Here is a 110,891-nt window from a genome sequence, read left to right as displayed (position 1 = left end):
TATGTGCTTATTGGCCATTCGTATATCTTCTTTGGAGAAAGGTCTTTTCAAGTCCTTTCCCATTTTTTTAATTGTTTTGTTTGTCTTCTGGTTATTGAGTTAGAAGAATTTTTAAATAATCTGGATAGTAAACCCATATCCAATATATGGTTCCCAAATATTTTTTCCCATTCTTTAGGTTGTGTTTTTACTTCCTTGATAAAGTCCTTTGATGCTCTAGAGTTTTTAATTTTGGTGAAGCCCAATTTATCTTTTTTTTTCATTTATTGCTTGTGCTTTTGGTGTAAGAAGCTAACTTTTGCCTCATTTTTAAAGACTCCATGTGATTGGCCACCCTTCTTTTAGGACAAAGTAGTCCAATTTGCTGGTCACACTTAGGTGTTTCTTTCTGTGATAGCGTTTCATGTTGTATATGTGTCCTTATAGCAGTTTTCATATGGTATTTTAATCGTCTGTTTACATATCTGCTTCCACATTAGACAGTAAGCTCCTTGAGAACAGGGATTTGCCATGGGCCTGGCTTTTAATAGGCATTCAAAATATGTTTGTTGAGTTAATTCATTCATTCATAATTGTATCATGTTAATCTCCTCAATACCTGATGTAGGGGTAAAGATGGAGCATAGGTTTTGGGCTCAGACACGTCATACCTACGTACTAGCTGTGTGCCTTTTGGTATTTCACTTCCTCTATTTTTATTAAAGTCACTACATTATCCGTAAAACGGGAACAAAAATAACATCTGGGCTTACTTCACGGGGTTATTTTGAGGATCAAATGAGCTAACAGTAGTAAAACTGCTTTATCGTTTACAATTATTATCTTTTTTAAAAAATCCTAGTTTTCTTTTTTTTTTATTGTTCTTTAGATGAAGGGTTATAGAGCAAACCAGTTTCTCATTAAACAACGGATACACATATTGTTTTGTAACATTGGTTGTCAGCCCCGTGACATGGGAACACTCTCCCCTTTTTCCATCTTGGATTCCCCATTACAAGCTTTCCTGTACCCTCCTGCCTTCTTGTCCTTGCCTCTGGGCTGGTGAGCCCATTTAGTCCTGTTTTGTTTTATGGGGATCTCTAATCTTTGGCTTTGTTTGGATCACCTTTCTTGGGAATAGGCATAAATATGGATCTCTTCCAGTCAGTTGGCCAGGTAGCTGCCTTCCAAATTTTTTGGCATAGAGGAGTGAGCACTTCCAGTGCCACATTGGTTTGTAAAAACATCTCAATTGGTATTCTGTCAATTCCCAGAAACTTGTTTTTCACCAATGCCTTCAGTACAGCTTGGACTCGTTTCTTCAGTATCATTGGTTCCTAATCATATGTTACCTCCTGAAATTCTTGAACATGGACCAATTCTTTTTGGTATAGTAACTCTGTATTCCTGCCATCTTTTTTTTGATGCTTCCTGCATCATTTAATATTTTCCACATTGAATCCTTCAGTATTACAATTTGAGGCTTGAATTTTTTCTTCAGTTCTTTCGGCTTGAGAAATGCTGAGTGTGTTCTTTCCTTTGGGTTTTTTATCTTCAGGTCTTTGTACATGTTGATCACAATACTTTGTCTTCTTGAGCTGCCCTTTGAAATCTTCTGTTCAGCTCTTTTACTTCATCATTTTTTCCAACCAAATGTGGAAATTATCAAACAATATCACTAATATCACATGCAAGCAAAATTTGGTGATCATTCAAAAGGAACTATAGCAGTATATCAACAGGGAACTGCCAGAAATTCAAGCAGGATTTAGAAGAGAACGGGGAACCAGGGATATCATTGCTGATGCCAGATGGATCCTGGCTGAAAGCAGAGAATACCAGAAACATGTTTACCTGTGTTTTATTGACTATGCTAAGGCATTCAACTGTGTGGATCATAGCAAATTATGGGTAATATTGTGGAGAATGGAACTTCAGAGCACTTAATCGTGCTCATGAGGAATCTGTACATGGATCAAGAGGCAGTCCTTTAAACAGAACAAGGGGATACTGCATGGTTTAAAGTCAGGAAAGGTGTGCATCAGGGTTGTATCCTTTCACCATACCTATTCAATCTGTATGCTGAGCCAATAATACAAGAAGCTGGACTATATGAAGAAGAACAGGGCGTCAGGATTGGAGGAAGACTCATTAACAACCTGTGTTATGCAGATGACACAAGCTTCCTTGCTGAAAGTGGAGAGGACTTGAAGCACTTACTGATGAAGATCAGAGACCATAGCCTTCAGTATGGATCACACCTCAACGTAAAGAAAACAAAAATCCTTACAACTGGACCAATGAGCAACATCATGAAAAACAGAGAAAAGATTGAGGTTATCAAGGATTTCATTTTACTTGGATCCACAATCAACACTCATGGAAGCAGCAGTCAAGAAATCAAAAGACATTGGGCAAATTTGCTGCAAAAGGCCTCTTTCAAGTGTTGAAAAGCAAAGATGTCACCTTGAAGACTAAGGTGCTCCTGACCCAAGCCACAGTGTTTTCAACTGCCTCAAAGGAATGCGAAAGCTGGACAATGAATAAGGAAGGCTGAAGAAGAATTGATGCCTTTGAATTGTGGTGTTGGCGAAGAATACTGAATATACCATGGACTGCCAAAAGAATGAACAAGTCTGTCTTGGAAGAAGTACAGCCAGAATGCTCCTTAGAAGCAAGGATGGCAAGACCATGTCTCACATACTTTGGATATGTTATCAGGAAGGATCAGTCCCAGGAGAAGGACATCATGCCTGGTAAAATAGAAGGTCAGTGAAAAAGAGGAAGGCCCTCAATGAGATGAATTGACACAGTGGCTACAACAATGGGCTCAAACTTTGGAACAATTATGAGGATGGTGCAGGACTGGGCAGTGTTGCGTTCTGTTGTGCATAGTGTTGCTGTGAGTTGGACCCACCTCAACGGCACCTAACAAAAACAACAATTTTTGGCTGAAGGTTGAGCCTCAGGAGTGACTTCATTACTGCACTAAAATGGTACCTGGGGGCCATACTCTCAGACTTTCTCCAGTCTCGGTCAGACAAGTAAATTTGGTCTTTAAAAAATCCTGATTTTCTTGATGAAAGTTAGGAGACACACTGGTCTCAATGTCAACACGTGTACAGATTATGTTGCACAATTGTCTACCTCGTTCCCACATTCTTCGGCATTGTCTGTTTGGAACATTCATTCATATTTTCAAATCCTCCATCTCTGGCCTATTATTTATTTATTTATTTTGGGGGCTATTTTCTTTTTTGCCTATCTTTTACAATTTTAAAAAGATTTTCATATTTAAATTTTTAAAAAAATGTTAAATATTTTAGATATTCTTGAAGTTTGCTGAGAACTCCAGTGGCATTACTAACATCAGCACAGCTTTTGTAGTTCCTAGAGGGTCTCCCAAAAGAGAATAGCTCTAAAATGAGGTTATTTCAAGGGGTAGGGGAGGAGGTAAGCAATAAAGATGAGTCTTTTGCAAAGTATTGCTTAACGGGCTGAAATTTAAGTCCTCGTAATTGGGTTGAGCCCTTTCTATATCTAGCCATTGAGTTATGTTTCCGTTTTTGGTTTATTCCTGAAAGTGCACAATCTGGAGGATTCCTGCTGCCTGCCTCACACCTCCATAAGCCATAGCTTGTTTCATTGACCCTCTTAACCTTTTAACTTGTCCCTTAGTATGCTCATGCATTAATTTATTAACTGTCCAACCAACACTAAACCCACTGCTATCTAGTTGATTCTAACTCACAGCAATCCTATAGGACACAGTAGAACTACCCTATAGGGTTTCCAAGGCTGTAAATCTTGTACCTAAGCAGACTGCCACATGTCGTTCTCCCATGGAGCAGCTGGTGGGTTTGAACCACTGACCTTTCAATTAGCAGCCAAGTGCCTAACCATTGCACTACCAGGCTCCTTATTAAGTGCCACCCCGTCGAACCAAACCAAACCCATTGCTGTCAAGTTGATTCAAATTCATAGAGTAGAACTGCCCCATACTGTTTCCATGGAGTGGCTGGTAGACTCAAACTGCTGACCTTTTGATTAGCAGCCAAACTTTTAACAACTGCACCACCAAGGCTCCTATTAACTGCCCAGCAGGCAAATATTTCTTCTTTTTTGGACACTGACACTTGACTCCCTTTTTGTCACTCCTTACACGTATCCACCTCAACCTTGAACATTTTTGAAGCTCCACTTGATCTGCAGAAACCACAAGGATGTGGATATTAACCAGGGGGCAGAAGAGGAGTCCCTGGCATGGGTGGAGGGGTATGATAGATAGTTTTCAGTCTCCTGGGCTCTTCAGGTTTGAAGACTTGGGAAAGCAAACCTGTCTAATAGATCCAAAGGCACCTTCTTTAATCTACAGCTCATGTTCTCAGTCAGGGCTATCCTGCCTCGGTAGAGGGGACCATCCCAGATGACCAAATCATAAATATTTTATTGACTTTTGATACCCACACATGGATATCTCAAAATAGTCTTGCACTGAGTCATCAGATGTGTCTTTGAAATATGGCTGACAAATAAATTCATGGTTCAAAATGTTATTTTGGCCTCTAGGGGCAGGGTTCGTCTACCACTGTCAGGCTGCAGCTGACCAGACATCCCAGAGATGGAAGACTTTGGTCACGAGGCATTGTTACAAACAAGACTCTCCTGGAAGACCTGCTGCAACACCTGCTGTGTGAGCCTGGCTAACCAGGAGGTCCTCTAAGAGAAGTTTGGTACTTTTTTTATTAAGAAGATTTGTCATAAGTCTGAAAATCTTTTCATGTACACACAACCCTCTCTTTTGATTGGCCTCTACTTAATTAAATCCTAGCTTATGCTGAGACTTCTCAGCTAATTGCCTTATCATATGAATCCTTGACTAGTTTGTGTTGTATTCCAGTTTAGGCAGTAAGTGCTCTGATGAATTTGGGAGGGATTATAGTTAAACTAAGGAGCCTTGGTGACATAATGGTTAAGCGCTCAGCTGCGAACCTAAAGGTTGGCGGTTTGAACTCACCAGCTGCTCTGGAGGAGAAAGACCTGAAGATCTGTTCCCATAAAGATTACAACCTAGAAAACCCAAAAGGGCAGCTCTATTCTGTCACATTGGGTCATTCTGGGGCAAAAATCAATTCCATGGCACCTAACAACAACACATAGCTCAACTAAAGTTTCACATATTGTTAAAGATTTTCCTCTTCTCATTGTGCTTTATGGGTCCTTACCTACTAGTTCGTGTTTCACGTTTCTACTCTTCAACCACTCATATGGGTCTTAGCAAATTCTCAGGCTAATTGTAGTGCTAGCCAGGCTGGGTCTTGCCCAAAATGAGAGAACTTTAGAGTACTAACGCTGAAAGAGACCTTAGCAGTCAAGTTGACAAGCTGGTTAATGGTAGAGCTGAGTTAAGAACCTGAAGAGGGAAGGTAGATTTATGTGTAAGAGTAGTTTCTGGAGCCAGGCTTCTTGGAATCAAATCCTGGCTCTATCACTCATTGACTTGAGCCAGCTACTTAACCTGTAAAATGGGGATAAAAATACATAATCTAACGAAGGAAACCCTGGTGGGGTAGTGGTTAAGAGCTACAGCTACTAACCAAAAGGTTGGCAGTTCGAATCCACCAGGTGCTCCTTGGAAACTCTATGGGGCGGTTCTACCCTGCCCTATAGGGTCACTATGAGTTCGGAATTGACTCTATGGCAACAGGTTTTAATCTAATGGGGTTGATGTGAAAATTTAATAAGTTAATACATGCAAAGCGCCTTGAACAGAGTCTCTAAGGTTCAATGTTGTTGTTGTTAGCTCACATCAAGAAGACTCCAACTCATGGCAACTGCATGTACAATAGAACAAAACCCTTCGCGGTCCTGTATCATCCTTATAATCGCTGGCATGTTTGAGTCCATCATTGCGGCCATTGAGCCAATTCATTTTACCAGGGGTTTTCCTCCCCCTCGTTGGCCCTCTACTTCACCAAATAATGGTATTCCCCACCAGCAATTGATTCCTCCTGATGACATGTCCAAAGCAAGCAAGTTAGACAATGTTCAATTGTAATCCACAAGGTTTTCATTGGCTAATTTTCAGAAGTAGATTGCCAGGCCTTTCTTAGTCTATCTTTCAGGTCTGTCTTAGTCTGGAAGCTCCCCTGAAACCTGTCCAGCACGGGCGATCCTGCTGGTATTTGAAATACCGGAACCATAGCTTCCAGCATTACAGCAACATGCAAGCCACCACTGTATGACAAACTGACAGACAGGTGGTGGGTAATGCACACAGAAGGCACTTTATAAATGTGGGGAGATTGTCTCCTGCATCCTTGTTGAGGATTCAATGCATCATGCTACTTCCAGGGATAGTGCAGAGCAGATAGAACTGGGAAAAATCTGTGATCTGTGACCCTCTCCAGGGTCTGCATTCCAGGGTTCCAGGCCAGGCTATGGGCAGAGCAGAGTTCTAGATGTCATGAATGGGAGGCTAGGATTAGGGAGCCAATGTAGGGGCTGAAGGAGCAGAGAATGCCTGGGGCCAGTAATCTAGCAGTCAGTTCCTGTGAGGGCACACACCAGAGCGGCAGGAAGGGCAAGGTCTGGCTCCCCAAAACAGGCAGCAGTTTCTTTAAAACCACAGGCAAAGGAAGCCCTGTTGTACTCAGTTTGGGTCAGAGCATAACTGGAGTATCATGTTCGGTTCTGGGCAACTTATTCACAGTCTGGAGCACAGCCAGAGGGAGTTAATGGAGTGGTGTGCAGGCCGGTAATCATTTCCTGTGGATTCACTCACAAACATCTGCTGAGCCATCGGGCAGGGCGCTGTGTAATACGCTTGCTTGTGGGTGAGGCTGGGTGGAGTGGGATGCAAATATGCTTTAGAAATAGTTTCTTCCCTTTAGAAGCTAGAAAGTAAGAGGCGTGGATTTCATTCTATTTAACAAACATTTATCAATTGCCTATTATGTTCAGGATCCTACCTAGGCGATACAGCCTTTGTGGCTCAGTGGAAAGAGCACTGAACAGAGAGCTGGGTTCTGGTCTCACCCCTGTCGTCAACTAGCTGTGTGGCTGTGGATCAATTACTTTGGGCCTCAGTTTTCCCACATATAAAATAGGAGTTATGACACCTGCCCTATTGAAAGTACAAAATCCAGGGCTCCTGACCTCATGAATCAGAATGGGGGAAATCTGGATAGCATTCTGATGATTAGGGTGGTTGAGAAACACTACCCTTTAGGGTAGTGTTCTCCATCCTTTAGGGTGGTGTTTCTCAACCAGGCCTCAGCCGGGCCTCAGACTGTCTAAGTCAGAATCTCCAAGGAACTTGCTTAATTGGAACCAAAAAACCAAACCCATTGCCATCAAGTGGATTCTGACTCAAAGTGACCCTATAAGACACAGTAGAACTGCTCCATAGACTTTCCAAGGAGTGCCTGGTGGATTTGAACTGCCAACCTATTGGTTAGCATCTGTAGCTCTTAACCACTATGCCACCAGGGTTTCCAAATGTTTAATAAGACCCAATTATATTCAGCTTTGAATTTTTGTTAATATTATGTGTTTTCATTAATGGAAGCATTCTAAGTCATTGAGTGTTGTTGAATTTTTGGTAGGTGGTATGGACTTTCTTTTTTTTGTCCCCTCTAACAACCCTACCCTTCAAGTCCAGAAGGACATACATTTTCCCACTAATTCTACCCCAGATGCCCCCTAGAGTTCAGAGGGACATACGGTGTCCCAAAGAAAAAATTCCAAAATTTCTTCTACCAAAATTGCACACACCTTATACAACAACCTGTAGAAACAGTAATTTGCAGCAAGCATCTATTTTTTTCGTTTCAAACAGTCATGAAGGCCTCTGACTTGTGGCAGCATGCACTTTCAGTGGGAAAGCAGCTTTTCAATAAACCTGAGAGGCAGAAAAAGTAGGTGGGCAACCATAGAGACCAACAGTTATGAAAGGCTTAAAAAGAGGATCCCAGGGTCCACCCTGGATTTACTTAGAATCTCTGGAGATGGAGGCCTGGCAATCTATATCTAAGGTGAATTCAGGTGATTCTGTGCACCCCCAAAATTGAGAGCCTATGTTATAGAATTTTTGTGAGGAATAAATGAGGATATTTGGTGGCTCATATGTGAGGGATGATTAGCAAGGGGCCCTTTTTCCTTGGAAAGAGGTTATAGTAACCACCTGTGAAAGTTGAAGAATGTGTATTAGTCAGAATCCTTGGAACTACAAAGAAGAGTCCTACCTGACAGGTTTCAAGGAGGGAGGTTTATTGTAGGAACTCACAGCGTAGCTGGTAAGTGATCTTATGACCTGTAGTCTCTGTTAACCCCATGCTTCTAAGACTTAGAAGACTGAAACAGTGGGTTGAAACAGCACAAAGAGGTGCGAAACCCGAAACTTGTGGGTTCTACCAGGATGTTTATTTCCCACAGAGAGGCTTTGAATGAGTCAAATTGCTACCATCCAATATGACGCATCCTTTTGGGCAGAATTCTTATCAAACCCCTTCCTTTGGCCTCTGTGTGCCCCACCCACGCATGGTTAATTTCAGCACGTGGTCAGTTTCCCATCCAGTCAGCTGTAGTCAGAGCAACAGAATTGGTTTTGCTCAAGATATATGGCATAAACCATAACAACTTGGGGTCCTGCTTTCTCCTGAAAAGTGAGGTGGTTCTGTTGAGAGTAATGGAAAAATTTGGGAATGGATAAGGGTGATGATGAACATGATGAACGTAATGTCACTACACTCTACAAGTAAAGATTATTGAAATGGCAATTGTTTTATTACATAAATATTTACCACAATAAAAAATATTAAAAAACAAAAACTATTGCTTTTTGTATATTAAATTTATAACTATCCACAAAAAAGAAAGAAAAATGAGGAGGGAAAATCTTAAAAAGTAACCCCTTTGAAGCTTCATGGTTTGTCTAGTACAGGTTTTCATGAGGAAGAGGGAGTAATAGGGAGTATGGCTCTAAAATTTGGTCATAAAGACCCTTTTGCAAAACCAATGGATTTTCTCCCTCTAAACATATGGTCAGAGACATATACATTTTTTGGGAGGGGCATGAACCTTGTAAGGCCCATTCATGGATTCCTGGGTTGAGAATCTCTGCTATAGAAATGACAGAGAAGCAGATTTCCATTCCATATATAGAAACATTGTCTAACATTTCAACTGTCCAATAATGGATAGGCATCTTAAGGTAGTTGAATGCCCCAACACTAGAAGCATTCAAGCAGGGGTTGGATGATCACTTTGTACAGATGTTCATTTGTTTGTTCATTCTGTCACACACACACACACACACACACACACATGCCCATTTACATATAGCAAGAACTCCTGTGAGTGTATAGGAGTAGAAAATGGAATACAAAGATAGAAAAATAACAGCCTCTGTTCTCAAGGTGCCATGGTTTGGTAAAGGAAACCGAGATACAGGTGGTCATAATGCATGGTGACAGGTTATATAAGAGCCAATATGTAAAGGGCTTAGGAGAACAGAGAAGAGAAAGAAGCAAATTTTTGGAGGAGTCCTGCACGGGGCCTGAAATTGATCAGATGACCCCTAAGTCCTCTTCCAGTTCTGGTACCCTGTGACACTGTTGAGCCCAAGTGTGGCTTGGGGAATGTTAGCAATACCACTCCAAACAAATGTACTCATAAACCCATTGCCATCTAGTTGATTCTGACTCATAGCGACCCTATAGGACAGAGTAGAACTGCCATATAGGGTTTCCAAGGAGCACCTAGTGGATTTGAACTGCCGACCTTTTGGTTAGCAGCCATAGCACTTAACCACTATGCCACCAGGGTTTCCAAAACAGATGTACAAAATATATATATCTATAAAAACAATGTGCTTGCTCTACAAACACAACTTCAAGACAAGTCTTCTAGCTCCCCCCATACCTCCACCTTCCAACCAAGCACCCTTAACCTGTCCTATATGGAAATTCTGGAACTGCCACTGATCCTATTAAGACAGGGAGCAAAGGCCCTGAGATTGAAGGGTGCCCATTTGAGAAATAGTGAAGACACTGGTGTGGTTAGAGGAGAAGCAAGTGAAAGAGAAATAGACTATACTATAAAGGAGGCAATAGGGGGTTGAGTGTGGAACCTAGAGACTTAGTAAGACAGGGGATAGAAAGGCCCCCAAATTTGCAAACAAAGTGACAAGAAATGGGCCAGGGCACAGAAACAAAGCCATTCCCCAGAACACTGACGCAGGGTATCTAAAAGCAGCCCACAAACTTCTTTAAAGTTGCCTTTCAGAAGCAGCTGGAGAAAACCAGGCCCAGGGACATGCGCAGAACATCCACCTGTGACCGCTGTGTGATCTTCCACCTGGGGCAGTGAGGGGCTACAGCCCCAGCTGGGGAATGGAACCCAGCGAGCCAGAGACCGCGCAGGCACAACACCCCATGATAAGTTCTGCTACAAATCCCAGAGGCCTCTGGGACAGGAGCCATCTTGGAAAGCTGCTGCTGCGTTAGTTAACATATCCCTCCCTGTGTCTATGAATAAACATGAATCTTTTCCCTCTCAAGAACTTTTAAAAACTCACGCCTGTCTTTTGTGAGACTGGAGTATGCGTTGTTCTAGCCCTCCTCTTCTCCGCTTGCAAGCCTCCTTAATAAAGCTTTGCTTGTGTGGAAAACTATACGTGCCTTACCTGCTCATTCTTGACCAGTGAGAGGCAAGAGCCTTATTCCGGTAACACTATAGTTCTATATTTCTCAAAGCTATCAAATCACAGATCTGAGCTCTTCTGAGATTATTATTTGAATGGGGTGTCTTCAACCTGATATTTGGGCTGGAAGGCCAGGGACTGCCAGTGAGAATGTGCTGACGAGGGCAAAGTGGGCAGGAGGGAGTGCAGTTAAGCAAGGAGTAGCTGTCCCCAAACCTAGAGCCATTTCCCCATAATCTTTCCAACAACTTCGAGGCTTGAAAGCATTTCCTTTCCCTCCTGGTTTTCCTCTTTTTCTTTGCCTGCTGCCACAGAGAGTATACCCGCCCTCTCTCCCTCCACCAAGGTCACCACTCCGCAGGCTTTGATAAATGTCATCTTTTTTTGAAAGTTGCCTTGGAAAAAGGCAATTTGACTGCAGTGAGGCAGAACAGGGAGCTGAACGCCAGCCGCCCTTTCTTGACCAGAGCCCAACCCCTGAAAACAAAACAAGGTGGAGTAGAGTGCTGCCCTGGGCTCCCAGTGATCCTCGGGCCACTTCTCCCCAGGGATCTGTGCACTGTGCAGAAGCCTGCAGCGCCTGGGTCCTGGGGCTGGGCTCTCCCCAGCCCTTTGTTTTCTGCTACTTGTTTCCTGGCTGGTAACTAAAGGTCCCTGAGAACCCCCACAGCTCTGAGGGTGGGAGCCCTCTCCACTGTGCAAGCAGTGGGCTGCTGATTAGCGCAGGGAATAAATAACAGCAAGCTAATTATCTCACTGATTGCGGCTTGCCTCACTAACAAGGCTGGGCTGGAGTGGTGATGAGGCAGTTGATACAATTCTATTCCAAACATGCTTCTGGGTTCAGGGAAATTTCCATGCCTTTCCAGTCTGGAGACTCTCCTTTCCCAGATGCTCTGAAGTTCTCAGTGAAGATGTTCCCACTCCTGCTTCACCTTGGAATTGAGAGACTCGCCCCAGACAGTTCAGCTGTGTCAGTCCCTAGTGGGTGATGGGAGCTGGCTTTGCATCAGAGCAGAGAAATGCTTTCAGGGAGGCTCACATTGGCCAAGGGCATCGAGAGATGGGTCCTTGGGGACCACACACTCCAGCACTTAGTATCCTAATTACATCTGCTACTACAGCTCCTTAGACTGAGTGGTTCCCATCAGACCTGCAAGCAATGTAGAAAAGTGCAAAGAGCACGCTGGTCTGGGAGTCAAAAAGGTCTGGTTTCTAGTCCTACCCGTGACTAACTCTATGATCTTGGACATGCCCCTTAATCAGTCTGGTCCTCTACTCCATCTCTATGAAATGACAGTGTGAGGCATGCTAACTTTGGAGCTTTACCCAACTCTAGAAATATGATTCTAGACTAGTAAGTTCTCTGGGAGTCCTAGGCCAGGAAAGCTTCCGATACCTCTTATGTCTACATTTCCAGGCTGTGTTTCCCCTTTCTGCCCTATTATTGCATTTCCCCCCATCTCCTCTCCCCCTTTGCCTGACTTCTCTAACTCTTTCTTGTCTTGAAAAGGTGCCTTGCCTGGAGGAAGGGGGGTGAGAAATACCCTCTTTGGGAATATTTAAGTTTCCAGCTGCCTGGGCTTTACTAACTTGCTAAACAAATAGCTACCAGCCTACAAGAAGATAGGATGAAGAGGAGACCATAACTGCTGCTGGCCTACTGTGTGTGGAGGAAGGAATCTGGTTTTCCTCTGAAGTGCTTTGGCTTCTTCCCAGACTACAGGCTTTGGCACCACCTTTACACCAACCACAGTGCTTGTGGCAAATTGAAGGGCTGTTCCCCTTTGGCTGGGGAGCATCTCAGCAGGGTGGGTGAGTCTCCCTCTGCTGGAATTTAGGAGTTAAACAAGCCAAATATTTTTATCTGATGAAGACGAATTCATCAGGCAGCAAACCTGGTTCATGGTGGGGGGCGGTGAGAAGGTGGGACTAAGATCCTGAGGGGGCAGAAATAGTTAGGCACTCAAGTACTAGCCAAAAGGTTGGAGGTTTGAACCCAGCTGGAGATACCTCAGAAGACAAGCCTGGTGATCTGCTTCCAAAAGGTCACAGCCTTGAAAACTTGAAGAGCTGTTCTACTCTGCATACATCAGGTTACCATGAGTTAGAATCAAATCAACGGCACCTAATAATATGCTTGGACTAAGGAAAAAACGTTGCTTTTGGAACAGTGAAAGATTTTGAAAGATAGGGCTATTGCATCTTGAGGTTATCACGTTGATTCTACCTGGTCTGATCTGATGAGAAGAGCCGTCAGGTTGGGATCAGAAGGTCACATTCAACATTATGCTTTATCATTTCTAATGTAAATTTTGGCAATTTATCTACTTACTATATTAGTTAGGGTGAGCTAAGCGTTGTGAATAATAACCCCCACTGAGGTGGCTTATCACAACGGAAGTCTACACAGTCCCATAAAACAAAATGAGACTAAATGGGCATATCAGCCCAGGGGCAGGGACAAGAAGGCAGGAGGGGACAGGAAAGCTGGTAATGGGGAACCCAAGGTTGAGAGAGGGAGAATGCTGACATGTCGTGGGGTTGGCAACCAATGTCACAAAAGAATATGTATATAAATAGTTCAACGAGAAACTAATTTCCTCTGGTAAACCTTCATCTAAAGGACAATTAAAAAAAGAAGAAAAAAATGCAAGTCTATATCTCATGTACATAGCAGTGTAATGCAAGTGTTTAGCTGACAGCCTTCCGTGAGGTGATTCAGGGACCCAGCACTGCCCATCTTGTGGCTCTGCTAACTGTGAGGGACATCAGAGTCTTCTGCTGGATCCTCTGTATTCGGTCAGCAAATGAGGAAGAGATAGAGAACATGTAGGATTGGGTGGAAGGTGTTGTGGCCAGGTCTGGAGGTGGCACTCATCACTTCTCCCCATGTTTCACTGGACAGAACTCAGTCATAGGCCACCCCTGACCGCAAGGGAGGCTGGGAAATGTAGTCAAACTGTGTGTCCAGGAGGTGAAAGGAAATGGTCTAATGAATAAGTAGTCAGTCTCTGACACACCTTCTTCGAAATTTTGTTTACAAATTTGTTAGTAGGGTAAAGGACCTCTACTTTGTTATCTCCACAAATCTAACATGAATGTAAAATAGGAAAAGAGAATATGAGAAAGCTTTAAAAATGTAGAATGAAAAAATACATACACGCGTATACATATATATTATAATCCATTTCTCAGATTAATCTAGAATTAACATCATAATAGTATTGGCTCTATTGTAAACATTAAAGTGTTTTGTTCTTAGAACAAATATTTTTGGGTTACATGACAATCATCTGGATGACTGTGGAATTGATTCCAATGTTTGATGAAGACCAAACTCATTAATAAAACCAATCCTTTAAAAAAAAAACCTTACAGGATGTACCCTTTCCTCTTCCCCTACACTTTGATCAGAACAAAAGATTCATCCAACACAGCTGGCATGTCAGCAGGCTTGGGACCAAAATTTGGCTGGCCCGACCATCATGCTTGGTGAGGCTGGAGCAGAGAAGGTGGCCTGTATGGTTGGGAGATTGGTTACGGGCAGAGGCGTTGAGCAAATAGATAATATATCGAGGATAGTGGGAACCATATTTCTCATGATTAGTGAGGAGAGTTACACATATGGAAAGAGAGTAATAAAGGCTGTGGTACGAGATTAGAATTGAAAGTATTGCATTTGTTTTTAATATAGATGAAATAGATGTAGGGGTGTGTGTGTATATATATGTATATATTTCTAGCTGTCTGCTGAGAGTTCCTAGAAGCAATGATACTCTAATAGCAGTGAGCACGCTAAGTACCCAGATCTTGGCTTCTAAAAACCATTCTCCTTTAAAAGGAATCAGGACCGATTAGCCCTGTCTGATTCCAGGGTTGGGGCAGAGTACTTCCTTACTAGAAAGTAAGAAAGTATTGAAAGAATGTTGGGAACACATCAAAAGGATATAGAATCCAGCTTGGAGGGCCTCCCACAGGCCAAGTCTGGGATAATTTAAGCATCAAAATAAATAATCACAGCAGAGGATTATAACCCAGGGAATAAAATAGAAATTCATGAGTTAATACAGGTATAAATAAATAGTGAAGAAAGAAAAGCTCTACTTTACAGTGGGCTGACAATTAATAGAGAAAAAAGGTAAAATTAGAAAACTGCTACTTGGTAACCATCATTGTAATGTTGACGAAGAATATTGAATACACCATGGACTGCTAGAAGAACAAACAAATCTGTCTTGGAGGAAGTACAGCCAGAATGCTCTTTAGAAGTGAGGATGGAGAGACTTTGTCTTACTTACTTTGGGCATGTTATCAGGAGGGACCAGCCCCTGGAGAAGGACATCATACTTGGTAAAGTTAGAGGGTCAGTGAAAAAGAGGGGGATCAATGAGATGGATTGACACAGTGGCTGCAACAATGGGCTCAAACATAGCAATGATTGTGAGTATGGTGCAGGAATGGGCAGTGTTTCATTCTGTTGTGCATAGGGTCACTATGAGTCGGAACTGACTCAACAGCACCTAACAACAACAACAACAACCATGATAGTAATAACTGATTTAGGCAAGAATCATGCTAGACACTGAAACTAGTGGTAGAAAGTTTTATGAGGAACATGATATTTATACGGTCTCAAAGTATCTCTCCACGTACACTTATTAACTAATGATTAAAAACAGTAACTGGTTGCCATCGAGTTAATGCTGACTCACGATAACCCCGTGTGTGTCACAGAACTGTGCTCCATAGGATTTTAAGTGGCTGATTTTTGGAAGTAGATTTTCAGGCCTTTCTTCTGAGGCACCTCTGGGTGAACTTAAACCTTCAACCTTTTGGTTAGTAGTCAAGCTCAATAACTGCACCACTCAGGAACTCTGATGAGTACGTAATATTTACTAATTGACTTTACCGTGGAGACAGCCAAGTGACAAAAGTTAACATCCTGGGTATCCAAGTTGTACAGGAAGGAGTAACAATATCTCTATGCACAGATGACATGATTCTTTACATAGAAAATTCAAGAGATTCCATAAGAAAGCTACATGGCACAAGATCAACGCATAAAAATCAGTTGGGTTCCTTTATACTAACAAGGAGAACTCTGAAAAGGGAATCAAGAAAGTAATAGCATTTACAATAGCCCCCAAAAGGATAAAATACCTAAGAATAAACCTAACCAGGGTTGTTAAAGACCTATACAATGAAAACGATAAAACACTACTGCAAAAAGCTAAAAGTGACCTTCATAAATGGAAAAACATTCCACGCTCATGGATTAGAAAACTTGACATTGTCAAAATGTCAATACTACTCAAAGTGATCTATAGATATAATACAATCCCAACCCAAATTCCAACAACGCTCTTTACCAAAATGGAAAAACTTGTCACCAACTTTACATGGAAAGGAAAGAGACCCCAAATAGCCAATGCAATATTGAAGAAGAACAAAGTAGAAGGCTTCACACTCACCGATCTCAAAACATACTATACAGCCACACTTGTCAAAACAGCCTGGTACTGGTTCAATGATAGACACATAGACCAATGGAACAGAATTGAGAATCCAGAAATAAATCCACCCATCTATGGCAGCTGATTTTCAACCAGGGGTCAAAGTCCATTCAATGGGGAAGAAGCAGTCTATTTAACAAATGATGCAGGCAAAACTGGATATTTATTTGCAGAAAAATGAAAACAGGATCCATACTTAACACCAAACACAACAACTAACTCAAAATGGATCAAAGACCTAAATGTTGAAGCCAAAACAATAAAGTTCCTGGAAGATAAAATGGTGACAAAACCATAGGACATAATTATTTTCAGTAATAGATTACTAAACACAACTACAAATACACGAACAGCAGAAGATAAGTCAGATAACTGGGACCTCCCAAAAATTAAGTACTTATGCTCATCAAAAAACTTTATCAAAAGAGATTAGGAAAAAATCTTTGGGGATGACATACCTGATAAGCTTCTAATCTCTAAAATATATAGAAAACTTCAACAACGAAGAGACAAAAAAACTTGATTAAAAAATTGGCAAAGGACAATAATAAATACTTTACCAAAGAGGATATTTGAGCAGCCAACAAACGCATGAAAAGGTGCTCATGATCATTAGCCATCAGACAGATGCAAACCAAAACTACAAATAAATAGCATCTCACCCCTGTAAAAATGGTACTGATTAAAAAAACAGAAAAAAACAAATGCTATCAAGGTTGCAGGGAGACTGTAAATTGGTGCAACACTACAGAAAACAGTATGGCACTTCCTCAGAAAGCTGGAAATAGAAATATCCTATGGTCCAGCAATCCCACTCCTAGGTATATACCCTAGAGAACTAAAATACTGACATGAACAGACATATGCACACCTATGTTCATCGCAGCATTATTCACAATGGTACATACAATGGTATACAACACGATAGAATACTGTGCCTCCATAAAGAATAATGATGAGTTCTCAAAACATACTATAACATGGGTGAATCTGGAGGTCATTATGTTGAGTGAAATAAGTCAATCACGAAGGGCCAAATACTTTATGATCTCACTATTACAAAAAGACAAGAATATGTATACATACATAAATGAATAATTTATTTCATAAGTATCAGCACAAAGCTGGTTCCTATGAGGGGGAGGCTAAAGATGTCTCAAATGTTCAGTTTTTCCAAATTGCTGTACCACTCCATCGCCTCTAACATCAACTCCTCCTTCTCCTCCTCCTCCTCCTCCTCTCAGTACTCTCCCTCCCATCTTTGATCCTGTCTTGGGGTCATTGCAATGTCTCACAGAATTCATGAGCCGTATCAAGGAAATGGGTCACGTGGTTGTGGAGGCTAACAAGTTTCAAATCTGTGGATCAGGCATAGGCTTTTCCTGACTCACATGGCCGCAGAGGCTGATGAACCCAAATCGGCAGGCCAGACAAGAGGGTGCTGGCCTATAGGGCTGAGGAAGCTGGCAAATCCCAGGATCGGTAGGTCAGACAGTAGGCCGCTGGTTCAAGTCCCAAGAACTGAAGGTCAGACAATGACCAGCTGGATGCAGAATCCAGATGCAGAGAGAGAGTGAGCCCCGCCAGAGCACCCACACCTATACACTGGATGCAAGCCACATCCCAGGGAACAGTGTGACTCGAGTAAGGGTGGGACTTGAGTCATGTCCTCCTGCAAGGCTGTGACTCAAGATACACCCCACACTAATCCTGCCTCATTAACATGTGGAGGTTAAGATTTACAACATATAAAATGGAGGATAATTAGGATACTTACATCAGGTCATAAAATGGAAGACGGTCACACAATCCAGGGAATTGTGACCAATATAAGCTGACATAAAACACCAACCACCATACCTCATTAGGGCTCCATACATCTTATTTGCCTGGACCCACCCAATCGTTGTGTGGAAGTCACAAAGACTACAGCTAGAAGGGCCATATTAAGTAAAGCACTGCACCAAACTACAGACAGCAACATTCTTTGGTAGTTTCCAGGGACGGAAGGGAGAGGAAGGGGAGTCATTTTCTAGATGGTGGGCACTTGTTAGTTTTGGTGACGGGTAAGGCAATACCAATAAGGGTGAAGTCAGCACGACTTAACCAAAGTAAAAGATTACACTAAGTAGTACACAAGAATAAGGAATGATTTTGGTAAAACCAAAAACATATACAATTTTGCAACAACAGTAATAAGAACCCAAAAATACTCATGTGGTTACACAGGTAAATATGCATGATTATATATGTACAGGTAAGCACATATGAATATACAGGTGCACATGCACAGGTGTTTCTGTAGGCAAATGTTATATACATGTTTGTGTGCACTGCATATATACTCATATATTAAAAAAGCACATGGGGGCACAGTTATGGATATTTCCTAGACATATCCAAACAACTTACAGGACTGGGTTGCTGGGTTTGAGGGCTTAGGACCACAGTTTTGGGGGGCAACTCGGTCAATTGGCATAACATAGCTCATAAAGGTAATGTTCTGCATCCTAATTTGGTGAGTAGCATCCGGGGTCTTAAAAGCTTGCCATCGGCCATCTAAGATACAACTATCGTGTCGGGAGCAAAAGAGAAAGGAGGAAACCAAAGACTCATAGAAGAAACTAGTCTATAGGACTAATAGTCTACATGAACCATGGACTCACCTACCTCGAGACCAGAAGAACTAGCTGGGAAAAAATGTAGAACAAAAATCAAATTCCTAAAAGAGTCCAGGCTTACTGGACAGGTAGAGACTAGAGGGATGCCTGAGACTGTCACTCTAGGATACCCTTTAAACTTGGAACTCAAACCACTCTAGGAGGTCACCTATCAGCCAAAAGACAGAGCTGCTCATAAAATAAATAATATCACCTGTGAGTCCTGTGTTCCTCTAAACAATAATCTAAATGAGACCTACTGGCCAACATTTACCCTAGACTGATGATGAGAAGTTAAGGGGGCACAAGGAAGCTAGGGTGATAGAAACAGAACAACCAAAATGGAAATAATCGAGACTGCTGATACATTGTGAAAAGTGTAACCAATGTCATTGAACAATGTGTATAGAAATTATTAAATGAGAATCTAACTTGCTATGCAAATTTTCTCTAAAATCACAATAAAATATATTTTTAAAAAAGTTAACATCCCTAGCCCAAGACAGGAACCATTCCTAAAGCTAACTCTTCAGGCAGGGATTGGACTGGACTATGGGATAGACAATGATACTGGTGAAGATTGAGCTTCTTGGATCAAGTAGACTCATGAGACTATGTTGGCTTCTCCTGTCTGATGGGGAGATGAGAGGGTAGAGGGGGTCAGAAGCTGGCCAAATGGACTCGAAAAGAAATAGAGGAGGGAAGGAGTGTGCTGTAGATTAGGGGGAGAGCAATTAGGAGTATATAGCAAGGTGTTTGTAAATTTTTGTAGGAGAGTCTGACTTGATTTGTAAATTTTCACTTAAAGTACAATAAAAGTAATTTTTAAAAAGTTAACATTCCTGGTAATTGCACAAATCAACACTCAGTGCCTCTTATTTAGATGAACTAGGAATGTGGCAGTGTTTGTGTCATTTTCTTGACAAGCATGCACAGAAGCACTCAGAAGGAAACACCAGCCAAACCCAAATTGAGGGGCATTTTACAAAGTAACTGGCATGTATTCTTCAAAAATATCAAGCTCACGAAAGACAAGGAAAGACTATGGGCCTACTTCAGATTGAAGGAGACTAAAAAGACAAGACAACTAAACACACCACATGATCCTGGATTGCACCCTGAACTTATTAACCATGCTACTAGGACAATCATCGGAATTTGAATGGAGTCTCTGGATTAGGTGGGAGTTTTGTATCAATGTGAATTTCCTGATTTTGAGGGTGTACTGGGGTTATACTGGAGAATGTCCTTGTTTTTAGGAAATACGCACCGACATGTGAAGGAGTAATGGGCCATCATGTCTGTAACTTACTCTCAAATGGATCAGGAAAAATTACAAAAATAAATAAGTAGAAGCAGGGACAGATTACCCAATAAACAAGGTAAGCGGGTGCTTAGGGCATCCACAAAACAGGGGCACCAGTTGTCCAAAGCAAAGACCTGTAGCTGCCAAGCAGACAGGACACAAGGAGAAGCAAGTGCCGCAGTGGAGGCGAACTGGCAGGGCTTTTTGTAGAAAATGTGGTATATAGTAAAAATTTTAGTAACCTGAATCCACTACAAGTTTTGCAGTCCAGTTACTCTCGTTCTGCTAAAATGGCATACGCTGCCTTTGCATTCAATCACTAATATATTCACATTTAAAAAGAAGTTATATCATGGGTCGCTAGGACACACCAACACACGTATGTGTTTATGTACATAACTCACATATTCCGTTCCAATGTGTGAGTAAGCAGAGGAGGGGCACCACAGCCTATCAGTGTCTAGGGCCCTCACAGGCCTGAATCCAGCCCTGGGTAGAAGACAGAGTATGAGAAAGACAGAGCCCAATGAGGCAAATGTGGTAAGATTTAAATAATGAAACATTTGTGGAACTGGGTGAAAGTTTCTTTGAACTCTCCTTGCAACTTTTCAGTAAATTTGAAACTGTTTCAAAATAGAAAGTTAAAAAAGAGTTCAGAACGTGTAGCCTACAGAACACCTGTATCCTTCGGACCCAGGCAGGAGAGACCCTTGGTGAGAGTTAGAGGATGATGAGAAGCGAGTAGCAGTACAGAGTCCAGAAAGCGAAGAGGATTTGGGATAAATGATCTAGATTGGGTCTGACCTTGTCACCTACCAGTTGGATGGTTAGGAGGAAGGCACTTCACTTCTCTGAGCTTCACATAATAGTATCGATCTCACATGAGTGCCAAACCCTCCAAAAAAAAAAACCCCAAACCCATTGCCGTCCAGTCAATTCCAACTCATAGCAACTCTGTAGGACGGGGTTTCCAAGGGGCGCCTGGTGGACTCATACTGCCAACCTTTTGGTTAACAGCTGTAGCACTTAACCACTACGCCACCAGGGTTTCCACAGGAGTGCCATTCAGCTTAAATAATACATGTAACAGTGCTTCGTAAGTCAAAGGACATGATACCAAGTATAAGTCATTAGTGGTATCTTCTTTCTCCCAGAAAACTACATCTAATGAATACAAAACTGTCCCTTCAGTCCTGGTATCTCTTTCAATTCTTCAGCCAGTTATCATCTCAGTGTTGTTATTCTCAGAGAGATTAACTCCCTTGCTGGGTAAGTGGGGTGGTCAGGCACTTAGCAAGGGGGCATAGTTGATGGCAAAGCCACCAGGGATCCCCATGATGTGTTTGCCTGTGTCCGCGTGTGCGTGTGGGTAGGCACATGTCCTGCAAGCTTCAGTTTTAGGCACCTTCTCTGTGAGCACAGAGACCTTGTGGGGATTAATGAGTGCAGTTAATAGATTCATAAACATCTGCTGGTGTGGCCTGGGTAGTCGCTTCTAGGAGGAAAGTGCCTTTGCATCACTCCTGACAAAAATACTTGTCTAACCAGTGTTAGGATACAAACCGTTCCCTGGCAATTTAGGAGTCAGTGTCCTAGGACCACACACTGCAGATAAACTGATAGATGGCAGCGTGCAGTAATAAAAATCGTCACTGCTGTTTGTATACTTTCCAAAGCTTTTCACCAACATTCCCTCGTGCGAGTGTTAGAGCCACAGCAAACTGTGAGGCAAATATCTCTCTTTACATCTTTTCACAGATCAGGAAACTAATGGTCAGAAAGAGTGGGACTTGCCCCAGTCCACAGAGCAAGGATATGTCACAGATGGGACTTAATGACAGGACTTTAACAAAGTCCCTCCACACCACAGGACATTTTGACACGAGTTGATTTGTCAATGCCACCTCTCTCAGCTCCCTTTCCAGGCACCCTTTGCTCCCTGGGTGGTACAAATGCTTTGTGCTTCAGTACTAATTTAAAGGCTGGAGGTTCAAATCCACTCACTGATGTCGTATAAAAAGGCCTGGCAATCTACTTCTGCAAGATTACAGCCATTGAAAACCCTATGCAGTGCAGTTCTACTCTAACACACATAGGGTTGCCATGAGTTGGAATCAACTCAATGGCAATTGGGTTTTGGGTTTTGGGTTTTTCCTACCTCTAGGACACTGTTTCCCAGGCCGTTGGCTTCTCAGAGCTCTCCTCTCCTGTCACAATGGTCCCTGTCCCCCAGATCTCTGGTCCCCCATGCACCCTTTGCTAGGGTTCCCTCCCCAGCATGTCTGGCCATGCCGTTCGCCTTACATGCATCCTGGCCGGAACCACAGCTGCGCTTAAGGCTGTTGCTCCCTGTTCTGGAGCCAGGAGAGGAGAAAGTGAGAGTGAGGCTATCCTGCCAATGGCCAGGGGAAGCTGGCCCTGTGTGCTCATTTATATGTCCTCTCTGATTCCTAGTCATCTTCTAGCCCATGAACGCGTTCTCCTTCCTCATGACGACAGGAGAAGGAGCAATACGTAATTTCTTCTACTTTGTTCCATCCCTGTGAATCAGGCTGGAGGAAGCTCCAGGAATGTCAACTTATCATTATAATCCATGTGCCCTAAGCACCTCTTGGACCCAGTCAGACAGATGGATCGATCTCAGAGTCTCTGCTTGACCCTTAGGTAACAGCTGCTCCTGGTCTGATGGAGGCTGACCTGAGAAGTGGCGACTTCTGGCAGCAGTGATGTGACCAATGGTGCCTTCCAACTGGCCCCAGGCATCACCCTACTGAGAGTCCTGAGAAACAGGGAGCAATCTGGGTCTGCTGGGCATAGGTTTGTTGGATTTGTTGGGGCATACTGGATGGGTATGGGTGGTCGAATGGACCTTGACAGTGGCTTTTGGGCCTTAGAGCCAAGGCCCTGTGGTGGAATGGAACCAACACTGACCACCTGGAAGTTGGGAAATCTAGTCTCAGATCTGCCTCTAACCAGCTGGATGTCCTTGAGGAAGTCACTTATCCTTGCTAGGACACAGTTTCCTCATCTGTAACATGAGGAATAAATTTTAAAAGTCCTTCTGTCCTAACTTTGTATACTTTTAGTTAAATCCGCCTGTGGTGCTTCAGGTCTAGAAGGAACTCAAGTCTGGAATTCAGGACTTCGGACTCGTGTGCTGTATTCACTGCTGATTCTGGAAATGAAGCCACAATGAGAAGTTTGGGGAGCAGAGGGCACTCTGTGCACAACCAGAGAGGCAGAGCAGCAAGGAGCAGCTGGACCCAACAGGAGTATCAGAGACTGGTGCTCTTTCCCGGTGGGCCTGGGGGGGCGGGGAGGCTGGGACGTGGGGCAGGGTGGAGGGGAGCCCAGCAGTTCCCACACCTCTACTGGTGAGTGACCTCTACCACAGGCCTGAGGACATGTGCCTGAGAGACCTCCAGGCTACGTTAGAAGTCAGTACAGAATGATCAGGAGAGCAATCAAGGGAAATAAGATGAAGCGTTCGGTGGCAGAATCATCCAAGCATATCAGGACTTGGTTTCTTCTGTCAAATGAGGAGTGTGGGTCAGGGTATTCTGGAGGTCTCTTCCAGCCTTGACAATTTATCACTCCGTAAGTAAGAAGCCAGTACATGAAATAACGCTGAACTTCCCTCTCACAGTGGGATTCCTGGGGTCAGGATTCCTGTGGACAGTCACCCACCTGCCTCAGGTGCTGCTCAGCTGAACTTCTGCTTGCCAGGGCCAGGGAGGGTGAGAGGGAGAAAGAAGGAGAACTATTGTCTCCTCCCTCTCTTGCTCCACGCTCCCCCTGCACTCCCCAGGGGTCAGAGGATCCTTTGCCATCTCTCCACCCCACAGGAAACCAAACCCAGCTGAGCCCCAGGGACCACAGACAGGTGGGCTTGGGGCCAGCAGAAACAGCTGCCTTAGGTGTCATCTTGCTGTGGGGGTGGAGAGGAGCAGTACTTTTAAGGTCCCCTCTGTGACCAACTTAGGTAACCTGAACCCCTTTCCTGCTCTTCTTACTCCCCTGAGAGAGAAGGTTCAGAGAGTCCCCTGTGGGCCAGGTCAGGGTCAGACCCGAGGCCACGAGTCCATCTTCCCAGGCTCTGGGATGGAAGGAGTGGAGCTTTTGTGTGCGAGCTCAAAGGAACTCAGCTAGTGTGGTGCCCCAGAGAGCAGCCCAGCCAGGAGTGCCAAAGGAGGCGGCCACCAGGCTGCTTCCCCCACAGACAGACGCGGTATTGATCCTGCTTGCGCACCCCCTCCCTCTCTCCACTTCATGGCACAGCTAATGGCCTGGAAAAAACTGGCCAGCTGTTCCCCAGCTGTGACATAATGAGCTCAGGGACGATCAATGCCCGTTCCAGTCTCCAATTAGGCCGGGGAGCTGGCTTCAGTGAGAGTGTGGCCTGTTTCCTGAGGGTACCACTTCCACTAGAGCCCCCAGCTGCTGGCAGCCACCTGGGCCCACACATCTGCGCCCTGGAGGAGTGGCAGGACCCTGGAGTGGCCCTCGGGAGGATCTCCTGACCCAGAGCTCCAGAGCTCCTTCTCCAGCAACAGAAGTAGGGACTCCATAGCCGTGTTAGCTGGGAGTGGTTAGGCTAGCGGGGTGAACCTGGGCTGCCTGTGAAGCTCAGTACCCACAGCTTGCTGTCACCTCCCTCTCTACCTTCAAGCCTGACCTTCCAGATCCCTGCTTTAGAAGCCCTGCCCAGGATCTTCCCCACAGCTGATCCTGGGAGCCCAAGGCCCAGGGTTGAAAGGTAGCCCAGCCTCCCTCTGCTATTTATACCCTCAATCCAGGGAGGGCTGGATCAGATTCTCAATGTACTCACTGCAGAGGAGGAAGTGAGGGTGGAGAGAGAGATGGAAAAGGAAAGGTGTACACAGAGGCAAAGAAACAGAGAGGCAGAGGGAGCAGAGATCCACGCAAAGGGGCTCAGAGCCTAGGAGAGTCCTAAGAACAGGATACGAAGAACGAATCAGAGAGAGAGATATTCAAGGAAGGAAGCCAAATAAGAGAGATAGAAAAGTGAGAAATGGGGCCACCAAGGAAGAAAGAAGAGATGGGATACAAGAACTAGGACACACTTCATGCTTGGCGGGGTCAGGCCCCAAGTGCTGGATCAGATGCCCATCAGGGAAGCTGAGGTGCTGGGCAGAGTGTGCCTAGGGGCCTGGTGTGAAATTACAGGAGTTGGAAGAGAATGCCCAAGGTCAAGGAGCAGGCACAGGGAGCAGACAGTGAGGGTATGAGCAGAGGCTGGTCTGGAGCAGGAAGGAGGGAGTCCAGAGATGGGAAGGCCAGGCATAGGCCCTAGCCTGGAATCAAGGCTGTGGACTCTGCTTTCTGGGAGCTGAGGAGGGGAAGTGCTGACAGGAGACTGGAAGCAGGAGTCAGAGCTATGTGGGGAGAAGAGAAGGTGACTACTGGGGGGCCTGGGAGTGAAGAGGCCTGGGAGGGAGGAAATACTGACTTTCTGCAGCCTCCACTTCAGGGCACCCCAATCTCAGTGCACAACATTTTGGGTAGCCCAGGCCTGGGCAGGGGTATTCTTCAGCCAACCTCCATCCCCTGTTACCATCTATCTACCAGTCACATACAAACAAATCAGATGGCAACCTGTAGAGGGGTCTTTCTGGGGCCCAGCCAACCCCAGTTATTCCTTCCTCCAGCCTCTTCTCAACCCGAGGACTTCATTTCTTCTTATCTGTGATTCCCAGAAAATGACCTGTTTTGTGGAGATCAGAAGTGCTGCCCATGGCTGTTTCCTGCAACTCCACCTGCATACCCCTGCCCCAGGCCCTAGGCCTCTCAGGCTGCCTGGGCCCTGGATAGGGAAGCCACTCAAGGACAGCAGCTGCTGACTCAGGCTCTTAAGCTCTAGAGCTGAAATGGACCTCAGAGAACGTCTAAACTCCAGTCCAGCCCCTCATCTGAAGCTGAAGCCCAGAGAAGCTAGGAGAGTAGCCCAAGGCACACTGCTTTTTTAATGGCAGGTGCAGACTCTGGACTCCGAGTGCAGTGCTCCTCCCAGGACACCAGCTGCCTGCCTCTTCCTAGCATCCTCCTAGAATAGGAGGAGCTTTCTCTTAGGAATCATGACCCTCCTGCCTGGTGTCAGCCAAGATTGTGATCGTTTGAAAAGGTGAGGGCCAACAGGAACGCAAGTGCCCCAGGAGGGAGACAGCGGGTGAGGGGGTTGGCAGGGAGAAGCCTTTCCCCAGAGGCTGCAGAATCAAGACTATAGCTCTGCAGCTCTGCGGCCTACACTGCCCCCTTGTGGCTTCTGGCTGCCAGGGCCGCCTGGGGGTCCTGGACTAGAATAGTTGGTTCCTCTTTCCAACCCAGATTCTCTCTATCCAAGGACCTCTGCCCTAGTGTGGGGCAAATTTCAATCCTGGGGACTAGGTTCACTGAGGGATCAAGCTTCTACAGCCAAGCATTCTCGAAGGGTTCCTGGGCAGGCGAGGGCTGACTATCGCTGCCCTTTGAGGGGCCACTGACAAGCCATCTCTCTATCCCGAGGAGCCTCTCAGAGTTCTGGACCAGGGAGTCTGGCCCTCCCTTGGACCAAGGGGGCATGACAGTTTAATGGGGGGTGTTTCTGTTTATAGCTGGGTCAGGAATGCAGGGAGAGGACTTTGGAAGGAAGAAAATGACTGGGAAAGAGGCCACAGGGCACCTCTATTGATGTGCCCAGAGGTGCTCAGCGAGAAGGAATACTAAGGCTGCCCTAGGGCTCAGTGGGGCCTGGCCTGGCTGGGGAAGGAGACACTTAGGGGTGACTACACTAGAGGCGTAGATCAGGGGTGTCCGCCAGAGTCAGCGGCAGGCACTTCTGGGAGTGCTCTGTGGAGTCCTAGGGTGGGAGCTCAGCCCAGCTCTTTGTTCTCAGGCCAGTGCCAAAGAAGCTGGTCTTGAGCTGGGTGCCCCAGGCTGGAATGATCAGCTGAGTGTCCCAGGGTACTATATCCCTGCAGATCAGGCTGGACAGCTTCTTATGACGCCATGAATCATAGGGAGAATTTCCAGGCGCTCCTCCTCCCCAAAGAATGGACGTGCGGTTACTCACAGGTACCTGGGCCAATGCTCCAGGGGCCCTACCTAAGAAATAAGCATATCATCTGATCTCTGTATCATTTCATCTCTGACCTACTCTTTTCCCCTGGACTCATTCTGTGATACAGTCTCAAGCACTATCTCCTTTGGTGACCTATGTGATTTTTTCTCCTCTCTCCAGGCCTGAATGACAAGGAAAATTCTCAGCCTTTCGTTCAACCCCTGGCTCTACAGCTTGTTGGTTCAGTAAATCCTTATTGACTGACTCACTGGAAGACAGGAGATGGGCACATCTTTGGCCCCACGTTTGCCTTCTCAAACATTTTGCTGTGTTGACTTCTTAGTCTGCCTTGCAAGGCCTTCTACAGTCCAACCAATCTACCTTTCTGGTCTCACTTTTTCCCTACACATGGATTATTTTTCAGTCCAACTGGACAACTCATGGTGTCCTGATAGTCCTCATACTTGCCTATCCCCTTGCCTTAGTCATTTGGCGCTGCTATAACAGAAATACCACAAGTGGATGGCTTTAACAAGGAGAAGTTTATTCTCTCACAGTCCAGTAGACTAGAAGTCCGAAATCAGGGCACTGGCTCCAGGGGAAGGGAAAGGCTTTCTCTCTCTGTCAGCTCTGGAGGAAGGTCCTTATCTTCAGTCTTCACTTGGTCTGGGAGCATCTCAGTGCAGGAAACTCAGCTCCAAAGGACCAATTCTGCTCCCAGTACTGCTTTCTTGGTGGTATGAGGTCCCCACGTCTCCCTGCTCACTTCTCTCTTTTATGTCTCAAAAGAGCCTGGCTTAAAACACTATCTAATCGTATAGATCTTATCAATATAACTGCCACTAATCCATCTCATTGCATCATAGTGATAGGATTTACAACACACAGGGAAATCACATCAGATGACAAAATGGTAGACAATCATACAATGCTGGGAATCATGACCTAGCCAAGTTGACAGAGATTTTGGGGGGACACAATTCAATCCATGACACCCATGCTTCTGTTAGGTCTGCTCCTTCCACGTGGACCACTTTCCACTCTCCTGTTCCATTGCAGCCAATTCCAACTCAGAGCGACCATATAGGACAGAGTAGAACTGCCCCATAGGGTTTCTAAGGCTGTAAATTTTTATAGAAGCAGACTGTCATATCGTTCTCTTGCAGAGTGGCTGGTAGACTCAAACTGCCAACCTTTCAGTTAGCAGCCAAGTGCTTAACCACTGTGCCACTTTCTACCTTAAAACAAACAGAAAAACCAAACCCATTGTGTCAAATCAAATCCGACTCATAGGACAGGGTAGAACTGCCCCATAGGGTTTCCAAGGAGCAGCTGGTGGATTCGAACTGCCAATCTTTTGTTTAGCAGCTGAGCTCTTAACCACTGAGGGATGAACAGGTAGAGTACAGGGTGGTGGAACTATTCTGTATGACACTATAATGGTGGACACATGACATTATGCATTTCCCAAGACCCAAGGGCCTGTGGAACACAAAGAGTGAACCCTAATATGAACTACGAACTTAATAAAGTATTGGTTCATCAATTGTAACAAAAGCACCAGATATTATTAAGAGGGGAAACTGTGCAGGGGGAAGGGAAAGTATATGGGAATTTTGTGTACTTTCTGCACAATTGTTCTGTAAACCTAAAACTGCTCTAAAAAATAAAATATATTTTAAAAAATCCTACCCCTTCTTCAAGAACGGTGAGACTTCCTTTATGAAGCCTCAGATATCCTGTGAGAATGGGTTCACTTTTCCCTTTAAATCTCCATGACACTTTGACCCTCCTTTAAAGTTTATAACCTGTTCAGTGCCCACTCTAGCTTGTAAGCACCAAGAGGCTAAGGTTCCTATTTGTTTCATCTTTGTATCCCTCTCTCTCACCTCCGGTATAGGGTTTTGCTTGTGGTAGGTGCTCAGTAAACATTTCTTGAATTGAGTGAAATGGGGCTGGGTAGAGGGAGATTGCAGTTTGGGCTGCTGGAGGGGATGGAGGTCGGGTGCTCTGAGGCTCCAGGAGGCTCTAGAAACTGCTCAGTCAGGGGGCAAGGACCTGCAAAAGAGGTGAGGTGGAGCCTGAGCTGGGGAGGAGTGCTTTGCTGAAGAGAAAAGGCCACTAGGCCAGCCTTGGAGATGTGAGGGGCTGAGGAAGGGTACCAGACGTTGGCAGGGAACTCCAGGTTGTCCCCAGCACCAAGTTTGATGGACCCAACTCTCTGCATCCTTAGTAACAGGCAGAAAATGGGTAGGAATTTGGAGACTTGGTCTCTGGCCACACCTCTTTCACCCTCTAGCTGGGTAGCCTTGGGTAAGTTACTTTCCCTCTCTGGGCCTATTCATCTAAAAAATAAAGGGCTACCCACCTGACCTCCAATGACCCTTTCAGCTCTGCTGTTCTGACTCCACATCAACCTTCTTGCAGAGACAGAAGCCAAACAATGGGGAGTTGTATATACTTCCCCCCCGCCGCCCCGCCCCGACCTAAGCACCAGGAATGACTCCACCTAGGTCCTGGGCAGTGTTTCTCAGAGAAGGGGACAAGGCATGGGGAAGGAGGCAACATGGCAGGGACAAGCTGCGGCCTGGCTTGGAGGTGATGGAGGAGGGTAGGTGAAGGGGTACTCAATACCCTCAGCTGAGACGTAGTAAAGTGCCAAGTTATCAGGCCCCAGGGCAGGGTTCTCAGATACTCTGCTTTCCTTTGCCGTGCTTCTCTGTCCTCTTCCTGGCCTCGCTTCTAGTCTGAGTAAATACAGATCTGGGGCTTGAATCTCACTGCTCAACTGTGTGACTGAGAAAGTCACTTCAGCTCTCTGACTCTCAGTTTTCACCTCTGTAAATGGAGTTATTGGAAGGGTGTGAAACAACTCATGTGAATGTGCCCGTACTGTGTCTACTGTCGGATCTCCCTTCCTGAGTCTGGAAAACCATGACTGGTACAGATTGCCCCACAAGCCACACGGGAAATGGTTGATGTGCTTTGCCAGTGCACGGGGGGTGGGGCACTTGGAAGGGCCCCCACCATTGGGGGGTTGGATGGGAAGACCAGGCAGAGGGGTGTGGCCTGGTAGTCCCTGGTTATTAGGGAGGAAGGGCCACACAGCTTTTACAGTTATTTATCAAAGACCCAGCAGTTCTCTGGGAATTCTTCTTTGGGGGTCCAGCATTGAGCCCAGCTGATGGTTGGGGTGGCGGGCTGCATGGGGTGGCCCCCTGGTCCCAGAGCATGCTGGCCTGCACATGCACTGTGGGTGTTCCTGCCTTTCTTTTGAGCCTGGTTCATCCGAGGCCCCCAGTTTCTAATCTGGTTGGGAAGGATTTATTTTTGGGTCCCTGTAACCTAGCAATGGGCTCACATGACCAGTGGCAGCTGCAGGCTGAATATACCGTTGGATCTGGGCTCCTGGCAGGGGGTGTGGGCCAGACTGTGTGGGAATAAAGGGAATGGAAAGGCTTTCACCTCTATTTGCCTCCGCCTCCGTCCTCAGCCTCTCAGCCTGCCTTCCAGATGGTGGGGACAGGCTCAGCTGATGCTGGAGTGGGGGGCTCTGGACAGTTTGGAGCTGAGCTGCGGTGGGAGGCCCTAGCTCTGAGCGGCTCTCTGTTGGGGAGGGGGGGTGTCCATGTGGATGGAGGAGGATGCAGAGAGGAGGGATGCTGGCATCCTAGGGGAGTGGCCAGACTGGGAGCAGACGGTTGAGACAGAAGTCTATGCTGTGAGATCTCAGAGGCACCCTGGTCGATGCTGGAATCCCAGTATTCTCAGTTCTTCCCTTTGTTTCCTGATAAATTGTTAATATTCCTGGGTGAGAGAACACATTAAGCTGCTATCTGTGCGAATAGACTTATCAGCCTCTTTTCTGAGAGCAGGTTTTGACAGAAGGCAGAGAGAGCAGAGAAGGAGGGCAGCGGGTCTCACCAAGCAGGCAAGGGGCTTCAGGAGGGGGCTGTGGGCACATGAAAAGTCATTATTCAGCAGACATTTATGGAATAAATGGATAAATGAATGAAAGATCAACTTGGCTGGCTGCCAGTTCTCATCCTGGGGCAGGAAAGGGAGGATGGGTAGGGTGGACATAACCTTGTCTAGAGGGGCTGCTGGGCAAGGGCCTGGCAGGGATGAAGCAGGGCTGCACTGAAGAGCAAGTCTGAGCTAGAGAATGAATCCTCAGCACCAAGGGGCCCCATCGTGACCCTGAGGACAGGGTGCTCATGCTGGGAGGTGGTCTAGGCTTCGTCCTGCAACAGGAGGCTCTTCCTGGTATGTGTACAGCATTGCGGGGCCCGGGATCTCTGAAGTGGTTTGTGGGACCACACCCAATTTCTTCACCTTGGTCTTCCCACCTCCTCATTGTGCAAAGCTCGAAAAGAAGGGATTGGCAAGGTGTAGTGGAGACACGTGATGGCAATAGCTACTCCAAACCCTTACTGAGATAATTTAATAAGATACAGCATATAGCCCAGAGTGGGCTCTCAAGAGCTAGTAGCATTATTATTATCATTAGCTGCCCCTGGGCCAGGATAGACAGTATCCCAACTCTCCTCTCCTAAGCCAAGATGGCTTCTAGAAACTGAGACAATGTTCTAGGGTCCTTTGCCTCCTTGGTAGCACCTTCCCCAATGACTCTCTTGAAGGACCTCAGGGCCTAGAGACCTTGCCCACTGGCTACCATACCAGCCGTTTGTCCAGCCAGGGTACTCTCCTAGCTCCCCCAAGGCTGAGAAGCAGACTGTTTGTATTGCAGGCTCCCTGTCCCTATTAGATAAGCTGAGGTGTAAAGAGCTTTGCCCATTTTATAGATAGAAAAACAAAGGCACAGATGGTCAACCCACAGGCCAAGGTCTTAGAACCAACCAATGCGGTAGAGCCAAACCAGAATCAAGGTTTTCTGACTCCTAATGCAGGATTTATATAATCCTGTTCCATATGAGCCCAAGCCTGGTCTTGTTTTTTTTCTGAACTCCTTGGAAGGGGGCACGTCAGTCTGGGCTGGGCCCCTGCAGGAAGGATATGGGTGTTGAGCAGGGACAGGCTTTACCTGATCCTAGAGAGTTTGATTGACGCCACGATGATCTTGCCAACAAGGCAGCACAAGGTTTGATAAAAATCACTTTACTGTCTACGGGCTTTTAATCTGACATCTCCATTTGTTTCCCCTGTACTCAGGTATATCTAATGCAGTTGTCTGTTTAAGGCTGTTTATTAGAGGGCAGAGGCCCCTATTGTGGAACTGGCTTTAGGGCTTACACCCAAAGCCCCACATTAGACTTCCAGAGAGACCGTAATGATATAGGAAAAGAGCACATGTTTTGGCTTCAAACAGACCTGGGTTGAAATATTGGTTCTGGCACTTCCTAGCTATGTGGTCTAGTGGAATCACTCAACCTCTTGAACCCCAGTTTCCTTATTGTAAAATAGTGCAAGTAAGAGCTGCCTCATAGAATTGGTGTGAGATAATTCAAGATATTGTGTACAAAGGGCCTGACACTTTTAAGAGCTGAGGAAATGGGTGCTGGGGGAAGTGCAGATCCCTGCTTCAGCTCTGGGCTGATCAGTGGACTCTTTGTTGTTGACCTGGGGTATGGGGCAGCCACCTTGCCCCCTCTGGTTCCCTGGGGATTCATTATTCTCATGGCTTTTTGGATTGATAAACAATTGTCTGATAAACAATTGTCTGATCAACAATTCCAGAATTCCTTTTCTTCTTTTCTGGAGACCAAAGGAGTTCCTGAATAGACAAGTCTCAGGGCAGAAGGCTTTAGACTGGGTATGATGCCTGAACTGCTTGTCCAGGCTCAAGGCTCTGCCACCTGGAGCTTTGTGGCTTTGGGCAATCTCTTCACCTCTCCAGGCCTCAGAAATATGGATTCTTTGGACTGTAGGATGCCTCACACTCTACAATGCTGTGATCCTATCTGTGGGGGAAGCAGCCATGAGGGTGGCCTGTTCCCAGAGGAACTGACCATTTTATTCATAGCCTACTGGAGGCCATGCCCCTTCACCTCACCTCCACAGGTGGGAGTGTGATTGGGTGTCTGGTTTTGGTAGCGGAGGCCCATCACACCGCTTTGAGCTCTCCAGGGTTGGTTGTCTCACTGTGCCTTCAGGGACAGTGTTTTGGTGGCACCAAAGGATGGCTCAAGGGGATGTTAGGTTCCCCCATCTCCCTCAGTCTCACAAATAAATATACAATCCAAGAAATAATAATGATGTGCTTGAGGGGGGCAAGTGCAAGGTCCTTTAAGTCCTTTAGCTCTCTTTCAAATCCAACCGCCACTCCTAAACCTGTCCTCTATACACATTCAGTGGCTGCCCAAAGAGCCAAACTTTGACCATCCCTTGGAGCCTCAGCCTCTGTCAGGCCTCACCTTGGAGCCCTGTGTCTGCACTGACCTGTCTGCTACAAGAGCACCTTGGTACTGATGTTACATACCACCATGCAATGGCAGAGCTCAAAGGAACCTCGGGAATTATCTACCCTCTGTCCTCTTTGAGGAGCCCTGGATATTGCAGTGGTTAAGAGCTCAGCCACTAACTAAAAGGTCGGCAGTTTGAATTCATCAGCCGCTCCTTGGGAACCCTACGGGACAGTTCTACTCTGTCCTATAGGATCACTATGAGTTGGAATCCACTCAACAGCCATGGGAGGAGTTCTCTTTGAACAGATAAGAAAACCAAGGGCAGAAATGAGAAGTGACTTGCCCAAGGTCCCACAGCTAGTAAGTCCCAAAGCCATACCTTGAACCTGGATTTTCTAACTCCAAGTGCTCTTTTTACTTTATCACGTTGGCCAGAAGGGCCTACCCTGCCCGCCATTACCTGGCCTTACTAGGCTTTTGAGATGCCACTCCAGCAACCTGAGGGAAGTAAGAAAGGTTGTGCCCACTCCTGGATGTCTTGCCTGGGGCACTGGTACCTGGTTCCCTGCTCCAGAAGTGGCTCCAAAGGGCCGTGTGGGAAGCAGGAGGCCATTAGGACCCAGAAGCTCTCGAAGCATCCTGCCTTGCCGGCTGTCTCTCACTGCAGTGGTTCAGGCTTCAGCAGCCTTGGAGAAGCATCAGCTGAGAGGAGCTATCACATGGGAGCCGGGAGCTGCTCAGCAAAGGTAGGAGTTGCTGACTAGGCCAGAAATGGGGGCCAGACCTAGGGCCTGGTGGTGAGTGCTAGGGTACACTACAGAAAGGTAGCTTTGCACCCTAAGGACCAGCCCACCATAGCTTATGTGGGCAGTTTTGTCAGGGGATGGGCTCCCAGGTATCCTGAAGGCAGTGTTGGGGTATAGGCATCTCTGAAGCCTGGAGATGGGGGTGCTGATCTCCTGCCGGCAGGAGTACCCATATTCTGCAGACAGTCAGGGTTCTCTATCCATCTTGCTCCATGTCATAGAGATGGGTTCCCCACATCCTAGGAATGAGTCCTTCGGCATCCAGGCCAATGGGCAACTCTGTGTCCTGGGCGTGGGCAACTCTGGTGGGGAGGGGTGTTGTAGCTCCCTAGGAAGGCATCACCGGGACTTAGGAGGACATGCACTTCTCTGAAGGAAAAGCCCAGCTTGGGTCCTTGAGACGGAATCTCTGTATCTGGGAAAAAGCTTCATGTGAATTCTAACGACACTTCTGTGGCCTTGTGCTGAGCACTTATGTACTCTGGGGGCAAGCCCATCTTGTACCCTGAAACCAGGATATTTGTTACTTGACCATGTCCCTGCTAGAGGCCCAGACCTCAGCCCTGTGGTAGCAAAACCTGTCAGGTACTGAGAGGTCCTGGAGTGGTAGGGGGTTATTGGGAGGAAGCAGTGGTGGGGTGGGAGCATCTGTTGGTGTAGAAGACATGATTATATGAGCTCGGAGTGGAGGAGGCTCCCTGGGTTTTCCCCTATGACACTGTTACACCATGGCCCTCCCCTCCGTAACCACAGTCCATCAATGAGGGAGTGCCAAGGAGCCTGCTATATTGTTCCATCTGTTAGGAGATAAATTGAAATCCTGAAATTTAGGTGTCAGTATGGAGATGCTGGCAAGGCTGAGGGGCTATGAAAACAAGAACTGTCCAATGCCTTCTTGCCTAGGCTCCATCATGGCTGCACGACACCTCTCCATCTCCACGTGGAAACCATGTCTGCGTCCCTCGGTCTGGGACCCTGCTTGGGCCCTGCTACATCAGCCTCTTTGATGTCCATCCAGACATGGTGGCCCTCTCTCTCCTCCTTGAGCTGGGCAGTGCTGGTGACAGCAGCTACCAGGGCCTTGAGCCACATCTTCTGAGCTCCACTCACAGGTGGAAGGGATGGGTAATTGGTGGCATGGGAATTTAGGAGCAAGCATGCTTCCCTTAGTATTTCTTTCTGGCATTTTTCCTGGTGGACTGTCCTATGAGAAGCTGATGTATCCACTTCTGGGCCCTGTCTTCATATTCTCTGGAGACCCTGGGTCTATGTGGCCATTTGAACTGTGAAATGAGCTTTCTACTGTCCCTGGAGAGAGGCACATCTCTAGGCAGTTGTCCAGACTTAAGGCTGCCTTGAGTCCTCTACCCTGGGTTACCCTTTCCAGAAGAAAGTCCCCTAGCTGGCACACAGCTGAACAATTGAGTCTTTTTGGAATGTATCCTGAGGGCAGGGATTCAATGATGAATTGGAGTTTGATTCAATTCACAAAATTGTATTCAGTACATATTGCGTACATGGCATGCTAGCAGATAGACTAGTGCAAGGTTAGTGCTAACACCAAAAACCAGGGGTGATTGTATGGCTGTAACTATGAAGGGTGTGGGGCCCATCTGCCCCACGTGTCCTCTTTATTACAGTCAGAAAAATGGTGAGTTTTTAAACAGAACAACCACCAGGCCTTCTATAGCACAGGAATTCACAGTCATCAAATGTCATGTATAAGAACCTTGGAGGTCTTCCAGTCCAATACCTCCCTGCCCACTCCCATATTACAGATGAGTAAGCTGTGGCCCAGGGACCTTGTGGCTTGTCTAGAGAAAGGCCTCTAATTTGCATACCTTAACACACTATACTTAGGGAGTCTTGACTGCAAGAACAGAATATGGAAATGAAAAAAATATTTTAAATTGCATTGGGTAACCTATTTCAATCACATGCAAACTCAGCATGGATAATGAGATACCTAAAACAGAGGTGATCATCCCAGCTTAGGAGAAACGAAAGATACTGAAACTACAGACTGGCTCCTCTCCCAATTCCTTTCAGTTTTCTTCTCTGCTTTCTGCTCACCCACTTCCAGGATCACAGTCATCTACCCACTCTCACATGTACCCACCCTCTTATATCGATGCCTACTCCCCCTCTTCTTGCTCTGTGGCTGTGATAACACCTGAACAGCCTCCTGCTCCATCCTTCTCCAGGAACAAGAAAGCTTTGGGCAAAGCTCCTCTAAAGACCAGAGACCTGGGGAGCAGGAGGCTGAGAGCAGCTGTCTCCCACCTGCAGGGGCATGGAGGCCTTCCGAAGTTGTGAGTGAGTGGAGAAGGGCGGTTTTAAAGTGGCTTATTCCCTTCTGGCATTGGGATAGTGGAGGTTGAATGAACTGGCTTCCCAGGTTACCTTCAGCTGGGACATTCCGTCTTCACTGTCCTTCTCAACACAACAACAGTCCAAAGCGGCAGCCCTTTCTGCTTGGCTAAAGCACAGTCCTTGCCCTTTGCAGGAGATGTCTTCTCAGTGGTAGCCCTAGAGCAGCGAGAGACATTTTTAGAGGCGGTTCAAATTCAACAATATTTACTGAGTGTCTATTACGTTCCAGCCGCAGTGGAGGGCACCTTCATGTGCAGCATGGCATGGGGGGCAGGGGGGCACAAGAGTACTGGCCCTGGAGCCAGATTGGCTGGATATATGCCTGGACCTTGCCACTTACTAGCTGTGTGACCTTGGGTAAGTTCCTTAACCTCTCTAGGCCTGTTTTATCACTTGTAAAATGGAGATAAGAATAATGTCTATCTCCTGGGGTTGGTGTGAAGATGTTAACATATGTAGAGTGCTTAGAATAGGGCTTGGCATGTAGCAAGCACCATATACACATTACTGCTTATTATTATTATTAATAAATCTCACAGGATTCTCCAAACACAGTTGTGAAATAGCTATTGTTGCCTTTGTTTTACAGACCCCTTGGTGAGGACACTGAAGTTGAGAAGAGTGGCAGAGTTAGTCATTCTCAGACCTGGGACTGGAAACCAAATCTTGTGCTCCTCGGGCTCCCAAACAGCTGCTGCAGCTCTGAGGAGAAGAGAAATCAGGAGATTTACGTAAACTCAGGCGCTATCTCAGAGCTCAGGAGAACCCTGGGGAAGGAAGACAAAGGACTGTGAATCCCTGGATAACAGTCCTTGAAAGGGGAGAAGGGCATGGGGAACAGAGGAAAAGAAGTGGAAGAGAAGTCAGAGATCACTCAGAAGGTGGAGCGCTGAGGGAGCGGGACTCCCACATCTCTCACATCTCCTGCTTCTTTGCGGGCACCTAGGCAGACCCCAAAGCTACCTCCAGCCAGAAACGGTATATGAACTCCTGAGCCTTCAGCTGCCTGGCCTGGTGCTCTGGGAAGGCTGGCCCTAAGAGCCTGCCAGCCAGGCTCCAGCGGGAGGTCTCCACCACGAACTCTGGAAGCCTGGGCCTGGGTTCCCTATCCCAGGGTTGCTGGACTAGGATGGGGGATGGGCCTGTGACAGGAGGTGCCCTGGGTGTCCTCTTTCGGCCCCATGGATTCCTCACCCATCCCCCAGTCATCAGGGAACTCTTCCACTTTGGGGAGGGTCCCTCAAACCCCAGGCCCTTCAACTGCCAGTGGGGTCCCAGAGGTGGGGCTGAGGGACGTGGCTTCAGAATCTGTGGCCCTCTTCTTCATGCTCCTGCTGGATTTAACTGCTGTGGCTGGCAACGCTGCTGTAATGGCTGTTATTGCTAAGACGCCCGCCCTCCGAAAATTTGTCTTCGTCTTCCACCTCTGCTTGGTGGATCTACTGGCCGCCCTGACCCTCATGCCCTTAGCCATGCTCTCCAGCTCTGCCCTCTTTGACCGTGACCTCTTTGGGGAGGTTGCCTGCCGCCTCTACTTGTTCCTGAGTGTATGCTTTGTCAGCTTGGCCATCCTCTCGGTGTCGGCCATCAATGTGGAGCGCTACTATTACGTGGTCCACCCCATGCGCTATGAGGTGCGCATGACACTAGGGCTGGTGGCCTCTGTGCTTGTGGGGGTGTGGGTGAAGGCCTTGGCCATGGCTTCTGTGCCAGTTTTGGGAAGGGTATCCTGGGAGGAAGGCGCTCCCAGCATCCCCCCAGGCTGCTCGCTCCAATGGAGCCGCAGTGCCTACTGCCAGCTTTTTGTGGTGGTCTTTGCTGTCCTTTACTTCTTGTTGCCCCTGCTCCTCATCCTTGTGGTCTACTGCAGCATGTTCCGAGTGGCTCGAGTGGCTGCCATGCAGCATGGGCCCCTGCCCACGTGGATGGAGACACCCCGGCAACGCTCGGAGTCTCTCAGTAGCCGTTCCACTATGGTCACCAGCTCGGGGGCCCCCCAGACCACCCCGCACCGGACGTTTGGAGGAGGGAAGGCGGCAGTGATTCTCTTGGCCGTGGGGGGACAGTTCCTGCTCTGTTGGTTGCCCTATTTCTCTTTCCACCTCTATGTTGCCCTGAGTGCTCAGCCCATTTCAACTGGGCAGGTAGAGAGTGTGGTCACCTGGATCGGCTACTTCTGTTTCACTTCCAACCCTTTCTTCTATGGATGTCTCAATCGGCAGATCCGGGGGGAGCTCAGCAAGCAGTTTGTTTGCTTCTTCAAGCCGGCTCCAGAGGAGGAACTGAGGCTGCCTAGTCGGGAGGGCTCAATTGAGGAAAACTTTCTGCAGTTCCTTCAGGGGACTGGATGTCCCACAGAGTCCTGGGTTTCCCGACCCCTACCCAGCCCCAAGCAGGAGCCACCTGCTGTTGACTTTCGAATTCCAGGTCAGATAGCTGAGGAGACCTCTGAGTTCCTGGAGCAGCAACTTACCAGCGACATCATCATGTCAGACAGCTACCTCCGTCCTGCTCCGTCACCCCGGCTGGAATCGTGATGGGCTGCTGGACACTCAGAGGGAGATGGGCCTGGGGGCCTGTTATGATTGCAAGGACCACCTTGTGGAATCACCTGTTCCCAGCTGGCTGGAGCTAGAGCTGGGGTCTCTGCACACAGCTTTTGCTTGGCATTTCCTGGGTCAGGAATACAGCCGACAGCATGGACATGTGGCAACAGCTTTGGACTTGGCTGTGATCCTTGACTACTGGGGGAGGGAACCTGGGTATGGCGAGCTGGTGTTGAGAGAAAAGGGTCACAAAGGTGAGATGAAGCCTCTTAACCAGTGAGTTTTCCATGCCACAGGAAGCAGGGAAACTCTCTAAGTTGGTGGATACAGGGCTGTAGGCTACGTTTGGAGTTATTCTGGGGCTATTTTGGATATTTTATTTTCCAGTATAATTGTCCAGGGCGGTAATTGCATCCAAGCAAGTTAAGAAAATGACCCGTGTCTTCTCATTGCCTTGCTAGGTTTAAAACCAAAAAAAAAAAAAAACCAAACCCATCGCCGTTGACTCGATTTCTACGCATAGCAACCCTGTAGGACAAAGTAGAACTGCCCTACAGGGTTTCCAAGGCTGTAATCTTTATGGAAGCAGACTGCCACATCTTTCTCCCATGGAGCAGCTGGTGGGTTCAGACCGCCAACCTTTTCGGTTAGCAGCTGAGTGCTTAACCACTGCACCACCAGGGCTATTTCTTCCTAGGTTTAGAAAGAACTAAATTACAGCCAAGTGTTTCCATTCAAGCTAATAGATCTTTTTCCAGTTTTATATCTGAGATTTCCTTAAAGGGAAAGGATGAGTTGGGTATGTTCCTTCCTACCACAATTATCCAAGTTTGGCCAGAAACAAGCGGAATAGCAGTTCAGGGTACGTGGAGTAGAAGACAGGAAAGCTGACTGCAGCTCTCTCTCCCACTCTCAGGAGCAGCCCCTCTTCTTTATTTCCCTGTCACTCTGTATATGGGAGATCAAGCTTAGGGCTTGATCTCAGCAGAGGCAAGAGAATTAGATAGGGTGGATGTTTCTCCTTTTTAGGATGAAGATCTTGGAAAGATTGGGAGTGGAATGGCTGAGGGTGGGAGCTAGCATTTGAATTGCTAAGGTGGCTGAGTACAGAGAGGCCAGCTAATCACCCTGATCAATAATATCGATAATCTTTCCCTTCCAGGACTGGCCTCCCTGATCTCTCTCCTCATGGCAGCGACCCACCTCCAGCCCCCTGGATAATCGGGTACAAGAGACTAAGGTTGGGCATGGAAAGGGTGGGTTTTCCGTGGGCCACCGAATGCCTCTCTATAACTCATTCATCACTCTCAAAATTAGCTTCAGTGACTTAAATCTCTTCTATCTGCAGCCCTGGATTGGAGAGAAGGCACAGGAGTTGGGCTCAACTGTTCACTGATTGCGATTGGAGGAACTATTACTTGGTATTAGTGGCCAGAGCATGAACCAATCAAATTTTCAAGGAAGAGGGAGTAATTGCAAACTAGCCAGGACACCTATCTGGGACTACCTGTTCACCCTGCTTCCCCCAATTTAATCAGGTGACACACAAGGATAAGGCAGGACCAGGGGATGGCATGGTCTGTATTTGAACAAAAGCCTGGCTCATTGAGCATCAAAGGGGAAAATGGATTGGTGGGAGTGGGATAGTTTCCCCTTTGAACAGCCAATAAATAATTTTACTATAAAAAAGTTATACTGATATCAATACTGACTCCTTCAGTTCAATTCAGTGCATACTAGTTGAACACCCACTATTCTCTGGGACCCACACAAACGATGTGCGGTCACTGCTTTCAAGCAGTTCACAGTCTAATTTGATCAGATACTTTGTATTTTTACAGAGCACTGATAGCTGGTAAAGTACCATAGCAAGTATTTGAGAGATAGATTGGAGAATATATCTGTGGTTATAACTTCTGAGAGTTTGGTCCATTGCAGAAATATATCTACACAGAGGTTTCCTGTAGATTGTGGAAAGGGTGACAGTTATAAAAGAAAACTGTCTAGTGGAGAAAATGATTAATTAAATGAAATTGGGCAAACGTAGCTTTCCCTCCCTTCATCTAGAAATATTTCTAGGTTTCTGTCTTCCTACCACTTATTACTCCAATCTAGTGCCTATTATATTGATAAAATACCTTACAAAGGTAGTATATACAGTGAAGAGAGTCCTTTGTGATTGAAAAAACATGTTTGTACTGCTCTCTCTATTCCATTTTAAGATAAAATCATACTGAGGAATCTCATTCCTAGATGAGGGAGAAATTCTTCTTCAAATCACAAGCATTGCCAGCAGGTGGCAGTGTGAGTCCAGTTGAAAAAGGAAAGGGGTGCGTGTGGTGAAGGGGAAGAGGGGGAAATTAAACCTTGCCTGGCAGCCATTTTGGTAATTTATTTTGCCCTTTTTTTGGGTTTTACCCTGTAACCTTTGTTCACATACATCGAAGAAGAAAGTTTTAAGTGCAAGGATCTCTCTAATTCAGGCTGAAATTTCCTGACACTGTGATCTCATTGGTGTTTATTACAGAGTTTGACGATGAAAATTGTCAGTTATTTTTCCTTGTCTGAGTGGATAATGAAAGAAATAAAAAATTCTCTCCTGTCATGCTGAGAATGTTCCCAACAATTTCTGCCATGACCACGTTCCAGGCGTTTTCTAGTCACTAGTTTGGCTTGATAAAGTTTGATATGTAATCTTAGCTCTGAAAACTGTTCCTGGATAAAACCTGAACGCCCTAATTCACAAAAGGCAACAAGTTGGGGCAACCATTCTGTCATTTACTTTTTCACCCACATTCTGGTGGTGTTGGGGTGACTCCCAATCTTAGATGAAAACTTTAGACCCTCTGTTGTCAGTTCTCTCCAGGCAAGATCCTATAGGGTCATGGTAGAAAAGGGACAAATTTGGAGTCAGATAGATCTACTTACTCACTGTGTGAACTTGGGAAAGCTGCTTAATTTCTCTGAGCCTATTTCCTCATCTGTAAAAATGAGGATATTACCTACCTCACAGGGTTGTTGTGAGGATTAAAAGAGATGACAGTGGAAGCACCTAGCCATACCTGGCAAACAGGTACTCAATAAATACTGTTTTTTCTTCCCCTTTCCTCTTGCCCTTTTTCCCCAGAAACACTGATTATGGTTATCCTAACAGTCGTTTGAGAATGAGTGGGAGACCTTCAAACTCTGAAGATTGGCATTGATGCGTTTTTTGGGTTAGGTTAATATGGCTCTCATGATATTGCTGTAATTAATAAATCATCACCATATAGACCTTTCTATTGGGAACCTTAGCCTCTAAGGTTTAAATTCTATTAGGGTAATTAAATAATTTTTAGTCACAGGGAAAGATTTTTTGGGAGCTACGAAAGAGTTCCTCTCCCTAGAACGTATGGTGAGAGTGTTTGTAGGGCGTTTGGCAGTAAAGGGAAGTTAAGGCCGCCTTCAACTAGTACCTGGGGTTATCAAGGAAAGGAAGTATCAGCCTGGGGTTTTCACATGGACTTACTAATTTTCAGGTGACACTAGAGTTGAAAAACGAGCACACAGTAAATTTAGAAGATTCACAAGATGCACTGGTTTGTTTTGGGGAGTGGGACTGCAGCTGACTAATTTTGGTAAAAGTCCTAAGCCCCTAAGCTAGACGACCATAAGAGCTAAAATTGGCTTATGTTAGAGAGGGCAGCATGGAAATTTTATGAACTACACGCGTAACTTTCAGGTTACTGGGTCTCTGCTAGAGATTGCAAGTGGTTCTTTGACAACACAGGAGCTGGGCAACTCCCCAATCCACAGAACCTCGTACGTAATGGCACGCGGACCAGAATCCATTTTGAGAGCAGGAGGTAGCGGGCCAGAGGAGAGGGCAGAAGTGGCTCGCTATAGTGTTAGATCTCAGATGTGAGGCGCGGCTGGGGACCAGGCTGCAGTTTGTTCCCTTTCTATAAATCTAGCCGAGACGACCCTGGCAGACTGTCCTATACTTGGGCAGCGGCCAGGATCTCCAAGGCCAGCGATCAAAGGCTCACTGGCCTGCACCCAGCAAAGCCTTCCGTGCGGGCTGTAGGCTCTTAGCTGAGAATCTCTCCCACCATCCTGCCCCGTCCAAACCCGTCTGTGGGATCTCAGAAAGGCGCCTGTGAAATACAGAAGCCAGACCCAGGATTTTCTACATTTATTTAAATAATATAGAAAAGCAAAAGGCACACGAAAAGGGAAAAAGAGACTAAAGACGGACTAGAGGTGTGCACCCAGCGCACAAATCCACAACCTGAGCCTACCGCCCCCTCCCCGGTACTTCCGCTTTTGGTAGCACCTCCCCTCCCGGAGCTAGAGCGGTTTGAGAAGGGGCGGCCGTAGGGCATCACCGGAAGTGTCGCAAACGCCGGATATCCGGTTCCTCTGGGCGCTCCGGGAGCTGAGACTGAAGAGGGACGCCGCCCAGCAGCAGGCGCCGTCTCAGTCGCCCGAGCCGCAGTCGCCGCGGTGTGTGAGTGAGCCCGGATACGGTCCCCTCTCCCGCCGCCGCCATGGGCTGCACGTTGAGCGCCGAAGACAAGGCGGCGGTGGAGCGGAGCAAGATGATCGACCGCAACTTGCGGGAGGACGGGGAGAAGGCGGCCAAGGAAGTAAAGCTGCTCCTGCTTGGTATGGGGCCGTGGGCGTGGCTGGCGGGGTGGTTGGGAGGCCCTGGGCACTTGGAAAATCTGAGGGGGGTCAGGCCGGGCCGGTGTAAAGGACTCCGGAGAGATCTAGAGGGCTTGACGGGCTTGGGGCGGGTATTTAGGTTGGTGTCTGAGGCCCCGGAGGGCGTGATGAGGGGGTGGGGTTTGGGGTTGTAGGAATTAAGCTGTAGAGGGTGTGACTCCGGGCTGGAATTGGGTTTAGCGTAGAGAGCTTCGGAATGGGGCCGTACCGTAAAGAGACTGTTAGGAATATAGGAAATACTCATAAAACAGCTGATATTAGGGAAACTTTTGTATGGATTTGCAGTGTTTTGATAGCAAGGATTTCGGGATACAGTGTAATGTGTAGGGTTTGTATAATGGTTTGCGAATTTGAAGCGTAGTGGTACTCTTAGAATAGAGCTGGGAAACTTAGAGTAATTAATATAAATAGAGAGGTTGGGGCAGAGCGATCACGTAAGGACTCTGTCATTAGAGAGTGGGCATTTTGAACTGTTGGTAAGTGGAGGGAACTTGGATTATCCAGGAACATAAAGGTGGGTGACAGGTTATCGGGTATGAACGAAGAGAGCTTGGGTGCTGAGGCCGTCTTTATACTTGTCCTGCGTTTTCTATCATTTTTATTCTCTTAAATTTTACAACCCCCTCCCCTGTTTTTATAAAGGGGGGATGTAGAGAGCTGGGGAAATTTAAAGAATGGCTTGGTTGAGATTTGTGGCAGTTGAGGTAGTGGACATAGATTATCTATTGGGAGTTGCTCAATAGTTGGCTAGGGGTGATGTGCAGTGTGAATGAAGGAGTTAGGAAAAGTTAAGAAATTGGACATATTTCTTCTAAAGACCGACAGATCTATGGTGAACTGTTTTATCTTTTTTGGTTTCTTCGAATAAAAAATATTGGCTTTAGGCATTACTTTTTATGATGCTACCTGACATTTTTAAAAAATAGCTTTTATGGACCATCAGGTGCATTTTGCTCAGCAGGTTTTACAATTTTTGAGAGACTGGCTTCTAGAGGCTCAGTAAATCATATGAAGTACCTTGGCATTAGTTTACCAATAAATCGAGCCACATTTCTTCACTATTAATATTTTCTAGGGACCCATTAGAGAAGAATAAGAATAAAGTGGTTTCTTAAGCAATAGAACAGCTTAATTTTTAAAACAGTTGACTTTTGAGAAAAAGTAGCTGCTTTAGGGGAAGTGCCAAATTTTCATAGTGTAAAACAGACTCAGAGGACAGAATGCACCACCATAATCCAAGGCTTGTTTTAGTTTGAACTTTGGGACGTGCTGGCTGCACCTGCTAGTCTCTTCTTGTTAACATATTTGTTTGTCTGTTGATCGCAGAAGCCCTGGTAATAGCTTTTTTGGATATAAGGGGAAAACTGCATTGGATTTTGAGCTTCCAGTTTGACTGCCTAAACTTTCAGAAGGCACAAATTCAGATTTAGTTCAAGATTTCCACGGTCTATGTAATAGATAAGGAGCCCTGGTTCCGCAGTGGTTAAGTGCTTGGCTTCTAGCCGAAAAGTCAGTGGTTTGAACCCACCAGCCGTTCTGCGGGACAGCGATGTGGCAGTCTGCTTCTGTGAAGATTTACAGTCTTGGAAGCCCTACGGAGCAGTTCTACTCTGTCTTGAAGGGTCGTCGTGGGTTGGAATCGACCCGACGGCGGTAGGTATGTAACAGGTGTTGTTGTGGATGAGCACAGTCCCTGGCACATAGTAGGTGCTTCTTAAACATTTGCTGCTAATCAGCCTGAGCCACCTAATGTTGGACATTGGTCCTGGGGCCTTTCAGATGTTTGGTACAAAGTATAACAGTGAAGGCATTTTCTATATTGATAGGTTGGTTATGAGGTTAAAGGTGCATTCTCGGCTTCTGTGAGTGTTTTGATTTACATTGGCCGTCGGAGATCCCTTGGGCCGTTAGCCTGTTTTAATATAGTTGTAAACTATGAGACTTTCTTCCACATGGCAAGACTTAGCAGGCAGAACTCAGGCAAGTAGAACTCGTTCAGATGTTTAGAAAAATCTTTATTCAGGACTTTATAAATATTACATTTAATTAAAAACAAAAGCATGTGATGATTTAGGAAACTTGAAAAGCAGTAAATAAAAATCAAAGTATTAAAGCATTTGTTTTTAATTTTTATCACTTCATTTTTAAAAAAAACTTTGTTGTTTTTGAAAATATACACAGTAAAACATATACCAGTTCAACCGTTTCTGCATGTACAATTTAGCGACATTGGTTACATCCTTCGAAATGTAATTCAGATATAATCATTTTTCAAATGATTGTGCAATCATTTTCACCTTCGTTTTAAGTTTTAAAGTTTATCTCAGGGCAGTAGTATCAGGGGTTCATCTAGCCCCCATGGCTCTAGAAAGTCTGGAGTTCCATGAGAATTTGAAATTCTTTTCCGTAGAATCTTTGATCGAAATGTTCAGCAGTGATGGCTGGGCATCATCCAGCTCTTCTGGTCTTTTGGCAGAGGAGGCATTAACTTCATTGTTTTTTACGTAAGTTTTTTTTTTTTTTTTGTATCCTTGAGCAAGTTAAATCAACAAATTCAAACAGGTTCCAGAGAGATGTTCTTGCTTGAGCCGGATGATGATGCACATGTGAAGTTAAAACTGCCTTCCTTGCTATTTATGTAAAATGTACTCATCGCTGTATGTGATTTTTTTTTTTTTTTTTTGCTGTTGAGTACGTTCTTTGATGTACATGTGAGTCATTTTTACTTCATCACTCTGAAACTATCAAATTTAGTCTAACTTGAGATCTATCTTTATTACCTTTGTCTTCCCTGGGACATGATAGGTGCTCAGTAAGTAGTAATATATTTTTGTTGTCAAAGGGATGTCGTTTAGCCTAGTGGTTAATAGCATGGGCTCTGAAGTCAGACTGCTTGAAAACCTGATTCCCACTTACTAGCTATAACCTTGGGAAAATTCATTTATTTCTCTCTGCCTCAGTTTCCTCATTTTTAAAATGGAGAAGATAAAGGTACTTCATAGGATTGCTGTGAGGATTAAATGCGATAGTGTAAAGTGGAATACAGTCTGGCACATAGTACTAGCTCAGTGAGTATTAGCTATTGTTGTTATTATAAAATCGAAATGAATGTTATAGATTATAAATACTGTAGAAATTTAAATAAGGAAACCAGTGTGGGCTAAAATAGCTAAGGAAGACTTCAGTACTGTAATTTTCTCTGCTGTTTGCCTTTTTTTGAATTTTCTTTAGGTGTTATTGGGAAGATCTCGATACGCCAAACTTGTGTTCAATCACAGTATTCTACTGAAAGGCAAAATCATGCAAAGCTTCCTAGCCAGTGTGCTGGCACATGGAATGGTTTATTGGTGTGCTGTTTGAAAATTTTTTATAGCGTTGAAAATTTTGTTTTAATTAATAGTGTTGAAATTGTAAATCCTTCTTATAACTTTTCAGAATTTTAAAACAGTTATGCTATTTTAACATTTTTGGTGATTCTCTCTATAAACTTTCTGAATTTGATAATTGGAAAATATTTTATTTGGAAGGATTGTATTTCTGGTCATAATTCATAATATAGAGAAATATATATATATATTTTACCAAGCCTCTCTAGTTTACTCCAATGAGCCTTACAAATATTATTATTTTCAATGTGTGCCATGATGTGACAAAGGTTGGGAAGCACTGGTATAGTGGATAAGAGCCTTCCCTTTGGATTCACACAAAACTGTTCAAATCCTATCTCCACTCGCTAGCTCTGAGACCCAGAGCAGGTAACTTAACCACAGAAAGGTAATTGTCATGTATGTTGAGATGAAGATGATGCCTTCTTCATAAAATGAAAGAGATAATGTATGTAAAGTGCTTAGCAGTAACGCATCTTGTTGTCATCGTGTGCCATCAAGTTGATTCCGACTCATAGCAACCCTATAGGACATAGTAGAACTGCCTGCCTAGTGAATAATAAATACTGAGTAAATGGCAACTCCTGTTATTAAGATGATGTTAGTGAAGTTTATCTTTTTAGTGCTTTTTTTTTTTTTCCAGGAATGTTTCAGACAGATATTTGATTAGTTTTCAAATATTAACATATCCTTCTGAGACATCTTCAAAGGATTTTAATAGATATCCCTGTTCTGGTGAAAGATTTGAATATTATTATGTAAGGTTGTAACTTAACAAATGGTCCATTCCTGTGCTTTCTCCAAATTTCCATTTCTTGATAGCTTACCTCAGCAGGTCCTAAAAAAAGTTATTGTACAAAATGAGATTAATTTTTAATGCCTTGCTTTGAGATTTTACTGGTGGTGGTGGTATGGCAAAAATTAAGTTGCCTTGCAGAGAACTGGAATCATCTAATGAATTTAAACCCTGTATGATATAATTTTTTTTTTTATCATATAATTGGTTATTCACATTTAAATTTCTGTGTTATTGACTCAATATGTTTATTCTTGAAGTTAATACTGTCCTTTAATAAATATGCCATTGCCTTATATCTTCCTATATGATGATTTTTCATAATGCTTGCGGTTTATTTGGAATAATTCATAGACTGTTATTAAATTTCCTGTGAAGATGCAAAAAAGAAAAACTGGTGTAAAAAAACAGAAACTGGCTTCGCAAAAAAGTTTTTGTTTTATATGTGCACTTGTGTCTTTTATTTAAGTGTATTTTTCGGTTCTGCAGCCTGAAAATGTCCTTTTCAGGAATTATTGTAATCTTCTCTAACTATACTAATCCAAGTGGCTTTCTTTCTTATCTGAATTCCTGTAGAATAGTGATAACCATAGAGTAGCGTGCTTAGTACTTAATAGATTTGACAGGACACGTAACCTTTTAATCAGGGCTGCAGCTATGTTTCTTTAAAAATAATATTTAGATTATTAAGCTTATTTGTACTATTACAAAAAGTAAAGTTGGTTTTTGTGCATTTGTTTCTGATAAAAAGGTTTCTGATGGAGAGATCTTGATTTAGAGAAGGTTGGTGAGACCTAAGGAGTTCCTGGGTGGTGCGAATGGTCAGGTGCTCAACTGATAACTGAAAAGTTGGAGGTTCACATCCACCCACAGGCACCTCTGAAGAAAGAGCTGATACCCAAACCAAATCCTTTGGGCCTTGAGTCGGTTCCAACTCACAGCAACCCTATAGGACAGAGTAGGACTGCCCCACAGGGTTTCCAGGGAGCGCCTGCTGCACCGGAACTGCTGACCTTTTGGTTAGCAGCCGTAGCACTTAATCACGATGCCACTAGGGTTTCCAAAGACCTGGTAGTTTACCAAGTAGAACTGTGCTCCGTAGGATTTTCAGTACACTACTTTTCGAAGACCTGGTAGTCTACTGAAAACCCTGTGGAGCACAGTTCTACCCTGATACACATTGGATTGTCATGAGGCAGAAACAGCTTGACAGCAGCTGGTTTTGGTGAGACCTAACGCACTGTGGGTCACCATGAGTCGGAATTGACTCAATGGCAACTTTTTTTTTTAAAAAACATTGTGCTGTTTACTCTTTCCCTCCTTCATTGTGTCGAGCTACTTCATCTTCTAAGTTTCCTGGAAAGTGTGAGGGAGTAGGTAGGTCTCAACAGATACTTTGTTTTTTACCCTTTCTCCCTCCTCTTCCTTCCAGGGTTTCTTGCACAACATTTTTTTTTTTTTTAACCCTTTAGACTGTCAGAGGATCCACAAACTTTCTAAAATTGATAGCAAAATTTGTGGGTGTAATCATTTTTTAGGGAGGGGAGCCATGTTTTTCATATGGTTCTTCCCTCACAATACTGCCTAACCTCCATTCTTGAAAATCTCATCTTTGAGCAGGAAAAAGCAATATTAAGAGAGAGGAAAGCCAGCAGCCAGACAGAGATGGGATGTTCCAGATGCAAAGGCAGATGATAGGAAAAACCCTAAACATGGTAAGACATGGTGAGGAGTCTTATTTCCTCGTTTAGAGGTCAGTTTTTTACTTGAGAATTTTTGAAAAACCTGTTTTCTGTACTTGATATGGTTCTGCTTTCTCCCCTTCCCCTACTGAGTTAATGAACTGCCACTTAGTCCAAGTCAATATATCTAACATAGGACTCGTCTGCCCCCTTCACCTTCTCCCTCAAGTCTGCCCATAGTTCTGAACTTTTCTGTTCTGACGCCATCTTTCTCAAAATCATCTAGGCTGAAAATTGCAGTCATTTTTCTACTCTTCTCTTGCTCTGATCCCTCATAACCAGCCAGTTGACAAATCCTATGACTCAGCCGTTACCAGACTTTTCAGATTTCCAGTAAAACGAAAAGAAAAAATTGCGGACTGACAAGCGTTCTGATATTTTATTTTTCATAGTAAATACATTAAAAAAATTATCCCAAATTACCATTTATTATGATTACTAATTAGTTACCTTTCCTCCATGAAACTTTTTAATAATCTAAATTGGCTATGATCTGTCCTTCTCTTTTTGACACCTCATAGTACTTTGTGCCTATATTATGCGGCTTTAGTCTTATTTAGAGTATGGTTACTCATACGCTTCTTGTTTACTGCCGTCGAGTTGACTCTGACTCATGGCAACTCATGTAGCATAGAACTGTGCTCTGTAGCGTTTTCAGTGGCTAATTTTTCAGCAGTAGATCACCAGACCCTTGTTCAGAACCTAGTACAATGCTAAGGTTTCTTGCCGGTAAAGAGCAGAAACCCACTCAAACCAGTTCAAGTAAAAAACAGGCTTATTGAAAGGACACAGTAGGCAACTTTGTAAGCATCAGGCATCCAAGGATAGATAAAAATGAAATACAGCTAGGTCTCATGGATTGTGATACACCCAACCTACAACTTCTACAGAAAGATCTCTTGCCCTGATTTGCTAGTAAGTCAGCTCTTCAGACCACCTTTTCTGCTCATGACTTCTCTGCCCTTGCCCCTCCCTTCCAATTTTCAGTTTGCATGTGGCTTTGGCTTACTCTCACGCTTTCTCTGGCTCACACTCTGCCTGACCTGGTAGTTGCAGTGCTCCATGACTTCTGACTCAGGTTTCCCAGGATCCCTGTTCCAGGTTCCTGGCTAGGAGTATCACATTGGCCCAGCCTTGTCAGGTACCTGCTATAATCTAGTCAGGTGTGGTGGGGATGTGGTAGAGGTGAAGGAGTATCCTAAGTTTTATAAGGCTGACCTTTTCAAAGACTGAAGTAGGTCAGAGTCTCTAAAAAGAAGGCATGGCCAGAGAGCTAGTGATTAATAAATAGATTACAATGCTTGCACCCTAGCAGATACTCATTAAATATAAGTTTAATGTAATGGAATGAGATAGAAATATTGAGGAACCAAACATATCACTTTTTTAGTTTCTCATTAGTTCATGACAATATATTTCCTATTTGTCAACATTAGTCATTTTGTGTGGTTAGGAGATACAATTAAATTCAATTTGAGGTAGGGCTGAAGGATTTTAAATTCCTTTTATCAACACATCCAACTCAGAATAGTTAATGTCACCTGAATTTAATTACCTTTGATTGTAGTTCAGGAATTAATTTTTAAAATACATATGATCCGCTCAAGGTCTTTATCATCCTTGCTTTTTCCTTGCTCATTTCACCCTACTACTTTTATAAGCGAGTCCTTGGGTGGTACGAGTGGTTAAGTTCTGAACTACTAGCTGAGAGATTGGCAGTTTGAAGACAGGCAGTTCATGCTTCCAAAAAGTCAGCCTTGACGCCTATGGAGTATTTCTCCTGCATGGTTGGTGTCACCATGAGTCGGCATTGACTGATGGCAGCTGACAACAACAATAACTTTTTATGAGTACCAGAAAATAGTCTGAGGCTAAGGGAGGAGGTAAAACAGACTGTTTTGCTCCTTGCTAACAATCTTGCTTACAAGTTTTTGTTAGGCAGTAGGTAAAGACATTCGGCAGAGTAGATTGCTGGTAGCTTTTAGCTGTCCATGCTCTCCTCCATGCTCTGTGTTCACCTTATGTTTACTTAGATTAGCTTTGTTTTGCTTTTTTGAGAGATGGGACTTGTTGGGGGAAGTAGAGAGGGAGAGATGATTTAAGTACTCAGGAGCTAGAACATTAGCAGCAAAGACCAAAAAATAAAAATATTGTGGGTCTCATAATAAATATCTAGAGCAGTGGAGACTAGATTTGTTCAGGGTATTGAAGATTTTTTTTTTTTAATTGTTTTCTAGCTAACAGAATATAGTAGAAGTAAAATACATATCTTTGAACTGGTAACTAAATTCAAAAGTAGGAGATACCATTAAATAATAAGCATGGGGCAAAGATACTGAAAATTGAGAGATGAGTTTTAGTCCTAATCTCTGAGCTTCATTTTCCTTTTTCTGTACCAACAAGGAGTGTAAATTGGATTTCAGGGTTCCTCATCTGTGAAGTTAATACTGTCAACCAGATGGAATATTTTGGCAAGTTATAAAGAGCCCTATTTTTTTTGTTATTTCTCATATTCTTGAGTTTGATTGAAATTAGTTTAAGGTAATAAACCTGTTAGGAAGATAGTTAAAAACTAAGGTTAAAACCCTCAAAGATATAAATTCATTAAGTACCCGAAAGGTGTGTTTTGAAGAGAATACAAATCAATTATTCTAGTATTTGATTAGCCTCCTCTCTATTTTAATTGTCTTCATTTCTGTATAATTCTTTTTCTGTGTTTAGCAAGTTATCTTTAAGCCTTTTATCTACCCAGGCTATTCTGTTACCTGCTTAGTAATCAGCTGTATCATTTCTGTAATTCAAGCTGCTTGAACTGAATAACATTGTGTTAGTTGTTCTAGTTTGATACAGCACCCCATGTAAATGAAATATTCTATTTTCCATGACTTGCCATTAAGTTGTAACATAAGTTAATACTTCTGATTTGAACCTAGCAAAGAAGGAAGACATCAGAAAGATCAAATTTGTGTGAGTTGTACCTGAATAATGTTCTAGTGATCTTAGAAACAAGTTTCAGGAAGATCTACTGTTTAGACCTAAGTTTCCTCTGATTTCCAGGTTAGGCTTGGGAGATAATTAAAGGTTTAAGAAAGATTGTTAACTAATTAAGATTATCTGAGCTGTTATGTTCATTGATCTGTTACTGTTTTGGTGGCGATGGCCTCTTTTTGTCATCAAGTCATTCTCAAATGGATGTTTTTAATACTTATATAAGCGTCTTTCAGTTTCTTGAATGATGTTTTGTATTTTATATCAAAATATTCTTGTTGCTTAACTGATAATATTGTAAAGCTGCTCATGTAAATCTATAACTGTTAAGGAGTCAGGCACATCCCAACATGATCAAAACATACATTCTGTTGGTAAATTTAAATTGTGCCTGTATCTCCTCCTTCTATTCATCAGACCTACAATTCATACTTACTACACTGGTGATATAAACCAAAAATCAAACCCGTTGTCGTCGAGTCAGTTCTGACTCATAGTGACCCTATAGGACAGAGTAGAGCTGCCCCACAGGGTTTCCAAGGAATGGCTGGTGAATTCAAACTGCCAACCTTTGGGTTAGCAGTTAAACTCTATAGGGACCATTTAAATCAAACTTCCTTAGAGTTAGCAAGGATTCTTGCCATCTTGTAATTAATCTTCCTGTAATGATTGATTGTGTAACCTGTTTATACTTGGTCAGATACTAAAAATTTCCTTTATCCTTTTGGGTTGGATTTTAAAATTAAGATAGTCAGTATTCCATTAAATTCTAAGAACTTACAGAAATGTTACATTGTATTTGGATTTCTGTTTTAGTCCCATATTCATATCCCTAGAGTCCCTGAATGGCACAGAGGGTTAAGTGGTCAGCTGCTCACCAAAAGATTAGCAGTTGGAGTCCACCCAGAAGCACCTTGGAAGAAAAACTTGGCAATCTACTTCTGAAAAATCAGCCATTGAAAATCCTGTGGAGCACACAGTTCTACTCTGACACACATGGGGCCGTCATGACTTGGAGTCAGCTTGACAGCAGCTGGTTTAGTTTTTGTTGCATTTATTGATATCCCTAGTTTTTATACTTGTTTAAGTGCATGACCAGTTACCATCGTAGTGACCCCATATTGCAGAATAGAACTTCAGTCCATTGGGTTTTTCTGACTTTGACCTTTCAGAAGCAGCTCACCAAGGCTTTGTTTCCAGGCACCTCTGGGTGGGTTTGAACCACCAACCTCTGTTAGTGGCCGAGCTCTTAACCGTTTGCTCCACCCAGGGACTCCTGTTCATTGGATAGTACTACACATTATGATAGGACCTTGGGACTCCCTGATTTGATTTTGGGATCATTATGTTGGTTTTTTTTTTTTTTTAATGTTAAAACAGTAAAAATCTTGTGAGAAATAACAAAACTATTCACTGCTCTTGAGGAACTATTGAGAATGGGTTTTGACCAGGACCTTGGAAAATACATGTTACAAATTACTGTTTATTGTAAAAAGATAATTTTAGAATGACATACATTTAATAGAACATTTCACCTTCCGTTTCCTAATGTTGAATTATTTATCTAAAAATAGAAACTGAAAGACTTCAGTTTAATGGTGTAAAAGTTTTTTGCCATTTTACAGCATTAATAAATTCTCACATATTTTGGTTCATTTCAGGATTTTAAAAAATAATTTTCTTCCTCTGCCTCTAATAAGAGGAGTATAGTCGGCTGTCCATACCCATGGATTCAGTCAACCATGGTCAAAAATATTTGGGGGGAGGGAAAAGAAGTTGTAAAAAAGCAAGACTTGAATTTGCCATGCCCCAAGCACTACACTGAATCCATGTGAATAAAGTGACGTGTGGGCATCCCCTGCTGTAGCCGCCTGCCAATTCACAGATCCTTGGTCTCTCTCCAGCACTCCTTGTTTGAGCATTGTTTGCACCTTGTTCACTACTTGTCTGTGTGCACCTTTTGTTTCTGTGAAAAAATAGCTCCTAAAAAGCAACTAAGTGGTCAGAGCAATGCCTCAAAGACTAAGAGGAGAGAGCGTAAAGTGCTGTCTCTGAACAAAGACAGAAATTTTAGATGTTTTGACAAGTGGCATGTTGCTTGTGGAAGTGGGCCATAAGCTTAGTAAGAACAAATTGAGCATTCGCACAGTAAAGCAGAAAAAAGCTGAAAATCATGAAAGTATAGCCTGTCTGGTTTGGGATGAAATGTTTACAGAGGCTGAAAAAGCATAAAGTGTGTAAGCATTAGTACCTATTTACATAGCATTTATATTGTATTAGGTATTATAAGTAATCTTCAGATGATTTAAAGTGTATGGGACAAAGGGACTTGAGCATCCTCGGATTTTGGTATCCATGGGGGTCCTGGAACCAATCTCCAGGATCAGAAGGGATGGCTGTATATCTCTTATTCTTCTGTTTTTGTTCTTGTCATAATTAAAATCCATATTTATGTCCATCAATATTTGTAGTTTTTTCCACTTTTTCTAGGCTACTTAAACATATTTTTAATAAACTTCTTATTTTGGAATAAGTTTAAGTTTACAGAAAAGTTGGAAAGAGTTCCCTGTTATATGTTTCACCTGGTTTCCGCTAATGTTGATGTCTCACATAACTGTGGTCCATATATCAAAACTAAGAGATTAGTGTTGGTTGCATTACTGCTTACTAGACTCCATCCTTTATTTGGATTTCAGCAGTTTTTCCACTGATTTTCCTTTTCTCTTCCAAGATCCAATCCAGGATACCACATTACATTTAGTCGAGGCTACTTTTTATTGAGCTTTTTGGTTTTCATTGTTGTCTAGAAGGAGAGTCATTTATTAGCTTATTTATGATTAAATTGTCTTGTATATACACAGGTGCTTTTCTAACCTGAAGATACAGGCGAGAAGTAGAAAGAGCTCTTAAGCAGTTCAAGTTGGGGAGATACAGAAGTAAGCAATGAAAGTATATATGGAATGTGATCACAGAAGGAGTAGCCAATTTTAGAGGGAGGAGGGGGCATTTATATCAGGGAATCTTCTATTTGGGGTGGTTCTTGAATAATAAATATGAACTCCTCAGGCAGAGACCAGAGAGAGGGAATAGTATGCATAAAGGCTAAAGACGCATAAGTGAGCAAACAGATTTGACTGGAATGAAGGGTTGTTTTGGGAAGGAATGGAGACGATAAGGCTAGAAAGGTTTGCAGGGGATTTGGAGAGTATTTATGTGAATTTGTAAGCATCTTAAGCCATGTATACCCTTACTCACTTATCAACTACATCATTATCCGACGTTTTGCATTTATGACAGTGGTAAAAAAATCTACTATCTGACTATTTTGCTTGTTAACGACATACATCTGGCAGTAGCAAACACCGAGGTGCAAGGGGAGAGTGACGCTGGCTGATCACAGTGTCAGGTTAGGTGTTAATTTGGCTGAACTGTGATTCTCCGTGGTTTGTCAGTTGTGTAATGATGTCGTTTGGTGGTTAAGTAATGATGTAGTCATCCTCCGTTTTCACATAATGTCGATTTTCATGTAACGACCTGGTCTTTGGAACCTAACTGGGTCAGTGAGGAGTGGGTGTATATTAATATGCATCTCATTTAGGGGAAATAATCTGGAGACTTTCTGTTCTCTGTTTTATTGCCTACCTTTTTGCCATTCCTCTAATTTGTGCTGTAGTAAGAGGGTGAACAGAAGTGAGTATGTGAAACCCAGACTTTTTTGGATTTGGGTTTAACAGCATTGGCAATAATTTACATGATAAAGGAAATTGAAATTGTAGATGTCTTTTGTCATTTGGCAACTCAATTTGTGCTGTTTTGCTGTTGGCGAATTTTTAAAGTGTGGTATTAATTTACATTGAATAGGTATATAGAAAGATGTTCTATGCTGCCATCAGTGTTTGAGGGCCCTGTGTAGGGAGTGGGCTTCTAACATATTTAAATGTAAAATTTGGGGATATATGGGTTTGGAGAATGAATGTAGGATTACAATTAACTTTGGAGAATATCTCCACTGTCTATGAAGAATTATTTTTTTGGGTTAAAATGAGGTCTTTGGATTATTTGTTACAGTTGTGACCTTTCTTTTTCCTGTTACTCTAAATAAAGTACAGGTGTGATTAGTATGTTTGCTACATAAATTGGGCATTATACTTCAAATTTAATACTCTACTTTTTTGTCCTGAGACAAAACTAAAAAGGAATGTATCTTTGCAGAAGTGGTTTTCAGTCATGTCGTTTGTAAATACCACATAGTTCAGTGTTAGCACCAAAATGGCTTTTTGTTGCCCTGCTTTCAAAGAAGTAAAAGGAAACTTACTCACCAGAGGCCAAAATTACAATATTGTTGCAGCCAGAAAGTAATTCCCCTTTTTGTTCACAAATGACTTTCTCTTAAGCATTCTTCTGCTGTTTTCACAAATGTGAGCAAGGAAGCCCTGCTTCTCCCTTCATGGCCAGTTGCCCAAAGAGAACATGGGATCTTTAACAGCACTCAGATCATGTTGCTTATATTCTTAAGTAATAACATTTTGAGAAGAGCTGCTTGGGCCAGTGATCTACTTTTTTAATTTTATTGTGCTGTAGGTGAAAGTTCACAGAGCAAATTAATTTCTCATTCAACAGTTTATACACAAATTGTTTTGTGACATTGGTTGCAATCCCCACACTGTATCAACACTCTCCCCTTCTCCACCCCAGGCTCCCTGCTTCCTGTCCCTTCCTGCTTTCTTTCTTTGCTTGTGGGGCAGTGTTGCCCATTTGGTCTCATTAACATGATTGAGCTAAGAAGCGTGTTCCTCATGTGTTATTGTTTGTGTTATAGACTGTGTAATCTTTGAGCGAATGGTGAACTTCAGGAGTGATTTCAGTTCTGAGTTAAAAGGATACCTGGGAGCCATTGTCCCTGGGTTCACCCAGTCTCTGTCAGACCAGTAAGATGGTCTTTTTTGTGAATTTGAATTTTTTTCTACATTTTTCTCGCACTCTGTCCTGGACCCTTATTGTGATCTCCTGTCAGAGTGGTGAGTGGTGGTAGCTGGGCACCATGTAGTTGTTCTGGACTCAGGCTAGTGGAGGTAGATTTTTTTTTTTTTAAATCAAACCCTCATTTTCCTTAGGTGATTTATGATTGTTAAAATGACTAATAAACTCTGTGTTTTATGGCTTATAAGGCTTGTTAAATGATAGGTCATGTCCGTGTAATTGGTGAAAGACATAACATTCTGAACAAACTATACTGTGTAAATTACGTACATATACTGATTGTTAGGGCTTTTTTAATCTCTTCTTCTCTCATTGCATATTTACCTTCTAGAAATACTTAGTGAAAAAGTAATTAATGTTGAGAGGGACATATAGATGGCTTCAGAGATAACTGATAATATTTTATTTTTAAGCTGGTTGATGGGTACACAGATGTTTGCTTTGTTACTCGCGTTATGAATATTCCGTTTTATATATTTAATAAAGACAACTTAAAAATTTAAAGGCAAAAAGAATTTCCTTAATGCTAGTGCCAGTCTCCCCCCCCCCTCCCGCCCCTTTACAAGTAACAGAAAGCTCATTCAAACTAGCTAGTAAAGTTAGAGGGAATGTTGTTAGACTAGAGAGAGGTTTTGTGGATGCTGGAAGAGCCGAAGAATCAAGCCGCAGGAACTGAGGCAGCTCTTGGGGTGTGGCCAGGCTGTTGTCTCTGCCTTTCCTCTCTTAGTCCTTCCTCTGTTCCTGACTTTTCTGTCTTCTCTGTTTCTGTCTGTTTTTGCTCTATTCTGCCTTCATTTGTTCTCTTTTGCCTTTCTCCTTTTTGTCCTTGGTCCTGCCCATCCTCTGTCCTGACTCACTTTCTCTTTTGTGCACTCTCTTCTCTCTCATGGTATCTTTAAGTCTTTATGCATGTTTATTCACCTTTGTCTTCCTGCACATTTGTCTGTTCACTTTTGTCTCCAGACCAACTTGCTCTGAATTCTTTGTGACCTTGGTGTGCATGGAGCCCTATAATAGTTGCCTAAGTTTTCACACTTTGTGACCTGCTACTTTAGGACAACTTTTTCCGTATCTTCTAGTTCAGGTTCATCAGATAATCTGATTGGTCCTACTCGTCTTTTGTAGCTGTAGGCCTCTCTCTGACCAGTCTGTGAGTGGGTCACTCCTGCATCAGGTACTTACTCCTGGTGCAATCACAGGAAGGGACGTGACCCAGATTATATGGGTCATTGCCCACAAAGGAGGCAGCAAACTAGGAATTTTTCTAGAAGGGGCTATGGGCAGGCATGCATTCTGAAATACATCAATTAAGTTCACCAAAATTTTCTTATTATATGCACTTTAAACTTTTTTGGTGATAGGTATGTGATAGCTTTCTAGAAAAATCTGTCTCGGAAAAGAAACGCATTGTCTCTGTCCCAGTCACAGCTCACTGCCTTTTTTAATCCTTAATATTAATTAATTTTTTTATTCATTGAATACATATTTAACCAGTGCTCACTGTATTTCATGTACTGTTTTAGGTGTTGGGGGTACAGGGGTAAACAGGACAGATTCATAGCAGTTTATTTCACTGAAGTGGAGCAATGGGTGCAAGAGAGCTAGGACAGATTTTGAGAGTAAGGTTAGAGGGGAGCGAGGCTAGTGAGTGAGTCCAGAATTGTCAGGCATAGTCGTGGGGTGAGAGTTGAAGGCATAGCCAGGAGTGGGCGTAGAGCTGAGTAAAAAGATGCAGAGAAATGGAAATCTGTTTCTGTAAACTGCCCACATAAAAGATTCCTTCCCTTGCAACTGGCATTTGCAGAACGTGATTAGGCAACCACTGAATCTCATAGAAACCCAAGCCATTCATCTCACAGGTAGTTACTAATTGCCTACTCTGTCCGAGATTGCGCTCTAGATTTGGGGGAACACAAAAAGGAGGCACTATTTTGTGCTTTTTGAGGAGAAGCTTTTGAGCTCAGGGCTAGTGGAATCCTAAGCAGGCACAAACCTAAATAATTAGAATAGTTTGACCAGGCACTAGAGTTAACAGTGTTTGACACTGCCTTGTAGGGCCAGGCTGAGCCTGGTCAGGGTGCCCCAGAGGTGAAAGGACACAGGTATGGAAGTGCCAAAATGAATTACATTAGCATTTTAATCAAAATTAAGAAAACCAGTTAGCAGTTTATGAGAAGCAAGAAGAGTAGGAGTTGGGAAGATAGTAAAATAGTTGTTTTTAGAGTAGCTAGGCTAGAGATAAAATGGAAAGAGAATGTGGGGGTAGGGGCAGGACCAGTTGCGGAGATAATTTCTGAAGTCACCACCCTCTTGGACTGACTCTGAAAAGGAATAATTGCTTAAGTGCTCAGCTGCTAACAGAAAGTTTGGTGGTTTGAACCCATCAGCCACTGCCCAGGAGAAAGATGTGACAGTCGGCCTCTGTAAAGGTTACAGCCTTGGAAACCCCGTGGGGCAGTTCTACTCTGTCCTGTAGGGTCGCTATGAGTGAGAATCAGCTTGAGTCCAGTACAACTAGATGGTGCCCGACTACCACCACTGAGTGCTCTGACAGGGATCACAATAGAGGGTCCTGGGCAGAGCTGGAGAAAAATGTAGAACAAAAAGCTAACTCACAAAAATAGACTAGACTTACAGGTCTGACAGAGACAGGAGAAACCCTGAGAGTATAGCTCCCGGATACCCTTTTAACTCAGTACTAAAGTCACTTCTGAGGTTCACCCTTCAGCCAAAGATTAGACAGACCCATAAAACAAAACGAAACTAAAGGGGCACACCAGCCCAGGGGCAAGGATGAGAAGGCAGGAGCGGATAGGAAAGCTGGTAATGGGGAACCCAAGGTTGAGAAGGGGAGAATGTTGACATGTCGTGGGGTTGGCAACCAGTGTCAGAAAATAATGTGTGTTAATTGTTTAATGAGTCACAAATTTGCTCTCTAAACCTTCATCTAAAGTACAATTTAAAAAAAAAAAAAGAATCAAGTCTTTTGGCAGTGGATATCAGGGTGGGAGTGATAACTGTTCAGAGGGAATGGGAAAGGTTTCAGCAAGGAGGTGACATTTGAGTTGAATAAAAATGAATAGTGTTTTCAAGGATGTTTATATGCAGATGCCTGTCATATTTAGGGGGACGGTGGGCTGGGTGAAAAAATTACTCCAATATTTTAGACTAAGGAAACTTGCCAATTTCACAAGAAAAATAGATCTTTGAGACTATAAATTCCTAAATTTATTTGTGTATTAAGTCTTAATGTCCAGTAGTTTGAGGTTCGTAGGAAACATGTTTGTTGAAAAAATGAATAACATAGTTTTTATTTGCTCAGAAAACATTTGTCCCATCTGTAATTCTTTTGACCTTTCTTTTTTATTGAATTAGGAAACCAGTGGTTTTTGTATTAAAAACCTTTTGAATGGCCTGTCATTTTTAACCTTACTCTGAAGTTTTACTGTTAGTTACTTACTTACAAAGGAGTTCCTGGGTGGTGCAAACTGTTCAGTGCTCTGCTACTAACTGAAAGGTTGGCAGTTCAAACCCGCCCAGAGGTGCCTCAGAAGGCAGGCCTGGCAGTCTCCTGAAAGGCCACAGCCTTGAAGACCCTGTGGAGGCAGTTCTATTCTGTGCACATGGGATTGCTGTGAGTCAGAATTGACTCCATGGCAAATAGCAATAACAACAACGAGCTATTTAAACCGGTTAATAAAAAAGAATCAGCGGGAGCAATAGGTATTCTTTAGTTATGGGTCTTCACTTTTTTGTTTTGTGTTTTAAAGAATAGCATTCTGACTTGAATGCTCGCTAGTTCAAGACTGTATTACCATAGAACACACTCAAGGATGAATATGGGAGGCTGGCCTACGAGATGACTCTGACTTTGTTACTGTTGCTGCATTCTTTAATTCTTTCTACTCTTTGTCCCTTTTTGAGCAGGAGGAGTACATGATTATCGTAGCTATTGTGAACGGTTGGCTTTATAACCAGTAATTGATCTAGATGTTGAGAATGGTTGGGTTGATAGGAAGGTGTGGGTCCATGGTGTGATATGAGGCCTACGTGTGGCAGGATAAGAAATTCAGTCTGCTTTTAGTGTTACAGAGTATTAGAGCGCAACCACAGAGAACATCTAGGCCAAAGCCCTTCACATTTTATTTTATTTTTTATTGTTCTTTAAATGCAAGTTTACAGTTCGTTAGTTTCTCATACAGGCATTTATAGACACATTGTTATGTGACTGTAGTTGCTCTCCCTATAATGTGACAGCGTACTCCTCTCCACCCTGTGTTTACCGTGTCCATTCAGCCAGCTCGCGTCCGCATCTGCCTTCTCATTTGGCCTCTGGTCAGGGGCTGCCCATTTAGTCTCATGTATCTACTTGAGCTAAGAAGCACACTCTTTGCAAGTATCATTCTATGCCTTATTGTCTAGTCTAATCTTTGTCTGAAGAGTTGGCTTCGGGAATGGTTTAGTTTTGGGCTAACAGAGGGCCTGAGGGAACCCTTCACATTTTATATACAGGGAAACAGGCACTGTGAAGTTACGTGACTTGCCCAAGGTCACACAGCTAGTGATGGCAGAGCTAGGACTAAAATGTAGTTTTTCATACAGTTTATGAATGACTACATGGTGTCATTAGCCGAAAAAGATATTTTTAACTGCTAGTGTTTTAAATGAAGGGGGAGACTGAGAAAAAAATAAAAATATTAGCAGATTAGGCTGCCAGCCTGCTGTGGGGGAAGAGCTGTTTATGCCTATTCTAGTTGTATGTTCCCACAGGGCTGATAATGGGAGCCTGGAGAGGGAGAGCCTTGGTCAAGCAGTGACTGACTAGAAGGTTACCAGAAAATACTGCCACATTGAGACTTAGCTGTCCAGACATCCAGAAAGGGGCTCTGCTCTAATTATATTCCTGAACTTTGAGAAGTTTCAAGATTTCTCCACAGAAACAAGTACTTAAAAGGAAAAGGAGGGGTACGGATGGTGAGACGTGTGGGAGAGGACGAAGTAGGAAGATCTAGGGTTGAGACTGTACTAAGGAAGAGAATGTTTTGTTGCTCCGAGTGGGGTGGGTAAAATGACTAATGCTTTGACATAGTTTTGCTGTAGCTTTTAGGTTGTAAGTTGTTGTTTCAGTGCATGAATCCAAATTCCATCTAGGATTTTGTTGCTGTGAAACAGTTGCTAAGTAATTATACCATTTGTGTTGAGATTTGGAACCAACAACAATATCCAAGGAGGTTTTATTAAATTAAACTCTTTGGGGCCATAACACCACATGGTAGTATTCTGAACAGTGCAAGCAACATTCACAAATAATAGCTAGCTGACATTTAATTGAACACTTACTATATGCCAGATGCCATTCTAAGCATTTTCTAGGAATTAACTCATTGAATCCTCTCAAAATCCTTGAGATAGGTGGTGTTATTGACCCATTTTACACAAGAAGAAATACATTGTGCCTGAAGGGACAGAAATATAAAAGAGCATAAAATACTGTTGTACCTTCTTTGGACTAGCTCTAGGTGATCTCTTTTAGTCAAACTGAAAGAGAAAAAGAGGAACGCATCAGGTGACAGTGTTTTTAAGTATTAGCCATCTCTCAGAGTTAGTTTTTAAAATCAGCCTGTGCAAGAGCTGAGTCACTTTGCTCATATGTGATAATAATGATTGTATCTATATTAGCGATTTCATTCACTGGCCTTTTTCTTTCTTTTTTAATATCTTGAAAGAAATCATCACCATCTCTCATTTTCATACCCATAATGTAGTGTATGTTATGGGGAAAAATACGGGGCATATGTTAGGGTGCCTGCTCTCAGGGAGCTTATTCGAAATAAAATTAAGAACTTATTTAGGTAAATATTATGATTCTACATACTTGTAGCAAGTAGGGTATGTACTGGTGAATTGTTCTTCTTCTAAAGTGGTGATTATATATGCTAAACTGCATAAACTGCTCTTGTTTGTTTTAGAAAGTGATTTTCTAAATTAACTCAATTCCCTTATTATCTACGGATAGCCTTTCTCCTTTATTGAGAGTAAACTGTCTTAACAGCTTCCTCTTTTTCACTCAGAAATCTTTGCAACTTGACTTTTCATTCTTCTTACTTTAGAAGGGGTGTCCTTTTCAGAATGAAGTCTCCAAGTCACAGTGGTCCCATTCCCTCCTGTCTCTGAGGCCTTTCAGAATTTTCTTTTTTATATATCCTACCCCCTGCCCAGCTCTGTCCCTTCTGCCTGCAGAGTCATCTTCATTTCCTCCCTCTCCAGGCTATAGATTCTCTCTCTACAAATAGCCTTTGCATTGATTCCATTCTTTGCATCTCCACCGTTACAGCCCTGATGAATTGAAGGTGGGCCAATGGCTCTCCTCTTAAAATTGTGATGAAATTTGAAGAAAGAAGAGTAAAAATATGTTTGGGTGGGGGGAGCGGGCATGGGAAGCAGCTTAGGGAAAACCTGAGAGGGAGATGTTATCAAAGAGGGAGCTTACCACTGCAGCAGTGGAGCGCAGAGGATTGAGGTAAAAATGAAGAGTTTAGACCTAATAAAAAAGGGTTATAGAAAGTATTTGAAGAATTTGGATAATTGTTAGATAAACTGATACTTTGAAAATACTGCCATTTGGAAATGATGAGAAAGGAGAGGGCCTTTGAGCTGGATGTTTGAAAACATTACGGTAGTACAGAACAGGCTTGGAGTCAGACTCAGACAGGTGAGAATTCATTTGAGAAACGTGCATAAGGGGAGAGAAGATTTTGTTACAACTTGATGTAAGGAAAGAAGAGGAGTGAGTGGGTTCCAGAGGACTCTTAAATTTCATGCTTGGGAGACAGGTAAGATCTAGAAGCTGAATGGGTCAAAGACTTTTGATATAAAGTGATTCATTATTTGTATAAAATGCCTTGGAACACCCATTGAAACATTCTGTTTTCAATTTTGTGGTCAGTAAGAGATGCCTTCTTTTAAGAGATAGAACGGGATGCCTAACAAAAACTTGGGAGAAAATATGTAGTGCTATAATGAAGGTGAAGGACTGACCAGTATTTTATCAGGGGGCCTTGGAAATGTGAGTGATATAGGGCAGTGTAACTTTTTATCAGCACCTACGTGGGGTAGAACTTTCATCTGAAATTAATAGATTTACTGATTATTCAAAATAATCCAACATGACTGGTAAAAATGCTGTTTTCAATATATAAAAGAATGGTGCAAATTATTTCATTAATCTCGACTTGTCCTAATTAACCTAGTAGCTCTTGCTTACATGGGATAATCTGTGAATTCTGTGTCTTAAACAGTGTAGAGCATAACTGGTATGCATTCATATTCTGTTCCCCAAAATTGAATCGCCAGCTCTTTTTAATACGCATGGCGGAGGGTTACTTTTTTCTACAATGTCACTAGAAAGTCCTATGTGTACTCCTTGAATATTAACTATTTAGTCCTACTCGTGATTATCAGTTAGGCAGTAAGAACAGAGATAAAATAATAGGTAAATATTTCTTGATTTTGTAAGAATGTAGATGTCTGGAATTTCTGTATTTGAATTTTATTTTAACTAGCATTTTTGGCCAGTAGAATTGATAAATATTTAGTAAAGGTCATGCTTATTAAACATTAGTCTTTTATTTGTTCAACAATACTTACTTGGGTAACTAATTTTTGTCAGGCGCAGCTCCAGGTTCTGGGCATACAAGGATGAATAAGCCTTTATGGAGTTTGTGTTTCAGTGGAGAAAATAAGAAATGAACAAATCCGTAATGTTAAAAAGTGATAAGTGCTATAAAAAAATAACGGGAGAATGTGATGGGCTGGGGCTGTTTAGGTAGATTAGTCACGAAAGGCTTCTCTGAATGAAGAAGAAAACCTTGCAAAAATTATTCCAGGCAGAAGGAAGAGTAATTGCAAAAACCCTGAGTCAGGATCTACCTCAGTGAGAACCAGTTTGGTAGGTTGGAGGAAAAGCAAGAAAGCTAGCCCACAAGAGCAAAGAGAACAAAGTAGAGCTTAGTGGGAGATGAGGATGAAGAGGTAGGCAGGGATCAGAGCGTATCAGGCTTTATTGGCCTTGGGTTTGATTTTGAGTGTAGTTGGAGGCCATTGGAGGGCTTTTGGGCAGAGTTGTGACATGGTCTGATTTACATTTTACAAAGTTCCTTCCTGCTGTTGAGTGGGAAACTGACTATAGGAAAGGCAAGGTCTGGGCATTGGACCATTCAGGGAGTTTTTGCAGTGATCTAGACCTGTAGTTTCCCCTGTCACTATGATTCGGAATTGACTGATGGCAGTGGGTTTGGTTTTGGTATTGTAATGATCTATTGTGGTACAAGAGTTAGAACTTCTTTCTATTTCTAATCTAAAATAAAAATATAAGCTTTACTAATATTTAATAGATTGTCATTCACGTCCCCCGTCTCATCTGTATGTTAGTCACAGGTCACCATTTTTGGCCCGAGCATCTGGGTGAATACTGGTGCCATTTACCAAAATGAAAAGACTGCGGGAGGAACAGGGTTTGTTTTGGGGTGAGAGTGAAGAGTCTGTAATTCAGTTTTGGACATGTTAAGTTTGAGTTGCCTACCAGAAACCTAATGAGATATATCAGGTTAGTGGTTTAGATATATGGGTCTGTGGTGAAGGTTAGAAGCCAAGATTAGAGATCTAAATTTGGAAATCATTAGTATAGAGACAGTGTACACCAACTTTGGAGCCAAATAGTGTGAATGCAGATTTCAGCTCTGCCACTTATTGTGTAATTGTGGGCAAGTTACTTGACATCTCTCTGCTTCAGTTACCATATCTATAAAATGGGAATAATGATAATACTTACCTCACAGGGTTATTGTGAGGCTTAAATAAGTTAATACAGACACAGTACTTAGAATAGTGTCTGGCACATAGTAAGCACTTGCTAGGTATGAACTATTGCTATCAGCTTATAAATGTCTAAAACCATGAGATGAGATAACCTAGAAGAGTGAGTATAGATAGAGAAAAGGGGCCAAGGACAGCTCTGAAGCAATACAACCTTTAGAATCCAGAAATAGAAAGAGGAGACTGAGAAGGAATGAGGTCAGATGAGGAAAGTATGATGTCTAGAAGCCTGCCTAGTAAAAAAAATAGTTTAAGGCGATGTCATCAACTTGGACAAATGTTGCTTGAGAGGTTGAGCAAGGTGAGGACTGAGAATTGACCAGTAGGTTTGTTGAGATGGAAATTGTTGGAGACCTTGAGAAGTGGAGTCAGTATAGTGGATGAAAACCTGATTGGAGCGGGTTAAGGAGGGATTGGAGATAGAGAATCAGAGGCAGTGAATATAGATGACACGTTTGAGGAGCTTTACGATAAAGGAGAGCAGAGAGTGGTAGCCGGAGGAAGATATGGGGGGTTAAGGAAAGGTGGGGGGATGTAGGGAATATGTATGGATTTAAAGACGGGAGAGCATATAGCATGTTTGTCTACTGATGAGAATGACCTAGTGGAAGGAGAAAAGTGGGTGGTGTTTGAGTGTCACGGGATAATTGCAGCAGCCAAGACCCTGAGTAGCTAAATGAGATGAGTATGTGCACAAGGGAAGGGGTTAGTCTTAGACCTTGGAAGAGGTCTCTTCAAAAGACATTGGTGAAAGCAGAGAATATGTAGATGAAGATACGTTGGTAGATTTGGCTGTGGGAAAATGACTTAGTTTTTTTCTGATTGCTTTAATTTTCCAGTAGAAGAGGCAGGAGCGTCGGCTGAGGGGAGTGGGGAGGGCTTTGTAAGGTTTGAGAGAGAGGAGGTGGTGTGAAATAGGCATCTCGGTGAAATAGGCATCTCGGTGGGTAAGAGGATGAGTTTGATAGGGAAATGCAGCTCGACTTTAAGAGTTTAGAGGGCACTTTTGACATTTGTGGTCATTAGTTTAAAATGATTCCAGCAGACTTAAGGAGGGAAATGAGACTCTTGAGGGGGGTATACAGTGAAAAAGAGGTGGGGACAAATGCCTTCTCTGCTTCTCTTTGACCCTCTTTAGTCCCATGGGAAGGAGCCCCTGGTGGTGCCATGGTTAAAGCACTCGGCTGTTAACCAGAAAGTTGGTAGTTCGAACCCACCAGCTGCTCCTCGAGAGAAAGATGCTTCCATAAAGATTTACAGCCTTGGAAACTGTGAAGGGCAGTTCTATTCTGTCCTGTAGGTTCGCTATGAGTCGGAATCGACTCGATGGCAGTGGGTTAGGTTTTTTTTTTTTTAAGTCTGATAGGCAAGAAGCCGCTGAGGTCTTAGTAAAAATGAACAGGCCAAAAAATACCATCTCCTCATGTTTGCTGATGTGCATGATGTTTCATGCAGGAGATGAGCTCCTAGAGGTGTTTATGTTGTCATCTTTCCTTGTTGTTGTTGTTAGGTGCCGTTGAGTCAGTTCCCACTCATAGCAACCCTGTGCACAACAGAATGAAACACTGCCCGGTCCTGCACCATCCTTACAATCGTTACTATGCATGAGCTCATTGTTGCAGCCACTGTGTCAATCCACCTTGTCGAGGGCCTTCCTCTTTTCCGCTGACCCTGTACTCTGCCAAGCATGATGTCCTTCTCCAGGGACTGATCCCTCCTGACAACATGTCCAAAGTATGTAACACACAGTCTCGCCATCTTGGTTTCAAGGAGCGTTCTGGTTGCACTTCTTACAAGACAGATTAGTACGTTCTTTTGGCAGTCCATGGTATATTCAATATTCTTCACCAACACCACTATTCAAAGGCGTCAGTTCTTCTTCGGTCTTCCTTGTTCTTATATCTTTCCTTGGGTCTGCTTATTTTACACAAATTTTAACAAGGAGACCCTGGGACGCTTTCAGTGAATTACATCTGGTTGCTAAGTTATGTAAATGGAGCCCTGGTGGTGCAGTGGTTAAGCTCTTGGCTGCTAACTGAAAGGTCGGTGGTTTGAATCCATCGATGGTCATGGGAGAAAGATGTGGCAGTCTGCTTCAGTAAAGATTATAGCCTTGGAAATCCCCTTGGGGCAGTTCTGCTTTGTCCTATAGGGTCACTATGAGTTGAAATCTACTCTACAGCAGTGTTTGTTTTATAGATGCTTAAGGAGCCCTGGTGGCACAGTGGTTAAGTGCTCGGCTGCTAACCAGAAGGTTGGCGGTTTGAACCCACCAGCTGCTCAGTGGGAGAGAGATGTGGCAGCCTGCTTCCATAAAGATTTACAGCCTTGAAAACCCTATGAGGCAGTTCTGTTCTGTCCTATGGGATTACTATGAGTTGGAATCGACGCAACGGCAATGGGTTTGGTTTTATGTAGAGAGTGAAATGCTCTAATGGAGACGTTCCTAGTTTTTGCTGATAGGAAAGCTTCACCAAAATTTTCCCTGGGACCGGTGATTGCCATTAATTTAGAACTTTTGCTCACGTTGGTTTCATACATCTATGCTTGATAATGGATTAAATTCAAAGTCTGTTCTTGTTCCCTCTTTCAGGTGCTGGAGAATCTGGGAAAAGCACCATCGTGAAGCAGATGAAGTAAGTTGCAACCTGACCTTTGTAAGGCTGGATTCCCTCATAAAGCATAAAAAGTCCGTAGTATCTTTTCATTTTAGGTCCGTGGTAATGACTTGTGGTTTTCCTCTTTTTAAAGAATCATTCATGAGGATGGCTATTCAGAGGAAGAATGCAAACAGTATAAAGTAGTTGTCTACAGCAATACTATACAGTCCATCATTGCAATCATAAGAGCCATGGGACGGCTCAAGATTGACTTTGGGGAAGCTGCCAGAGCAGTAAGTGTTTCTCATTTCCTCTTTGCTTGAACACTTGAACACTAGATGCAGTTAAGGGAGAGGCAAAATTTGCTTCATGTTTTAGGGAAATGAATTTAAGCAACAAGATTTGGCAAAGTGCTGTGTAGTCACTTGGGAAGTGTTAGCAGTCTGCTTTCAGAGATAACTAGATTACCGTCACAATGAAGAGTCTGAGCACTGGGCTTCTGTGGGTATATGGTATATGGTAGGTTTCTGTAGTAACTGTTTTCAGTTGCTTCTTTCACAGCACTGTTGACTTTTGTAGTAATTCATAATGGTAAATTGAAATAATCTAAAAGAAAGGTTGCCATATATGCTGTTTTTTCAGGTGTAGCAATTAAGGGCAAAAAATGATCTCCCAGAATAAACTTGGCAAGGACATGATCATGAAGTCTAAATTTTAGAGGCAGTTTTCAGGTATTCAAGAATACTATATCCTTATACTAAGGAGCCCTGGTGGCGCCGTGGTTAAAAGCTCGGATGCTAACCAGAAGATAAGCAGTTTGAATCCACCAGCTGCTCCATGGAAATCCTGTGGGGCAGTTTTACTCTGTCCTGTAGGGTTGCTATGAGTTGCCGTAAGGTTGCTGTGAGTTGGAATCGACTCGACGGCAACAGGTTTTTGGTATATCTTTATACTAAATAGAACTGTAGGCTGTAGGATTGGACTATATTATGTTCTAGTATAATTTTTTTTAATACCTTGCGTATGTCAGGTATTCAAACTTTGTGTTGATTAGTTTTAATACTCAGTGGGCCCTGAAAGTCTAGTTTGTAAAGTAAGATGTTTGATGCTAGTGGAGAGAGGGTCAAAATAAAGTCGGGGGTGGAATCTTTTATATTACCATCAGCTTTTAAAGTCCAACAACAGGCAGGATTTATTTCCAGAAATTAAAGGAGTCATCAGCATCTCCTGAGTGCTGGGTTCAGAGTATCATACCTAGATGGTGTGGAAGAATAAAAGGCAACACTTGGGAGCCTGCCTGGAAAGGCAAGGCCTATGTCTATGAAGCAGCGGAGAAACCTTATAAGCAACCTCTCAACCTATCAAATGCAAATTAATGGTCATTAAATAAGTAGGGAAATCATTGAGGGGAATAACACTACAAAGGTGGTCCTAGTTGGATGGTATTAGTCTAGGAGGTGTCTTAGAAGTAGTGTAGGGAAGGGGAGCTGGATTAGACGTTATAAAAAGGTTCTTAAGAGGTTCTCATCCTAAGAAGAGAAGAGGAAATGTGTGAGGCACAACTTTTATATTTTTATAAAAAAAGGCCATATCATATCAACTAGAGACTTTAATTTTCCAAGCCTTTGAGCAGGGAAAATTTGTTAACTAAAGCAAAAATAAAGTCTTTATTCATACTCCTTTCTGTTCCTTATGTCACCTCTTGCTTTCCTTTTTTTTTTTTTTTCTTTCTTCCTACCAGCTCTCTTATATTCTTATTTTCCCCTGCCTTTTCTCACTCCTTTCTATCACCTAATTCTAATTCTCTGTTGTATCTGCTGTAGTAGATAACTGGTCAGTGATACTGTATTTATTCTCTTCCTTCTCTTTGTTGGCTTTTTTCCATCTTGGTTATTTATTTCTTCTCTTAGTTTCTCCTTTTTTCCTTTTCCCTTTTTTATTTTTCTCCCCCTGTCCTCCTTCATTTCTCTTGATTCGTTTATTTCTTTCCTTTATCAATTCAGTCGTCATTAATCTTTGGATCCTAACACTCTTGTGTCACCAGACAAAGTTGACATCATTAATCCCTCTCAGGTCTCCTGAATCACTTGGTTTTCTAGCATCCACCCATCCAAATCTACGATCCTACGTAATTTTTTTAAGTTTCTCTTTTTTCATTTCATGTGTAAGGATTTATATGTATGTTTCACCTCTGATTCTCTCTCCTCTTAGTTTTTTATAGTTCGTAACAGAGTGAATTGACAAGAATAGAGCTGGGTGTGGGGTAGGGTGCTTTTTCATATATGCTTAAGGGTGGAGGTATGATGTTCATTGTAAAGAGGGGCCTCTTTATAGTCCTATAGAGAATTTATTATGGAGAAGTAAGAGCAGATCAGTGGACGAGAGTAAGTGGTAAGGGAAAAGTGTGCCTTCCTGAAAGAATGTTTACAGAGTAAGTGCAGCAAAAAGATGCAGCAGTAGCTGCCCCTATTTTGAAGTTTCTAAAATTAGAATCATGGTATTAAAAAAAAAAAAGTGTTGTTTATTGAGATTATTTGAATACTTGCGTGACTATAGTGCAATTTTCAGAACCAGGGACTTGCTTACTGTCGAGTATGTTTTGCAAGTTTGTGTAATTTTTTTATCTTTTCTCAATTAATTCCTTTATTCACATTGTTATCTCTGAAAAGAGGAGGAGCGTATAGTTTTAGGTAAGCTTTTTAGAGAGTGTTGGACCTAGAGCGTTACTAGGAAGAATATAGGAAGGCTCTGAAGGGAGGAATAAAGGAGTAAGGATCTTGAAAGCAAAGACCATTAAGGCTGAAGACCCTGAGTTTGGCAAAATTAATTTGAGCGCGTACCTATAGTTTTGTTTGGTTTTGCCTAAGTGGATGCACAGGTTCTGGTGATAGACAAGTCTTAGGTGATTTTGGCCATGACTTCACTTGTCTGAAATGCTTTGCTTGCTGGTTGACTTTGTCTTAAAGACTTTTTTTGGTATAGTTGATTGCATCCCCTGCCCCCACTCTTTCTTCACCCAATATGAGTTTTTTTTTAGTATCTGCATTTTTAGGGTTATTTGGAAATCTCCTGGACCAGATAAATGTTAGATTTGAGGTGAGGAAATCATTCCATGAGACCTGTGTTTACTTTTAAACTTTCTGACAAGTAGTGAAAACAGTAAAATTCACGGAGGCTTTTTCTGTCCTCTCTGCTTCTCACGTGTTTTAGGTGTAGAAACTCTAACCACATACAAATCTATGTCTGTGACTTATAAGTGGTTTGATCACCTCTCGTTATTTTTTCATCCTCCTACTGCCTTCTTCCTCCCCTCTCCCCTTATTTACAGGATTATTATTATTCCTTTGGCAGAAATCTAGAGACTGAATTTTTCCCTTGGGGTTTTATCCCCCCTCCCCGCTTTCAGACTTCTTAAATGCCTCTATCTCCTCTTATTCCTGTTCTGCTTTCTGAGCTGATTGGGAAGCTTTTCCTTAAGCTTGATTAATGTTTTACTCCCTTTGACATGTTTAGACTTTACCTCTTCTTACTTGCTAGTCTCCTCATTTCTATTTTTATTGTAGGTTTCCTTTAACAGAACGGGAATGTATTACATAGGCCTATCTCACAGACCAGTTTTTTTCCTGTGGAAATCATGAGTTACCAGGAGGAGATTGCTAGCGAGTCAGAAAAGATCTTTTCAGAGGATGGTGGTGTGGTGGGAAATGTTAGGCCTGGACTGTTAACTATAACCGTGTCTTTTAGGTGGTGTCAGAAGGGGGAAAGACTTGATTGTAGATTCTCTTAGACTTGCGTGCCAGAAAAGATCTCTTTAATACCTCTTTTAAAATAATAGAACATTATTATAATTTTTATAATATATAATGTGTTACCAAGTCTTTAAGATATAGAGAGTAATCTGACTTTCTTAACTGCTTTCTTCAGGATGATGCCCGGCAATTGTTTGTTTTAGCTGGCAGTGCTGAAGAAGGAATCATGACTCTAGAACTAGCAGGAGTGATTAAACGGTTATGGCGAGATGAGGGGGTGCAAGCTTGCTTCAGCAGATCCAGGGAATATCAACTCAATGATTCTGCTTCGTAGTAAGTAATTTTTCTTTGTGAAAGTATAACAGAATAACTTGGTGACCTAGAGAAAGTTCAGTGCCCATCTTTAAGGAAATGTCTAATTAACAGACACTCTGTAGGTTCCCTTATAAAGATTATCTCAGTTTAGGGTTATGGAGCTCTTGGTCATTTGTCCCCTTTAGGAATGTAAATGGGAGACTTGGCCGGATGAGAGTAGCTCCATGTTATGTTTATAGTAAGCAAGTGAAGGAGGAGAGAAGTCTATTGCAGCTGGGTCCTGGATCCCCTCCAGTTCAGTAAATTCCCTCTGCAGGAGTGCTTGGCACAGAGAGCCAGCTAGGGAGGGAAATTAGAATTGTGATATCCCTTTTTATGCAGCCAACTCCCTGTGGCTTGGCTGTGCCATGGATTTCTCATACTAGGCACCACTTAGAAATCCTTCTGCCAGTTCACAACAGTAAATTTTATATAGGAAGAAAGAAGAAAGTGGTGAGTATTGGAATGAAGTTGAAGTATCTTTTGTCTAGGCAATTCTCTTGGGTGTTGCACAATTTTAGAAAATTTATAATATTTCTGTTAAGCTTTTACATGCTCTCTTGTTTTGCTGCTTTTGCACGTTTGTTTATAAGAATATATTTAGAATGTATGTTCTGAATTTATGTAATAGGGCATCAGACGATGATGTTTGAATTATGAAAATTAAAAAGAGAACTATCATCAATAAGAATGAGCATTTTCGGAAAATACATAATGTACATTTTGGGAAAACGCTGAACTCTTACTAATCTGTATTCATCTTTGTACTAGATAAAGGCACTTGAAAACATTAACTCCAGTATTACACTTTCCTACTTTTCCCATCCTCGTTTCTAGTTCACACTGTTTTAAGAAGGAATTAAATGGTATTTGAAAAATGAATTTATTCTAGTGAAAACTCAACTTTAGAAAAATTTCAGGATTTTTGCCCATCTTTTATTTAACTGCATATTTTAGTTGCAGGTATTAATGGTTTAAATAATTCTCCCAGTGGTCATCAAAGCTGGATTGTAGTTGTTTTTTAAATCAGATACTCAGTAACCTCTGACTGCTCCAAACTACACTTGAAGAGATGTGATTTATAGAGTTTTCTTTTTTTTTTTCTGTGATTGTTGATCCAAACTTGACTGACTCTTTAACATTCATGATAGCACTTGGTTTTATAATGATTCACTTATAATGGTCCCACCTGCTTTTCAGTTTTCTAGTCAAAACATCTTAAAGAGGAACCCTGGAATTAGCGAAGAATTTAGCTTTGAAGCAGACTTTTAATGATCTCATTGAACAAATTAAATTTCTTTTGAGATGTTTGTGATTTGTTTTTTGGTGGTGGTGGTGGTGGATTTTTTGGGGCGGGGGGTGACTTAAAAAGCCCCACAACTCTTTTGTTTCCTCATTGGAAACAGGAAATACTCATTCTGAAAACAGGAAATACTCATTCTTACTGACTGTGGTTCTCTTTTGTGTGTGTGTATGTGTATGTGTCTTAAGCCAGTCTCTTTATTTTTTAATTTTTATTGTGCCTTCCTTAAGTGAAAGTTTACAAATCAAGTCAGTCTCATACAAAACCTTATATACACCTTGCTATGTTCTCCTAGTTGCTCTCCCACTAATGAGACAGCACACTCCTTCTCTCCACCCTGTATTTCCCATGTCCGTTCAGCCAGGTTCTGTCCCCCTCTGCCTTCTCATCTTCTCTCCAGACAGCAGCTGCCCGCATAGTCTCATGTGTCTACTTGAGTCAAGAAGCTCACTCCTCACTAGTATTATTTTCTGTCTTACAGTCCAGTCCAATCCCTATCTGAAGAATTGGGTTTGGGAATGGTTCCAGTCTTGAGCTAACAGAAGGTCTGGGGACCATGACCTCCAGGGTCCTTCTAGTCTGAGTCAGACCATTAAGTCTGGTCTTTTTACAAGAATTTGAAGTCTGCATTCTACTGCTCTCCTGCTGCATCAAGGATTCTTTTGGATAGTCATCAGTTGTAGCCGGGCACCATCTAGTTCTTCTGGTCTCAGGCTGATGTAGTCTCTGACTTATGTGGCCTTTTCTGTCTCTTAGGCCTTTGTGTCTTTGGTGTTCTTCATTCTCCTTTGCTCCAGGTGGGTTGAGACCAATTGATGCATCTCAGGTGGCTACTTTCTAGTGTTTAAGACCCCAGACGCCACTCACCAAAGTGGGATGCAGAATGTTTTCTTAATAGATTTTATTATGCCGATTCACCTAAATGTCCCTTGAAACCATGGTCCCCAAACCCCCGCCCCTGCTACTCTGGCCTTCAAAGCGTTCGGTTTATTCAGGAAACTTCTTTGGTTTTGGTTTAGTCCAGCTGTGCTGACCTCTCCTGTATTGTGTGTTCTTTCCCTTCACTTAAAATAGTTCTTGTCTACTATCTAATTCGTGAATACCCCTTTCCCTTCCTCCCTCCCCACCTTCATAACCATCAAAGAATATTTTCTTCTGTGTTTAAACTATTTCTCGAGTTCTTACGATAGTGGTCTCATACAATATTTGTCCTTTTGCAACTGATGAGTTTCACTCAGCATAATGCCTTCCACATTCCTCCATGTTATGAAATGTTTCACAGATTCATCATTGTTCTTTATCGATGTATAGTATTCCATAGTGTGAATATACCATAATTTATCCATTCATCTGTTGATGGACACCTTGGATGCTTCCACCTTTTTGCAATTGTAAACAGTGCTGCAGTGAACATGGGTGTGCATGTATCTGTTCGTGTAAAGGCTCTTATTCCTCTAGGATATAATCCAGGGAGTAGGATTGCTGGATTGTATGGTACATCTATTTCTATCTTTTTCAGGAAGCACCAAGTCGATCTCCAAAGTGGTTGTACCATTTTACATTCCCACCAGCAGTGTATAAGAGTTCCAGTCTTTCTACAACCTCTCCAATATTTATTATTTTGTGTGTTTTGGATTAATACCACCCTTGTTGGAGTGTGAGACAGTTTCTCATTGTAGTTTTGATTTGCATTTCTCTAATGGCTAATGACGGTGAGCGTTTCCTCATGTATCCATTAGCTGCCTGAATGTCTTCTTTCGTGAAGTGCCTGTTCATATCCTTTGCCCATTTTTTAATTGGGTTATCTTTTTGTAGTTGAGTTTTTGCAATACCATATAGATTTTAGAGAACAGACCTTGATCAGAAATGTCATAGCTAAAAACTTTTTCCCAGTCTGTAGGTAATGTTTTTACTCTTTTGGTGAAGTCTTTGGATGCGCATAGGTGTTTGATTTTTAGGAGCTCCCAGTTATCTAGTTTCTTTTCTCGTGTTTGTGCATTGTTAGTAATGTTTTGTATTCTGTCTATGTAATGTGTTAGGGCTCCTGGCATTGTCCCTATTTTTTCTTCCATGATCTTTATTGTTTTAGATTTTATATTTAGGTCTTTGATCCATTTTGAGTTAGTTTTTGTGCACGGTGTGAGGTATGGCTCATTTCATTTTTTTGCAGATGGATATCTGTTTATGCCAGTACCATTTATTTATTAAAGAAACTCTCTTTTCCCCGTTTAACAGACTTTGGGCCTTTGTCAAATATCAGCTGCTCATATGTGGATGGATTTATGTCCGGATTCTCAGTTCTGTTCCATTGGTCTGTGTAGCTGCTGTTGTACCAGTACCAGGCTGTTTCGACTACTGTGGCGGTATTATAGTTTCTAAAATCAGGTAGAGTGAGGCCTCCCACTTTCTTCTTCTTTTTCAGTAATGCGCTGCTTATCAAGGGACTCTTTCCCTTCCATGTGAATTTGGTGATTTGTTTCTCCATCTCATTAAAAAATGTAGTTGGAATTTGGATCGAAATTGCTTTGTATGTATAGATTACTTTGGGTAGAATAAACATTTTTACAATGTTCAATCTTCCTATCTATGAGCAAGATATGTTTTTCCACTTATGTAGGTTTCTTGCACTAATGTCTTGTAGTTTCTTTGTATAGGACTTTTACGTCTCTGGTTAGATTTATTCCTAAGTATTTTATCTTCTTGGGAGCTAGTGTAAATGGTACTGATTTGGTGATTCCCTCTTCCACGTTCTCTTTGTTAGTGTAGAGGAATCCAACTGATTTTTGTATGTTCACCTTGTATCCTGATACTCTGCTGAACTGTTCTATTAGTTTCAGTAGTTTTCTTGAGGATTCTTTAGGGTTTTCTGTGTATAGAGTTATGTCATCTGCAAATAGAGATACTTTAACTTTATTCCTTACCAATCTCGATGCCCTTTATTTCTTTATCTAGTCTAATTGCTCTGGCTAGGACCTCCAGCACAATGTTGAGTAAGAATGGTGATAAAGAGCATTCTTGTCTGGTTCCCCTTACCAAGGGGAATGCTTTCATTCTCTCCCCATTTAGGATGATGTTGGCTGTTGGCTTTGTGTAAATGCCCTTTATTATGTTAGGAATTTTCCTTCTGTTCCTATTTTGCTGAGAGTTTTTATCATGAATGGGTGTTGGACTTTGTCAAATGCCTTTTCTCCATCAATTGATAAGATCATGTGGTTCTTGTCTTTTTTATTTATGTGATGGATTACACTGATTGTTTTTTCTAATCTTGAACCATCCCTGCATAGCTGGTATGAATCCCACTTGGTCATGGTGAATTACTTTTTTGATGTTGTTGAACCGTATTGGCTACAGTTTTGTTGGGGGTTTTTGCATCTAAGTTCATGAGTGGTATAATTCTGTCATTTTCTTTTTTTGTGGTGTCCTTACTTGGTTTTGGTATCAGGCATATGCTGGCTTCATAGAATGAGCTTGGGAGTATTCCATCCTGTTTTATGCTCTGAAATGTCTTTAGTAGTAGTGGTGTTAAGTCTTCTCTGAAGGTTTAGTAGAACTTACCAGTGAAGCTGTCAGGGCCAGGGCTTTTTATTTGTTGGGAGTTTTTAAATTACTTTGTCAATGTCTTCTTTTGTTATGGGTTTATTTAGTAGTTCTACCTCTGCTTGTGTTAGTTTAGGTGTGTATTTCTAGAAATTCATCCATTTCTTACTAGGTTTTCAAATTTGTTACAGTTTTTCATAGTAATCTGATATGATTGCTTTAATTTCAGTTGGGTCTCTTGTGATATCGCCATTTCATTTCTTATTCGGATAATTTGCCTCCTCTCCTGTTTTTTCCACATTCGGTTGGATCACCTTTCTTGGGAATAGGCATAAATATGGATCTCTTCCAGTCAGTTGTCCAGGAAGCTGTCTTCCATATTTCTGGGCATAGACGAGTGAGCACCTCCAGCATTGCATTTGTTTGCTGAAACATCTCAATTGATATTATAGAACAATATCGTTAATATCACACGCAAGCAAAATTTTGCTGAAGATCATTCAAAAACGGCTGCAGCAATGTATCGACAGGGAACTGCCAGAAATTCAGGCTGGTTTCAGAAGAGGATGTGGAACCAGGGATATCATTGCTGATGTCAGATGGATCCTGGCTGAAAGCAGAGAATACCAGAAGGATGTTTACCTGTGTTTTATTGACAATGCAAAGGCATTCAACTGTATGGATCATAACAAACTATGGATAACATTGCGAAGAATGGGAATTCCAGAACACTTAATTGTGCTCATGAGGAACCTTTACATAGATCAAGAGGCAGTTGTTCGGACAGAACAAGGGGATACCGATTGGTTTAAAGTCAGGAAGGGTGTGCGTCAGGGTTGTATTCTTTCTGTATGCTGCACAAATAATCCGAGAAGCTGGACTGTATGAAGAAGGACAGGGCATCGGAATTGAAGGAAGACTCATTAACAACCTGCATTATGCAGATGACACAACCTTGCTTGGTGAAAGTGAAGAGGACTTGAAGCACTTACTAATGAAGATCAAAGACCACAGCCTTCAGTATGGATTGCACCTCAATGTAAAGAAAACAAAAATCCTCACAACTGGACCAATGAGCAACATGATGATAAACAGAGAAAAGATTGAAGTTGTCAAGGATTTCATTTTACTTGGATCCACAATCAACACTCATGGAAGCAGCAGTCAAGAAATCAAAAGACGCATTGCATTGGGTAAATCTGCTGCAAAGAACCTCTTCAAAGTGTGGAAGAGCAAAGATTTCACCCTGAAGACTAAGGTGCGCCTGACCCAAGCCATGGTATTTTCAGTCGCATCATGTGCATGTGAAAGCTGGACAATGAATAAGGAAGACCGAAGAAGAGTTGATGCCTTTGAATTGTGCTGTTGGCGAAGGATATTGAATATACCATGGACTGCCAAAAGAACGAACAAATCTGTCTTGGAAAAAGTGCGGCCAGAATGCTCCTTAGAGGGAAGGATGGCGAGACTGCATCTTACATACTTTGGACATGTTGTCAGGAGGGATGAGTCCCTGGAGAAGGACATCATGCTTGGCAGGGTACCGGGTCAGCGGAAAAGAGGAAGACCCTCAAAAAGGTATATTTGCACAGTGGCTGCAACAGTGAGCTCAAGCATAACAACGATTGTAAGGATGGCACAGGACCAGGCAGTGTTTCGTTCTGTTGTGCATAGGGTCGCTATGAGTCGGAACCGACTCAACGGCACCTAAGAACAACAAACAACAGCTCCTGTTTTTCTTTTGTCAGTTTGGCCAGTGGTTTATCGATTTTGTTAATTTTTTGAAAGAGGCAGCTTTTGGTCTTGTTAACTCCTTCAGTTGTTTTTCTGTTCTCTATTTCATTTAATTCTGCTCTCATTTTTGTTTTTTGCTTTCTTCTGGTGCCTGAAGGTTTCTTTTGTTGCTCTCTATTTGTTCAAGTTGTAGGGATAATTCTTTGATTTTGGCCCCTTCTTTTTGGATGTGTGCATTTATTGCTGTAAATTGACCTTTGAGCACTTCTTTAGCTGTGTCCCAAAAGTTCTGATAGGAAGTGTATTCATTCTCATTGGATTCTATGAATTTCTTTATTGCGTCTGGAATTTCTTCCGTAACCCAGTCGTTTTTGTGCAGGGTGTTGTTCCGTTTCCAAGTGTTTGATTTCTTTTCCTTGCTTTTTTGTTATCGATTACTACTTTTATGGCTTTATGGTCAGAGAAGATGCTTTGTAACATTTCGATGTTTTTGTTTCTGTAAAGGCTTGCTTTATGACCTAATATGTGGTCTGTTCTAGAGAATGTTCCATGTGCATTGGAAAAGAAATTATACTTGGCTGCTGTTGGGTGGAGTGTTTTGTATATGTCTATGAAGTCAGGTTGGTTGATTGTGGCATTTAGATCTTCCCTGTCTTTGTTGAGCTTTTTTCTGGATATTCTGACCTTCACCAAAAGTGGTGTGTTGAAATCTCCTATTATTGTGGAGCTGTCTATCTCACTTTTCAGTGCTGTTCGAGTTTATGTATCTTGAAGCCCTGTCATTGGGTACGTAAATATTTAATATGGTTATATCCTTCTGGTATATTGTCCCTTTCATAGTTATATAGTGTCCTTCCATATCCTTTTTGGTAGATTTTACTTTAAAGTCTGTTTTGTCAGAGATTAGTACTGCTACTCCTGCTCTTTTTTTTGATGGTTGTTTGCTTGATATATTTTTCCATCCTTTGAGTTTTAGTTTGTTTGCTTCTTTAAGTCTGTGGTGTGTGTGTCTTTTAGAGGCAGCATATAGACAGATCGTGTTTTTTTTATCCATTCTGCCACTCTCTGTCTCTTCATTGTTGCATTTAGTCCATTTACATTCAGCGTAATTATGGATAGGTATGAGTTCAGTGCTGTCACTTTGATGTCTTTTTCTGTGTTGTTGACGGTTTCTTTTTTCCATTTAATTTTTTGTGCTGATTAGTTTATATATCATCTTTTCCTCTTATTCACTGTCGATTTTGTTTTTGCTGAGTCTTTATGTTTTTCTTGTGTTTTATGTGTAGGGTTGTTAGTCTCCTTTGTGGTTACCTTAATATTTATCCCTATTTTTCTAAGTTTAAAGCTAGCTTTTATTTCTTTATATTGCCTTGACTTCTTCTCCATATGAAAGATCTATGACATTTTTTAGTCCCTCTTTATTGTTTTAATGTTGTCTTCTTTTACTTAATGAACGCTTAATGTTTTGACCATTTGAGCGTCTTTTTACCTTGATTTGTTTTGTGATTTCCCTACCTGGGTTGATACCTGGTTGCTCTGTCCTGTGCTCTAGTCTTGGGTTGATATCTGATATTATTGATTTTCCATCCAGAGAACTCCCTTTAGTATTCCTCACAGTTTTGGTTTGTTTTTCACAAATTTCCTAAACTTCTGTTTATCTGCAAATGTCCTAATTTTGCCTTCATATTTGAGACAGTTTTGCTGGATATATAATTCTTGGCTGGCAAGTTCTTTCCTTCAGTGCTTTATATTATTGCCTTCTTGTCTACATGGTTTTTGGCAGGTAGTCTGAGCGTATCCTTATTAGCTGTCCTTTGTAGGTGAGTTTTCATTTTTCCCTAGCTGTTCTTAAAATTCTCTTTATCTTTGGTTTTGGCAAGTTTGATTATAATATATCTTGGTGACTTTGTTTTGAGATCTGCTTTATGTGGGGTTCAATGAGCATCTTGGATAGATATCTTTTCATGTTTCACAGTATTAGGGAAGTTTTCAGCCAGCAAATCTTCAGCAATTCTCTCTATTTTCTGTTCTCCCTCCCTTTTCTCCAATCACTTGTAGGTTTTTTTCCCTTGATAGAGTCCCACATGATTCTTAGGGTTTCTTCATTTTTTTTTTTTATATTCTTTTATCTGGTTTTTCTTCCAGTATGTTGGTGTCAAGTGTTTTATCTTCAGTCTCATTAATTCTCTCTTCCGTTTCCTCAATTCTGCTCCTCTGACTTTCCGTTGAACTGTCTAATTCTTTAATTTTATTGTTAATCTTCTGAATTTCTGATGCTGTCCCTCTGGATTCTTGCAGCCTATTAAATTTTTCATTATGTTTTTGAAGAACCTTCTTAATTTCTTTATTTTTGTGTGTTCCTTGGCTCGTTCAGCCTTTTGCCTGATCTCCTTCCTGATCTCTTGAAGAGCTCTGTATATTGATCTTTTGTAATCTACATCTTCATCCGGAAGATTCCTTGAATTTTTGTTTTGGGAGCTTGTTGAAGTGATCATGGTCTGCTTCTTTATGTGATATGATATTGACTGTTGTCTCTGAGCCATCTATAAGTTAATTGTATTATTTTCTGTTTGCTTACTGTGTCCTAGCTTCTTGCTTTGTTTTGTTTTGATATGCCCAAATAGGCTGCTTGAGTGAGCTAGCTTGATTATTTGCACCTTTGAAGGTCTAACTTCCAGATGGCTACAGCTGTTATCAGGTATATGAGCCTAGGAGTCCATTCACTTTTCTTGTATGGATTCAGCTCAGGTATCCAGGTAGTTGGTCATCAAGTGTGTGGTACAGGCTCTGTCCTACAGTCTTAGAGGCGCGGGGGTGATTGGTGTAGGCACAGGTATCTTGTTGCAGCAGGGGGTCATGCTCTGAACAAGGCAGGGGGCTGACAACCGTCCCCCATGTGTCTGTGAGAAAAGTGCGTGCCTGTTCCCTAGAGCTCGCAGGTGGGTGGGTTCTGCACCTGGACCATGGGCACCCAGTGCTTTTTGTTGTAAGGACTGGGAGGTACCACTTATTCTTGGACCCATGTTGACGTGGGTGGAGCCACGAGTCCTTAGGCCCCTGATGTGGGTAGGTGGGGACCCTGTTTAATGGCCAAAGCGGTGTCAAACATCAAAAACCCACCTCTCCACTGCACAGCTGAAACAGTTGACGTCAGATCTCAAGCACGTGTACTGTTGCAGTAACAAGGGCCTAATCTCCTGAAATGGGCCCACACAGGTCCATGCAGGGGTGAAAGGTATTCAAAATTTGTGGACCATTTATACCTGGACAGGAGCCACGTCTGTCTGGACGTGCCCAGCTTGTGGACCTGGAAGATTATCTTTTCCCCCAGTTGTGAATTTATTCCTTCTCCAAGGCTGGTAGAATGGCTCAGGGCATGCAGCAGGATCTATCCCAGGCTCAGGGAAATCAACAGCCACTGAAGCTGGCTTTGGGGCTGAGGGCGCAATAAAATAAACGCAAGTACTTAGCTTTTGCTGAGAGTGTTGTTCTTCTCTGGTTCTGGAGGTGTGAGTAGACTGCGGCTCACTGTCTGTCCCTGAGGAAAGCACATCTGGAACGCTGCTGCGCTGCTGCCACCGCACCACCATTGCTCTAGGTGATTGTGCCTGAGGGGTGCCGGTTCCTGCTGAGCCAGGTCCGGCAACTCCTTGCTGCATCTGAACCGTCCCCCTCCCCGTGCTGCTTAGTCTGATTTCCTAACTTTCCCTTTGATGATCAGGGTTCCTAGCTTGTCATATATGTAATCATTTCACTTGTTTTTTCAGGTCTTTGTTGTAAGAGGGATCATCGGAAGCATCTGACTACTCTGCCATCTTGGTTTTGCCTCTCCGTAGTTCTCTTTTTAATCTTAATAATTCAAACACTGTTCTCTAATGTGCTGTTACATGATCACATATCAAATGACCTGTGAACTTTAAATGTCTGAGGACTTCTCTTTTGGATTTTGTACTATACAGTGCACAGTTGATTTAGTATTAAATGTCAAGAATCTTTCTTTAATAATAACATTTTCATGTTGTTTTTACATTGGCCTTCATACTTTAATTACGCAGAATTAAAGCCTCTTTCATGTAATATACATAGAATCTACCTTGATTGTCCTATGCTGGGTTCCATTTTCTCCCATTATCATTTCCATGAGACTGAAGATCTGATTTCATTTGCCACTTCGGTGACAGGTTTGGTATCTGCTTTTGGCAAGAAACGAGTTTTATCTATTGACTTACTATGCAGATGGTTAACTTCACCAGGTAAAAGTAAATGTGTGTTTCATTTAGTTACCTAAATGATTTGGATAGAATATCCCAAATCAACTATATTCCAACTCAGCAAGATGTCCTTCGAACAAGAGTGAAGACCACTGGCATCGTGGAAACGCATTTCACCTTCAAGGACCTATACTTCAAGTAAGCCATTAGCTTTTTTACTCAGTGTGCCATGCAGAAATATCTTTACTTGGAGCCCTGGTAGTCTTAGTATCTCTTAATTGGGGTAATATTACTATAGGGAATATTTCTTGGTGTAGAAACTTATTATCACGTTCATCAGCCAATATTTGATTGTTTTAACTGAATGTGAGGTCCAAACATTTCTTCTTTCTCTAAATAGCATCAGATATTTTTGTCTGTTTGGAGGAATTTAAACTTAAAGCAAATTGTAATTTACCTACCAACAGAATTACACGTGGTTACCGATTTATTTTTAATTTTATTCTTTTCAGCTGCTTTTTTGTTGGAATCACCAAAACAGGTATTGAATGTTTATTGTTTAGCAGGATAACAACCATACTAAAAGGATAGAAAACCAGTTTTTAGTTTAGTTATGTGGCTTTGCTCTACCATTTTGTTATTAAAATAGAAATGCTTTTCTCGCTGGTGTCAATCATTTCTTACTGGTCTGCATTTCCCTTTAAGTTTAATAGAATGGAGCTAATACTGCCACGGCTCTTGGACTGATTTGTGCTCAGCATCATGTACAACTAAGTTCTTAACACGGTGTAGGATGAAAAATTGGCCTGAGGATAGAGGTATTTTGGGGAGTGATGATGACATAGCAACAGTCATCATTTTTTAGAGAGAGTCTGCTAACACAAAGGAATTTCTCATCAGCTTAATTCTAAAATAGGCTTCAGCTTGTCTCCGTGTTCATGGCCCTGGTGGCACAGTGGTTAAGAGCTATGGCGAACTTCGGCTGCCAACCAAAAGGTCAGCAGTTTGAATCCACCAGTTGCTCCCTGGAAACCCTAGGGGGCAGTTCTCCTCTGTCTTTTAGGGTCACTATGAGTTGGAATCGACTGGATAGCAGTGAGTTTGGTTTTGGTTGGTTTATAATATTGGAACTGTCTTTTTGGGTTCCAGTTTTTGTCTGTTAATGACGTTTGAGATTAGGAGTGAACTTTTCTCCCTAAATATATGGTAAACTTTTTAGCTATTTCATTATGCTCTTTGCAGAATGTGGTAATCGTTACTGTTGTGCATGCAAATGTAACTAGTACCTCGAATCCTTTAGGTTTTCTTTTCTCTGAAAACAGTTGCTCCACAGGATTCGTGACACTCCCACAGAGGTTTAGGCATTACTAGCAGTTCAGTGATAGAATTCCTACCTTGTGGAATACCTGGGTTTGATTCCTGGCCAGTGCACCTCATGCATAGCTAACTACCTGTCTTATCATTGGAGGCTTGCATGTTGCTATGGTACCAAACAGGTATTAGCAGAGTTTTCAGTCTAAGACAGACTGGGAAGAAAGGTCTAGAGTTATACTTCTGAAAATCAGTCAGTGAAAACTGTGGGAGTTTCAGTCTGCAATTGACCATGGAGATGGTGCAAGACCAGGCAGCGTTCATTTCGTTGTGCATAGGCTTGCCATGAGTCGGGGACCAACTCAGCAACAGCTAAGAACCCTCAGGTACCAGTTGAGGTCTTGAAATCTTTTTTTTTTTTTTTTTTAATGTCATTTTAAGAATTTCCCTATTTCGTGTATGTTTTATATTGACAAAGTCATAATGTCTTTGTGAATAAGAGGAAGAAAAGTGAGGAAGTTTGGGCTGGATGATAGTACAGTTAAGTGATTTGGAACTAGTTAAACAATCATCCCCAAAGAGGGCTCCTTAATGAACCAGTGTCAGCCCAAAGGGAGGTCTTTAGTAACATGCTGTTGGGCCCTGTGTTAGGCTGTTTACTATTTAACTTTTCACTTAAACAGTTTACTGCAGACATGTCAAGCATACTTCTTTTTTCTTTTAATTGTGCTTTAGGTGGAAGTTTACAGCTCAGGTTAATTGCTCATATAAAAATTTATATACATGTTATTATATGACCCTAGTCACAGTCCCTATAATGTGACACCACACTCGCCCTTTCCATCCTGGGTTTCCTGTGTCCATTCAACCAGCTTCTATCCCTTTCTGCCTTCTCATCCTGCCACCGGACAGGAGCTGCCCATTTAGTCTTGTATATCTACTTGAACTAAGAAGCACACTCTTCACAAGTATTATTTTATGTTTTATAGTTCAGTCTAATCTTTGTCTGAAGAGTTGGCTTCAGGAATAGTTTTAGTTCTGGGTTAACAGAGAGTCCGGAGGCCATGTCTTCTGGGGTTCCTCTAGTCTCAGCCAGACCATTATGTCTGGTCTTTTTATGTGAATTTGAGTTCTGTACCGAGGTCTTGAAATCTTAATACACCAAACCAGATTTGAAACCTGGTGTAGGAAAATAGCAGTTCAGCTGAATGTCTTTAGAATAGAATAGAGTAACTATCTTCAGTAATGAGGAGTTTAAGAAGAGCAAGAAAAGCTATGTGGACTATACCTGTGAAACCATAGAATGAAATTTTTTCTGTGTACTATAAGATTAGTAATTCATTTATAATTAATTATTGTTTCCTACACTTACTCAGTGTGGGAGACTTTACTGTTGAGGTTGGCATAGATTGATCTTAAGCTAGGGAAATCCTGTCAGTGTTTTCTACCAGAATCAGTAGCCATATCTGATTAAGGTGCCACATCAAGTTTATGGTTGGCATGTAGCTATCTTGTTATGAAGTACTGTCACTTCTTCCTTTTCCTCTTCTCTCTTGGCAAAGCCACCGTCCCTTTATTCTAACATTTATTGAGCATCTACTGTATACAGGCCATTGTGTAATTGCTTACTTGCCTCTCAGTTATGAGGTAATGTTGATCTGTTAGTGGATGGTATTATCAGTGTCAGTATGTGCTAAAAGCTTATCTTGGAGCTTCACTGTGTTCTACCACTTCTAGATTTTATAGAAGAAAACGGGGGAATAAACAGAGATTATTGGTGTACCAGTGTGTACCAGATTATTGGTGTACCAGATTACTGGTGTACATTTCCATGGTGAAACCTATAATAATATGACTCTGTATTAAGCCAGTTGGTCATCACATCATTCCATGTCTCATGATCAAAAGTTGAAAAGGACTGTGCAAGATCAGCCAGAAGAGAAAGTTGGGTTATGAGGGGATGTGATGAATGCTCACTTCAGGCATTACGTTGAGAAATTACCAACTATGTCTTATTTCTCTTATTTTCAGGGGAAAAAAACAACTGTGGAAATTTAGGTCCTTAGTCGCTATAGTACTGGGTTAGTCGCTATAGATCTAACATACTAAACCAACTTGGCAGAGTTCAACCTTTAAAAACCTTATCACTGTCATCAGACATCGATCTTAAGAGCGTCTGTTTGCGTGCATACCTTTTCAGACTTTAGCATCAGCTAAAAGACAAAGCACACAGATGTTCCTTTGCTATAGGAGGTAGATGAAGGCACTGCAGACACAAGTTTAGGAGTATCAAGTAAGCACCCCAGAAGGGAGTGGTAGACGAACCTGGAGTGGGACAGAAAGTGTGTGGACAATTGAGGCTTTGTTACTAGTTTCAAGTAGGATTTGGTGGAGTTGGAAAATACTGGTTTAAGTTTTGTTTTTAGATACTAGGTTCTACTATAAAATATGATTTGGTTTTTCCCCATTAATCTCTAAAAAAAATTTTTTTTTCCTTAAAGTAAGAAAAGAAACTTTTCAATCAGTAGAGAGAGGTTGCAGAAGCAGAATGCAAGTTGGAGGATTTGTATTTTTTCATTGTTCTTTTTTTAACTATGGAGGCGAACCATTTTGAGAAGTAGAGTGGTATATTGTGAAAAAGAGCTTGGGCTCTGGAGTTAAGAGTATTTGGGTTCAGATCCCCAGTCCTCGTTTGTTAGCAGTGTGGCTTTAGGCAAATTATTTAAAATATCTGTGCCTCAATTTCTTCATCTGTAAAATGGGGATAATAAAAATTGTACTTAGAAGATGGTTATGAGAATAAAATGAATTAGCATATTTAAGGTGCTTAGGGTGATGTCTGGCACCATGTAAATACTCAGTAAATATTAGTTGTTACTGTGTTAATGGAAACCCTGGTGGTGTAGTGGTTAAGTGCTAAGGCTCTTAACCAAGAGGTCGGCAGTTTGAATCTGCCAGGCGCTCCTTGGAAACTCTGCAGGGCAGTTCTACTCTGTCTTATAGGGTCGCTATGAGTCGGAATCGACTCAATGGCAGTGTTTTTTTTTTTATTGTGTTAATTAGTAGTAGTATCATTATCTTAAGCTGTATTATTTAGCTCTTCATTTTTCTTATCCCTCCCCCCGCCGCCTGCCAACTCCATTTCAGTGCTTATTCTGCTGACTTTTGGCACATCCAGTATAAGCTTAAATAAAGAGGAGGCTTAACTGTCTAAAATAAAGATTTTTGATTATTCCTAAATTTTGTGTTCTGATGTGGTCCCCTTTTACTTTTAACCACAGATAATTATTTTGACTACACTGTGTCATCTACTTGCTTGTCTTTTCCATTATAAAGAGGTTTTGAATATGCAGTGGGATGTTCCCTAACCACTTAAATTTAGGGAGAAGTACCTGGATGACATTGCTGAATTTGTGCCTTTTTTTTTTCTTTAGGATGTTTGATGTAGGTGGTCAAAGATCAGAACGAAAAAAATGGATTCACTGTTTTGAGGGAGTCACAGCAATTATCTTCTGTGTGGCCCTCAGTGATTATGACCTTGTTCTGGCTGAGGATGAGGAGATGGTATGTTGGAAGTTCTGGTAAAAAGTCTGTTTAATGCAGCCAAGAAATGGAAGATAACTCTTAGAAAGACTTTGTGCAGCCATTTAGTCATTGAACCAAGACTTAATTTCCTTAATTTTTCTCTTTGTCAGTGAGCAAAAAATTGATCCATGCCCTGTTACTTTTGAAGAGATGTGATAGCTACATTGAGTATGCAGTCAGGATTAAGTCCTCTTGTCAGCCAGCCCATGTTCCCACCCCCAGGAATTACAAAAATGAGGACTAACCGAGCCTTTGTGTTACCATTGTCGGGCTTATTTCCATGAATGTCATTCAGTGCTTTTAAAACTTGTTGGTCTGTTTTTTTCATTAACAGTTAATTCACTTTTTGTTACTGGCCTATCATCCTTTGTTTCTTTTTTTAGAACCGAATGCATGAAAGCATGAAACTGTTTGACAGTATTTGTAACAACAAATGGTTTACAGACACTTCAATCATTCTCTTCCTCAACAAGAAAGACCTTTTTGAGGAAAAAATAAGGAGGAGTCCATTAACTATCTGTTATCCAGAATACACAGGTAAGGGGTCATGAAAGATTTCATTGGATGTATGCATCTTAGATTAGCACTTTGATGACCTTTGTACAATTTCCTTTTGGTTTTGAATCATGCATGTGTATCATGGAGAGTGTTCACTGGTAGTATTATCAGCATTAAATGTCTAACTAAGACTCCTTAAATGTAAATTGCTATTCCAGACATAATTGAGTTTACTGTGTTTACTTCACGTTTCTGCCCTCCTCACTTCTTGAGGAAAATAAAGCAGGATAAAGTAAAAATTTGGTATAAATATGTCCAAGGAAATACGAGGATAAGACGAAGCCTTCGTGCTCAAGAAACTGACCTCTAGTTGCAGAGATAGATATACACACATGAAGAATTCTATGGTAATGTACAATGTGATTAGTAGAATTAGCAACAGAAGAAGTGATTACCTCTGGTGGCATCATTGTATTCTTTTTCTAGAGGAAATAACACTTGAGCAAGGCATTAAAGAATGAATTAGAGATCATCAGGTAAATGAGGGAATATAAGCATTTTTGGAAGAGGGGATAGCATATATGAAAATATGGGAGCCCTGGTGGCACAGTGGTTAAGAGATATGCCTGCTAACTAAAAGGTCGGCAGTTCGAATCCACCAAATGCTCCTTGGAAACCCTATGGAGCAGTTCTACTCTGTCTTACAGGGTTGCTATGAGCTGCAATCAGCTTGATGGGAGCGGGCTTGGTTTTGGCCAACAGACATACGAGGAAATGCTCACGGTCTCTAGCCATCAGAGAAATGCAAATCAAAACCACATTGATATACCATCTTACCCCAGCATTACTGGCATGAATCAAGAAAACAGGAAGTAACTAATGGTGGAGAGGCTGCGGGGAGATAGGAATTCTTATGCACTGCTGGTAGTAGTGCAAAATGATACAACCATTTTGGAAAACCATATGGTACTTCCTTAGAAAGCTAGAAATAGAAATAACATATGATGCAGAAGTCCCACTTCTAGGAATATATTCTAGAGAAATAAGAGTCATCACATGAATAGACATATGCACACCTATGTTCATTGTAGCATTGTTCACAATAGCAAAAAGATGGAAACAACCTAGATGCCCATCAACAGATGAATGGATAAACAAGCCGTAGTATATACACACAATGGAGTATTACGCAATGGTAAAGAACAATGATGAATCTGTGAAGCATCTCATAACATGGATGTATCTGGAGGGTATTATGCTGAGTGAAATAAGTCAGTCACAAAAGGACAAACGTTGTATGAGACCACTACTTATGAAAGGGTTTACATACACAAAGAAACAGTCTTTGATGGTTACGAGGGAGGGCAGGGGTGGGGATGGAAAAACACTAAATAGACAGTGGATAAGTGGTAACTTTGATGAAGGGTAAGACAGTACATACACAATACTGGGGAAGCCAGCACAGCCTGTACAAGGCAAGGTCATGGTAGCCCCATAGATACATCCAAACCCCTGAGGGACCGAATTGCTGGGCTGAGGGCTATGGGGACAATGGTTTTGGGGAACATTTAGCTCAGTTGGCATAACATAGTTCATAAAGAAAATATTCTACATCTTACTTTGGTGAGTAGTGTCTGGGGTTTTAAAAGCCTGTGAGTGACCATCTGGGATACTCCACTGGTCTCACCCCTTCAGGAGCAAAGAAGAATACAGAAAACTTAAGATACAAGAGAAAGATTAGTCCAGAGGATTAATGGACCACATCTACCACGGCCTCCACCAGACTGAGTCCAGTAAAACTAGATGGTGCCTGGCTACCACCACTGACTTCTCTGACAGGGGTCACAGTAGAGGGTCCCGGAAAGAGCTGGAGAAAAATGAAGAACAAAATTTTAACTCAAAAAGAAAAACCAGGCGGGGCCAAGATGGCGGACTAGGTAGACGCTACCCCGGATCCCTCTTGCAACAAAGACTCAGAAAAACAAGTGAATCGATCACATACATAACAATCTACGAACCCTGGACAACAAAAACAGATTTAGAGATGGAAAACGAACAAATACGGGGAAGCAGCGACTGTTTTCGGAGCCTGGAGCCAGAGTCCCAGTCAGGTAACCTTGGCGCCGGGCATCTGGGCCCAGGGGAGCTGAACTCATAAATCTTGTGACGGCGCAAACAAGGGGCGCAGACCTACCCCCCTGAACTGAACCCGGGAGGGGGCCCAGCCGGTCTGCGCGGGCGGCGTGGCGACGCGGCTGGTGGGAGAACTTCCCGGTAGGCAGTGACTGGTTTTGGAGCCAGGAGTGCTGCGTCCCAGCCGGGGAACCCTGGCGCTGGGTATTTGACTGGGCCCTGTCACGGCGCAAGCACAGGATGCAGCCTTACTCCCCTGAACTAACCCCGGGAGGGGGCCCAGCCGGTCCGCGGAGGCGGCGCGGCGACGCGGCTGCCGGGACGAGAAATCCCCGGGAGGAAGCGACTGATTTTGGAGCCAGGAGTACAGCGTCCCAGCAGGGGAACCTTGACACTAGGATTTGGATTGGCAGCGGAGGATCTGACCGCGGTTTCAGCGGGCCAGACCCCCGGGGCCAATCTCCACACAGCCAACACACACAGGCAACACGCCCCTCGGGAATCTCAGATATAATAGTCATTCCCAGCAAGACAGGCAACAGCTATATTCCGAGGTGCTACTCTCCTATCTCTCTGATCCCTCCCCCACCCTCCCCAGCTGGCTTCATTAACGTTGGAATTTACTGAGCGAGAGGGAGAACAGCTCCGGCTCCGCGGCGGCTTTGCTTCCCCCTGCCCCCTTTTTTTTTCTTTTGGTCTTTTCCTAACCCACTCTTCGGCCTGAGAGAAGGAACCACAAAAACCCAGGGGCGAAAAATCCATCCCTAATTGGACTAAAAACACAGAACCAGCCACAGCCAAGCATATATGATCCGAATCCCAGACTTTCATCCTTAAAGGGAACAAGGTGGCGGTTATAATCCAAAGGCAGTTCTGATAGGGATCTGACTGCACTTTTTTTAGCGGATTTTCTGGAAAAACAAGTTTCCCAGTGATGGCTCAGAGACAGCAGTCCATATCAACCCACATAAAGAAGTAGAGCATGACAGCTTCTACAACCCCCCCAAAAAAAGAATCAAAATCTTTCCCAAATGAAGATACAATCCTGGAATTATCAGATACAGAACATAAAAAACTAATTTACAGAATGCTTCAAGACATCTGAAACGAAATAAGGCAAACTGCAGAAAAAGCCAAGGAACACACTGATAAAACAGTTGAAGAACTCAGATTATTCAAGAACATAGTGGAAAAATTAATAAGTTGCAAGAATCCATAGAGAGACAGCATGTAGAAATCCAAGAGATTAACAATAAAATTACAGAATTAGACAACGCAATAGGAAGTCAGAGGAGCAGACTCGAGCAATTAGAATGCAGACTGGGACATCTGGAGGACCAGGGAATTAACACCAACATAGCTGAAAAAAAAAAAAAAACAGATAAAAGAATTAAAAAAAATGAAGAAACGCTAAGAATTAATGTGGGACTCTATCAAGAAGGATAACTTGCATGTGGTTGGAGTCCCAGAACAGGGAGGGAGGACAGAAAACACAGAGAAAATAGTTGAAGATCTCCTGACAGAAAACTTCCCTGACATCATGAAAGACGAAAGGATATGTATCCAAGATGCTCATCGAACCCCATTTAAAACTGATCCAAAAAGAAAAACACCAAGACATATTGTCATCAAACTTGCCAAAACCAAAGATAAACAGAAAATTTTAAAAGCAGCCAGGAAGAAAAGAAAGGTCACTTCCAAGGCAGAATCAATAAGAATAAGTTCAGATTACTCAGCAGAAACCATGCAGGCAAGAAGGGAATGGGACGACATATACAAAGCACTGAAGGAGAAAAACTGCCAGCCAGGGATCATATATCCAGCAAAACTCTCTCTCAAATATGAAGGCGAAATTAAGATATTTACAGATAAACACAAGTTTAGAGAATTTGCAAAAACCAAACCAAAGCTACAAGAAATACTAAAGGAAATTGTTTGGTCAGAAAACCAATAATATCAGGTACCAGCACAACACGAGGTCACAAAACAGAACATCCTGATATCAGCTCAAATAGGGAAGTCACAAAAACAAATTAATTAAAAAAAAAAAAAATGCTCATAACAGAGAATCATTGAAGTCAAAATGTAAAAGATCACAATAATCAAAAAGAGGGACTAAATACAGGTGGCATAGAACTGCCATATGGAGAGTGATACAAGGCAATATAGAACATTACAAGTTAGGTTTTTACTTAGAAAAATAGGGGTAAATATTAAGGTAACCACAAAGAGGTATAAGAACTCCATAACTCAAGATAAAAGCCAAGAAAAACGTAACAACTCAACAAACATAAAGTCAAACACTACGAAAATGAGGATCTCACAATTTACAAAGAAAAACATCTCAGCACAAAAAAGTATATGGAAAAATGAAATTGTCAACAACACACATAAAAAGGCATCAAAATGACAACACTAAACACTTATTTATCTATAATTGCGCTGAATGTAAATGGACTAAATGCACCAATAAAGAGACAGAGAGTCTCGGACTGGATAAAGAAACACGATCCGTCTATATGCTGCCTACAAGAGACACACCTTAGACTTAGAGACACAAACAAACTAAAACTCAAAGGGTGGAAAAAAATATATCAAGCAAACAACAAGCAAAAAAGAAGAGTAGCAATATTAATTTCTGACAAAATAGACTTTAGACTCAAATCCGCCACAAAGGATAAAGAAGGACACTACATAATGATAAAAGGGACAATTGATGAGGAAGACATAAGCATATTAAATATTTATGCACCCAATGACAGGGCTGCAAGATACATAAATCAAATTTTAACAGAACTGAAAAGTGAGACAGACACTTCCACAATTATAGTAGGAGACTTCAACACACCACTTTCGGAGAAGGACAGGACATCCAGTAAGAAGCTCAATAGAGACATGGAAGACCTGCTTACAACAATCAACCAACTTGACCTCATTGACTTATACAGAACTCTCCACCCAACTGCTGCAAAGTATACTTTTTTTTCTAGCACACATGGAACATTCTCTAGAATAGACCACATATTAGGTCATAAAACAAACCTTTGCAGAATCCAAAACATCGAAATATTACAAAGCATCTTCTCAGACCACAAGGCAATAAAAGTAGAAATCAATAACAGAAAAAGTAGGGGAAAGAAATCAAATACTTGGAAACTGAACAATATCCTCCTGAAAAAAGACTGGGTTATAGAAAACATCAAGGAGGGAATAAGGAAATTCATAGAATGCAACGAGAATGAAAATACTTCCTATCAAAACCTCTGGGACACAGCAAAAGCAGTGCTCAGAGGCCAATTTATATCGATAAATGCACACATACAAAAAGAAGAAAGAGCCAAAATCAAAGAACTGTCCCTACATCTTGATCAAATAGAAAGTGAGCAACAAAAGAATCCATCAGGCACCAGAAGAAAACAAATAATAAAAATTAGAGCTGAACTAAATGAATTAGAGAACAGAAAAACAATTGAAAGAATTAACAAAGCCAAAAGCTGGTTCTTTGAAAAAATTAACGAAATTGATAAACCATTGGCTAGACTGACTAAAGAAAAACAGGAAAGGAAACAAATAACCCGAATAAGAAACGAGAAGGGCCACATCACAACAGACCCAACTGAAATTAAAAGAATCATATCAGATTATTACGAAAAATTGTACTGTAACAAATTTGCCAACCTAAAGAAATGGATGAATTCCTGGAAAAACATTACCTACCTAAACTAACACATTCAGAAGTAGAACAACTAAATAGAACCATAACAAAAAAAGAGATTGAAACGGTAATCAAAAAACTCGCAACAAAAAAAAGCCCTGGCCCGGACGGCTTCACTGCAGAGTTCTACCAAACTTTCAGAGAAGAGTTAACACCACTACTACTATAGGTATTTCAAAGCATAGAAAATGACAGAATACTACTCAACTCATTCTATGAAGGCACCATCTCCCTGATACCAAAACCAGGTAAAGACATTACAAAAAAAGAAAATTACAGACCTATATCCCTCATGAACATAGATGCAAAAATCCTCAACAAAATTCTAGCCAAAAGAATTCAACGACATATCAAAAAAATAATTCACCACGATCAAGTGGGATTTATACCAGGTATGCAAGGCTGGTTTAGTATCAGAAAAACCATTAATGTAATCTACCACATAAATAAAACAGAAGACAAAAACCACATGATCTTATCAATTGATGCAGAAAAGGCATTTGACAAAGTCCACACCCTTTTATGATAAAAACTCTCACCAAAGTCGGAACTGAAGGAAAATTCCTCAACATAATAAAGGGCATCTATACAAAGCCAACAGCCAACATCATTCTAAATGGAGAGAACCTGAAAGCATTTCCCTTGAGAACGGGAACCAGACAAGGATGCCCTTTATCACCGCTCTTATTCAACATCGTGCTAGAAGTCCTAGCCAGGGCAATTAGGCTAGACAAAGAAATAAAGGGCATCCAGATTGGTAAGGAGGAAGTAAAATTATCTCTATTTGCAGATGACATGATCTTATACACAGAAAACCCTAAGGAATCCTCCAGAAAACTACTGAAACTAATAGAAGAGTTTGGCAGAGTCTCAGGTTATAAAATAAACATACAAAAATCACTTGGATTCCTCTACATCAACAAAAAGAACATCGAAGAGGAAATAACCAAATCAATACCATTCACAGTAGCCCCCAAGAAGATAAGATACTTAGGAATAAATCTTACCAAGGATGTAAAAGACCTATACAAAGAAAACTACAAAGCTCTACTAGAAGAAATTCAAAAGGACTTACTTAAGTGGAAAAACGTACCTTGCTCATGGATAGGAAGACTTAACATAGTAAAAATGTCTATTCCACCAAAAGCCATCTATACATATAACGCACTTCCAATCCAAATTCCAATATCATTTTTTAAGGTGATAGAGAAACAAATCACCAATTTCATATGGAAGGGAAAGAAGCCTCCGATAAGCAAAGCATTACTGAAAAAGAAGAAGAAAGTGGGAGGCCTCACTCTACCTGATTTCACAAGCTATTACACAGCCACAGTAGTCAAAACAGCCTGGTACTGGTACAACAACAGGCACATAGACCAATGGAACAGAATTGAGAACCCAGATATAAATCCATCCATGTATGAGCAGCTGATATTTGACAAAGGCCCAGTGTCAGTTAATTGGGGAAAAGATAGTCTTTCTAACAAATGGTGCTGGCATAACTGGATATCCATTTGCAAAAATATGGAACAGGACCCATACCTCACACCAAGCACAAAAACTAAGTCCAAGTGGATCAAAGACCTAAACATAAAGACTGAAACGATAAAGATAATCGAAGAAAAAATAGGGACAACCCTAGGAGCCCTAATACAAGGCATAAACAGAATACAAAACATTACCAAAAATGACGAAGAGAAACCAGATAACTGGGAGCTCCTAAAAATCAAACACCTATGCTCATCTAAAGACTTCACCAAAAGAGTAAAAAGACCACCTACAGACTGGAAAAGAATTTTCAGCTATGACATCTCAGACCAGCGCCTGATCTCTAAAATCTGCATGATTCTGTCAAAACTCAACCACAAAAAGACAAACAACCCAATCAAGAAGTGGGCAAAGGATATGAACACACACTTCACTAGAGAAGATATTCAGGCAGCTAACAGACACATGAGAAAATGCTCTCGATCATTAGCCATTAGAGAAATGCAGATTAAAACTATGATGAGATTCCATCTCACTCCAGCAAGGGTGGCATTAATCCAAAAAACACAAAATAATAAATGTTGGAGAGGCTGCGGAGAGATTGGAACTCTCATACACTGCTGGTGGGAATGTAAAATGGTACAACCACTTTGGAAATCTATCTGGCGTTGTCTTAAACGGTTAGAAATAGAACTATCATACAACCCAGAAATCCCACTCCTCGGAATATACCCTAGAGAAACAAGAGCCTTCACACAAAGAGATATATGCACACCCATTTTTATTGCAGCTCTGTTTACAATAGCAAAAAGCTGGAAGCAACCAAGGTGTCCATCAACGGATGAATGGGTAAATAAATTGTGGTATATTCACACAATGGGATACTACGCATCGATATAGAACAGTGACGAATCTGTGAAACATTTCATAACATGGAGGAACCTGGAAGGCATTATGCTGAGCGAAATCCGTCACAGGGAAAAGGACAAATATTGTATAAGACCACTATTACAAGATCTTGAGAAATAATATAAACTGAGAAGAACACATACTTTTGTGGTTACGAGGTGGGGAGGGAGGGGAGGGAGGGAGAGGGTTTTTTTTACTGATTAATTAGCTGAAAAGAACTGCTTTAGGTGAAGGGAAGGACAACACTGAATACATGGAAGGTCAGCTCAACTGAACTGGACTGGACCAAAAGCAAAGAAGCTTCCGCGATAAACTGAATACTTCAAAGGTCAGCGGAGCAAGGGCGGGGGTTTGGGAACCATGGTTTAAGGGGACTTCTAAGTCAATTGGCAGAATAATTCTATTATGAAAACATTCTGCATCCCACTTTGAAATGTGGCGTCTGGGGTCTTAAAAGCTAACAAGCGGCCATCTAAGATGCATCAACTGGTCTCAACCCACCTGGAGCAAAGGAGAATGAAGAACACCAAGGTCACACGACAACTAAGAGCCCAAGAGACAGAAAGGGCCGCATGAACCAGAGACCTACATTATCCTGAGAACAGAAGAACTAGTTGGTGCCCGGCCACAATCGATGACTGCCCTGACAGGGAGCACAATAGAGAACCCCTGAGGGAGCAGGAGATCAGTGGGATGCAGACCCCAAATTCTCATAAAAATACCATACTTAATGGTCTGACTGTGACTATAGGAATCCCGGCGGTCATGGTCCCCAAACTGTCTGTTGGCACAGGACAGGAACCATTTCCAAAGACAATTCATCAGACATGAAAGGGACTGGACAGTGGGTAGGAGAGGGATGCTGATGAAGAGTGAGCTAATTATATCAGGTGGACACTTGAGACTGTGTTGGCATCTCCTGTCTGGAGGGGGGATGGGAGGATAGAGAGAGTTGGAAGCTGGCAAAATTGTCATGAAAGGAGAGACTGGAAGGGCTGACTCATTAGGGAGAGAGCAAGTGGGAGTAAGGATTAAGATGTATATTAACTTATATGTGACAGACTGACTTGATTTGTAAACGTTCACTTGAAGCTCAATAAAAGTTAATAATAAAAAAAAAAATTCCCAAGTTAAAACCAAAAAAAGAAAAACCAGGCTTGCTGGCCTGACAGAGACTGAAGAAACTCTTTGAGAGTATGGCTCCTGAACAGTAATGAGCTCAGTAATGAGGTCACTGCTGAGTTTCACCCTTCAGCCAAAGATTGAACAGGCCCATGGAACAAAACAAGACTAAAGGGGTGCAGCAGCCCTGGGGCAGGGACTGGAAGGCAGGAGGGAACAGGAAAGCTGGTAATAGGGAACCCAAGGTTGAGAAGGCAGAGAGAGTGTTGAGATGTCATGGGGTTGTTAACCAGTGTCATAGAAAAGTGTGTGTGCTGGTTGATGAGAAACTAGTTTGTTCTGTAAACCTTCACCTAAAGTACAATTAAAAAAAAAAAAAAAGGAGGTAAAAAATGGCATGATCTCTGGAATCTAGAAGGAATTTGGTAATTGCCCGAGTTCAAAGTGGTGGGGAAGGAGTGGATGGAACTATGAGCTGGGATCAGCTCAGCAGGGCTTTGTATCTTATGGTGAAGCAGTAGGACTTTATTGAAGGATTTTAATTGGGGATATATGACATAGTTGAAACTACTTTAGAAAGATTACTCAACACATGGTAATAAAGATAGTAGGAGAGTTGAATGGATCAGAGATCTCTCCGGGTGCAAATAAAAAACTTTTGGTGAGGATATAGGGATATATCATAGAAGCCTAGTACAAGAATGGAGCCAGGTCTTAGAGTTAGAGCTAGAAAATACAAAGCTGTCAGGAACCCTGGAAGCACTCCGTGCCCATCTCTCTCTCTCCTTTCTGTATCATTGTGTGTGTGTGTGTGTGTGTGTGCGCACGCGTGCACACGTGTGTGCACGTGTGATACTATTTATCTTTTTACTGTTGTAAAGATATAAAATTTGCCAATTTAAGGTTTTTCAGGTGTACAATTTAGTGATACCAAATACATTAATCATTTTGTATAACCATCACTCATAATCATCAAATTTCCTATCGTCTGTGTATCTTCTTTATTCTTCTTCCTCACCTTAACCAACTTTTTCTGCTACTCAGTTTTTGTAATAAGAGATGGCCCTGCCTCAGTTTCTGTGTCTGCTCCAAGAGACCAAAGTGGACTCGGATTCCTTGGCCCCAGATTCAAATTCCTGGGAGAGAGATCCTGGCCTAGGTTAAGACAGCCAAACTTCCTTAGTCCAGTTAATCAGTTGAGGTCAAGGACACGAACATGACTGGTATGGGTGCACCGCTATGACTAGATCATTGTATATCAGAGTGGGGTATTTCTAGGGAAGGAGAATTGTTTGTTAGCTGAGCACCAAATGCTTGGTGGCACTGTGGTTGAGTGCTTAGCTACTAACAAAAAGGTCAGTGGTTCCAACCCATCAGTGGCTATGTGTTTCTGTAACGATTACAGCCTAGAAAGACTTGGCAGTCTGTTCCTGTAAAGATTCCAGCCTATTAAACCCTATGGGGTGGTTCTAGACTGTCCTATAGGGTCAGTATTAGTTGGAATCTACTTGATGACACCTAAGCTAATAACATATAAAGTGAAAAGATGTAGTGAGAGTGAGGAAGTGGGAAGAGTGAAAGATATTCCCATATTTCTGTATTGATTGGGTGCTGGTGCTGTGATCTGAATTCATATTTAGGAAATGTTGATTTTTTGAAGTATCTGGAACATCAAAATGGAGATATCTAATATGCAGTTACATATGTGGCCTTGAAGCTTTGGGAGATGTTGGGGTTAGATAATGCTGATTGGAGAATCATCCGTTGGGGAAATGAACGAGATGAACTGTGGAGATCATATGGACTGAGAGAAGAGGGCCACAGCTTCTTTTGGCAGGAGAGAAATAAAGATTTGTGTAAGATACAAAGGGAAAAACCAAAAGGAGAGTTAAAGAGAGGAATGGTCAACAGTCAACAATGTCATGCGCAGATAAAGTAAGATACAGACTGAAAAACGGCCTTTGCATTTAGTGGTTAGGTGGTCATAACTGTCATTGAGAGCACTGCCCATGGGGTGGTGAGATTAGAGCCAGATGCAGGTAGTTACTGAGTGGGAGATGAAGAAATGAAGACAAGGACAGACTATTCTTGAGCAACTGGGATAAAGGGGGGAAAAGAGACTGAAGAATGTTTATAGGCTTCGGAGTAAGATACTGTAACAAAAGAGAAGATATATAAAAAGTGGATATAATTGATACAACAAGATTTCTAAGCAGGTGGGAGAAGACGGAATCAAGAGTCTAGGTAGGATAGATGGATAAACAAATTGTGATACATACATACAAAGGAATATTAGCCACAAAAAGGAGCAAAATACTGATACATGCTACAACTTGGATGAACCTTGAACGCGTTATTCTGAGAAAGAAGCCAGGGACAAAAGGTCATATATCATATAATTCCTTTTATATGATACCCAGAATAAGCACATCCTTAGATTACTAGTTACCAGGAGATGAGGGAAAGGGAAATGGGGAGTGAATACTTAATGGTACAGCATGATGCTTTATTGTATACTTTAAATAGTTAATGGCATGTTCTGTAAATCTTTGAAAAAGAGTCTAGGTAGAGGAATTGATTTTTGAACAGGAAGAAAGGCACTTAGACCAGAGGTACAACTGGTGCAAATATTTGTTGTTGTTAGGTACTGTTGACTCAGTTCCAACTCACAGCGACCCTGTGCACAACAAAACGAAACACTGCCCGGTCCTGCGCCATCCTTATAATTGTTCTTACGCTTGAGCTCATTGGTGTAGCCACTGTGTCAATCCACCTCGTTGAGGGTCTTCCTCTTTTCTGCTGACCATGTACTTTGCCAAGCATGATGTCCTTCTCCAGGGACTGATCCATCCTGAAAACATGTCCAAAGTATGTAAGATGCAGTCTTGCCATTCTTACTTCTAAGGAGCATTCTGGTTGTACTTCTTCCAAGATAGATTTGCTCGTTCTTTTGGCAGTCCATGGTATATTCAATATTCTTCACCAACACCACAATTCAAAAGCGTCAATACTTCCTCAGCCTTCCTTATTCAATGTCCAGCTTTCACATGCATGTGATGCAATTGAAAATACCACGGCTTGGGTCAGGCGCACCTTAGTCTTCAGGGTGACATCTTTGCCCTTCAGCACTTGTAAAGAGGTTCTTTGCAGCAGATTTACCCAATGCAATGCGTCTTTTGATTTCTTGACTGCTGCTTCCATGGCTGTTGGTTGTGGATCCAAGTAGAATGAAATCCTCGACAACTTTAATCTTTTCTCCGTTTATCATGATGTTGCTCATTGGTCCAGTTGTGAGGATTTTTGTTTTCTTTATGTTGAGGTGTAATCCACACTGAAGGCTGTGGTCTTTGATCTTCATTAGTGAGTGCTTCAAGTCCTCTTCACTTTCACCAAGCAAGGTTGTGTCATCTGCATAACGCAGGTTGTTAATGAGTTTTCCTCCAACCCTGATGCCCCGTTCTTTTTCATAGAAACCACCAAAAAAAAAAAAAGTTACCTGTATTTGTACCAGTCCAGCTTACTAGTGCAAACATAGGTAACTTTTTTTTTGTTGTTGTTGTTTTTGGTGTTTTATTTTTTTATTGTACTTTAGATGAAGGTTTACAGGACAAACTAGCTTCTTATTAAACAGGTAGTACACATATTGTTTTATGACATTGGTTAACAACCCCACAACATGTCAGTGCTCTCCCTTCTCAACTTTGGGTTCCTTATTACCAGCTTTTCTGTCCCCTCCTGCCTTCTAGGCCTTGCCCCTGGTCTGGTGTGCCCCTTTAGTCTTGTTTTGTCTTATTGGTGTGTCTAATCTTTGAATGAAGGGTGAACCTCAGGAGTGACTTCACTGAGCTAAAAGAGTGTCCGGGGGCCATACTATCAGGGTTAGGTAACTTTTTATAGTGAGGTGGTAGACTTAAAAATGATGTAGTTTAAGCCCCATGGCCTCTTTTTTTCTTCAGGGAAGTTGGGAATGTAGTCATCTGTTCAGAGTGAGAATTAGGTAAGGAGTTTATAGAAAGTAGCCCAGTTTTAGAATGGGAGAGAAATCTTTAGACAAGTAAAAGGATTGGCATTAATGTTGAAGTCCCAGCTGGGAATCTCTTCACACATAGCAAAGAACCTTAAATACTCATGTCCAGTGTTTTTTCTTGTGAACGTCCAAGCTTATTATCCACTGACTTCACCCTACTTAAGGAATCTCACAGTCCTGATTTCCCAGGTATCTGTATCTTTTCCCACCATGTACATTTTACTTTTAATTTACAGAGGTTATTCTACAGAACTTACGAAAAACACTCAAACTATCTTCCTTCAAACCAAACCCATTGCTGCTGAGTTGATTACTACTCCTAGCGAGCCTATAGGACAGAGTGGAACTGCCCCATAGGGCTTCCAAGGAGTGGCTGGTGGATTCCAACTGCTAACCCTTTGGTTAGCAGCCGACCTCTCAACCTGTGTAACGTGTGCCATAACCTGTATAATTAATATCCCTTTCTTTGTTGTTATTGCTAGTCATCTTTATATATTTAGTTGATATTTTTTGTCATGCTTGATGTCACTGAAAATAGTCTCTAGCTTGCTGTAATAACTGTGCACATGTGAGTGTGTGTGTGTGTGTGTTTAGTTCCCCTGGCTCTGCAGCCAGTTTCTAGGGTACTCTAAAGGCTCTGCAATTAAACAAGATATGTAGGAAGCAGGTGATTAAGAATGTTAGTAGCAAATGTTGTTGAAAAAAAGGATTTGCCTTTGGTCCCCACTCACCCTTTACTGAAGTATAATTCACATACCATAAAATTCACTCTTTTAAAGTATAGAATTCAAGCCCTCTTCCCTTGTGCACCTATTTGATTGCCTTTGATCATTTAAATTATTACCTTGAAAGCTCTGGGACAAAGCACTGTGGAATGATTGTGAAAAGAAGCCTGACTTACCTTTGGAATTGTTTTCTTAAGATCCTTTCAAGGAGCACAGGCTCTCTGACCTTTGAACAATTGTGTTCTCTAGAAATGCATCCTGCTACTTCCCTGGTTTCCTTTTATATTTTCTAGATTTTTCATGTGAAAAACCTAGGGGAAAGGGGAAAGAGAGGTTTAAAGTTTTGTTTTCCTTCATCTCTGTGTGTGGTAGTTTCATATCAGTTATAATGAAAGTCTGCTGTCATGAAAAATATATGATTATTGAGAACGCTAATGGTTATGGAAATACAGAATTCTGTCTCAGTCATATTCCCTCTTCCTTAGTAAATGATAATGGTCTGACTCTATAGATTTCAGGCAGCTATTATAATATGAAATGAGGAGTATTGGGTATCTGTTTCAGGTTCCAATACATATGAAGAGGCAGCTGCTTACATTCAGTGCCAGTTTGAAGATCTGAACAGAAGAAAAGATACCAAGGAGATCTACACTCATTTCACCTGTGCCACAGACACAAAGAATGTGCAGTTTGTTTTTGATGCTGTTACGGATGTTATCATTAAAAACAATTTGAAGGAATGTGGACTTTATTGAAGAGTGTGGATGTTAGTAAAAGGTAAAATTTCAAATAATTTAGTTGTGGTGTTATAGTGATGTTTCTCGGCCTTGTAGACTTTTTCTAATTAAGAATATTTTTCTTTTCTTAGTTACTACAGCGTGGCGTGTTGAGACCAGATTTCTTTGCTGTCCCATGGGACAGCTGCAAGCATGAACGGGACCAAGGAATGGCAGCAGCATGCAGAATCTTAGCATTCTTTAGCACAATCTTCTGTATTAGGGAACTTTTCATTGACACAAGATGATAAAGTCAGACATTGAAATTGGAGCAACTGTAAACGATGATTCGATCATCAAGCCGTCACTTGGATTTCATAATCTCAGATGTTTAGAGCAGATGTGAAGTTGAGGTGCTGCATTCCAGAACTTCGATATGTAGCTCACTCTTTTTTTTCTTTCCTCCTTAACAAACCACCAGTAGTTCCTTTTTAAAGTTTTCTTTTTCATCAAGAGAATAACTTTACTAAATTTTGTTTCTTTGTTTGCAAAAGAATCTTTATTAAAACACAAACATTGTTAACTATGCACATGATGTGACCAGATCATCTTGGAAATATTCCTCTTAGTAGGAACTCTTTGTTTTTAACTCTTGGTGTGGTCAGAATATAGTATTTCCCTAATTGCTTAAAATTCTCTCCAGTTCTTGGGGCTATGATATAGCTTTTTTTGGATGAAAATTATGTTACTGTCTTGCTCAAAGTACCATTATGGTTTCTAAACAGAAATTACACTGAGGAGTTCTGCAGTAAGAGTCTAGCTTTTTTTTTTTTTTTTTTTTTAAAGCTTGTGGTTGAAGATTAACCTGGTTTATGCTGATTACCAAATTACCAGATAAACACTGATTTGGTATGATAAAGCCAGCTTCTTGGGTAAGAACACACCCAGAGCAGCTGCTGATGAGAAATGCAAGTTGGTAAATTCCAAACCAAGGACTTTGCTGCTACATAACTCCTAAATTGACCACTCTCATTCTTGCGTGTTTGTCTCAGTCGTAGGGAAGTTTGTAAAAGATGCCCCTTGTTTTCCATCTTCTGTGGCCTTTTCTGTTGGGAGACATCTGAAGTGTATAAACAGTGCATGCTTTTACTTTGTAAATGTGGTGCCAAATCCCTGTTTGCCATTGTTTTTATCGTAGTAATGTTAACTGTAGTAATTCTTAGTATGTTCCTTTGCTGAAACTGTTGCATTTTGGAACTTTTTTCCACTTTGTCATGTGTACAGATTTTAAACTGTTATAGTTGGCAGCAGTATTAAAATGGTGAGTAAAGAGTCCAGGTTTGTTCCTGTTTGTAACTAGTCCTTTCTGGAAATATTTTCTTCTATTCCTTCTTGCCCCCTACTGAGTGTGCCTTGGCCTTTGCCTGAGAATGGATTTAGGTAGAAGGGTTCGCCGAAGGTCTAATCCTTTGGTGTAATAGTATCGTTGAGTCTTGGCCTAAAACTTAGGGTGTTCTGTCATATCTGTGTAAGTGATACACAATCGTAATCCATTTTCCGGATTTACGTTTTGTTGTGTGGAGAGCTGTGTTCACTTCAGCCTACAAATCCTTTTGTACGATGTACAGCAAATGTCATTGAATATTGAATGCTCTATTGGGGAAGACAAAAGAATGTGTTTTGAACGTTTCAAATCAGTAGTTTAGCAGTGCCTTTTGGAGTCCAATCTTTTCGGGTTGGGTTCTATTTCATCTTTTGTTGTGACTTTTCACCAGTTGATAAAAACAACAACAATAACAGCAATTGATGGTCACCAAAGCTGCTTCATAAAGCAAGCCACAGTAGTTCAGTGCCTTTATTGGTAATTTTTCTTTCTTATTCCTTTTGGGAAAAATATAACTTTGCAGACGGTATAACTATTATCTAACAAAAATTTTTTTAGGGGTGGGAGAACTTGATCTGAAAGAAAGAAAATTATATGTTTCAGTTAGCGACTGACATGGCCACCATATAAATAGGGTTGATAGTTCTTTTTGTTCATTTTGAATATATCTTTTCCTTATTGCATTCTGTAATATAGGATCATCTGGAAATGAGAACTGGTGGAATATTGTTTTCAGCTGTCGTCTTTCTATACTCTGGGCTAATGGAATGCTATTGTTGATAATCCAGAATAAGAGATAATCCAAAAAAGTTAATTTTACTTTGGAATGCATTTTGTATTTTCATTTAAATATGTACATCTGATATGTTCATTGTTTCAGCCCTTCTTTAATGAAAAATAGTAGTTCTCTCTACACAGTTTACATTTGCTCTATATTTACATGAAGACCATCCCTGCCCCACCATCCCAAATAGCTTACCTGAGTGCACATTCCGTGAGGACATAGGGAGGCAGTTTAAGTCAGTGGTTCTCAAATATGACAAGTCGGAATTGCCTGGATCTATCTCAGAGATTGCTTCTTGGCTGGTAGGCTTGCAGGTCATAATTTTTCAAAGGTGATTCTGGTCATGAGCCAGGTTTGCAAATCCCTAATTTATATTTTGAAATAAATGATCTTTTTTTTAATAGCAGGGCCAGAATGTGGCGATGAAATGTCAAATCTACTAGCCTTGTTTTTGAAATAAACGATCTTTTTTTTAATAGCAGGGCCAGAATGTGGCGATGAAATGTCAAATCTACTAGCCTTGTTTCAGAAAAGGCTTTGATGTTTGTAGTCAAAGAAAAGAAAAGCTGCCTTGGATCTTTTCTCTGGAGAATGCTGGAGATTTGTGATGAATAATGTTTGAGAATTCAAGTGGCCAGTCTTTGGACCATCTAAGAAGTCAGCACATCCAAAGAAATGAAAGTTTAATGAATAAAGAACAGTAAATAGATCCTAACAGGAAAGACTGCAACAATAGCTTTGTTGACATCATCTCCACCTAATTAAAACCTTGGGCCATAGAATTGCCACCCATTGGCCTCTTTGTGAAGCCCTGGTGGCACTGTGGTTAAGAGCTCAGCTGCTAACCAAAAGGTTAGCAGCTTGAATCCACCATCCACTCTTTGGAAACCCCACGGGGAGGCAGTTCTACTCCATCCTGTAGGTCACTGTGAGTCGGCATCAACTCAAAGGCAATGGGTTTGGTCTCGGTTTTTTTAGTCTCTAAGTAATAAAAAGAAATTACTCCACTCCTTAATAGCCAGTCTTCCCTAAGCTTATAGATTCAGCTTTGCAATAGATTTCACCTTCTGACATGAAAATTGCAAGGATCTTTATAGTTATTTAAACATAGATCTTGAGATGATGTTTTTATCTTGGAGAATTTGAACTCTAACACTCTAGTTCAGTGTTAGCATTTTAGGATTACTTTCACTGATGGGTTGTAATTTTTCACAAGGTGCTGCTTATTTCTGTAAGGATAGATTGATCAAATTTTTGAAAAATGGTTTTATGGCCTTGTTTATTTTTTATTCTCATTTGTATTTGTGTTTTATCATATACATGTTTTGGAGTATTTATTAAAGAACTGCCAGTCCTCCTAATTCTTTCACTTACCTTCTATTCCTACACCCTGTTCTCTGTCTTGTAGATGTGATTTTCTGTGGACGTTTGCCTAATATTTATCCACTTCAAATATTTATCCACTTGCTTAGCATGTGTGATGAATTTCTGGCGTTTCCTGTTGCAGGACTTCTTGCTGTCTTGGCAGCTACATATTTAAATTCAGTCTCTTTTGGCAGTTAACAATCTGCCTTTGATTCTTTTCCTTCTAGTTGTTCAAGAAATCACAGTCCTCTACTCAGTTGTGCAGATCTCAAATAGCACTAATTTCCTTCAGTCTTAACTACTTTTGAAATCTTTCCTTGTCATATGTAATACTGACTTTAAGAACAGAGTTATCTTGGTTTTCCAAGTACTGCCAGGTAATTAGGCTTCATAGTACAAATCAGAGTTCTGACTGACCGGCTCCAGCCAGGGCTCTTCACATAGCTTTATGGCCGTCATATTTTGTTAAATTGCTTCTAGCAAGCTCAAGAGAAAAGCAGGCTGCTTAGAGGCCTGAAATTGAAAGTCAGTCTTGCTGTCTCCTACCAGGAAATGAGAGAGAGGTTTAGGGAGACACTGAACAACTGACTTCCAGGATGCTCAAGGTCTTTGTTCTTTTATGTTTGTTTAGTTTTTTAAGTTTTTATCTTTTTCTCAGTTTTCTCATTACACCTTAAGAGGGCTTCTGCTGAGGATGGTATACTCCAGAATAAGTCAGGGCAGGACACTTTTTTCTGGTATCATGTAAGGGCTACCCTGGCCTGTGGTGGAATGTGATATAGCACTGCACACCTGGGGTGCATGGTGTAACAAGTACAGGCTCCCTGCAAAACTTAGGATGTCTGAGGCAAGACCTGGAAATATATATTTTTAATAACTTCTTCAGGTGGTTCTGATGCAGCCAGCCTGGGTCATCGGGGGGTAACTGAAGAGGACCTAATACCAGAGATCAGCATATACTAAATCACTTCAGTGGACAGATAACCTCGAAATCACTAGTAATGCCTTAGTGGTTTTTGTTTGCCAATAAGGAGCACCTTTGGTACATGATTTAGTTAAGGTGCATTCCACCAAAAAAATTAGTATGAAGACTGGTCAAAGAAACATTAAAAAACCCCTCCCCAGGGAGTTGATTCCAACTCATGGCGACCGTATAGGACAGAGTAGAACTGCCCCATAGAGTTTCCAAGGAGTGGCTGGTGGATTAAAACTGCTGACCTTTTGGCTAGAAACTGAGCACTTAACCACAGTGCCACCAGGGCTCCAAAGAAACATTACTACATTTTAAATACAAAGTGTTTAATTTTTATACAAAAGACAAAACAAGAAACTTGAGTATCTAAACATTTTTATTCCATTTATTTGACTGCTTGCAGTGAAAATTGAAAGATAACACGTACCACATTAAAGAATCCTGTGACAGAAGCGATTCTGTATGTGGTAACATGGTTATTCATTTTCAATTGGTGGATAAAGAGCAAAGCTGGCTGATTCTGTACAATGGAAATCTTTTTGAGAGGGCTTGGGAAAGGGTAGGAAAACGAAGTGATTGAAGAGTCCAATGTGAAAGTCTGTATGCCCCGTCCGTACTCATGGTTTTTCCTCCTGACATCTAGTGGGAATCGAGGTGGGAGAAATAATCAAATATTAGAAAATTTACTGTTGGAACATACTATCTCAATGTGTTAACATTCTCTAGGTCTGTGAGAGCTTTGGCAGCTCGAATGTTAAATCCTGTACAACCTGGTTTATGTAGCTCCTCCTAACCTCTGCTCCCCTTCCACATACTCCTTTGGTTTTCCAGACATTTGTGTTAAAAGGCTTATTTATGTGTAAGAAAGATTCCCACTAGACATAACAAAATCCCAGCAGTTACCTGTTGCCTCTAGCTGTTCGTCCTTCCTCATGTAGGATAAAGGTCCTGAGACCTTGCAGGATCTTACGAGGTTGGATTGTTATTTGTAGTGCAGGGTTCTGGTGTTTTATTTCAACAAACTATCAAATCTTGTGCAAGTCACTTTTGGTCTTACATCCCTCATCTGTTACCTAATGATGGGCCAAAGTATTCCTTCCAGTTATGGTTTTCTCTGGTTCTGATCAAATAGAAATAATGGATTTGAAAGTGCTTTGTCAGTGTTCTTTAAGATACTCAGCATTATGCGACACTGCAGGAAAGCAGTCTCCTAAGGCAGCAGCAACAAGTGTATTCATTGTAGCTGGTTATCTTTTCTCAGCTTTACTTTTCCTTTCCTCGTATTTCTTTTGAAGACCTGAAATGAAGTTCAGCTCTAAATTGCTGTAAAATTTGTGAAGCAAGGTGAAAAAGTCTTTGTTTTGCATTTAAATCAGTTTATTATCTTCTGTTGACACTAGTGCCTGCTTTTTCATAGCTAAAAGACAGAAAAGCTCCCTTCTGCAATCTCCAGTGCATGCGTTTGCCCTCATAGAAATGTCTTAACATCTTTACCTAGCAGGACCACCAGAGGCTCTGGCACGCTTGCAGTCTCTGGCCCGACACTGAAGTCTTGCTGGAATCTGTGCTCCAGGGGCTGTGCCGGGTAGAGAGGGCAGTGGGAGGTCAGAGCTCTTCACCCTTCACCACCTTCTCCACCCAGCATGGCCGGCACACTTTGGTCTACGGCACATCTCCCGGTGTAGAGTGGCTTTTGGATGCTGTTATGTTTCATCTTGTGGGGGTGGGGAGGAAGAGGGAGATACTCTGATATAGACTATTTGGGATACGTGTAAGTGCATTTTATTATCAGAGTAGGAATGGTTGGTTACAAGTAAATGGATCTTTTATATTGCTTTTAAGACTGAATTTTTGTCCACCTTCCTTTTATCCACAGAAATGT

The 110,891-nt window shown here is 42.1% G+C and overlaps 2 protein-coding genes across 2 annotated transcripts; both read left to right on the top strand.

The window, feature by feature from the left end:
• Nucleotides 1-37,933: 37,933 nt before the first annotated feature.
• GPR61 (G protein-coupled receptor 61) lies at nucleotides 37,934-39,304 on the top strand. The gene has a single exon (XM_010589542.3). It carries the CDS (start codon nucleotides 37,949-37,951, stop codon nucleotides 39,302-39,304), a length of 1,356 nt encoding a protein of 451 aa, XP_010587844.1. The 5' UTR covers nucleotides 37,934-37,948.
• A 4,432-nt stretch (nucleotides 39,305-43,736) lies between these two features.
• GNAI3 (G protein subunit alpha i3) lies at nucleotides 43,737-105,838 on the top strand. The gene is made up of 9 exons (XM_010589543.3): nucleotides 43,737-43,960; nucleotides 69,380-69,422; nucleotides 69,538-69,679; nucleotides 73,311-73,468; nucleotides 84,344-84,472; nucleotides 89,020-89,149; nucleotides 89,554-89,707; nucleotides 104,352-104,564; nucleotides 104,656-105,838. Exons 1-8 carry the CDS (start codon nucleotides 43,843-43,845, stop codon nucleotides 104,540-104,542), a joined length of 1,065 nt encoding a protein of 354 aa, XP_010587845.2. The 5' UTR covers nucleotides 43,737-43,842; the 3' UTR covers nucleotides 104,543-104,564; nucleotides 104,656-105,838.
• The last annotated feature ends 5,053 nt before the right edge of the window (nucleotides 105,839-110,891 follow it).

The sequence above is a fragment of the Loxodonta africana genome, chromosome 3, assembly GCF_030014295.1.
Source record: "Loxodonta africana isolate mLoxAfr1 chromosome 3, mLoxAfr1.hap2, whole genome shotgun sequence".
Taxonomy (NCBI): domain Eukaryota; kingdom Metazoa; phylum Chordata; class Mammalia; order Proboscidea; family Elephantidae; genus Loxodonta; species Loxodonta africana.
Note: the sequence above shows the minus strand (reverse complement) of the source record. Positions and strands in the feature narration are given on the sequence as shown.

What these genes read in the sequence shown, in the direction of transcription:
- GPR61 (XM_010589542.3), top strand. Translation starts at nt 37,949, where the DNA reads ATGGATTCCTCACCCATCCCCCAGTCATCAGGGAACTCTTCCACTTTG.
- GNAI3 (XM_010589543.3), top strand. Translation starts at nt 43,843, where the DNA reads ATGGGCTGCACGTTGAGCGCCGAAGACAAGGCGGCGGTGGAGCGGAGC. An exon ending in ACCATCGTGAAGCAGATGAA is followed by an intron (nt 69,423 to 69,537) that starts GTAAGTTGCAAC and finishes CTCTTTTTAAAG; the next exon opens with AATCATTCATGAGGATGGCT. An exon ending in TTCAAGGACCTATACTTCAA is followed by an intron (nt 84,473 to 89,019) that starts GTAAGCCATTAG and finishes TTTTTTCTTTAG; the next exon opens with GATGTTTGATGTAGGTGGTC.